Genomic DNA, 144,179 nt, shown 5'->3' on the forward strand with positions numbered 1-144,179 from the left:
GCAGGCAGCTGGAACCTATGAAAAGTGATATAGGGGACTGTAAAAAGCACCAAGTGAAAATACTAGGAAAATGCTAGGCTATAATAACAGAATTTAAGAATTGGTGCATACAACTGAAGATAGAATAATGTATGAAGAGAAAGAGATATAGGAAGGAATGAAGAGCCATGAAAATGGTAACTATATGGAAGGTTCTAAATGAGCAGTGAATGGATAAAACAATAATTATGTTGTTTTAAAACATACATTAGGTAAATATCCCTCTTACATATTATTGTTTGTTGTTTTATATAGTCGCTGCTCATTTAGACTTACCCAAATTTGAGTATTTATGTGTGTATGTGTATGTGTTAGAAAACATAAGAAAACAGTGGCATATAAGTCAATGTAAATAAGTTAAAATGCTCTAATGACCTTTTGATGTCCAGAGAAAGTCAAAGTGCATATTGGAAATTTCTAGAGTAAGTACGCATGCACACGCGCTCGCGTGCACGCACGCACACACACACACACACACACACACACACACACAAGTTAGACAATTCTAACCAGAGAAGGGAAGGGAAAAGTTATCACCCTGGATAATAGAAAGGAAGGACATAGCCAGGGCTGCTTCTTTGAATGGGAAGAAGACATATAAGGAAGGGCAGAGCATTTCTAGCATTATTTTTACACTAACAGAAGCCGAGATACAGTGGAAAATGGAGTGGGGAAAATAGAGGCTTATAGGACAGTAAAGAAACAAAATTCACCAAACAGGACTGAGAGAGATACTATAGCTTTCAAAATTGAGAGAAATGGAGAGGTGATATGAAGCATTATAAATGAGCTAAACATTCATCTTTCATCATAAGGAGTCAAACTGATAAATTAGATCACAGTAGTACGAGGATCTCATTTGATTTTAGGATAATTACATGAAAAACTAAAATAAAAAATAGTTTGGTGATATTCTCTTAAAAGTGGGACTCAGAATGATAAAAGATGACTAAGGACAGGGCCAGCCCAGTGGCGCGGTGGTTAAATGCGCAGGTTCCACTTCAGCCGCCAGGGGTTCGCCAGTTCGGATCCCAGGTGTGGACACGGCACCGCTTGGCAAGCCATGCTGTGGTATGTGTCCCGCGTATAAAGTAGAGGAAGATGGGCATGATGTTAGCTCAGGGCTAGTCTTCCTCAGCAAAAAGAGGAGGATTGGCAGCAGTTAGCTCAGGGCTAATCTTCCTCAAAAGAAAAAAGAAGATGACTAAGGGAACTGTTGCTTTTTATTTTCAGTTCTTCTGTTTGATTATTTTATACTTTGGGCATATAAAAACTTAGATTATATATATTTATATATAATTTTATTTTGCATGACTATACATGCATCTAATATATGATACATCTAATATATACATCTAATATATACATCTAATATATGATATATTACTAAAATAGTATACATTTTACATTAATATAATTCTATATATTTTTACATATTCCATATAATATCCACATTCTATATATTTATGTGTGAATACTGAGTAATTAAACTATAATCATCCTTATAAACTAATTTTATTTTCACTGATCTTGAATATATAAGGTTGTTAAAATCCGGGTCATACTTTCACAAGTTTCGAATCAGACGGATTAGGTTTCAGATCTCTTTTCTGCCATAACCTAGCTATGTGACATATGAAAATTCACTTAACCTCTTCGAGTCTCTATTTCTTCATCTATAAAGTAAGAAATATTATAGCTATTGTCAGAAGTGTTGTAATAATTGGAGACAGTATATTTAAAATGCTTAGCCAGTGCCTGACATAAAATGAGTGCACAATAAATAGAAATAATCCTTAAAATTCAGCACTATTACTATTCTTTCATTTAGAAAACATTTTCTGGGACCTCTTAAGCATCAAAAATTCTCCTAATACTACCCACAAAAAGTTCACAGTACTGTGGGAGGAAGTAAGCAGAGGATGCTGTGGGTGTAGGGCTGTCAGAGGAGGCTTCATTGAGTCACTGACACTTGAATTGAATTGTGACAAATAATCTGAATTAAAGAAAGGAAATTCCAAACAGAGGAAATAGCTTGGGCAAATGGCACAGACATAAAATAACATGACATGTTTTATATCTTAGATAAGGGCTTTGAATATGCCCAACTCTATAGACAGCCATTGAAGAATTTTAAGCAGAACAATTACTATAATTGATATTAGAAGGACCACAGTTGACGATAGTAAGGATAAACTGGAAGGAGACTAGAGAAGAGAAAAGTTATAAACAACTAAGTTGAGGGAGACTAGTTAAAATAATATCATAGTAATCTAGGAGGTAAGTGATAAAGACTTGAATTAAACCAACAGGAACGAAAAGGCACTGTCAGAAACCAAAAACTAAGAAGTTAGAGACAGCCCCGATGGCCTGGTGGTTAAAGTTCGGCACTCTCACCACTTTGGCAGCCCAGGTTCGCTTCCCCTTCACAGAACCACACCACCCGTCTGTCAGTTGCCATGCTGTGGCAGTGCATCACATAGAAGAACTAGAAGCACTTACAACTAGGGTACACAACTGTGCACTGGAGCTTTGGGGAGGAAAAAAGAAGACAAATCAAGATGTTAAATACTAGAGACACGAATTACCTTAATGTGACAGATGAATAAGAGGGAAGAATTTAGGATGGCTTTGGAAACCAGGTGAACAGTAATGTATTAACTGAGATAGAAAAGACAGATGAAAGAAAGCAAGTCGGGACCTCCTGAGCTTGGGCAGTCTCTGGAACATCAAGTGCAAATGTCCAGTGGGTAGTTGGGTAGTTAGCTTTGTGGATCTGAAGCTCAGCAGGAAGTCTGGGCTGAGGGTCTATATATGGCTCAGAACATAGATAATGGCTGAAAATACGAATTTAAACTAATTTTCCAAAGGAAATCATAGGAAGTGAGAAGAGCTCTTACTCCGTGTATAAAAACCAACCCTCCAGGGGCCAGCCCGGAAGCGCAGCAGTTAAGTTTGCACGTATTGCTTTGGCAGCCCAGAGTTCATTGGTTCGGATTCCTGGTGTGGACTTAGCACCACTTGGCAAGCCATGCTGTGATAGGCTTCCCACATATAAAGTAGAGGAAGATGGACATGGATGTTAGCTCAGGGCCAGTCTTCCTCGGCAAAAAGAGGAGGATTGGCAGCAGATGTTAGTTCAGGGCTAATCTTCCTTAAAAAGAAAAAAAAAACCAAGCCCTCCAGACTCACCTATTGCACTTGCACTGAACTTCATGCTTTCATTTACCAAAAATTTTCCAATTGAAGGCCTATTATTGTCCAAATGCAGTGATCTTTTTGCATGTCACGTACTAAATAAATATTTCCACATCCCCAGACTAGAGTAAATTTTTCTAGGTTATGGACTATGTCATGTCTACATCATCTTTATCACTAGCACAATTTCTGCCACATAGAATGCCCTAAATACATGCTTACTGAGTTAATTCCTCATGCCTCTGGTTACCTTATAATACTATTCCTTATCTCGTGTTTGACTCACAGCTGTTTCTAAAATTTTAATTCAAGTTGTTTCACTGTTTCCCTAGCTCCCACTTTATACCATCCTGCATGCTACCACTCATGTTTCTTTTAATAAATATATATCAGTAAAGCCTCCCAGTCAACCATATGGAGCTCAAATAATCGTGACGCAAAAGACATGAGAGAACAAGTGAAACCTTAAAGAAACTGAAGGTAGACACTTGCACTCCCAAATTATCGTTGATGAATAAGCCTGGACCATAAATAGGGAGGAAGCGAGGTATCATTGACATTGCAATTTGGGGGGTAACCTCGATACTCTCAGGTTGGGGATAAGATGATACCCCTTTTAACTGGACCCAAGTCCAGTAGAGAAATGTCTTTAGTGTGTGAGAGACTCTTATCCCATTCCAGGTCTATCCACCCCCCAAAGACTTAACCTGCAGATCTCTAGCTCAAAAGGAAATATTCCCCTTAAGATGAAAATTTTGAAAAGAATAACAGTAAGACATGAGAAATATGCTCTTTAAAAGGTTTCGTTCCATAAGAGACTTTTTTCTCAAAATGTTGAATACATTTAGAAAGAGAAGGTCACGTTGAGAGTCAGCTCCACACAAACATTTGCTCACAAAAATACTAGCAACAAATAAATAACATTTGGGAAGCAAGTGTCTTGCCCTGACTATACGCAAATGGAGAACAATCTTCCAGCGCTTCAATACGTTCGTTTTGAAATGCCTGTCAACCGCAGAAGCTGCTCCTGGTAATACATTACTAGCAATACTTGCACCTCCTTGTTTTCAGAGCTATTTACCAAATGTTAAATATCTTGCAAGTACCATTTGAAAAAAAGTGTGCCTAAGATGCATTTATTTTGTAATTTATTATATAAGGTTCTCACAAGTAATTAAATAGAACAGAAGAATATTTGGAACAAGGACTAATTTTTACCAAAAAAGCAAAAGTTTCAAAAAGTGAGTTTACCTAAAAACAAATGAGTTTTTTTTAGGTAAAAGCAACGAAGAGCATGACATATAATGAATTAAGGTAGTGAAGGAAGGACACATCCTAAATTTGACGGCACATTGAACACAAGTAGCAGTGGCCTATTTTCTTGTTTTCCTTGTTATCACCATTAATAATTAAAGACAGTTAAGAATTGCCTTTCTCTATTTGAAGTCAAGCTATCATCCTAAGGATCACCTGGGGAGAGTGGTGAATTGGAATTCTTTTTGCCAAAGTAAGCATAGGCAGTGTTTGTAAAAGTCAAAAACTGAGTTCATTAGCGAAAAATGCAATTAGCTATGTGGAAAAACAGCCAGAGAAAGCATTCCCAGGCTAGTACTTCCTTCTCACCAACAATTAGCAGCACAAGGCCCCAGTACCTACTTATAAGTGATGGTTGTCCAGTATCCCCATTCAAGTTCAAAGTCTTTGCAAGCCAGCCTCCTTTGTTACTAGCCACAGTGCCTGGTATTTTGCCCAAAATACCCCTTTGCTTGCTGATTGACAAAAGTTGTCACAGGGTACATTTTCACCTAGACAGAATATTTTCCTTAGACATAATTCTAAAATGTCATGGCCATTGTTGGCTTCAGTGATAAAGGTAGAGACATATGAGGAGGGAAGGAAATAAATATAAAAGGAAAGCAATTTCTCCAACTCCCCATTAACCCACCTAATAAATAACAACACAGTCATCATACTGCATGGTATTTTACTGTCCGTTAATAATGCAGTCATCCGATTAATAGATTGCTAGTGCTGTATTTGCCATGCACCTTAGAAAAATTAAAAGACAAATAAGTAAACAAGACTGCCATCTTTGGCAATGTGCCTATTGAAGGTCCTTTTGTGTTTACTGAATATCATTGAAAAAGAGAGGACCATGGCCATTTCTCAAAGGATCTGTTTCAAGAAGAGACGGACACAATGACTCAGGAGCTCTCTGTCCCCATTCTTTAGAAGAGGGCCAACAGTTAATGAAATATTGTTTGTCAAGGTTAATTAGCCGTTTCTCCTCCACGTAAGAGTCAGGTTTGAGACCACCAAGACCTTATGTGGAATCTAAAAACGTGAAAGAAGCCTCCATTCCACGCTGGGCACAGAGCACAAACACAAAGCACGACATCCTGCAGGAGACAGTGGTGGATTCGGAAATCGGACTTCTTGAAACTAAATCCCTATCTAGCCATTTATTAACTACAGAACCTCAGGTAAGTGAGGCCACCTCTTTGTGACTCAAGGTCCTTGTCTGTGGTCCATGTGGATGTGATAATAACTACTTCATGGGGTTACCATGAAGATTAAATAAGATAGGGCATATACAAAACCAGTACAATGCCTGGTGCATGCAAAGAGCTCAAGGAAAGTTGGCTGTTATTTTTATCATTATTCCTGGGCCTTAAATGCACATAGCCCACATGTGAGATATCATCTCACATGGGGGGCCGGAGAGAACCAAGGCTGAGACATATCGAGTGTGTCAGTTGGGTGGTGCTCCTCCCCTAAGCTTCAGTGTCCATCAACTGATTTTCCTGAAGGCTGAAGAGCCCCCAGGACAACAATCTGAACTACATCCACAGTTAGGGTTCAGACCTATATAGGAATGCGAGAGGACCTGGGGAGTGCAATGAGGTAGTGGTGACAGAAGGAAGGTTCTGCCAATTTGCATAGACGACAAAGGGGCCCTAAGAAGAAATCCCTTGAAGAAGGAAAGGCCTGGCACAAGGAGCTAGGAGCAGGAAGAGAATTAGAGTAAACAGTAATTCTAAGTACAGATGGTGGTCATTATTTAAGACTATCCCAACTCAGCTGTTCTAGAGGAGCAAAAAAAAGAAAAAGGCTACATTATTAACCTCAGCAGCAATTCAGAACCCAGGCAACAGTACTGGGGATGCGTCTTGTTTCTGATCTGAAGAGAAGGCAGAGGTGGCACCAACACATGAGGTGAATCAGCAGAGATCTGACCCTCAGCAGGTCGAGACAGCTGAGGCGGAGTGGCGCTATTCAGTTGTCAAAGGCAGCAGCTGCAGAATCCAGGATCAACCAGCAGCAAGGTCAGCGGATCTTCAGGGCGGCTAGCGCTAAGGTGGTGGCAGGATTCCCAACAGCACAGCCAAGTTGGTGGCACAGCCCAGAGCAGCAGAAATCGGCCCTGTGGAGTTGGGAGCCCAAAAACCCTCGGGAGTGGGGGCTCTGCTAGGGGCCATCATAATCTGAGCGTGAATGCTAATAGGCTCTCATTTGTGTTCTCTGGCTGGTCAATCCTGGGACAGTTGGCTTTCATTTATGTCATTTTGCCGCCTTTCTCAGGGAAGCTTGTGTTCATTTTTGTGGCAGCTGTCTGAATTCAGAGTAAGGAATTTGGCTTGACAAGTTGGTGCACAGATTTTGCTGGTGAGAACTAAGGCACAAAGCCCAGATGTGGGAGAGATCCTTCTCCATCCAAATCCCAGAAGCCAGGTCACAGCATTGTCATAGGTTCAGATGTGACAGCTGGGCTGAAAACAAGGTTCTCTGTCCCTATCTGGGACAGGAGAGTGTTGGGGGCCAGGGTAGGAGGACTCTTTCAGTGATTTTCTTTTCCCATTTCTAACGTTTTTCCTCAAGCAAAATATAATTAAAATGAATAACAGCTTAAATAGTGGATGAAGAAGGGAAGTTATCAGAAAATCCTGACAATATCATGTATGGTTTTCAACTTACGAACTTGGGTGTGCAAAAAATATCATTTTTGAAATTTTCTTAAACCAAAACAAAACTCAAGATTCTGAACCTCCCAGTCCACCAGACTGGCAGAAAATTCGGTTTTGGTCCTTCTTGAAGTTTCCTATCCTCCTGTTGTCACCATGTCTCCACTCCTACACTGAGCACAGGTTACACATCTTACAAAAGAACCAAGGCCTAGCGGAGATCCTTCTGGTCAAGACTCATCAGTCCCCCCATTTACCTCAGAGGCATGCATGGTCCCTTTAGAGCTGGCAGCTTTGGTGCCACCCTTGGGTCAAGAAATCTTTGAAGAGGGTTGGAGCCCTTGGACTGGGCACTCAGCCTCTCAGGGTCACCCCTCAGCCTTTCCCTTGGCCGTTGGCTCCTCCAGAGTGTGGAGTTACAGAGCAGGATGAGGGGCTCCACCCTTAAAGCACAAAAGCCCCTCTACTCTTCCCCATGGAGGAAACATTTCTCCCTCCTCTTGCTGCCCTCGAAAGTTTTTAAAATAAAATGTAAAATAAATATGTAGAGAAATATATAGAGAAGCAAATATCCTGAAGCCACGAACCCCTGAGCCTAACTTCCTGCTTGAACAAAGAAGGGAAAGGTGGGAAATACTTGGAGAAAATCATAAATCGACGTGTCAAAAAATTATCTTGCTCTAAGTGAAAAGCCATGGTGACAATTTAGTTAGTTACTGATCAAGCCCTTACTTAGTGCTTAGCATGAACTAGCCGCTGTTCTAAGCACTTTACGAATATTAACTTATTCAATCCTCATAACAATCCTGTATTATCCTCATTACACATTGAAGAAATTAAGGCACACAGATTAATTAATGTATCCCAGTTCACACAGTAAATAAGCATATGGATGCAGAGTCCATATTCAAAGCCAGGCTGCCAGGCTCCTTAGATTCTGCTTTTGCCCACAACTATGTGCTCCTTCTAGAAGGCGGAGATGGATCTGCAAAGTACTACACTGTTTTGTTCCGCGGCTGCCTTCTTTTCCCAACCCCCTCTTGCCCTGAGTCACTGCAGCTCCCTCTACTTGATCCATGATTTCCTGGGCTCAGGTTTGTTCTAAAGTCTAGACTTTACACTGGGCTCACATCCTCTTACTTTCCTCCAACATTTGCTCTTTCCTATATTGTCTTTGTCCTCCTTGACCCTCAGACTTTAGGAAAGATTTGGGTTTTCTTGGCTTTTGCCCTTGAGTCCTCTGACTTTTCCTCTCTGGGCTCCTGATCAAGTTCCAGTGCCTTGAACCTAACTTTGACATGAGGCCTCCTGGCCCATGACCCGCTGCCAGTGCCAGGCAGAACTCTAAGAAAATACATGTTCTGTAGCCGTTGAATTCAAGGATCTCAAAAATCTTTTAAAGATAACATACCTTTTAACAGTAAAATATCATTCAGATTTGTATTTTTTTTTTTAAAGATTTTATTTTTTCCTTTTTCTCCCCAAAGCCCCCCGGTACATAGTTGTGTATTCTTCGTTGTGGATTCCTCTAGTTGTGGCATGTGGGACGCTGCCTCAGCGTGGTCTGACGAGCAGTGCCATGTCCACGCCCAGGATTCGAACCGACGAAACACTGGGCCGCCTGCAGCGGAGCGCGGGAACTTAACCACTCGGCCACGGGGCCAGCCCCTCAGATTTGTATTTTTAAGGTACTCAACACTTTGAAAGTCATCATTCTTCAAACTTTCGTTACAAAATAACATGATTCTGTTATAGAAAATTAGAAAATAAAGCACTGTTTATTACAAAGTATTTTTTATGTTAGAGGTTATTTTCGTATTTTGTACATTTACATAGGAACCTTATAATAACTCTTTGAAGTAAATTGCTTAAGAGACAAGTTACTTTAGGTCAATGATGTTCAAGCACATTTGACTGCAACTCATAGTAAGAAAACAAATAATGGTGCAGTCCAGTGCAAACGTGCTGATGCAAAATGTTTCTGTAACAGTACTTACTTTTCCTGTGTTCAATACACTCTGATTTAGTATAAATTATGCTATTTCATTTTTAATGAACCCACTAATAAGTTATGCTTCAATTTGAACAATAACGCAATGTGCTATTGCTGGCTTACTATTTTTTGATAAGCTCATCTTCTCCTTCTCCTTACACATACACACACACATACTCTCACATGTACTGCACAGAGAATATATATCTCAAAAATATGCACTCGGGACAGAACACTGTCCCTCAGAACCTGGCTGTTTTCACAATCCTAATGATCATCAGGACGGCGTGTGAGCACATGGATTTCCTGTCCCTCAGGTCCAAGGGATCAATTGATCAACACCAGAAGGCTCTGTGTAAGAGTCTATCCTAAAGCAAATGACACTGGTAGAGCTTGTTTCTTCTGTCTGAATGAGGTAGTATTGACTGTGGGACATACATTATTTGTCAAAGGAGTGTTAAGTCATACTTGAGGTTTAGAAGCGGAGGTATTTATAAGCTGACAAGAAAACAAACCATAGTTTTTTTTCTAGAATATGCTACTTTCTGAATTTAAAAATCATGCTGCATTAAGAATATGGAATTTCTTACTAGTTCACCTTAGTATGCATTTTTTTCTATATCTGTGATATAATAATAAATGTTACTTCACTAAGTTATCATGAGACTTTAGGGAAGGGCCTGGGATAACGCTGAGAAAGTTCAAATCATTTACTTCACCTAAATCCATCAACTTTATTCTTGACAGGACTGATGACCAAGGCTGTTATAGACTGAATGTTGGTGTCCCTTCAAAATCCATATGTTGAAATCCTAACCCCCAATGTGGTAGTATTAGAAGGCAGGATCTTTGGCAGGTAGTTAGGTTATAAGCATGAGCCCTCGTAAATGGGATTAGTGCCTTTGTAAAAGAGACCACAGAGAGTTCTCTCGCCTCTTCTTGCCACGTGAGGACACAGAGAGAACCAGGAAGTGGGTCCTCACCAGAGACCAAGTCTGCAGGTGCCTTGATCTTGGACTTCTCAGGCTCCAAAACTGAGAGAAGTAAATGTTATTTAAGCCACCCAGTCTACAGTATTTCTGTTATAGCAGCCTGGACTGACTAAGACAGAGACCCTTTAAGACAATGTTTTCAGCCTCGGAGTCAGCTCAGAGGAGTTATTTCCACTTTGGAAAGAGGGTGTCTGTTCAAGAGAAACTGAACTGGTAACAAGGAGCAAAAAGCCTAAGGAACCCTTCATCTGGATTACCTCACTGCTCTTCAGAGAACCATTATGAAAAGAAGCTAAGCACTCCATGTTTGCAAGGCCTAATGTTGTTGGAAGGAAAGACACAGTTCATGACTTTCATGGCTTTGGACTTGTTTGTTATCTTCTCAACCCTAAGGGTCTAAAGTAGTAAGAACAGGATAAAAGCCAAGAAACAAAACACACACAAAAAATGGCAGCCTATAGGTTACTGAGAGCACTCTTTTTGCTTTGAAAGGGAGAGTTAATATGAAATCAAAAAGAAGGAAGGAACTAAAATATTCCCCATCAAGTAAGTGACAATACACAAATTCACCAGGTCTCTTAGGGGCAAATAATTTCATAGTTATGACATTTATAAATGTTTTAGTTTCATCAAAACTCTAAGCCTGTCATTGCCTAACACATTACTTAAATTATTTATGTAATTCATTTCAAAGATACATAATCGGTCTCCTCTGGATTCAGTCACTCTTCTTTTCTATTTCAAATGTTCATTTAAAGCTCACCCACAAAGTAAAGGCCATCCCGTCAGTCATCTCGACTTCCCATATCACTTATTGTCTGTGCAGCTTATTTTTGCACCTGATTATGCAGACAAATCCAACTCATTTCACCCCTGCACCTGTACAGGTGAACATGGTGATAGAAAATCCCATAATGGTGCAGGCAGACACTTTGAATTAATAACTGCAGTTCAAGGTGAGCCCTTAATACTGTCCGGAAATCCTGCTAAACGTCCCTACTCCATTTACTCTCCCACTCTCCTGGATGATAATCCAGACTTTCCTTCTTCTCATGCTTCAAACAACTTTTGTTGTAGCCTCACTCCCAGAGGGAAGCTGGTGCCCCTGCTTTCTACCACACTGAGAAAATGAGAGCTATTAGAAGAGAGCTTCCATACCCTTCACTACCTGCTAACACTTGCGCTCACATACTCAGCCCTTCTTCTGTTACCACTGATGAATTATTGATGCAGCTATCTAGAGGCAAACCTTCCATTTTTGCACTCAATTCCCTTGCCTCTCTCTTTTACCGTCGGAGTTGTATCCTCTACTGAATAATTCCCATCAGTATACCAAGAGAAATTCTTCTTGACCCTACTCACCCTGCCACGTATATGTCTGTGTCTTTGATCTCCTTTACAGCAAAACTTATTGAAATAGTTGTCTGTATTCTTTGCCTACAGTTATTCTCACCCTAACTCTTTTTTAAACCCACCACATCAGGCTTTTGCTCCATTAATCTACTAAAACTTCCCTGGTTAATGTCACAAATGACCTCCATGTTGCTAAATCCAATGGTCAATTCTCAGTCCTCATCTTATTTGGTACAGTTGATCATTCTTTCCTCCTTGATACATTTTCTTCACAGTTTCCAAAAGATACATTTCTCTTCAGTTTCTTCCTACGGCAATAGATCACTCCCACTCCTTCTCAACCTCCTTTTAGAGCCCTCTTGGTCCCCTACACTCTTGATATTGAAGTGCTTCAGGACTCAGTCCCTAACCCTCTCCCAAAGGAGGATTTACAGTGAAGCTAATGAAGTTTGATCTTAGCATCAGTGACCCTCCTCTGCATGAGTCTGTTTCAGAGCTCTAGGAGGTTTCCAGGAACCTGTTGACATATTGTAGCTGTAATTCACTAAGATTATTTTTTTCCATTTACACATCCTCTCTATCCTATTTCCTTCCATGTCAAGTGCTGTTGGAGAGGCAGTTGTCATTTGGGGGATGTGGCCAAAAGCAAGTAGTGTTTAAGTTATTTTTATGTAGTTAACAGTGATTTCCATTTATACTTAAGCTAATGCTAGCTAGCTCATAAAGGAGTGAGCTTCAAAGAGAACCCCATTCGCCCCTGTGCCAGAGGTCCTATTGCATGTGAATGTGTCCTGAGGCACCTGAGACTAGTAGATGGTTGAAGGGAAACAGGTTTAAAACATATAGATCCAGAAAGTAGTCGACGGAAAATTCTTCCTCTCTTCAGACATGTAAAATTAATACCTAATCAAAATAGAAGTTTTCTCCTATCAGGAACACAGCAATGCAACATCTCAATTACAAATGTACCAATTTTTTATTTTTTGTGGGAATACTATGTAATCAGATGTATTAGACGTTCTTATAGAGTATAACCTATATCAGTATTACAGTGAGTATGTCTGTGAGTAGAGTCATGTGTCTTAGGCAATCAGAATCAAATTTTGACTTCAGTAATCAAAAACAAATTTTGACAAACCATTTCCATATTCTATGGAAACATTTCTAAATTATTGCCATAAAGTGATATAAGAACATGGTATAAAAAAATAGTATAAGAGTAGGCAGCCAAAAATATGTGGGGAAAATGGTTTTAGTGGTTTGTCAGTTAGTAAATTAATTAAAAATGCTGTTATTTTTATGGACTTTTATTATTTTTATATTTATCAGCTTTTTAAAATGTGTCATCTGTTTTTTATTCTAAATAACTGTACTATTGTACCTAATTTTGTATTCTGTTTCTTTAAGAGAGTTCCCCACGTATGTGAATCAGGCCCTGGAAACCTGGATCCATTCTTGCTACTTCTCTTCCCTGTCTGCATTCATTCCCTGGGGAAGCTCATCCAGCGGCAAGGAAAAAATCTAATGGGAGATGTTCTAGATTTTTACAGAAAAAAATTTTTAGGTGTATTGAAAAAATATTGACAAATATCTAAATAAAAAGATAGACACACCATTATGAATAATACTCACTGTCATAAAGATGTCAATTCTTCTTAAATTGATGTACAGATTCAATACAATTCCAGTCAATATTCTAACAGATGTTTTAATTCAAGAAACTCAACAAATTCGTTTCTTAATTAAACTTTTTTTTTATTTTTAGATAGTTACAGATTCTTGTACAATTGTAAGAAAGAATGCAGATTGCGTGTACGCTTTACCCAGCCTCCCCCGATGGTAACATCTTACAAAACTCTAGTACAAAATCAGAACAGAATATTAACATTGGCAAAGGAAAGACACAGAGAATTTCATCATGACAAGGATCCCTCACGCCACCTTTTTATCAACACACACTCCCTACTCCTCTATTCTTAGCACTTGGCAACCACTACTCTGTTCTCTATTTCTATGAAATACTTTGTCATTTGAGAATGTTATATAAAGGAAATCATAGAGTCTGTAACCTTTGAGGTTGGCTTTTCCACTTGGCATAATTCCCTTGAGATCCATCCAAGATGTTGCATGTTATTAATAGTTTTTTCCCTTTTATTGCTGAGTTTTCCACTTATTCCATGTTCTGATGGTATAGACGTACCACCATTCGTTTAACCATTCTCCTGCTGAAGGATACCTAGTTGTTTCTAGTTTGCAGCTATTATGAATAAAACTTCCATGAGCAATCCTCTCAGATTTTTGTATGAATAAAAGTTTTCCTTTCTCTGGGATAAATGCCCAATGGTACAATTGCTGGTTCACATGGTAGTTACATGTTTAATCTTTAACAAACTGCCAGACTATTATCCAGAGTGTCTGCACTATTCTACATTCCCACCAGCAAAGTATGTGTGATCCAGTTTGTCTGTGTACTTGTCAGCATTTGGTGTTGTCACTAGTTTTTATTTTAGCCATTCTAATAGGTATGTAGTAATATTTCATTGCAATTTTAATTTGTATTTCCCTAATAACTAATGATGTTGAAATATTTTCCCATGCTTACTTGTCATCTGTATATTCTCTTCACTGTAATGCTTGTTCATATCTTTTGCCCATTTTTCTGGTTGGATTGTTTGTTACTTTACTGTTGAGTTTTAATAATTCTTTGTATATTCTAGATACTAGTCTTATTTCAGATACGTGGTATACAAACATTTTATACTGGTCAATAACTTATCTTTTCCCTCTTAACGGTGTCTTTTGCAGAGCAAAGTTTTTAAATTTTGATGAGGTCCAGTTTATCAATTTTCCTTTCATGAATTATGCCTTTGCTATCAATTCTAAGAACTCTTTACCTAGCCCTAGAGCCCAAAGATTTTATCCTAGTTTTTGCTAAAAAGTTTATAGTTTTACATTATGCATTTAAGTCTGTCATCCATTTTGAGTTAATTTCTTTTTTCTTTTTTTTTTTTTGAGGAAGATTAGCCCTGAGCTAACTGCTGCCAATCCTCCTCTTTTTTTTGCTGAGGAAGACTGGCCCTGAGCTAACACCTGTGCCCATCTTCTCCTACTTTATATGTGGGACGCCTGCCACAGCATGGCCTGCAAAGCAGTGCCATGCCCACACCCAGAATCTAACCCAGTGAACCCCTGGCCGCCAAAGTGGAACGTGCGCACTTAACCACTGTGCCACTGGGACAGCCCCTAAGCTAATTTCTGTATAAATTTTATATAAAGGTTTAGGTCAAGGTTAATATTTTTGCCTCTGAATGTCCAATTGCTCCAAATCTGTTTGTTGAGAAGGCTATCCTTCCTCCATTGAATTGCTTTTGCCCCTTTGTCAAAAATAGATGGGACATCTTGCCACCCCCATGGCCGAGTGGTTAAGTTCACACACTCTGCTTTGGTAGCCCGGGGTTCACAGGTTTGGATCCTTGGCATGGACCTCCATACCACTCCTCAGGCTACTCTGGTGGTATCACACATACAAGAACTAGAATGACTTACAACTAGGATATACAACTATGTACTAGGGCTCTGGGGAGAAGAGTAAGAATGGCAACAGATGTTAGCTCAGGGCCAATCTTCCTCACAAAAAAAAAAGTATAAAAATGATCAATGAAGCATATTGGTGTGGGTCAGTTTCTGGACTCTCTAGTGTTCCATTGATCTGTGTGTCTAACCCTCTACCAATACCACAGTGTCTTTATTACTGTAACTATATAGTAAGTCTTGAAATCAAGGGGAGTGATTCCTCTCATTTTATTCTTCTTTTTCAAGATTGTTTTAGGTATTTTTAATACCTGTGCTTTTCAATCTAAATTTTAGAATAAGCTTATCCATGTCTATAAAAATACCTTGCTAGGATGATGATAGGAACGACATTCAATCTATAAGTCAATATGGGAGGAACTCACAGCTTTACGATGTTGAGTCTTCCAATCCACAAACACAGTACGCTCTACATCTTTGATTTCTTTCATCAGTATTTTGTAATTTTCCGATAGAGATCCTTTACATGTTTTGCTAAGCTTGTACCTAAATATTTCGCTTTCTTTGCAGTGGTTGTAAATGGCATTATTTTTTTAATTTTTGCTTCCGTGCGTTCAGTGTTAGTATATAAAAATGCAATAGATTTTTCTGTGTTGATGTTGTATTCTGCAACCTTGATGAATACATTTACTAGTTGTAAGAGGTTTTTTTTTGGTTTTGGTTTTAGATTCCTCGACATTTTATACATTGACAATTACATCATCTGCAAATAAAGGCAGTTTTATTTCTTAGTTTCCGATTGTCCTGTCTTTTTTCTCTTTTCTACCTTATTGCAGTGGCCAGAAGTTCCAGTACTACGTTTAAAGAATAATGTCAACGAAAAGATTTAATATGCAAGAACAAAAAATGCTAAGAATAGCCAGGCACTCCTAGGGTACAAGGACAAGTAGTAAAGATGTGTTCCATCAAATTTCAAAATGAGTTGAACATATTTATTTCTTGCAACCTGGCAATTCCACTTCTAGGTATACATTCTAAAAAATCCCTTGCACCTGTCTTCTTGGAGACTTATACAAGAAACTTCATAGTAGCATTGTTCCTCATAGCCAAATATTGGAAACAACATTCATCTGCAGGAGCATTGTTAACAGTAAATAAATTGTGTATATTTGCACAATAGAATATTATGTATTAAGGACAAATAATGACCTAGCACTACATGAAACAATGTGGATAAGCTTTTGACATATAAAATTGTCATAAAAGACAACATACAGGATGATATGACTTTTGAAAAACCTTTGAAAGCAAAACTAAGCATGCTGTTTCAATATGCATGCATGCTTGGTGAAACAAGGAAAAACACAAACAAAGGAATGCTAAACACGACATTCTGAGTACTGATTAACCTTGACTGAAGGGTAGGCAGAGGAAGGGGATTAAAGAGATGTACAGGTAGCATCAAGAGTCTTGGTAACGTTCTCTTGCTTAAGCTAGGTGGAGAAGACATAAATGTTAGTTTTATTATTCTTCTTTATAATTTAAATACCTTGTTTTCTTCATAGCAAATATTTCATATTTAAAAAAAAATAAGAGGTAAGGAATATGCACACCAAACTCATGATGGTGGCTGTTTTTCAGGAGAGGAGGACAGAAATAGAACTGGAGATGATGATTTAAAAGGACTTCAGTCTTAATAGTTTATTTCTTTAGCAAGAGAGGAAAACAATTTAACAACATAAGCAAATATTCACAGGTATCAATTCTGAGGCTAGATGTAGAAAATATAGATTTTTCTTATGTTATTCTTTGCAATTTTCCTTTTTTGAATTATTTTCAAAGTAAACTCTTGTATGCCCATCTCCTTTGTGCTGAGATTACAAAGTCATAGGTAAATAGATAGACAGACAAATAGCTAGATAGATTTCTAGACAAACAGAAAGGTAATAGAATAAGGATGTGAAGAGTGACAATACAGATATTTGATTTCATCCTCTGAGAGCAGCAAAGTGATGCATTACAAAACAGCACTTAGCTCTTGGCTGAGTAAGATGATAGATAGGGAAACACTTTCAGTTTATACCACATCTTTATATCGCTTATCATTTTAACACCACCTAAATCACCATGAGACCTCTTCCTGACAACAAAATTAACAGAAGGTGAGCAGTGAAATACGTTTTGTTTAAGGGTAAGAAATAGTACTAAGATATTTACTGGGAATCAGTGACATTGTACCAAATATGAGCATTCAGTAACTGTAAAAAACATTTAAGGGCCACATCCACAATATAAACACACAAAATAACTTGAAGTACAATGACATCTGCAAAACTCTAAAAGATATCACTTGAATTCTCAAAGGCATAGCAGTCAGAAAGTGTGCTTTCTAAAGCTAAGGAAAGAAATTTGTACAATGGAAAAATAAAATCTTCAACTAAACAGGAGCCTTGTATAACCCTGGAAGAGAAATGAAATTGATATGTCAAAGAACTTGGAAAGTGAAATATGGAAACTATCAAAACCAATAGAAGGAAAAATGCATGAGAAGATAAGAAAATTCAATGTGAAAACTGTGGAAAGATTCATTGAAAATGTCAAACACTTCAAGACAGTCATAGGAGAGTATGTGCTGTTTCTCTGAGGAGAAGAGACTATCCATATCAGCAGAAAACAGGATTTGTTAATGCACATGCAGTTTATAGAATGCTATTTAAATATATTGTCATTCCTTCTTCTATGCTTGAGTATTTGGAGTCTAGCTAATTGAGATTGAAAGACTATTCCACCAGCCCTGAAGCACACTGTGTCTCAAAGATTAACACAAACTGTAAACCCTGGGATGGCAAGGTCAGTGTCTGGTTCATCATTTTTATCTCCCCAGCACTTATAGTACTTTGTTCATAATAGATGCTCAGTAAATTTACGATAAAAAAAAAAAATAATACCAGTCCTGCTGGAGAAAATAGGTCTTTTAGACCATCTTAATAATCAAATTTGGTCTAAAGTAATTAAATACTTTTGACAGTGAGATAATAGGAACACAAGATTAACCATACCGTTATACTTTGAGATAGCTGTCTTGATATGACTTTCTCTAATGTGGTATTGCAAATATTTGTTATGCCCAGTAAATGAAAGCTTTATCATCAGCGAGTCAGTATGAATAATGAGAGAAGCTCCACACTGAGAGAATCGGATAACCTACTCTCCCTCTTAGACTATTCAGTTGTGAGATCTTCAACAAACTACTCTACCTCCCTGGTCCGTTGTTTCCTCATCTAGAAGATGAGGCTGTTAAACCAAATAATCACTAAGATCCCTTCCAGCTCTTACATATAGTTTCTGATGTGAATCCATGAAAAAACTAAATATAATGTATGATATTCTTAGGCTGCACTTCATTTCAAATAGCCTTCCTTCCCAGGTGTGGTTAAAAGAAAAAGATATACAATTTCCCAGGAAAGCCCAGCAGGACCTCTCTAACTAGGTGGTGATGGACCGCAAACGCCAGCAGAGCCATGTGAACTTGGTAGAGGCAAAATTGGTGCCTCCCAAATTAGTGTGCATGAAAAGGCCCATTAGGGAATAATGCAGTTTAGACGTGTGGAACAGCGTCAAGGCAGAGCTGACAGAAAAGCAGCCGCATTGTGGCTGTTTCCGCACAAACTGACATGCCAGACTGGCAGTGGAAGCAAGGCAATGGAAAGGAACGATCAATAACCTCTCTGATGTGTGACTACCCCCCGCCCCACTCCCACCCCATCCTGTGTAAAGCTCAGCCTCTGCAGAGACTCATGGTTTGAAACAATTGGCTCTGCTATAGTAGGGTAGCAATTGCTTGTCCTTATAAGGTATGCTGAAGCTAGTCTCTCTTAAGTTAAAATACGCCAAAAAGCTCAAGGAAAATGGACAATCAGATCAAAATGGGTTAACTGAAACGAATGTGAAAAAGCGAAAAGAATTGTGTAACCCTTGTGACTTGGAGGTGCACATTAATTCAACATCTCTGCGTCCAAAGAAATTTACAGCCTTTCATGGATTTCGACGTTTCAAATTGCCTTTGCTAAATCATAAATAGCTCCAGCATATGAGAATTATATATAACATGAACCATTGGTAAAAAGCACAGTGGCTTCTTTTTTATCATCTCTAATAGTGCGTATATTACAAACCCCAAGTGAAGGAAAACCCTATATGATTCCTTGGCACAGAATTGCACCTTGCAAAAAGAGTCTTTTGGAATAAACAATCCATTTCTGTGGAACCAAAAGTTCTGTATTGCAAATGAAAAATCTCTAGAGTCCAGACTTTATTTTTTAACTTTGATCGTTAACTTTTTCTCTTACATGTCTGATTAGGCTTAATGAGTTAGCTAAGTTAATGAAGTGTGATGTCCCATTAAATACATCAACTGACAACAATTAATTCCTCAGAGCATGTTCTCTGTTGATTGATTATATTTATCAGTGTGGTAGAATATAAGTGATGTAAATCTCTTAGCAGAAAATAGAAGTTGCAAACTCTGAGAGTTTAATTCAAAGAAAATGATTATTTTCTATAAGTGAACTTTGTTTATCAGTTTAGTGAGTGAGCCTGTTGGATTGTCAACAAATTAATGATAATTTCACAGAAACAAGTTATCAATCAATGAAAAAATGCCCTCTATCATTGAAAGCCTTAGCTAGGAGCTCCCTGATGGTTTAGAGTACTTCTCTGTAGTTACATTAGATCTAAGTACATCATTGTGCTACGTCTAGATAAGAAGCAGTATAAAATTTAGAGGTTTAGAAAGAAAGCCCAGAAATGGAGAGAAAATATAACTAACTTTGAATTTAGGAAAATCCCCAAATCCCTCTATTCATTGTTGGTAATGGCCCGAGTTGCCCCAGAGCACCTGTCACAGGAAGCCTGCAGACTTTCTCCCAAATCACCTCAGTAATAACGGGCTATTGTAGAGGCTTCTTAAATGATCCTGATAGACATAGTGCAGGATTTCCCGGGAGATGAGAATCCATTTAAATCACCTCAGTAGGTAAAATTAACCAACCTGGAGAGATTCTGGTTGGAAAAGACCAAGTACCTCTTTAAATATAAATAGCTCCATAATGAGCAATAAGCAAATGACGAAAGAACTCAAATCTATCATTTGTAAAATACATCTACAGTTAGCAGAGTCTGAATAATCCAAAGATTATTGGGGAAATTAGCATTAGATGTGAGAGGAAAGCAGCCAATGGATGAAAATGAGAAACTTCTTTGCATTTCCTCCCACACTTCACATTTCCCTCACGTTGACACATACGGAAGACTGGAGAGCATTTACCTATATATTCATTGACTAAACGTAGCAACACAGAGCCCAGCTTGTCCTTGGGACATGCATTGGTGCGGTTTTTCTGAGACCAGAATAACTTTTCTCAGTTCTTATATATCACTAAACAGCTGAGAGTCCTTATTAAAAAAAATTCTGTATTCAATTAAGAAGGTATTTAATGTTTGCAGGCTAATCAAAGAGACATCCTTGAATCTTGTTCACTTAACTAATGAATATAGGCAGCATTTGCTAACTACAGTTGGCTGTTGTCAATGGTACATTTTTGGTTGTTTGTTTTTATGGTACCTAAACCAGGACATAAAAGCAAATGATCAGTGACGGTCATTTTATATATTCAAGTAAAATATTCAACAAACACATTAGTTGAATCAAGCCATCCACATCCCATCCATAACCTTGAAGTCAGTATAAAAGGTTTTCAACCACCCAAGTGAAAAATAATGAACTTACAGAGGTTGGAAGTATACTCAGTTCTTCCATGTCTACACGAGATATGATTTTTGAATCCTGACGTAGATGACAGCAAAATATTCTCAATTAAACGACGTAAAATTCACTGGCTGGCCCAGCCATCGAAATTAATAGGCCCAGCTCATCTCAAGGGCCTGAACTGGTTAGTGGAGACCTCCTTCATTATCCACGATGCCTCCTATTGCAATCTGGCCCCTATTGCACCGGCAATTTCTATAACTGCCATTGAACTGGGTTGGCATGCGACAGGTCAGAAAAGCATGAAATGATAAAACTCCAGTCCTACCTATAACACCTCTCCTTTGTTTCTTTCTCTCCTTATCCCCAAAGTTTAGATGCATCTGTTAGTGTCTCCCTTCAATACAGCTACCTCCTCATTTTGGAAAAGCAGATAGAGGCTAATTAAACACTGGTTTAACCAGTACTTTCAGAGATTTTTTTTTACTTGGTTATTTTTCTGGTTGCTAAATAGAAACCTTTGTAAGCAAGTAGGATAATTCTTATTATTATAACTGGATCCATCTTAATAGTCTCTGTTCAGTGCAGTGTTTCCCAAAGTGTGGACTAAAGACCATCTTAAACATTAGAATCTCCTGGGTGTGAGGAGCAGATTATTAAAAACACAAACTCCTGGGCCCCCAACTACTGAATCAGAATGTCTTGGAGAGGACACTGGGAATCTGCATTGTTAACAAACTGCCCTGATGCTCCTTATGCACTAAAATCTGAAACTCATTGTCAAATCAATGAACACTTACCCCTCTTCTTCCTCTTTTTTTTTTTTTTTTTTTTGAGGAAGACTAGCCCTGAGCTAACATCTTTGTCAATCTTCCTCTATTTTATATGTGGGATGCCTGCGACAGCATGGCTTGATAAGCAGTACATGAGTCCATGCCAGAATCCGAACTGGCAAACCCCAGGCCCCCGAAGTAGAGCATGTGAACTTAACCGCTACACCACTGGGCCGGCCCCCTTACCCCTCCTCTTAAAAAAAAAAAACTCTGTATGAACTGTCACCACAAATGAGGGAACTAATGACAAGGACATTCCATAAAATTACAAATTTCCAAAGAGCTTATTTGGATGAAATATGCTGAGCTCCTACTACTCCACACGGTACTTTGTATTTACTCTGAGGTATAGCACTCACCACAGTGTTTTGCACCATAATATATTTGATATATCTATTCCTCCTACTTGGCTATAGGCTATTAGAGAGCAGTATCAGTGCCTTACTTTACTTACCTAGCGCTAAAAATGGTGTTAATTATGTGTACTGAAATGAAGGAATAAATATCGTGTCTATTAAGTAAGCTTATTCAGATATATGTGTTACTTAGAGAAACTCCACTTAAAGTTTCCAGAAGGGCAACACATCATGTTTCATTGCATCTAAGATGCCCTTGATTATAAGGCACATCATTTTTTTATGTGCAACCAAGAACGAAAAACTCTGAAAAGTAGATATGACATCACCATTGGGTGTAAGATACACCCCAATTTCAAGGGTAATAAAAATATGAAAAAGTTTGTGTCTTAGCATCAATGAAATAGGGAACTTATTATGTGGTACCCTGGCAGCCACAGAATAAACACCTCTACAGAAAATGGTTTTCTTGATTGTATTGTCTGTTTATTCCTCACTCACCATATGACCATGTGAAACAAGTAGGGTGCATACTTTACTTCAGGAACCACCGTCTGAGGAATTCTGCAGAAAGACACTTTTCCGGTTGAAAGCTGTCCAAAGCATATGCAACTTGATGTAATATGTGGGTCTCGACAGACTCTGACTCATTGATCATCCAAATAGGTCACTTGTCTCTCCAACTAGCACACATTTGTTTAGGCCACAGAAGTCTGCAATATGAGCCTTAACTTGTATTCAGTGTTTAAATGGGAGTAATGAAAATAAGTGGGTGGGCCAGGGATTGAAGCCATCTATTTAAATGATTTTTAAACCTAATTAGGTGACTAATTGTGCATCAGAACTTAGTTGGTGTACAACATGTCATGTATGGTTAATGATGATTTATTCTAAAATTCTTCATTCAGATTGCTTTGTTCTCCATTTTCAATGAGTCAAATCACTAAACGACAGCTTTAATTTTGAGAATGTTCTCCTTTTTAATCATTCTCTGTCTACTAAATTTGCAGAAATTTAGAGACATCATAAAATAGAACCCAATGTTGTAAAATGAAAAGTGTGAAAATTTGCTATTTTTAGCCCTCCCTGGAGCCTTCGTGTGGTACAGAATTGAAGCAGTGAGTTCTAGGCCAGATGTGCCAAACACAAAGCGCTATACTTGTATTTATCAATATTTCAACACAAAAGGATAATTGTGTGGATAAAACTTCTTGCAGGCCTACATAGTAGGGTAGTAAATAAATCTTCTAATATAATTTCTGTAAGTGAACTTTTGGGCCCTTGAAGGCAAAGATAGTAAAAAATTAAATCAAATACATTTTACTCAACTCCAACAAAGAGATGGAATTATGGTATCAAGGAAATAGAAAGTAAGTAATTAATCTTTTGGAAAGTTCACATGAATCAGATTTGGAGCTTGATCTTGTCATCAATGTTCCTACTTTCTTTCTTTCTTTCTTTTTGGTGAGGAAGATTGGCCCTGAGCTAACATCTGCTGCCAATCTTCTATTTTCTATGTGGGATACCACAACAGCATGGCTTGATGAGCAGTGCGTAGGTCCGAACCAGGGATCCGAACCTGCAAGCTCTGGGCCACTGAAGTGGAGAACACTAAATTAACTACTATGCCACTGGACCAGCCCCCAGTTTTCCTTGTTAAAATAGCTGACCTTACTCAGGTGCATCAGGTAGGAGGGAGGTAGGGGAGGAGTTGCTCTAACACATAAATACTGAGAGGATCCCTGCCTTCTAGGTGAAAGCCAGGCTCTATGCATTCAGGAAATTAAGGAGAGAATGTCAGTCTATTATCCTTCTTATTCTCCACCATGGTCTCCCCACATTTTCATTCGCCCCTTGTACTCAACTTTTCCTTTTCTTTATCAGCCTTTCTGCCACCTTCAACCAGTATTCTGCGTTCATGAAAGCAATGTGTAACCTTAATGTGTAACCTTCGGTAGGAAGTTGGAAACTGCCTTTTTATTCCAGCCCCACCAATGACCCCATTCTGAGATCTTAGGCAAGCCCAATCCTTCTCTGAGCCTCACTTTTCTGATCTGTACAATGAACATAATATCTACTTCACAGAGTTATTATAAACATTAAAGAAAGTAATGTATGTGAATACCTAACTTTTTGCCTGGCATATAGATAGAACCTCATCCAACAAGTATTTATTAAAAGCCTGCTCTGTGTCACTCAGACTGAGTTGGTACATAAGTGAGCTGAAGATGGAATAGGAAACTAAGCAGACTTGGTACTTGCTCTTTTGGAGCCTAAGATCTAATGGCAGGACAGACAATGAAACAATCATAATAAATCACATTAGTGCTCTGATAATGGAATTACAGGGAGCTTTGTAAGGCACTGGTACTGGTCTAGCAGGAGGCAGGAAAAATTACTAAAAAATATGTAAGAGTTAGCCAGGCCACCTAGGGGGGAATATTGTTCCAGGCAGAGAAAACAGTTGAGTGAAGACAGTGTTTATTTTAGAAAGTGAAAGAAGTTGTGTTTATATGGGATTGGCAGCTTCAATACATTGTGTGAAAGAAGAAAGGGCCCAGATAGAAAATAAAGATCTCTTAAGGAGTCTGGACTTTGTTGTAGAGAGATAGGAAACAAATAAAAGATCTTTAAGTAAAGGAGGGGCACGATGAGAATCGAATTCTAGAATAATCCCTTTGCTTTAGTTTGAAAATTGGATTGCAATGGAGCCATACAGAAGGAAAAGATTCTGCTGGAAGAAAGATATGTCATTCCAGAGGGGAGTGGATGGAGAAATGGCCTGGGGTAAGGACAATTGGAATAGACGAAGATAAATGTTGTAGATAATTGGGGATATAATAAAAGGTAGTTGGTGATTTATTTGGATGTGTGTAGAGAGGGGTAGAGAGGTTGAGAGGGGGCAGAAAGGAATTAATAAAATTGAGAAGACAAAAAATTGGGATTTAACAACTGCATGATGATGGGGTCTTTCACTGGCAAACCAGAGAGGCAGACTGAGAGAAGGGAAGGGGGGAGTTCCGTTTTAGACATTCTTAGAATGCCCCTTAGGAAGCAGGTGAGTTTGCCATGAGGAAAAAGCCAATTGGCGATTGGCTGGCAGTGGGATATATGTGTGTAGCATTTAGGAGAGAGTTTTGGGATGTGTCAACATTATTTCCTTTAATCTGTTTCATTCATTAACTCATGCTGGCTTTTTCCTTACGATGATCTTTTGAACCTAACAGTTCAGCTCATACTTTCTCTGGTCATTGGGGTTCAAAAAACGGCAAAACGCTGAGGTAAGGGCAACAAGGAAAGCCTTTAAGTATCTGCCAGCTCTGCTCCCAAGACACCTATAATTTTTCTAAAGAATGTTCCTCCTGATCTCAGTATGCAAAGCCAGCAAACTACAGTTATTGTATAAAAAACTGAATTTGCTCAATGGGTGCACTATACATCTGCTATTTTCTCAAAACATTTGTCCATATAAGTAAATCCAAAAGGGCTGCCACAGCAAATTACCTCAGCGAACATGTAGCAAGCTTTCATCAAACGTGGTCTGAGGAGAAGAAATGAAAAGTGGGGACTTTCTATGGTGCGGAGCTAAGAGAGCAAACCAGGTTCTCTGTATTCTGTAAGAGAAACAGGTTTGCAGCACAGCAAGCTTGAGAGACTGTTCTGCAGAGCTCTTGCGCAAATGGAACAGGACATAAAAGAGTGTGTGCTGATCAGCACACAATTGCAAACAGAAACCGAAGCTTTCCTTATTTATTTTCTACTTTGGAAATCTCAGCTGGGCGCTCTGTAACCATGAACAATTTCTTTGCCAATTACATCAGATGCTTAAGAAAATGTTTTTCATAAACATCCCAGTAACAGATTTTCCCCTGATATTTGCCACATCCTTTTGGGTTTAATCAATGCTTTGCCTTTGAAATCATTTGCTGAGTTTCAGTCCATGAGCAGCACTTAAATTTAAAACTAGCCTATAGTCCCCTGCTGAGAAAATGATGGTGTTATGTTTCAGATGCTCATTAATGAAGGATAAAAAATACCCCCAATCCAAAATCGCTTAATTTCTCTTCCATTTACATCTGAATCTGGACTTTGCTTTATTCTTTATGATGTTTTAACCATCCACCTTGGGAATCTTTGTACAAATCAAGGGTGCATAGCTCATTGGCCACATCTGAAGTCTATTTATGTACAATAAGTGAGGATTATCATTTCTCCAACAAATATGACTTCATCTGTTCTCTATATTAAAATGTACTTTTGCTGGACAATTTCCTCAGGGTTAGGATATGTAGAAAATTACTAACTAGTCTTCATTTACTCTAAGTTGTACTTTGCTCACCTAGTGTGTCTTCACAGGAACTTAGTCTCCTCATTTCTTTAGAATACAATCGTATGGATTACTAGAAAAGCATATAATTTCACGCGATGCAAGTGTGGAGAATGGGAATTTAAAAATACAATAATAATGTTTCTTTAGCCACAATAATAATAATGGCTACCACTTATTAAGCATGCCCTGTATAGCAGAACTTTGCCAAATTCTTTGCTAAGATATTAACATACTTTTAAAAAATTTAACTCCCCAAAAATGTAGGAGATAGATATTTGTTTTAATCATCTCCTTTTCACCATTGGTGAGGAAGAGTTAACCCTTCCTAGGGTTATAGGGATGGCTGAACACACAACACCCAAAACTTGATAGATGAGATTGACAGCAATTTATTAGTCACATACAATCACAGCCCAGGGCAGGAGGATACCACATGCCATACAGGACCACATGGGAGTTGCATTCAGGAGCAGAGTGAACAAGGGGTTGTGGGAGGCAGGCTTAGTAGTATTAAGAGGGTGAGGTGTGCCGGCTTCCCATGGGAGGATATGATTGACTTGTTGAATAATCATATGGGCTGGCAGGGAACTAAATCCACAGGGATAAGCAGGGATGGCACTTGACCCTTTGGTTAGGAAGGATGCTTACCTAGGGGGCCTTATCTGTGGGAGCAGAATAGGAAAGGGGACTCTGGGTTAGGATGTTTGAGGCCCTTCCAATTTCACTAGATGTCAAGGCAGCATTTATTTTAAACCTTAATTTTAGGCCTGACACTATAATCTTTCCTTCTCATTATTGGATGTAGAAACCGAAATTCAGAGAGGTTTAATAATGTCCTGGGGTGACACAGGTGGCTAATGGTACAACCAAGATGTGGGCCTAGGTTACTTGGTCTCCAAGAATGAAGAAGTATTTATTTCTTGTCTTCAATTAATATTTTGTGTTACATTTTTAAGCTTGCTCTGCCTTCTTTTTGAGATATAATAGAATACTCTGTTTAAAACTCTAATCACATTGGCTTTACTTTAAAAAAGATAAACACCTAAATCCTGCTTAGAAACTGTAGTAGACAGAATAATGGCCCCCTAAGGATATCCGTGTCCTAATTCCAAGAACCTGTGAATATGTTACCTTTCACGACAAAAGGGACTTTGCAGATGTGATTAATTTAAGGATCTTGAGATACCGACATTATCCTGGATTATCCAAGTGGGCACAAGATAATTACAGAAGGGCCCTTATAAGTGAAAGAAGGAGGCAGGAGAGTCAGAAGGAACGTGATGACAGAAGCAGAGGTCGGAGTCATGCAGTTTCTGGCCCGGGCCATAGCCAAGGAATCCAGGCAGCATCCAGAAGCTGGAAAAGGCAAAGCAACAGACGCTTTCCTGGAGCCTCCCGAAGGAACCAGCCCTGCCAACACCTAGACTTTAGCCCATGAGACCCACTGCAGATTTTTGACCTCCAGAACTGTAAGATAAAAAATTTATATTGTTTTTAGGCCACTAAGTTTGTGGTAATTTGTTACAGCAGCCACTGAAAATTAATACAGCAATGGTAAAGATGGATGCTTGTTGCAACCTGTTTTTATTCTCCTCCTACAGCTTCAGTTTATTCCCACAAGATTTTGATATTCATGAACATTAACCTCTGCTCCTATGGTCTCTCATAGACCTTTTCAATGTCTATGGCTACTCAGCTTCCCCGAATTCTACCTTATCAGCAGCATCCTATTTCACATCATTACTCCCCCTATTCACCTCCCATTTTCTTCTCAAGGATTCTCATTCCCATTTTATTTCTGCTTTCTATTTCCTTTAATGTGAACCTCGGGCCTCTCTGCCTTCAACTTCAATTTTACTGATTCCTTCCATGCTCCATGCCTCTTCTCCTTCTCTAATCTACTAACACTCTCTGTTATTCAGCTCTGGACTTGGCTTAAATGTACTTCCTTATAATTCTTTCTTATTCCCCAGACAAGGTCAGAATCTCATGTTATACAATCATGTCACAGTTTTTGTAGCAGTTACAATTTACTGAATATTTTTTTTATTAAGGTCTATCTTTCCCATTAGATACAATGCTTGTTCAAAGATGGTTTATGTCTTATTTACAACTGTGTCTCTAACACTCGGCCAACTAGCTGGCACATAGTATATAGTCAATAAATAGTGGTTGAGTGAAAGAATGAATAAATATGAAATCTCATTGGTAATTCCTTTAACTCAGAAGAAAGTACAACCATTCTTTATTTTAACACTAACAGGAATATTTTCTAAGTAATCAGAATTGAGGACATAGTATATAGTATCAACGACATTTGTATAATATATGGAACATTTATATTTGCATTCAAAATATAGTCAACATTTATGTGGGTGTGTTCACACACACACACAAAATGAATTTCATAGACCCTTTCTTTATGATGCTCCACTAAAAAGGGTAAAATTTCAAACTAAAACACCATTGAGTACTATCAATTCTACGGCTGGGCCAATAAAACATGGTAGAATTTATTTCACATTATAGGTCTTGCTGAATCCAAGACTAACTTCTCATGAGGGCCAGCTTCATGGATGTACAACCTGAGAAGTGGCACAGGGCCCACACTCAGAGGGCCTCACCCCCAGTTGAATGCCCAACTGTTACTGTCTTGAAATTCTTGATAGTTATTGAACAAGGGGCCACACATTTTCATTTTGCACTGAAATCTGCAATTATGTAGCCAGTCCTGCTCCCCAAGGACAAATTCATTCCACAACAATTTTTATGATCCTATTATATGTCAAGCACCATTTATGGGGATATAAAGCACAAATAAGATGATGTCCTCAAGGATGATACTGATAGCCAAACAAATATTTACACGTAATTACAAAAAACTGTGACAAAGTCTGTAATGGAAGCAAATCAAAAGGACTATAGGAACACCAAGGGAGAAGTTAAGGATTTTGCCTGAGAAAAGTAGGAAAGGCTTCTCAAAAGAGATCACATCTGAGTTGAGACGTAAAGAATGAATAGGAATTCTTCAGTGGTAAATGTCATTACTCAGGTAGTGATTAAAATTACTTGATAAGTGCACCAAAAAAATGACAGGAGAATAAGGATGTCACCACCTGCTTTTCCAGGTCAGAGGGTATCCAGTTTGTTCATTTCATCACTCCCCAGGAGCAAGTCCAAGGGTGCTTTCCCACAATTCAGTGAAGAAACAAGCAGACTGTCCATTTCTCTGCAGTTTACAAATTCCTGGCGGGTGGGATGGGAAGAGGGTGATGAACAGCGAGCAGAGAGCACAGGGAATCTGCTAGAGTTACCCGACAAGGACAGAGCAGAAGGTGTAGGCATTGAGTGTGGGCAATACGACAGGCTACTTAGTACGGATTTCTAAACATCCTAAGTATCTTAGCCAGAACACTTACCTAGGTCCTTTCTCCTTCTGGGAAACATCACCAAGATCAGCCTGTTGGCTCTTTGACATCCCTCTGGTAACTCTCTCCCCTTCTCTCTCTTTTCTCACCTCCTCTTAATCTCAGGGTAATCCGGTCCTCTATAGCCTTTTACAGTGTTCCTCAAAGGGACACCCTCCCTCTCTTCTCAAACGTGTTGGCTTTTTTCACACTATTCTTTTATGATACATTAAGCACTGAGCCCAAATCATTAGCAATCAAATAACCAGTTCTCCTTTCCTCAAGGAGAGTGAGGGCTTAATATTTAAAACATCTCAGGAAATGAAAGGTAATATTTGTTTCCTTTCCTCCTGGTGCAGAGAAGTAAAGAAAGAAAAACTGAAGAGTTAAATATTCCTATAAGAGAGTCTGCAGTAGGTTCCTGGAGCACAGGGTGAGAGATTCCGGCTAAGGATCCTCAGGGCAGGTCCCAAGGGCTCCTGATGGGTCCATTCAGCAACAGTAAATTCTTAGGGTTAAGATGAAAACCTTGGCTCCATCTTCTCAGAACTCTTCCCTTTTCCAAAAGAAGATCTCAAATAACGTTTGGTCATCTCTTTCAGATCTAGAAGTTGAGGCTCTGGAGTCTAAGTTCACTTTTCTATCCAAAGATTTACCTCAGGGGAAATGACAAAGTCTGGACCTTGCTCAGAAATATATATAGAAATTTGTGATTCTGAGGAATTATAACAACTTGGATCAGAAGCAGAGCTTTCTATTTCTAAGCCAAATATCATCTCCTTATTGGAGCAGCCCTAGTTTGAAAAGAGCCCTGGTTTGGCTATCAGAGAGCTGAAAGCGTGCCTGTACCCAAACAGCATATTGTTGGATATCATTTTTGTCCAATATTATAATCTCCAACTTGTAACTCATTTTGATCTCACTGTTAGACTGGTCTCGCAAAACAATTTGGGAGGTGTTTCCTTTTTTTTCTATTCTCTAGAAGATTTTGTGGAAGATTGATTCTATTTCTTCCTAAATTATAAGTGGATCAGAAGCTACATTATTGTGACAATGCCAATCTTCTTCCAATGGATCTAAACTTTCAGTGGAATAACAATAAAAATCGCAGCAGTTTTTTTGAGTGTAGAAATTGACAAGCTGATTCAAAAATTTGTGTAGAAATAAGAAGGACCAAGAATACCCAAGGCAATTTTTAAGAACAAAGCTGGGGACTTTTATTGCAGAATATCGGGACTTATAAAACTATAATAATTGACATTGTATTATTGATGCAAGAATAGAAAAACTGACCAGTAGTACAGGTAGAAGAGCCCAGAATCAGACTCACACATACACATCATATGAGCCTGAACCCAGGTCAGGATCTCTCACATTGCTTGCATCCAATGCCTATGTCTTCTGTGCCCCAGGGGAGTTGGAAAATCAGGGAAGGACTCACAAATCCTCCTGATACATTGGCATGGGTGAAAAAGTTAAAGCTTGCAGAGATACCTGCAAAACAAAGCAAAAAAAACAAAAATGTCCAGCTGCAGACAGAAAGAAGAATCTAGTAGAAGGTCTATAGCAAACTGTTGGCTCCATGTACTACCACTCTTGTGGGTGCACGGCCAAGCAACTTGTGGCGGCCTACGGTTGCTGTTGGGTAGCAGTCAGGAAGGAAAAAGCTCAACACAGAGATGGAAAGAGTGAGGAAAGGCCAGAACCCACCAGTACCTTTGTGTCAGTCCATGGGTATAACCAAGAAAACTTCCAAAGAGTAATGGCTACTTCCTATTTTCTCCCTGCAAATCTCGTACAAATTCCTTTATTAGCCAAACTTAATGGAAAACCATTCAGAGAAGGAGACTCTGGGAAACACAGCTCTCAGCTTAACCAAGTTAATACAAAATAGTTCGACAATTTTATAACAAATGCAACATTTCATTACAATGTAGAAAGGATGATCTTTTCAATAAACGTTCCTGGATCAATTAGATATCCATAAGGGGAAAAAACAAATCTTGATGCCTAGCTCATGCTATAAACATAATCAATTTCAGATGAATTATAGATCTAAATGTTAAAGGTAAAACAAAAAAAATTTTTTTTTCAAGATTGGCACCTGAGCTAACAACTGTTGCCAATCTTCTTTTTTTTTTCTGCTTTATCTCCTCAAACCCCCCGTACATAGTTGTATATCTTAGTTGCAGGTCCCTCTAGTTGTGGGATGTGGGACGCCGCCTCAACGTGGCCTGACGAACGGTGCCATGTCCGCGCCCATGATCCAAACCCTGGGCCGCCACAGCAGAGCATGCGAACTTAATCACTTGGCCACGGAGCCGGCCCCAAAACAAAATTTTTAAAGGAGACAAGACCAATATCTTCACAACGTTGAGGTAAGCAGAAATTTTTTTAAAAGGAAACAAAAAGCATTAATTATAAAGGGTAAAAATGTAATAAAATTGATAATGACTGTTCATCAAAAAGCACCATTAAAAGAGTGAAATGGCAAGCTAAAGATTGGAAGGAGATATATGCAATATACGTTAAGAATTCATATTCAGAATATTTAAAAAACTCACTATAGTAAGTAAATAAAAAGCAAACAAATAAATAAGTAAGCGTATAACCCAACAGAAAAACGGGCAAAGGTCTGCAGGCACATCACAAAGAAGATATCCAAATTAGCAGTGTATTAGTTACCTATTGCTGTGCAACAAATTTCCCAAAATTTAGTGGCAACAAAACAACATACATTTATTATATTACATTTATTTATCTGACATACCCTTATTAAGCCTGTGGGTCAAGAATCTGTATACTTAGTTCGGTCTTCTGACTCTGAGTCTCCTACAAGGCTTCAGTCATCTTACACTAATGTCATCTAAAAATGAATCTTCCAAGCTCATTCCAATGGTTATTGGCAGCATCCACTTCCTACCTGACTGTTGGACTGAAGCTCTGAGTTCCTCAGTTCTTAGTCACAAGGCCTCCCCATATGGCCAGTCACAACATAGCAGTTGGTTTCATCAGAGGAAGCAAACAAGATGGCAAGAGTGTCAGCAAAATGAAAGTCGTAGTCTTCACAACATGACATCAGAAGTAACCTCCTATCACTTTTGCCATATTCTATAGACTTGAAGCAAGTCACTAGATCCAGCACACAAACAAGGGAGCAAGGTTGGGTGATAGATTACACGAAGACATGACTATTAGGACAACTAGAATTCTCAAAAACTGCTGAAGGCAGTATAAATTGTTATAATCATCTTGGAAAATGGTTTGGTAATATTTATTAAAGTTGAATATACATAGAACCTTTGATCCAGCAATTTCACCTGTTTGTAGATGATGAAACAAAATGTATTTATGTATTCATTAAAAAAACATTTAAACAATATTAATAGCAACAGTGTCCATGATAGCCAAGTCAACTTAAAAGTCAATCGTTAGTAAAATGTGTAAATAGTGTCATATTTGTTTGATGAAAATCAGGGCAACAATGAGAATGAGTAAATTGCAACTACATCCAACAGTATGGATGAATCTCAAATATAACTTGAATAAAATAAGTTAGACACCGAAGAAAGCATATTGCACAATTCCATTTATATAAAATTCAAGCCAAAGTAATCGATGGTATTAAAAGTCAGAATAGGTTATCTTTGGGATAGTGACTGGAAGAGAGCACAAAGGGCCTTCTGGGGCTTTGCTCAAAAACCTTCAATGACTTCCCATCTCATTCAGAACTCACTGAACTGGAAGACTCTACATGATTTGTCCCCTAACCTCCCCCTGCTAGCTCTCTGTCCTCATCTACTATTGCCCTTGCTTACTTCTCCAGGTTCCTTGAACACTCCAACCATGCTTCTATTTCAAGACATTTTCTCTTATTGCTGTCATGCTTAGAAATTTCTTCCCACTTTTCAGAATGCCTCACATCTTCACCATTTTCAGGCTTTGTTCAAATGCAAGCTCACTAGAGAAGGTTTCCTTAATCACTCTACGTAAAGTTGTCTTTGACTGACCTTATTTTGCACCAAGTGGTTATCAACATTTATTTGTCTAATCTTTGTCCTCCTCCACTAGGATGTAAATTCCATGAGCAGGGACCTTTTTGTTTATTACCATTTCCATGAAATCTAAAACAGTGCCTTACATGTAGTAGTCACTCTAATTATTTGCGAAATGAATAAAGAGACCAGGAATCCCAGTAAGGAGATGAAGAATGATCACAGAAACTGAGCCAGGACCAATGCAGCCAGAGACTGGGAGAATCGCATGCCAGAGAAAGTCTACTCACTAGGGTAAGTGAAAAGAAAGGAGTTAGTAGTCCACGTTCAAGGTCTTAAGACCAAGAGGCGTGTAAGAGAATATCCAAATGATGTTGGTATTAATATCCCAGGAGTCCATTCTGAGAAGGGACCAATATCAGTACTTCCGGGTGGCAGTAGTTCTCCCCATAAGATGTAAATCTGATATTGCATCAAGATAGTCCTGGACTATAGGAGACAACACACTGAAGCTTCCTGAGTGCGTTTTATGTCAACAGAATTCATTCCCTCTGATAGACGCCTAATGGAAGGGTTCATAGACATCTAAAAAAAAAGTAATTTATGTAAACAGAGAGCAATGAGCTCAGCTACATAATCGGAACTTCAAGGAGCTTGTAGTACATCAAGAAAATTGTTCAATTGATTTTCGTAGCCATTAGAGTAAGACTGCTGTTTGTTCATAACTACTGTTAAGAATACTGCATTGGTAGATGAATTTATCTACTCAAAGGGGCAGCTTTAATCAGTTGCTGCTATGTTGATCACAGATAGAAATGATGTGACAAATGTTCCCATTGAACACTTAGCTCATATTTCTTTTTATTCCACGTTTCCGTTTGTCTTAGGTCATTTAATTCACAGATTTATCTAATTTACATAAAAACTCATAGGCCCACATTAGTAGTCTTCCTTTATATTTCCCATTATTTGTACTCTGTGTAAGTATTTTAGCCTCCTCATTGTCTCTATGGGTTAATGACCATTTAAAATATTAAATTAAAATGTGTTTGGCTTGAGTTTTAACTCCTAAAAGAATGGTGAATTGGGGACTGGCCCAGTGGCGGGCGTAGTGGTTAAGTTCCCACGCTCTGCTTCAGTGGCTCAGAATTCACAGGTTCAGATCCAGGGCATGGACCTATCCCCACTCATCAAGCCACACTGTGGTGGCCTCCCACATAAAGTAGAAGAAAATTGGCACACATGCTAGCTCAGGGCCAATCTTCCTCACAAAAAAAAAAAAGAATGCTGAATCTAATGTGATGTAAGTCAATATTTAACATGCATACATCCTATAACAACAAGATTCCATTCAATTTGGTTATTAGCACTTTATGATAGCCTCTTTCTTCTAATTGCATTTTTAATGGTAGTTGGTCATGCATTTCATCATCTGGGAGAAGCTAAGAGATGGTATAAATAGATATGTAGTGAATGGAACACGTCAACGTATTAGCAAAGTATAAATACCCCCATATAACCAGAAGGAAATAGCACTTCAAATCTGACCTTCAAACTTCTTTTCAGGAAACCATAATTTTAGTGTGGCACCAAAAATTACGCATTTATCTATAATCTGGCAGCTTATCTGTGTTTCAAGAAGTGCCTAAATGCATGTTTATTCAACATAACTTTATATTTACAAAACAAGAAAGATAACATGAAATAAAAGATTAATTTTCTTGCTAATATGTTAAATTCAAGTAAACTCATACAGCATAAATTAATTATATAAAAACAGGACAAATAACTATCATTAGGAAAAAATAAGGCTGAAAAAGTTACTATGTAACTGCATGGGAAAAACCAATATTGATCTTGTTTATTTTTTCTGTTCCAAATTATTGAACTTCTAAGACTACTAATGGAAAATAACAAGCATATTCATCTCAATTTGACTTTTCATTACTGACTAAATTTCAGTTTTAGGCCAGAAATTGCCCAAGATAAGAGAGCTCTCTTTTTTGTAAAATTAACACAATATTCTTTGCTCAAAAAATCTTCATGTCTTTGCTCAAAACAAACAAACAAACTTACTTCTGGTATCTCCAACTTCGTTTTACACTTTATACACTCATTCATTATTTCATTTATTGAGAATCTAATATGTATCTCATTTTAGCATTTATTTCTTATGACTGCCATATTCCTGATGTCCATCATGCTACACAGAAACTGCTCAAAGATCCTTCTTTAAGCCCCCAAACAACTTGCTTTCCTCTGAAGCACTCCTTATTTTCAAATCGTTATTTCCTTCCCTTTGCTCTATCTCACTATTGAAGGCCCATTTTTGCCTTAATGATTCCAGCAGAGGAAATGTAGGCAAACAATCTACTTATGCAATCATTCCCTGTGTACTTTCTGCTAAAAACCCAATGAGAGTTAAATCAAACAATCTGCAATTTGATGGGCTTGCCATCAAAACGATAGTGAAAATAGATAGGGCGTTAGGAATTTGAATGGACACTGTCCTCCAACTCAGTGAGATCCTGTGATGTGGGGTATATTACACCACTTCTGTCATTGGTTGAAGGCAGCTTCTGGAACAATGTTCTCTCCTTAGAGGCCAAGTGGGCTCCTACAACCAGAAAAAAGTCCAAGGATAGAGTGTCAATTGTTAACAATGATCAGCCTTTAGTGGGTAGAGTTTAGGGCTGTGGGGATGTGAAAGGGAGGAAACAAACAGCATCTGTTACATAAACGAAAAGTGGTAGGAATTATAAACAGTCTTACCATTAGCTTTTCCCGAACCCAACTCTTCTTAAGTAGGAATGAGTCATAGCTAACTTAATGCATCTCCAATATCATTCCAACGGACCATCATTGTCTTCATCCAAAAACATTTACTGAGTCCTCTGTGCAAATCTCCGGGTGGAAGAACATAAAAGAGTAAAGAAATAGGAAAGGGCTTCTAGAAACTTACTAGCAATATAAGGAGAAAAATAATTATAAAAGAATAAATGAGTAAATAGTAGCATGAGATAATATGTATGATATAGCTCAGGTATTATTCATTCATAGACATTTTAACAACAGTGAACCTTGGACAGTCTCAGTCTGGCCCCATTATTGAGTGACAGAGGTTAAGTGGGTTGTCCAATGTTGCATGACTTAAAACTGGCCCCGAAACTCCTGATATTGACAATAAGTGCTGGAAGTAATTAAAGAAAGTAACTTGGTCAGTATAAAGACAAGACAGGAAAAGAGGTCACAATTTCTCTTTCAATACATTCACCACTTTATGTTATAGTATCCAAAATCAATGGTAGTGGGTGGGTCTGTGTTCATCCTGAGAAAACGATCTTTAGTAGAGTAAAATGAGCCCCTTGTTTTGCTGCTGTCAAGTTTCATAATGACAAGCAGCAGGAAACCATAAGCCTATTCTGAATATGCCATGACCCATTTCACTGGTCAGAACATCCATTTATCACATAACAAGGTTTTAAAATTATCTGCCTCTGTTGTTTTTTTCTTCATTTATTAAATGAGTTGGTGAAACTCTTACTCATTAGTATTTGTGAAAAAAAGCTGAAAAGAATTAAATGACTATTTTATTCAGCTTTGAAATGAGCAATCTTACTTATGAGAAATATTAAACTCTTATTCAAAGTGAAACGTTCAGTTATGGAAAGATAAAGAAAACAGTGAGGCCGTGTTGTAAGAATGCCACCAAAATATAAAGTCATTTTTCTTAGTGCCCATAGGGGAAACCAGGGGGAAAAACAATGAAAACAAAGTAATTCCTCAGTTAAGTAAATGAAAATTTCATTCACTGTCACAATATTGTTGATTTTTGTGGCAGTTAAAATCCTCAAGTATATACACAATGTCAGAGTCACCAAGGTTATCCTTTTGAAACCTTCAAGAAAGAACCTATTAATAAGAATGGCATTTATCTCCTCAAATGGACCAACAGGAACCAAATAGTTCTTTATTCACTAAGAAATGCTCAGGGGCCGACCCAGTGGCATAGTTGTTAAGTTCTCACACTCCACTTCAGCAGCCCAGGGTTTGCAGGTTTGGATCCCAGGCGTGGACTTGTACACCATTCATCAAACCATGCAGTGGCAGCATCCCACATACAAAGTAGAGGAAGATTGGCACAGATATTAGCTCAGGAACAATCTTCCTCAAGAAAAAAGAGAAAGATCAGCAATGGATATTAGCTCAGGGCCAATCTTCTTCACCCAAAAAAGCTAAGAAAAAGAAATGTTCAAAGCTTATACAATCAACATGGACAGTAGTGGCAGGAAGATGTTAGAGAAATGAACAGAGGATGAAATCACAAAACACCCAGAAAAAATGAAATGATAAAAACTATCCAGCATGATTTCCTAAAGGTTAAATCATTTCAGGTAAATGTGGTGAAAATTTAAAAAGATAATATAAGTCCAGTAAAGTGTATCACTAGATATTAGCAAATCCCAAATATGTTTGAAATTTGTTCCACATAAGTTCTTCCTATATACAGAAACCGAGTGGAGATGCGGGCTGGAGGTAATGGGGAGAAATTGGGGTCAAGAAATCTAACTAGTAATGAGTAACCAAGGACCTTATTGAGAAGAATTTGTATTCCTTTAATTTAGCCAAGTGCTTGCTTTCTATCTGGTAGTCAATACATATTTGCTGTAGAAAACAAGAAAGCATAGAGAAAATTTGCTTTCCTGACACAGAAGCTAAACTGATGAAATAATCAAGAGAAGACTGTAATTAATTTAGGAATAAGGAAGAACTGATCTATACATAAAACTCTGTATTTGGATTATGAATATTTAGAAGAGAAATTTGCTTGGGGAAGGGTTAGAAGCAGGAGTATTTATCCAAATTTAGAATTATATAAGAATTAAGATGGACAAAATTAAGCTTTGCTTTTGTAGGGCACAAGGCAGAAATTACTTTATGACTTTTGCTTAGGAATTTCCTTTTTTTAACTATATAAAAAAATTATCCACTGTGACCTTGAAGGAGTCTCACAAAGCTTTAGCCACATCCCAATAGCATGGGGAATCACATAAGGAACCCTCTAGAAATGAAAACAAATGTGTAAGCAACTTTGGCCAAGTTAAGATTTTTTTCCAAAGCAGGATTTAGAAAATAAAGAGATGGAAAAAACAACTCTTGTCTTCTACTGTTTTTTTTCAATTTAACTTGAACTTCATGCTCAAATCATTGATTATATGGGACTCTCATTATTTGAGTGAAATATAGCCATGAGTTTTAGTCTGCTCAGCACCTTTTCCGTCTTCCTATAACTGGGAACAATATGCCCTTTTTTTAGGAACCACTTCAAGTCCATAAATAATGGTACCCTCCACTCCTCCAGCCAAGGTAGTGGCACTCGGCATTGTACTTCCTATCAACATAGCCTATTCCTCTGGCGAGGAAGAGGCACATGGCCTAAACCAGGTCTTTAAGAACTAGGAATTTTTCAGAATTAACCTGACACAAAAGGCACTCAGTCAACATTGGTTAAATGAATCTTGGGTACCTGAATGAGTAAGCTAGTGGGAAAAAGCTAGATCCATTTCTTTCTTTCAGGGTTATGATGCTAGGAGATTATAACCCTGGCCTGCACCAAACTTCATTAACTTATTAGAGGAAGCCCACCATCAGTAGATGATAATGATGCTAATGTAATATGCTAATGATAATAGTGAAATTAGAGGAAAACAGGGACAACCATAACTAAGAGATGAATAGAGACAGAATTTTCATGAAACCCTTCTGGAATTTCTGGTGACTAGTAATTTCCTTTTTGCTGAAGTTAATCCGAGTTTCTACCACTCGCCCAAGAAAGCTCATGACAAATACAACGATCTTTGACGGTGCTTTAACAGATAGTGCTTTTAACCCCAGAGTACCTAGCAGAAACGGGGTGATCAAACAAGAAATTACTGTAAATTTAAATAAAATATATTTCACTATAGATGTAAATAAAATTCAAAATTGCTGTTGGAATAAGCAAAAAATTTTGCTCACAGTGCACTTTCAATTCATAGTTGCTTTCACATTAAATCTAATAATATTAAAAAAAAAGATAACATTAAGTTCATATATTCTGCATATCCTGTATAATATAGAAGACTCTACAAGGCTAGATGCTTATTATTTCATTTTCATGATTTAAGACTTTCATATAGTATTAGAAACATTTACAATTTATTAGCAACCCCCTCCTGCATTTCCTTTCTTCGTATTACTTTGGAAGGCTATTTTAAATTTACCATCAGTTGATGAGCTTCATCTTGTAGACATAAAGTCTCAGAATCACGAGCTCAGATTCCCAAAAGGCCATCAAAGAGCCTTTACTCCACGGTGAGCTTAAGAGTGTCTTAAACTATAATTCTGGTGAAAATAATTCCTCTTATCAGCCTTTGAGAATCAAGCTACATCTATAAACTCTGCCTCAAGGTGTAGAAGATGAATAGGAAAAAACACCTCAACTGTAATTCAACATTCATCTGATAAATATTCATGGAGTACTCACCAAGATAGAAATATTGTTCTAGTTCTCGGTGCTAGAGATAAAACCGTGAAGAAGACAGAAAGGACTCTGATATGATAACCCTTATATTCTAATTTAAGACAGAGATAATAAAGCAAACAAATGAATAATTTCAGACAGAGATAACAAAATATCCTTAAAATTAAAAAGGTATTGTATTAGAAAATGACCAGGTTAGAGAAATCTACTCTGGGAAGATATTTTAACTGAGATCTGAGTGAAAATTTCTAGACGCATGAAAACCTGGGAGACAAGCATTCTAAGCAGAGGGAACTGATGCACAAATGCTCTGAAGAGGCCGTATGTTTGAACGCAGGAAAAGCAGACAGATATCTAGTACGCTGGAATATGGGGAGCGAGGGGGAGAATGGTAGGTGACGAGGTCTGAGAGCTCTGTCAGCACTGGTGAGTTTGGGAAGCCATTGAGGAGTCTTAGACAAGGGGATGAAGTGATCTAATGTCCCACTCAGAAAAATCACTCTGGCTCTGGTGGAAGGCTGGACTGGAGGCCTCAAGATCAGAATGAGGGACACCAGTAGGAAATCGTTATGATAGCCCAGGGGAGACATAATGGTATCTTGGACAAAGAGGTTGAAATGAAGAGAAGGGGGAAGGTAAAGGATCCACTTGGAAGCAGAGACTGTAGGATTTATAAGAAGCAGGTGAAGGAAAAAGAGGAATCAAGGAATCTCATAACTACATCTGAAAATGAACTTTCAGAATGTTACTCTAGATGACATGGTGTACTTGACAAATCTTCAAGTTAAGCTAAATTGTTCAATTTGTTCTCATTTTCAGGACGTTTAATGTCATAAAGTAAAAATGACTAAGCCAACCAATATGATTAAGAATGTAATTTATGATGTGATCAACCTTCCTTTTCAAGAAAAATTATCACCTTTTAAACAAGGTACATTATTAAGGAGAAGATGTTGATGGGAGTTTGAATGTTTCAGGTCTTTAAGTTGACAACCTTATACAGAAAGCCCCTTATGAACTCTGTATCACTTTCTCTCTGTATCACTTAATGTGATCTTTAATTATTATCTCTCAGTTTTGTGTATAGGCTTTATATCTTATTAAATTGTAAGCTTATGCTTCTTTATATCCTCTCCATCATTTAACACATTTTTTTCTCACAATAATGGTTCAATAAACAATTTTCAGTATACAAATCACTTCCTCTTAAAGACGGTCCCCGTCATCTTTAGTTTTTCATAGTTTACTTGTTCTGCCAGTACAATTAAGCAAAAACCTCCTATGTAAGCCTGCCCTGCCACCTCCTCAGTCCTCCCAGAGCATTCATTCTCACCATTTTCACTAGTTGACTCTTTTCTCTTAGCATTATCATTGCTGGACCACATTGGCAAGGAAATCAGTCCTTCCAGCGCTAACACAACTTCATGTCTCATATTCTAAAAGTGAACATCTCAACTAACAGAGTCTTAATTTTTACTCCCCTGCGTAAACATTGAAATCCCTTCACAGATCTTGAATATTTTATTCTCCTGAACAAATTCTATAAGCCTTTAATAGATCCTTAATGTTTTATTAGCCAACAATTGTAACCAGTATGGTGTTTCAAATGCTATATTTCTAATTTGGAATTTCAATGGTATTCCTTTCAAATAGCCTAAAGCTCACTAAGGAATGGTGGAATCCAGCATCCCTCTGCTGCTGACCATTCACTATATCTCATCTCCCTTACCCAAGTGCTCGAGACACCTCGTTTCTCGCAGACCATGAGACAAACCCGGGAAAGGGTCTTTTATACTTAAGTGTAAAAGGAAGCCTGTATTTTTGATGTGTTTAAGAAACAGGATGTGGCATTCCCCTGAGCCTGGCTGGTGGGTACTCTCCTCCAACCTTGATGCAATCCATTTCTATCAACAGAGATTTTTTTTTTAATTTTGTGGTGTTTTTTGCAGTATTTCATCTTCCCTACTAAACTATAAGCTCGTAGACCAGTGCTAATAACCACCACAAGGTGTTTTGAAAATATTTGGTTAATAAATTATCGCATGCATTTAATTAACAAACAAATCAATGAATGAATAAATGAATAGCTGCTTTGATGACTAAGATTTGACTTTGAGGGCAGTCTCATTTGGGCCAAATTTGTTTTAACTTTCAATCCAGTTAGATTTGCATTAGAAAGCCTCCTTTGTGCAAACACTCCAGGGCAACTGTGCAAAGTCACTTTGAAAGTAAATGCCATCAAATATTAATAAGATAAGCCAAGGGAAATAGCTTGCAGTTTATCCCAGATTTAAAAAAAGCTTATTTTCCCCCTGAAGTATAACTACATACAGGAATTTAAAACTCCCTACTAGCTTCCAGACAGAGGCATGTGGGTGGCAAAGCTAACTAGGAAGAGCACAGCGAGTGGGGCATATTGGTAAGATTAAATAGGTGGAAAACCTCTGATGTGGTGAACAAGGACCAAAGAAGATGCTGCTCTTTTTCTCATTAAATTTTTTCCCCAGGGGCTGACCCCATGGCCAAATGGTTAAGTTTGCACGCTCCGCTTTGGCAGCCCAGGGTTTTGCTGGTTTGGATGCTGGGGCGTAGACATGGTACCGCTCATCAGGCCATGCTGAGGTGGTGTCCCACACAGCACAGCCAGAGGCACTCATGACTAGAATGTAAAACTATGTACTGGAGGGCTTTGGGGAGAAGAAGAAGGGGAAAAAAAAGAAGATTGGCAACAGTTGTTAGCTCAGGTGCCAATCTTGAAACAACAACAACAAGAAAAGATCTCAAGTCACTTTAAAAAAAAAATTTCCCAGAATATACTCATATCTATGTCTAATCTAAGGGAAAAATCAATTTAAAGTTATATTTTAGCAATCCCATAATCACTCTGTAGCCTTCTAAAATAACTAAAGCAGAGTACAGGATCTATTCTAGGGTTTAGAAAGGCTTCACATTTCCACCAAAAAAGAAACAGAAAGGACATCCTGGCTTGACAGCGCAACGGTAAGCCTGGCTGGGAATGGAAGAAAAGAGGTTCCACAAGGTCTCCACTCAAAGGAACATTTCCAATGAGTTATGAAATGTATTTTATTGGATCAAGACACTAATACTGAAAAAAGAGCCAATTGGTCACTAAACAAGAGCCGTGTGTTCTAGATCCTCCGCATAGCACCTTCCTGCTACGCACAGGAGAGCCATCACCAGCTCGAGGACTAGACTTACTCATCCACTGTGTACGGGAGTAACAAGAGCATTGGATTAAGTGTTGAAAGAGCTAGATTTTAATTCTAACTCTGCAACTCATTAGATAGTTCACTTTACCAAACCGTTCACTTCTCTGGGCTTCATTTTAGTTATCTGGAATAAAAATACCACTGCTATCAATCTCAAGGGTTTGTATGAATATATGTAAGATATAAGCACAACAAGCTACAGCCTAGACAGTGTCGGGAGAGGCCTCTACCACCAAACCCACAGGATTAGATAAATGTTGATGTTACGTAAATAAAGAAGCCTTATATGTAAAAGAGTAAGCTTTAAATTCCAGGAAACATAAGTCATTGACTTACGAATAATGTGATATAACCAACGGGTATCCCATTTCCCTAAGTATGTCCACGTAGCCTCTTTCCTGGCAGAGAGCTCCAGTAAAGAATGGACGGAGTGGACCCACCCTAAAGGGAAGAAAATTGTGCACTGGGCCAGAGAGAAAATATTAGAATCAATCTGAGAAAGAATATCGAAAATCAAACTGGGATACTGTGTTTAAAAGTGCTTCTCCAGGCTGGTAGCACGGTGTTAATTGTGTAATATTGAGGAGTAATGATCTCAGCAGTGCCATTGGTACCTCCTGGTCACTAGGGGGAGCCAGCAGCACCCTGTTCTCTAAAAGAAAAACAATCTTGTTTCAAAGTCAGCTCTGGACTTATTGAAAGAAGGAATTATTTTGATTTTACAGAGCCACAGGAACTCTTGCCATCAAATTATTCATCTGGAATATAGAACACGATGGCAGTTCTATTCCTTGGAAAGAAAAATGAAACACAAAAATTTTAAATCAGATATTCTGAGCTAAAATATAGCAGTTTTAACTGCCCTTAAAAACTCATTTGCTAATCAGTGGATTGAAATAGAGAGAGCACCCCAGTATGATGTCTTCAGGTAACACGAATATTTGTTTCTAAAGTTGATATCTTGTAATTATTTATTCCCATGTGTGTCAGAAATGGGCCAGAGAATTTAACATGCCTTTGTGTTTGTGTCAAGTGGTAGGACCGGAGCACTTGCAGGACACATGTGAGAGAAAGTGAGACTGCTATACTGCCTGCCTTCTTTTTCTCTAAACTTATGTATGCTTACACACATATAGACACACATAATATATATTACAAACTATTTGTTAGATGCAAAAGTAAATAACATATATGTAAATATTGAAGCATATTAATCGAAAAAATAAATAAATAAACTCAGCACCAACTAGAACACCCCTTTAAACCTTCTGTTGGCTTCTTCCAAAACCCAATAGCCTATTTCTACCCGTAATGAGTCACTACTATGAATATTGTGTTTATCACTTCATTGCTTTTTAAAATATAATTTCCCATCACACGTGTACACTTAACAACATACATTTTAGATCTCTTGTTCTGGGGTTTTATTAAAATTATATCATTCTGTATGTTACTTTTTGTGACTTTTTCTTTCAACAATATGATTCTATAATTCATACAGTTTTTCTGTGTAGGTGTCATTCACTCTCACTGCTGAATAATATTCTATGGTGAAGTATACTATACTGCATTTAATTGCTATTGTCTTGTTGGACATTTGGACTGTTTCCATTTTTTTCTGTTGTAATCAATTAATGATACTGCTATAAGCTTTCTTGCTTATGCTCCCTAAGACATGGAGGCAAGTGTTACTCTAGGGCCACACCTAGGAGGAGAATTTCTGATCATAGCTTTGTGTGCATCTTCAATTGTCAAGAAAATACAAATTGTTTCCAAATTTGTGGTTCTGCTTTCTACTCCCACTAACAATGTGTGAGAGTTCTCATTGTTCCACATCCTTACCAAGATTGGCATTGTCAGACTTCTAATTTTTTTCTAGAGTTTTTCACATTTCGTTACATTTTTCTCTTTCATCTTGGTATATAAAAATGCAATTGCATTTTTTAAATGGATCTTATATCTAGCCACCAAGCTAAACTCTCCTATAAATCCTAGTAAATTATATAGACAGTCATATCATCTATATAATTGTTGTGCATGTTCCCTTCTATGGTAGGCTGAATAATGGCTCTCCAAAGATGTCAACATCCACATCCCCAGAACCTGTCAACATATTATCTTTCTTTGTAGGAGGCCACTTTGCAGATGTGATTAAGTGAAAGATCTTGAGATGGGGAGATTATTCTGGATTATCAGGATGGGCCCAAATAATCACCAGTGTCCTTATACGAAGAAGGCAGAGGAAGATGGGATTGCAGAAGTAGAAGACGTAATAAAGAAAGCAAGAGGTTACGGAGAGACACAGGGTGGGAGGGTGTCATGGGCCAAGGAATGAGGTCTCTAGAAGCTGGGAAAGATAAGAAAACAGATTCTCCCCTCAGAGCCTGCAGAAGGAACCGGCCTGCTAACGCCTTGACTTTAGACCAATGAGACTGATTTTGCGCTTCTGACCTCCAGAACTAGAAGATAAATTATTGTTGTTTTAAGCTACTAAATTTGCGATAATTTGTTAAATCTTCCCTAGGAAACTAATACACTTTCTAACTTTTTAAATTTATTTTAAACTTTGGCTAGAAATTCTAGCAAAATGTTTTCCTCTGACTACATCCTTTTCTAACAGATCATTATATATAATGGGAGAAAAGCTCCTAATACTCCAGACACTTTCAGATTTATTAAACGTAGAATATTTCCAAAGAAGAATCCAAATTCTTTTCTAAAGTCTACAATTAAGGCTGGAACATATCCTTTCAAATATACCAGGCACACTACCTTCAATGATAGCCGCACAATCCTCATGTCTATAATCATGATCTGGTCCATATATACTCTTTATTTATTTGTGATTGATTGATTGATACCTTCTCTATCTCTGGAAGGGCTAAGATATCAAAATTGTTAGAACAGAAAGATTAAAAATAACAACAAAAGAGCATAGCATTCTAAGGAGGAGAGAAAATAGATGTACCAGGTGCCTGAAATGAGTGTGAGCACAGTGGGAGCTCTGAAAACATTGTCACTTTGGAGAGCTTAATTTGTAAGTTGGAAACCAACTTGCCCATCAGCCAAATATGAGAGTATCTTTTTAGTTCTATAAATAGGCATAATAATTAACAGCAACATATCATCATGAAGAAGTGGGAGTCAACTGTAATTGACACCTAAGTGGGTGAAACTTGGAAATTTTCATCAAAATGTAGCCTTTGTCACATGGTTTATAGTACAATAATTTTAGTAAGTAAATTTGGTCATTTATCCATCGAATACAGAGGTCAAATTAATTTTAAATATGATTTAACAGAAAGATACAGAAAAAAGCTATAATTCACTTTTGTACTTTTTAACATCATAATTCTTATCATCTTCCTGAGGAAAAATATTGTATATTGTTTTTTCCATGGTTGAGATAAATACACAGAATTTATTGACTCATTCCAGCACGAACTGAATAATCAAATGATTGTAAACTCTTATCTATGGTTCTCTGAGAAAACAATAAAATCAAAAATAGGGGACAGTTGTACTGCCTACTTCGTCAGTGGGGACTAAAATAATCATAAAGCTGTAAATTTGACCTATAAGGAAGAGGAAAGAAGAGGTAAAGGAAGAGGAAATTTGGCCTGTAAAAAGATTATTTTGTGCTCCCTAAGATTTGAGTTGTCCAGCTCTGGTGGTCTAGTGGTTAAGATTCGTTGCTTTCATTGTAGTCCGGGTTCATTTGCTGGTACCATAATACCCATCTGTCAGTTGTCATACTGTGGCAGTTGAGGATTGCTGTGATACTGAAAGCTATGCCCCTGGTATTTCAAATACCAACAGAGTCACCCATGATGGACAAGTTTCCTCAGAGCTTCCAGACTAAGACAGACTAGGAAGAAGGACCTGGCCACCCACTTCCAAAAAAATTGGCCATGAAAAGCCTGGAAATAGCAGGAGAGCATCGTCTGATATAGTGCCAGATGGTGAGAGGATATTGCAAAAAGAATGGACAGGGTTCTACTCTGCTGTACACAGAGTGGCTAGGTGTCAGAATCAACTTGATGGCACTAACAACAAAGATCTGGGTAGATTTCATTAAACAGTTTCAGATTTCTTTTGTTTGTTTGTTTGTTTGTTTGTTTGTTGAGGAAGATTAACCCTGAGCTAACATCTGCTGCCAATCCTCCTCTTTTTGCTAAGGAAGACTGGCCCTGAGGCAACATCCATGCCCATCTTCCTCTACTTTACATGTGGGATGCCTGCCACAGCATGGCTTGCCAAGTGGTGCCATGTCCACACCCGGGATCCGAACCGGCGAACCCCAGGCTGCCAAAGCGGAACGTGCAAACTTAACCACTGCACCACTGGGCCGGGCCCCAGATTTCTTGAAATCCCTCTTACCCCTCCTAGTCTACTCTTGAGTGATAAGAACTAGCTTCTTTGGTTTTCATATCAGTTAGTTTAGCTTATACATATTTTGGAGACATACACCCATGGTAATCAATAAGATTTCTTGCCTCAGGTTCAGGAGTCTGTTTGCCACAGCTCCCAATCCATTACTCGTTTTTCACAGACGTTGTACCCTCTTTCTAGTGATATATTCCTGAAGAGCCAGCTCATTCCACTGGACTTCCTTCTTTAAAGGAAAACATCAACGCAAAGAAAATTTATTTCCCTCAGCAACTATTTTTATGTATTGACCAGTTTCTGCTTTAACTGTCTCACTATGGCCAGCTTTCTCCCACACCGACTTGTATTTCTGATGAATAAAGTTAGAATAGAAGAAACGGCACATAAAGTTCTCACCTTCAAATTTACCACTTATCTCTTTCTCAAGATTGGATGTAGAACCACCATTAGGGGGAGTAAAGAAATCTTTGCATGAATCTGATATAAATTAATGAAACCACTTTCCCCAATTTGGACATTCTCCTAGGATGTGTTGGCTCAATCTGCCTCTTGAGGCCCCAGATCTGGTAGTCTAAGCAAAGTGGAAAATAGGAAGTAAAGATGTGGCTGTTTAGACTGAACTCTGATGTAGGCCTTAGGAAAAAGTAATAGTAATAAAAATAATACCTAACACTTATTTATAATTAATATGAGCCAGACCTTTAGAATATTTCATATACTTTGTATGTTTTAATTCATGTGATCTTCATAACAACTGCTTGAGTTAGGTACCAATAAAAACATTGAGATAGATGGAGATTAAGTAAAATGCCCAAAGTCATGCAACTATAAACTATGCTCCTATTAAAAGTTCTTGAAGTTTTCATATTATCCAGTCAGCTCACTAAGACAGTAAACTAGATAGAGAGTTAATGTAGAACCCTGAGTGGAAGTTGACTACCAATTCTCCTAATCCTGGTGGTGGTTGTTAAGAGTCTGGATGGAGCCCAAATCCAGCGGAGAAGAGAGCATTACCACCATATGCACAGTAGTGTACTGTACTCTAAGAGGAATACAAGGAAAATATAATACATGGTTTCTACCATCCAAAGTTTTACATTCTAAAAGTAAGCTTGGATATTCACATAAAACAATTAAGTAGTAATTCAACCCCATATATATTTATCCTATCCAATTGAATAAACATTTACTTGAGCTTACTCTGTTTTACAAACTGAATAAAGATGCCGATATCAGGATCTACATTTAAGAAGAAGAAAGATGAAGGAAGTGAGATCTGTTTGAAGGATCTCAAGGTTTAGTGTGGAAAAGTAAGCTAATAAATCACCAATTAAAATTTCAGTGTAGTCAATGCATTGAAGCACTAGGTGCCCAAGAAGAAGATGTGACTGGCATTTCCTAGAAGACCAAGAAATTCTTGCCAGGAAAGGTAATGATTTAAGCTAAATCTTAAAGGATACATCTTTAGGATTTCTGTGAATGAAATATTTCTCATATGAAAACACAAATTTTTATTCCTAAATAAACCATTGATTATATTTGATATTTCCTTGGTACATTATAGATGTGCAACCTTGAGAGTGTAGCCCATTCGTGGACACAATTAAACTTTTGATATTGCAAATCAGTCTTACTTGGAACATGGCATTTGAAAAATCAATTTAGTGAAAGGCCAGCTGCCAGGACAATAGACACATGTATCTTCACATCAGTACCCTTCTGCTACCTAATACAAAAGCTACGTCAATGGCTAGATCAACATCATTAGTGAAGAGATTTCTCAAGTTTAATCCATTGAAATGCCTTATTTTCACACATTTAAAAGAATCTAAGGATTTGGAAATATATTGTGGGTTCCTGTCATTTTATTTTGGGAATAATATCAAGATATAATACTTTGACAAATAAATCAGTAGTGTGCCACTTCAATTGCATCCTTACTGAACACCCACTCAGTGCCAGGTACTGTTCTGGGCATGAAGCATACAGCAATTCACAAGGCAAACAAGAGTCAAGCTCCAGGAAGGCTATACTCTAATGGAGAAAGCCTGACAATAACTATGTAAGAAATAAATAAATAAGCTAATTTTAGATAAGAATTAGAAGATAGATAAGTGCTATGAAGGAAATAAATAAAACAGGATGGTGGGCTAGAGAATGAATTGAGGATTATACAAGGAAGCCATTTTAGCTAGGATGGTCCTAAAACCCCTCTCTGAAAATATGACATTTTTATCTAAGGTTAGAATGCCAAAGTATTACTAACCACCAAATATCTATTAAAGAGAATTCCAGGCAGTAGGAACAGCAAGTGCAAAGGCTCAGAGACTGAGGTGATCTTGCAGTGCTTGAGGGAGAAGGAAAAGCAGAGTGGCTGGAGAATACTGAAAAAGAATGAGAGTGGTCAGAGATGAGACCAGGGAAGACAGCTATAGACAGATCATAGAGGATCTTAGAAATAGGGTAAGAAGGTTGGATTTTCTTCCAACTGGCATAGAACGCCTTTGGAGGGATATAAGCAAAGTACTAATGTGATTAGATTTAAACTTTAAAAAATTATTCTAGCTACAGCGAAGAGAATTGACCATAGGAGAAAAGAATGAAAGCAGGAAAATCAATTAAGAGGCAATTGCAGTTAAACAAATAAGACATGATGGTGGGTCAGACTCTAGTTGTAGGAGTTGGTGAGGTATGATCACATTCATGATGCATTTTGGAAGTGGAGCCAACAACATACTTGCAAATTGGGTTTTTGGCTTAGGGGCATGATAAAGATAAGACCCAGAAAGAAACTGAAAAAGAATTGTAAGACAGAAAAATAGTTACTTTTTGCCATGTTGTTTGTAATGCTTATTACATATCTGAGTGAAGATGCTAAATAAGCTTCTAGAAATATGATTCTAGAATTTAGAAAAAAAATAGATATAGAAAAAAGGATTTTTATTTGGGAATTATCATCAGATAGACAGTATTTGAATTATGGAATTGAATAATATCATAAAAGAAAAAGTATAGAGGAAGGAAAGGGGCCATGCATAGACCCCTGTGGCCCCCAGTATTTAAGGATGTCGCAGAGGAAGAAGAGAAGCAAGGGAGATTGAGAAAGAGCAGCAGAGAGGTAAGAGGGAGCCAAGTAAATGTGATATCATGAAGACCTAGGGAAGAATTTCAAGAAGGAGAATTTTGTCAGTGGTTGCTGTGAGGTCAAGAAAGAAGAGGATGGATAATTGACTCCTGGATGTGGTGAATTAGAGGGCCCTGGTGACCTTCATAAGAACATTTCAGATGTTTGGTGGCAATGAAAGCCTGATCAGTGGGATATGTTAGCTAGCTATTGCTGTGTAACAAACCACCACAAAACTCAGTGATTAAAAATAAGAACTGTTATTTCTCACAAGTTTATGGGTCAACTGGGTGGCTGTGCTAATCTGGACCAGTCTCAGCTGATCTCAGCTGGTTTAGCTCATGTACCTACAATCAACCAGTGGGAGCCTAGCAGTCAGCTGCTCTAAAATAGCCTCAACTGGAACAATGACTCCTCTCTGTTTTGCAGGGTCTCTAAACCTCCCAAAGGACAGTCCCGGATTTTTTTCAGATGGTGGCAGCGTTCCAAGAAAGGGGGAAGAAGGGCACAAGGCCTCCTGAAACCTCGGCTGAAAGTTGGCATGCCATCACTTCCCCGACATCCTATCGACAAAGGCAAGCCCATGACTGTCCCACAATTAGAGTGAGTGAAGACTACAAAGTTAGAGACCAAAGGGTGTAGATACAGGAAGGTTATTAATTACAGCCCACATTGCAATTAGGTCACCATATGTGGGCAAGGGGTTGAGAAGAGAATAGGAGGACAGTGCACAGAGATGACCACAACTATATTGAAAAATTCTGCTGTGAAAAGTAGCAGATAGATGGGTGCCAAGCTAGAGATGCTGTGGAGTCAAGGATTCTATTTTGTCTACTAGATCTTTGTTTTTAAGATGGGATATGAAGTAGTATGTTCAAAGATGAATTGAAACAATTCACAAGAGAGAGACAGAGTTCAGGAAAGAAAGGGACACCTGTGGGAACAAAGTTGTTGAATACATGGACTAAAATCAGAGGGGCTGGCCTTACGCAGGAGCAGGAACATATCTTCAAGTACAACAGAAAGCAAAGGAAGGGCATGGGCATACTTAGTCTCCCTCATGTTAAATTGGATGTTTATGTCAGGATTCTCAGGGATTAAGAAAACTGCACCGGCTCAGGGAAATCTTATTTAAAAAAAAAAAAAAAAAAAAAAAAAGGACTGACTTACAAATCAAAATTACACAGAGAACTTTTCATACCAGGGGAGTTTACTTCTGCTATGAAATACAGCTGGTGAAAGATAAAGACAAAATACATTCAGAAGAGGAGTCGCCTGGGATCAGTGTCTTGATTCCAGAAATCAAAATATTCCACAATGACTTGCAAACCTAGTGATATAAAATGCGTCCAAAGAGAAGTTACTCTCCAATGTAAAATACTGATTTAGATCCATTGTGCAAACTTGCATTGTTAGTATCTTCCTGGAGTAATACATTTTGAATGCACAAAATTGCAACATTCCACTAATCACTTGAAGAATTGAAACAGTCATTCAGTTAAAGATTGCTTAAACTTACACACCACTGTATCTATGAAAAATTCATCAGCTCACTATTGAGAGCTGTTGAACTAATTGCCCATGAGTTGGGTCAAAAGTCTTTGAGTGTCTGATACCATTTAGGCAAATTAGTGCAGGTGGAGACGGTTGCAGGAGAAAAACATCACAAAATGAAATTTTAAAAAATCTGAGTTTATTTGCAGTTTTTACAAGATTTAATTCATTAAATTGCAGATTGAGAGAGTTGTGTGGCTGACAATGAACATAATATGTATAGTGACTGTTTCAAAATCAGAAGCCCTCTTCCATTCAAACCAGGTTCTGATTTCACTGAGAATTCAGGCTGACTAAATACCTAAAAAGTGAACTTTTTATGTCAAGTGTTAGGTCTTATTTTTACATTAGTTGAAGCCAATACAATATGGCTCTTGGGTCGAGAACAGAAGCTTCCTAATTTCAAAAGCCTTCCTGTAAATCCTCCCTATATATGATTTTATCCTAGGTAGATTGCCTCGGGCTGCCAGTGAGGAGCCTAAGAGGACAGGTCATCAGTAATTAAACATAGAATGGGACCTGTGTTTAATTAACTTAATTTAACTTAAGGAGTTCTTGACTTCTATTTTTCATTAGAGAAAACATTCCAAAATCAAAACTCCATCTGACCCTAGTAATGCCTAACTGTACTGAAGCCATCACACCGACAGGGGGATGAGCAGATGGGAGATACATATAGTTGGAGACGTGTACAGTAAGGCACAAATAGACCAACCAACAACCAGGAGCTCAGAAAACAAAGAAAGAGAAAGAACCAACTGAACAGACCAGAGGCAGACAAGAATAAGACAAGTTTAATTCACTTCGGTAAACATTTATTGAGCAGACACCGTTCAGAAGTAGACATGGGGAAGGGGTACCAGACAAGGTGGACATATAAGCATCTAATATTAATGTAATGCAATGATAAGGTTATACACAGGATTCCATGGATGCCCAAAGGAGGGGCATTTAATTAAGTCCAGGCACAGGGAAAGTATGCAGGAAAGTATATTTTCTGAGCTGTATCTCAAAAGGGTGCATAGGAACTAAAGAGGTAAAATAGAAAAATATTTTAAGATGAGGCAAAGTAGAGGTTCAAGGGCATGAAATATCATATTTATAGAGATGGTACAACCAGTAGGGCTAGAGTGGCTAACAGACCAGGTCATGGAGAGCCTCGTTTGCTAAGTCTGAACTTTATCCAGTACGTAATGGTAATTTTTTTCAGCACAAGAGTCATATGTTTTGAAGGAGTCAAGACCGGAGACTGATAAATTAGTGAGCAGCAATATATGAGTATATGAGAAGGAAGGACCACATAGAAAAAAATAATGTAAAGTAAAATTTGTAGGTTTTTGGCAGATATACAGAAATAGAGGTAATTGGATGGAAAGAAAGGTAGGGCAGGAGAGAGGTCACTGAAAGAGTTGTAACAGCAAGAGAAATATGCCATGATCAATAGGCCTGAAAGATAAATGAGCTTTCAGCCCTGGAAATTTTGACATCCTTCCCCCACAAGCAGAAATCCACATGGAGATGATCCCAGAAGCCTTCGATTAGAATCTAAGGTAGATACACAGGCAGTTCGTACACTTAAGGAATTCCTAGGGCATTTTATTCATGAAAACCTTAGGAAGTATATAAACGAAACACATCTTGGAGTCTCCAGGAGATAAAATGACATAAACCTATTAGGATAATTTGAGTGAGTAGTTGCCATAACCACATGCATATTTACAGATTGTAGATGAAAATAGGTAAACTTTCAGTTTGACGTAGCTTGTTCTTTGGCCAGACCAAACAGCATGAAGGCACACCCACTAATCTCCACATTCAGTTTTTGCTTTTTGCTATCATTAAAATCAGGCTAAACACATTTGACAACCTCAATTCCAATTTCTCCTCACCAGTGAAACCCAATACTTGTGTTTCAACTCTTCCTTAAAACTTTTCCACTAACCTTTCGTTACTCTGAGGCAGCTCATTAATTAAAGACTTTTAGGAAATTATTAACTGAGAAAAGGAGTTTTTAGGGTCAAGATTTTGATGGTTTGAGTGATATTACAAATACTAATAAGTGAAATATATCAAATAGGCCATTTACTGTTGCCGTTCAAGTATGGTAAAACTCTATAAAGTGCAGCCTACAAATATTTAAATCAATATTTCATGAGATACCATTTATGGAAAAGAAAGTCTTCCTGGACTGTAAAAAGATCCAGTGCTTTGCTTGGAAGACAGAACTTAAATAGCAGAATTTATTACGTAATCTGAAATCCAGCACCTCTCTGGAAAGCTTTGAAAGATGTAGCTCTAACATCGTTTTCAGCTGTCCTGGGTAGCAGGATAAGCTAAATCTCTTTGTTTATTTTTTTTAATTGTGAAATCTTTACATCTATATCATCATGTTAAATATCCAGTGGCCAAGTTCTGCTCCTATAGTTCTTACAAAGCCAAATTAAAGAGAGAACGACCCATGTTACATCTGTAAGGTCGGGTCTCTAATAGGAAAGGAAACATCTCACGAAGGCTGAGATCAAATCCTTTTAATGGGCTTTCAACTTGGGGGGGAGGAGATCTATTCTGAGCATAAACACCGCCCTGCAGATAGAGTCTGTTTATGATGCTCTTAAATGCCTAATAGGTGTTCAACATCAGCTGTGAACTTGTGAACCCAGAAGGGATTTAGGGGTATTATAAGTGTGGTGTCATATAGTACACACACACACACACACACACACACACACAGATACATACACGTATCTAATGCAAGCATAGTCAGTGCACTATTATTGCTGTAAAACCCACTGTATACTATCTTAGATCCTAAAAAAAGATTTTTTAAATTTACAACTGGAAAAAAAAATAATGGATTATAGTGACTCTACAAAATCAATAGCTAGCCACATTAACACAAAAACGTTTAGGAACTGAATGGCACGCAGTTTTGCACTGTTGAATTTTTCAGTTAGATGTGTATTTTATTGTCTTTGTTTAAGAACTCTACATAATAAGCATTCCTCAATAGTATACATTCTTCATAATGTTGATATTAAAAAAGTTTTTCTAGTATTGAAAGTGGTGGTTGGAATTCTTTGTTAGGCCTTGGAGAGTAGTAATTTCACAAATTCTCAGCCAGATATTTAAATTCTCATACTTAAATAAAAGCAAATCTCTATTTATGTAGCAGATATGGTCTTGAAGAAATCTTTAAAGACAGAAATTCTTAATAAATTACCATGTAGTAAATAATTGGAGAATTGCGCAGTTAAGTAAAATATATAGTAAATCTTTTAATAAGGTGAATCTTTTGGTGAATTGAAAAAGATCCTTTAATATGCCTGTTTTGTGAATTAAGATTTAGTGTATGAGACTGTCTTAAATTGAGGCAGATTCGTATAGCTTGTTGGTGAGAAAGAAACAATTCTAATTACATGAGTTGGGACTTTGATGAGATTGCTCAATCTTTTTAACATTGAGTAGACTGCTTTAAAAAAAATCACTCTATGAGAACTGACTAGATTATTGTCTATATTCCTCCCTTTGGTTACCTCAAATATCCATGTATCAGGAATCATTTTTATCTGTAAACAGCAGAACTCATTCCATCCAGGATATACAGAAAAAGAATATCTTAAAGGTAATGAAGTCACTCATAAAATATCAGGGAAGACTGGAGCTATCTTCCTGCAAACTACACAAGCCAGGAAGATTAGTCAAATTGCACCAATAGAATGCTCCAGTAAGGGTTCCACTGTCACCACCACAGCCCTAGAGTGTGAACTGCCCACCCTCAGGGAGCATGGAACTGTACCCCTAGAACATGTCTGCTTGTATGTGTGACTTCTGAAAGCTCTTTGTCTTTCCACCATTCTCACAAGAATTAATTTTCTGTGTGTGACCTCTTCACATCACTCTCTTCTGGACTGAGTCCCAAGTGAGTTCTCTCCAACCTACATTCTAGCTCTAATGGAAAGTAGGAAAGCATTTCTGTCTTCTACCTTAGAATATATCTTAAGGTAAGAGATTTCAGGAGGTGTATTCAGAAGGTTCACGGAAGACCATAAACAAGACAAGCGTTCACTACAGTCTCTGCCTAGCGTCAGTATATTCCACTCCCCTATGCCTAAACTTCCGAGCATCAACTACCACAACAACAAATGTTTATATCTAACATAATGCAACCATTTTTAAAAAATGAAAATGCACTCCCTCTCTCCCCAGAAGGGGGGCTACTCAACAATTCTTCAGTTACTGCATCAGCTCTAAGTCCAAAACCAATTGACCTCATTCTAATAGTCTCCGACAAATGGACAATGTTGAGAAGTCAACCATCACCACCAGGGATAGTGAAATTAAATAGGTAAAACAGCAAAGGAAACATGGAGAGAAATAGAGGTAAATTAGTTAACACACAGTTCCTAAATATTTAACAATTAGCTCCCACCAGCACAGATTTTTCTCTACTACTAGAAAATTGAGCGTTCAACAGTGATGTCAAATAGCCCTTAGGGGATGCCACCATGGCCTGCCACCACAACCACTTTATTTAATATTGCATTGAGTAAACACTGGTTTGGCTCGGAAAAGGCTACAGACAAATGGTCATAATGCATATCTGATTATCAAGAGCCTCTTCTATAATGGAGGGTATTTGCTGGATATTCAAATATTCTCACACTACCTCATCTGAAAGAATAATTCCCACATTCGTCTTTCAGACCTTCTTTTCACAAACCCTCTTGTCTGTTCACTCAAAGCTCCTGAATTATCCAGCCAAAACATTAGGATGTGCTCATGAATCAATGTAAATGCATACCTCAAGCATCTGTCCTTTTAGACAAAATGAACAAGACACACTATTCAACCAGTTACACAGGGGGAAGATTTCCCCTCCCCTAAGTCTTTAGAGCCTCCTGACAGTGGGGCAATAATGCTACAAGAGTCCACTTTCAGCCAGGAGCAGAACAGTATTAATGAATCTACTCTTAACTTTTGACTTTCTCCTGTCAAAGGTCACTGGCGTAGGATGATAAAGGAGAGCTGAGAAGGTAAGCCACCTGCTAATGGAATTTATTTTTTGTCACGTTGAAGCATATTCCTGCTTTGTCAGGAAAGTACCAGTCTATTCCAATTGTCCCAGTATAATTATTAGTAGTGCTCTTTTTACTTTCAAAATTGTCCTGGTTTGGATAATAAATCATATATATTCACCCTACATATATACTACTTCCACTTGATAATATAATGCTACTGGGCATGCTAACTTTTCTTCTTGGTGGATTGGCTCACCAAGTTGTCCAAGTTCATGATAATGTGCAGCTCAAACATGGTCAATGATTGGCTGCTTAAATTCCACTACCACCTATAAACAAAAAGAGAATAGCTACTTGTCAGAGAAGGCATGTCTTTGCTCCAAAAATCTCGGGCTGTCTGCTGTGATTCTCCCAATAGTGCTTTCCCAAAGCACCCCAATGTGCGACACATGCTCTGAATACCACTGTATCCACTATGTCATAAGAACCAAGTGGTAGAATAAATTACGCTATAGCTTGGCACTGCTGGAGAGGCTTCCCTTGATCTGGGACCCTCTCAGATCTGGCGGTCTTTTGAGTGATAGGCTGAATTATTTAGAAGCTTATTCCCAAATATGGTAGGCATTTCTCCAGTATCCAAATAGGACCACCAAACTTGTGCATAAAGGGCACAACTTGTCTTTTACTTTGAAGAGGATGTCTTAGCAGATCCCTTAATTGTAGAGCCATTAAAAGGTAAATGGAGCTTGAGGCCCCCGCATTTTCATGCATTTCGTCTGCCTCCCTCTGGCTCCCCACACAGAGGCACTAGAATACCTGCTACTCCCTGATCTCCTAGTCCTTTCAGTATGATGGCATCTAGGTAGTAGAGCACACAATGTCCTGTGAAATGGTGAGAAAATCAGGGTGTTGGATGGCTACATTGTTTCCATGAATCTAAAGACTTATTAGGCCCTGAGACAAGATGATGAAATGTGTTGCTCTCCCTGTAAGGTAAAATAAAACTGTTTCTCCTGTTCTCTGTATATTGGAAGGAATAAAAATCAAGAGCTGTATAGTAGATGCCACAGACGGTGCTAATTTTCTCCAATAGAGAGATAACGTGTGGAACAGCAACTAAAAATTAGTCACTATCTGAATAAGCTGATGAAATCATGTCACATTTTTCAAGACCAATATGCCTTCTGAATGGCCAAACGGTTAAGTTAAATGAGGTTTTCATTGATTAGCATTGGCTTAAAGTCAGTGTTGAAGGCACTGGACACAGTTATCCCACAAATGAATGGAAGTGTAGGGAAGGTTAGGTGGAAGATTTAAGTAAAGTCATATGATATTATCACACAGCCTCTCCTCAAGTACTCTATGCTGCCCCTTTTCTTCAGAGTGCCTCGTTCTGTTAACTGACTTTGTTCTTGGAATTCAAGAACTCCCACGACCCTCCGTTATAGTGGCCTGAGATAAGGCTGTTCTTACCAGACCAACCATCTTTCTTTGTTTTTGGTTTTCCAGTTCAAATGAAACTTTAGTAGGCTACTTATGTATTTCAATCCTAGTGACCCCAACGTTAATTAAGAGGCCTCCACAAATAAGCTTGCAGATCATATAATTCTGATGATGACTCTAACTTGGCTGCCTGTAGTGGAAATCATGATCACCTCTGCCTCTGTAGGATTCATGCTTCACATTAAAATCATGAAGCCTATTTACATCCTGCCCCTACCACTTAGGAAGGTTATTTAAGCTCTCTGTCAAAATTACAGATATTTTCTGCAGTTGCTACTTCCGTAATATTTTACATTTACCATGAGGAAAATGGTTTAAAACATGCTAAGTATTTAGAACAGTACCAGGCACAAAGTGTTCAATGCTAGCTAGTATTATTGTTATACTTTTTACTTTGAACTTTTTTTCATAATGGCTTAAATATATGGCTGTGTACAGCACCCTATGTAAACTATTGCAGAAATTCTATCCATCTTGTTTTGTTTCATATGAACTGTTCTCTTACTAAATAAAAATGTTTTTTCTTTGTCCAGCTTTATAGTACCCTGTCTACATGGCAGAGGCCCTGGAACACCGGAAGGTCCTTGTGTTCCCAATTTACTTGATGCTTACACGTAGAGTCAGAGTAAACAACCCAATTTTTCCACAATTTATTAGTAATTATCTTTTTTCTTTTCACTAAAATAGATAATTCTCTCTAAGGGATTTGCTAGAGATGTCAAAAAGCATAGTGGCTTTGAAAAGACCAGAGTTCAAATCCTGGTCCTGCAACTTGCTGACTGTTGCTCATTTAGCAAGTTTCTTAAACTCTTTCAACCTTATCACATGAGGATTGGATTTTATTATATGTAAAATGCCGGGCAAGGAACTACTCAGTAAATTGTAACTCAACACTATTAGTAATAGCATTACTAACATCAACACAAAATCATTTTTGTTATTTATTACACATATAGTTCTAGTTAATGCCCTTTAAAATGAATTATAAATAAGCCAGTTAAGGGAAGGTGAAACTAACAGTTTTGGGGTATTACATTGGGTGGCTTTAGATCATGAATAAAGGTGTCTTAGTCTACAGCAGTAATTGATTATCTTTATTCACAAAAGGAGAAAACAACATATTTCACTCACACCTCACTGCATCTGAGTTATGGAGGAATTCAGTATTTTACAGGTACCTCCCACTCTTCACTACCATCCATAAAGGGTTTTCTCACTTTGCACCCTTGACAGTGTGAAAAGTGCAAATACAGCTTCTGAATACCACACAGCAATTAGGGTAACGATCTTTCCATGTATGGGGCATTGAACTGCCCCCTGTACTATCCTATCTCAGCTGGCTAGGAAAGTTTGCCGTATGGTGCTACACAAAAAGGATCTTATGAAAGCTATGGCGAGAAATTGTGTGTTGAAAAATATCACAAGAAATTGAGGTTGCATCTGTTTTATGAAAAACATTAAATTCTTTCAGCAGTTTTTTGAATTCTATTCCAAAGTAATATTAAACCATTTAAGACAATACTGCATAATTCAAAAGAAAAGAATGGATATGCTGCAGCAAGGAAAATTGTATAATATTGTGGTTTAATATAATAGAAGTCAGCATTATCTGGATCTCTCTAATCATAATTTCAGCCATTAAAGCACCAGGGACTCCATCAGTATAGACACTATATTCTGACTCAATTACATTGCTCATTAAAAGTAGTGGTTTACAGCATCTATTAGACTTGTCATTACCCTTGTGCCATACTTGATTGACCAGAGGGGTGGGGGAAACCCTCTCTCCTAAGGGAGAAGAAAAGTGAAAAGCAAATTCAGTGGAATGTATAATAGGTGCTCCTTGGGAAAACGCTTTAGGTCTCAGTTCATTTCTTTCTAAGATGAACATTCCCACCAAAAACATCAGAGTAAACAGCATGCCTCATTATTCCTTTCCATTGTTCATACAGCATGCATATAGGTATAATGCTGATTAATGGAAAGAAATTACAATGTTCAATGACTTTGAATAAGCAGTGGAGGAAGCAAACATTTACTAGACTCCATCAATGAAAAAAACTCTCCAATAAAACTCTCCAATAAAACTTACATGGGAGGATAATGGCTCCAGCTATTCTGGTGAAGGACACAGAGTCCCCTTTCCAATCAATCGTTGGGCTTGATGCTTGGTGTTGGGAACTACTCGACCCCATATATCACTCTGAAACGACAAAGCAAATAAATGGCAATTGAAAAAATAAGCTCTTCAGATACACATCATTTGGGAGGCATTTGATAATCTCAAAAAGCATACATAGGAGTTGTATGTACAGGCTTTCATGATCTGTAGCTAAAAAAAGCTCTGATTTTAGAAATTATTTTCCTCTAGAAACCAGATTCACAGTATGTCTGACAGAATAACTCTCTAATATAATTGGTCTTTGTCTTCAAGCAAAGCTTTGTCAAAAATAATAATTATAGATAAAATAATAATTATCATTATAGACTAAAGAGGTAAATTTTTCACATGAACATATTGCCTGTAACGTGAATTTCAAGATAACAAAGAAATAGACACCAATGTTGGCTTTCATAGCTGAAAGAAAAGTAACACATGTTACTTTTACTAGAATCAGAACTGTTAAAAAGCAACTTAGATCCAGGATCTCCAAACCAGACTAATCTTCAGAATTATTTATGGAGATTTTGCACCATTCTACTTCCTGGGCCCTATCCCAGACCCAGTATTATAGGCTGAATTATGTCCTCCCAAAGTTCATATATTGAGTCCTAACCTTCAGTACCTCAGAATGTGACTCTGTTTGGAGAAGACCCTTTAAAGAGGTGATTAAGGAGAAATGAGGTCATTACGGTGAGCCCTAAACCAATATGACTGTCCCAATAAGAGGAGATTAGGACACAGACCAGCACAGAGGAAAGTTCGTGTGAAAACAGAGGGAAAATACAACCATTACAAGCCAAGGAGAAAGGCCACAGAAGGAATCAACTCTGCCAACATCTTGATTTCAGACTTCCAGCCTCCAGAATGATGAGAAAATTCATTTGTGCTGTTTAAGCCCCCCAGTCTGCAGCACTTTGTCAGGGGAACACTAGAAGACTAATATATCCACTAAATCAGAATCTGTCGGTATTGCCCAAATAATTTTTCTTCTTAAAAATATCTCCAAATTTACATATCCAAAAGAAATAAAAGCAGGATATCAGAGAAATATCTGCACCCTCATTGTTTATTGCAGTTATTATTCACAATAACCAAGATGTGGCAACAGCCTGAGTGTCCATCAACGATGAATGGACAAAGAAGACGTGACTGTTATTCAGCCATGAGAAAGAAGGAAATCCTGCCATTTGCAACAATATGAATGGAAGTTGAGGGCGTTATGCTAAGTGGAAGAAGTCAGACAGAGAAAGATAAATACAGCATGATATCACATATATGTGGGATCTAAAAAAGTTGAACTCGTAGAAACAAAGGGTAGAATGGTGGTTACTAGAGACTGGGGAGTGGAGGAAATAGGGAGATGTTGGTCAAAAGGTCCAATCTTCCTATTAGAAGATGAACGCCCAGCATTGTGATTACGGTTAGCAATAATGTATTATATACTTGAAATTATATAACGAGATTAGATCTTAAATGTTCTCACCACAAAAACAAAATGGTAATTATGTGATGTGGTAGAGATGCTAGCTATGGTGGTAATTATTTTGCAATATATAAGTGAATCAAATCAACACATGGGACACCTCAAACTTACACAATGTTACATGTCAATTATATTTCAATAAAGCCAGGGGAAAAATATCCCCAGAAGATTCTGATTATTGACCAAATCTAGATAAAGCCCAACATCCAAAATTCGACTCCAGTTATTTCTTTGTTTGTTTTGTTTTTTGAGAGAGCAATTACTGAACATCTGCTTTGAGCTAGGAATTGTTCCAGACACTGGGAATACAGATGAATAAGACACAATAATTGCATTCAAAGAGCTCACCATTTAAAGGGCACAGACATAAGGTGTGGAATTAACACAGAGCAGAGAGTATTAAAGAAGAGCATTTAACAAAGTCTAGAGATCAGCAAAACCTTTGTGAAAGAGGTGATGTTTGAGATGTGTGTTAAAATACAGTTAGGAGTAAACCAAGTAGAGAAAACTGGGTGGAAGAGGCAACATGAGTGTCAGCAGAAAGACAAGGGACAAGATAATCAGTGCAAAGAACCACGAGTGGTTTACAGCTGCAGTCTAAAGACCTTCCATGGAGAATCCAGACGAAGCTTGAACATGTCCTGCCTGTAACTTACCCTGAACCAAAGCATTAACTCCTCTCCATCCATATTTCCTATGTATTCTAAAAGCACTAAAAAAAAAAATAGTCACAGGAAAAAAAATAAAGAACTGAATTCATTTAGAGTTCTAGGCTATTTGGATTCCAAACAAGAATCAAGCGCTGATTTCCAAATTCTATTAATAGAACCTACAAATATTTTCAGTGGAAGTGGATCACAGGTCTTGAGAACAAGAATACAACAGAACTCTCTGTAATAAGAATCTTCTTGGTCAAGGGCTTAATTTTATTTGAACACTGTGTCTGTCAGAATTAGAAAAAAATCCACTCTAACCAGTTTAAGTAAAAGAGAATTTATTGAGTTCAAAATTAAAACTAGTTTAGTAGGATGGCAGAGTCCGCAGTCTCAAATAATGTCCTTGGAATACATTATTTCTATCTCACACACCTCTAACTCTTCCATTCTCTATGTTGGTTTCTTTCTCAGGAACATCCTTCCCATGATGGTGACAAAATGGCCATCAGTAACTCCAGACTTCTTTCCATTTGGGATGTTCTAGGGACCTTTTTCAGACACTTTCAGTAAATACCATTAAAAAGGATTCCAGTGGTCATAAGAATTGGATTCCCATCCTTGAACCAATCATTGTGGCCCAGGGGATGCAGGGATATGACAGGCTAGGTTTTGGGTGATGTGTCTTCATCTAAAGTCAAGAGAAGAAGTCATAGCCATCTAAAATACATGAACTAAGAATAAGGAAGAGGCAGTTAGTTTCCAAGGAAAAATCAAACTACTGTTATAAGAAAAAGGAATGCTTTGAAGGCAAATATATTAGATATCCATTACAAACACAAAAATCTATTAATCTGGCTGAAGGAATAGAGATATGGAAATCCCTTTTTTGCTCTCAAAAGAATTTCCTTGGGAATTGTCCATACATAGGCACTTTGGAAAATGTTCAAATTAAGGGAAATAAACCTTTATGCTACAACTCTTCCTCTCTCCACACTGTTATTATCACCATCACCAGTACTACCATGTGTACAAGCCAGCCCAAAATGCAGAGTATTGTCCTGAATATAATCCTGACTATAAACGGGAGCCACCGGCCATCCTATGCTAAGGAACAGAACAGGAAACCACACATAAGTATCACTTTCCCCACTTACATCGACTTTGGAAGAATAGATCTAAAATATTCTTATTCATGATTCTTTAGGCAATTAAGACCCTGGGAAAGTCTCATGGTAGAAACAAAGACAAGGACACGTTGTTATTCACACACATGAAGAACACGATCCAAAGAATAGTAAAGCTTCTCTCTGTGCTTTCTTGTCTTAGGGTGAGGAAGAGCTCAGCATTATCTCTAGGCAAAGCATGGCTTCCTTTTGATGTCTAATCAAATAAGGAAATATTTACTATCTCAAATAATTTTGGTTTTGCTTGGTCAAGACGTTTTTCCAAAGGAAAAAATTCAGTATTTCATTAAAATTCTGGTTTTCTCACAAAGAACATATAGTGTTCTCAATTACAAATAATAACTTTCATGATTGCTCTATAACAAATTCTAAAGCAAATCTTATAGAGATTATTCAATGTTGTCAAAGATTCATCAAGACTTCATCAAAATTTAAAGCTGGTCTTCAAAACAAATTTTTAAAATAATAAAAGACAATCCACAGACTGTGAGAAAATATTTGCAAAACATATATATAAAAAAGGACTTGAACCTGGAACACACATATATATATATATATATATTTTAAACTTTCAAAATTCAACAATAAGAAAAAAACTAATAGAAGAAAGGGCAAAGATTTGAATAAGCACTTCAAGAAAGATAATATGCAGATGGAAAATAAGCACATGAAAAAACCCTTGACATCATTGGTCATCAGAGAAATGCAAGTTGAAACAACAGAGGTACCACTACACACACTATGCACCTACTAGAATGGCTAAAATTAAAAAGACTGATCACACTAAGTGTTGGTGAGGATAAAGAGGAACTAAAACTCTCATACACTGCTGGTGGCAATAGAAAGTGATACAACCACTTAGGAAAACAGTTTGACAACTTCTTAAAAAGTTAATACACACTTACCAAATGATCCAGCCATTTCACTTTCATTTTCATTTCACTTTTACTTTCTTTTTTTTTTTTTTAAAGATTGGCTCCTGAGCTAACAACTGTTGCCAGTCTTTTTTTTTTCTTCCTTCTTTTCCCCCCCAAAGCCCTCCAGTACATAGTTGTATATTTTAGTTGTGGGTACTTCTAGTTGTGGCATGTGGGATGCCACCTCAGTATGGCCTGATAAGTGGTGCCATGTCCACACCAAGGATCCAAACCAGCGAAACCCTGGCTGCCGAAGTGGAGAGTGTACACTTAACCACTCAGCCAAAGGGCCGGCCCCTCACTTTTACTTTCTTATCTAAGAGAAATGAAAACGTATGTCTGTACAAAGACCTATACATGAATATTTGTAGCAGCTTTATTTATAATAACTAAAAACTGGAAGCCACTCAAATGTCTATCAACATATGAATGGATAAATAACGTGTGGTATATCCATGTAATGGAATACTACACAGAAATAAGAAAGAATAAACTAGTGCACACTATAATATGGATTAATATCAAAATAATTATGCTGAGTAAAAGAAGCCAGACAAAAAGAGTATATAATGTATTATTCCATTGATATAAAATTCTAAGAAATGTAAACTAATCTGTAGGGACAGAAAACAGATCAATGTTGCCTAAAGACTTGGGGAGGGGACACGGATGGGTCAGGTGGGAGGAATTACAAACAGTATGAGGAGACTTTTAGGGATGATAAATTTGTTCATTATCTTGATTTTGGGTATGGTTTCATGAGTATCTATGTTTTAGTCCATTCAGGATGCTAGAACAAAATATCACAGACTGGGTGGCTTATAAGCAATGGAAATTTATTTCCCACAATTCTAGAGGCTGGGAAGCCCAAGATCAAGGCACTAGAATAGTAGCCTTCTGGTGAGGACCTCTTCCTGGTTCATAACCAGTGCCTTCTCCCTGTGCCCTTACATGGTAGAAGGAGCAAGGGCTCTCTCTGGAGCTTCTTTTATAAGGGCACTAGTCCTTTTCATGAGGGCTTTGGCCTCATGACCTAATAGTCTCCCAAAGGGCCCACCTCCTAACACCATCACCATGTGGGTTAAGATTTCAACATATGAGTTTTGGAGGATATAAACATTCAGACCATATCTGTAAAAATATTTCAAGTTTTATCATATTATACACTTTAAATATGTGCATTTTATTATATTATCACTCATATCTCAGTAGAGCTATTTTTAAAAATCCATCAGTTTGAAAAGCTTCCAGGTAAAGATAAATGGTTAAAAAAAATCATACAGCCATAACAATAATTGAAAAGAAAACTATGAAAAACATGCAGTCTAAGTATTCCATATAGTAAATTAATATATAATATAATATAATACAGATTAAGAACTGCATATATATATACATTAAGATATGGTGAGTACAACATTTTTTTAAAATTTAGGGCAGCCGAAGATGCTTTGAAACTGCATCAAAGGAACCAAGCTCATTCTGGAGCTGGACTATATATGAACATCCATGGTGGCCATTGACAAGAAGGGGTCCCAAGGACAAACCAAAGTGATCATTTAGGGCTGCAGCCTTGTAACTACTCCTCTGTACCTACAGGGAACGGATAAACTATAATTAAGTTATTAAATCGGGATAGCGAAGTTTAAGTCCCATAACAGGGGTGTGGTGGTTCATTCCACTCTTCTGTCTACTTTGAAATTTTCCATAATAATTATTTAAAGATAAATATATTTTGGTTCAGCCACACAGTAGAATATTATGTGGCCTCTAAAACTCCTCTTTTCAAAGAGCATTTAATAACCTGAAGAACAGCTCAAAATAAAATGGTAAGGGCAAAAGGCAGGATGAAAATTAAGAATGTATCAAGATCCCAATTATTTGTGTACATGTTTATAAATAAGGAGATGAATCAAAATGTCTACAGCAGTGACCTCCAAGTGAAGAGATTGAGTGATAATTATTTTCTTCTTTTTGTCTCTATTTTAAAAATTATCTCCAGTAAATAGGTAATATTAAGCATATAGGGAGCCAGCCCTGATGGCCTAATGGTTGGGGTTTGGCACACTCCACTTTGGCGGCCCAGGTTCGGTTCCTGGGCGTGGAACCACACCACTCATCTGTCGGTGACCATGCTATAGTGGCAGCTCACACAGAAGAAGCGGAAGGACTTACACTTGGAATATACAACTATGTGCTGGGACTTTGGAGAGGGGAAAACAAGAGGAAGATCAGCAACAGATGTTGGATCAGGGCCAATCTTTCCCAGAAAAAAAAAAATATATATGTATATATATACACATATATATATGTATAACACTTAAAGTATGTATGTCTGCTTAGAAAGTTTTAGTGTTAATTGGCTGAGCTGGTGTAGGTGTTTCTACTGAAAAGTAAAAGTAGAGAATAAGAGACTTTCGGGGCTCTCTCCAGGCCTATAATTTTATAGTGTCTCTCAAATCTGGCCACACATTAGAACGATGTAGGTTGTTTTTAGAAATACTAATGTCTTGTGCCCGTTCAAAAAGCTTCTGATGTAACTGGTCTTGAGCAGAGTCCAAGTACGAGTCTTATTTCTTTTGCTTTTTGGAGTTTTTGCTCAGGTTTTTTTTTTTTTTCCTTTTTTCACTTCTCTCCAGGGGAATCTAATTAGAAGTCAAGATTAAAAACCAACGTTCTATATGTATTGCTCACCTTAAAAAAACAAAAAGGCCAGGTTATTCTACCAGCAAATGGGTTTATTCAAGGATAGCAGTGGAATTGGAATTCAGGTCAAACAAACTACGGTGAACCATAGCAAGTCCAGGGAACAGAGGAAAGGGATTTGTTTTTATAATGGGAAGGAGGAAGTTGAGAGGGCTATTTCGAAGACTTCGGGGTGGTGACAACTTCTAATTGGCTGAGTGTGCTGGTTTCTCATTGACCCGGCTGTTTCTGGGCAAGAAGAAATTCTGCCTTGCTCCTGCTGAGGTATGTAAACTAAGCTTCTTGTTTGGGGTCTGAGTGGTACAGTACAAGAGCTCCTTTTTTAGGGCTTCCCAACTCTGTTTTAAATGAGGTTTCCTGTATTTATTTTCACAGTGTGTATCATCTATTATTTACCAAGCACTATACCTTGCTAGAGTGAAATGTACATGGGGATTCAATGACTTGAGGAAAGCATCGTGGAGAACACCTGGAGATGGAGAGAAAAAACAAAACATCATCATAAACCTTGTAGCCAGAAGCAGTTGGAACACAACTAGCAGAGATTCTGTGTGTATAAAAAGCTCCAAGGGGGGAATTCAGTGATCTGCATTCCCTCTTGGTCATCTGCTAGAAATTTATTCAGGTAAGTTCAGAGAATATGACAAATATTTGATTCCACTTGCTCAAAATTTCAGCCGTCCATGTACAGGGGATGTATTGATTCCACTGAACTCTATGTTGACCTGCAATTTACCAATCTTCTCTCCTGGCGTCCTTGGTCCAACAGGCTGGAAGTTACTATATTGGCTAGAAAAATTGATGCTGGTTATCAAGAGGAAATAGGAATGCTATTGTGCAACGCTGGCAGTAGGAGTAAGTCTGGAACTAATGGGCTCCTCTAGGTTGCCTCCTAGTACCAATACCAATGTATTACCCAGTAATACATTTTAGAAAAACTATTCAACCCAGTGTAGGGAGACACTTTCAGCACTGGAAGGACTGGCTGAGGGCAAAGAAATTAGATGGATCAGGGGAGGGAAGGAATTAGGAGTTTTTTTCCCTTATCCATTAACCATTTTTTCTCCTTTCCATTTCCCCTGCTATCTTATGTAGAATGAGCTGGTGATGAAGAACTTTATAAATTTGGTACATATACTAAGTATATCAATACAGAACAGTGACTGAACTGGGGGAGGTTGAACATCATCTAGATAGATGTAATGATTTGTGAAATTTTGAGCTTTCACTTTTGGGAGAAGGTCAGAATTTCTTCAATCCTGAAAAGAATAGTTCCTTTATATTAGGTTTCTTTATATCTGTAGCATGCTGCTGGCTCCCATTGTCATGCGGATGTTTAAATCTGGGAGGAAGATACATATGCATGTGAGGTGGCCTAAAGGGTAATTTCAGCAGACGCTACAGATTGATTCACCCATCACCACTCCAGCAGCCTTACAGTGTATCTCCCTGGTCACTAGAGGTTAGAAAATTAAGTCTATTTCTCAAGTTCCCTGTAGCTAGGTTACACATTGGACTACATTCCCCTAACAGACTTGCTTATGAGACTGATGCTGGAGATGAGATTGTGAGCAGGGCCTGCACAGGTCTGACAAGCATGATAAAGGAAGCCTTGGGTTTTTCAGCAGCAGCTCTAGGGGAGGCTTGGTGAATAGGTGTGGAAAAACAGATGGCAGCAGTACGATTTCCTGATTTTTTGGGGAACAGTTTGGGCATTTCTTCTACTTGTGTCGCTTCTGTCTGTGTAATACAACCTTAGTTCAATGCATGCTCAGAAATTCTCTGAGCCAACTAATACTCTGGAATAAATTCCTTCCCATTTAAACTAACAAGAATGGATTTGACTATAACTAAAAACACTAACTAACAAAAGGAGATAATGATATATATATAGCTGAGGCTCTGGTAGACTAAAACTGTGTTTATATAGCATTTATATTAACCTAATAGAACAATATCATTTTTATATATTATTTATATAATATACAATATATTATAATGATGTTAAATTACGTTTGTACTAAATTTATATTAAGCAGCTCAGAATGCTCTTTTGGCATAGAATTGTTGGGGGGAGCTTGACATTTCAAAAATCTTTAAAAAGAATATTTTGTCATTTACCGAAGGCTGGAGAAATACCACATTTTAGTTTAACGAATTAAAATTATAGACTATCCTTACCATAAGAGCAAAATCTAAGACATTTCCCAAGAATTGTCATGAGGACAGAGGGGAAAAAGGATCTCATGACACTTAGGTAGGAAAGAAAATGACTCACGATATTCAGGTAGGGTAGATGAGACCTCTTGTTACTCAGAGGAGAGGAGAAAATGAAGCTTCAAGTTCTAAGTTGGCAAACATCCAAAAAGCTACCCTGTGGCCCAGTGGTTAAGTTTGTGGGCTCTGCTTCAGTGACCCTGGGTTTGCCACTTTGGATCCTGGGCGCAGACCTATGCACTGCTCATCAGGCCATGCTGTGGCAGCATCCCACATAGAAGAACTAGAACAACCTACAACTAGGATATACAACTATGTATTGGGGCTATGGGGAGAAAGAAAAGAGAGAGGAAGATTGGCAATAGATGTTAGCTCAGAGCCAATCTTCCTCACCAAAAAGCATTAAAAAAAAGATATTTTAAAAGAATGCTAAGAAGATAAATTTGGAAGAGGTCATAGTATTTGTAAACTATTGAAGATTTTTAAATAGGTTATAACATTTTCCCATTTGAATAAAGCATTACATTTCTTTGTTACTTGAAATTTAAAATTTTATGAAATGTGACATGAAGTTCTCTTAATTATGGAGGCTGCTTTCTTCTTCAGAATCTCTGGATGAATAAGACAGACATGAGAGCCAGATGATGTACAGTTACACAAATGTGTTTTTGATTGAATGACTGTGTCCAAAGAATGCCATACCATGTGTTGTCCTCTGCCTTCTTCTTTTCCGTATTTTCACCACTGACAAGAAAGTAGCTTAAAATAAACTAATGGGACTACATCAAACTAAAAAGCGTCTGCACAGCAAAGGAAACCAATCAGTAAAATGAAAAGGCAACATGCGGAATGGGAGAAAATATTTGAAAATCATGTATCTGGTAAGGGGTTAACATCCAAAATATACAAAGAACTCATACAACTCAATAGCAAAAAACCAAACAATCCAATTAAAAAATGGGCAGAGGAACTAAATAGACATTTTTCCAAAGAAGACATAGAAATGGCCAACATGATGAAAAGGTACTCAACATCGCTAATCATCAGGGAACTACAAATCAAAACCACAATGAGATATCACCTCACGCCTGTCAGAATAACTATCATCAGATAGATGTGATAAAGTGTTGGCAAGGATGCATAGAAAAGAGAACACCTGTGCATTGTTGGTGGGAAGGTAAATTTGTACAGCCACTATGGAAAACAGTATGGAGGTTCCTCAAAAAATTAAAAATAGAACTGCCACATGATCCAGCAACCCCACTGCTGGGTGTATATCCAAAAGAAATCAAAATAGGATCTCAAAGAGACATTGGCACTCTCATTTTCATTGCAGCATTATTCACAATAGCCAAGTTATGGAAACAACTTAAGTGTCCATCAATGAATGAATGGATAAAAAAGAGGTGAGAGATATATATACACAATGGAATATTATTCAGCCATTAGAAAGAAGGAAATCCTGCCATTTTCAAGCGAAATAAGTCAGACAGAGGAAGACAAATACTGTATGGTATCACTTATATGTGGAATCAAAAAAAAGTTAAGTTCACAGAAAGAGAGAGTAGAAAAGAGGTTGCAGGGACTGGGGGATGGAAGAAATAGGGAGAGATTGGTAAAAGGGTACAAACTTTCAGCTATAAAATGAGTAAGATCTGAGGATCTAATATATAATATGGTAACTATAGTTGATAACAGGGTATTGTATAATTGCAATTTGCAAAAAGAGTAGAACTTAAATGTTCTCACCAAAAACATAAAAAGACAAATATGTGAGGTGATGGATGTGTTACTTAACTAGATGGTGGGAATCCTTTAATAATGTGTATATATATGTACACATATATGTGTATATATGTATATATAAGTGTGTATATGTGTCTATATATGTGTATATATGTGTGTATATATTTAACAATTTGATATATATATCAAATTACCATGATGTACACTTTAAATATCTTACAATTTTGTCAGTTATACCTCAATAAAGCTGAAAAAATAAAAGGAAGTATATATATATATCTTGTAACGTTATTAAATCTTTATAAGACATAAATGTGTATCCAAAGTGAATTCAAGAAACAATAAATATGGACCACATGTGCATAATAAAATTCAATTTTAAAAAATATGAACTCCACAACTATAAGATAAGGGAGATATGAATAGAAAATATCTCTGCATCAAAAAATTAGGTGTTTGGTTAAACCTAAGTTGAATGTGAGTCAGTAGTGTGAAAAGAAGTTCAAAAAAGAATTGAGTCCTGGGGCTGGCCCCGTGACTGAGCGGTTAATTTCGCATGCTCCGCTGCAGGCGGCCCAGTGTTTCGTTGGTTCGAATCCTGGGCGCGGACATGGCACTGCTCATAAAGCCACGCTGAGGCAGCGTCCCACATGCCACAACTAGAAGGACCCACAACAAAGAACATACAACTATGTAGTGGGGGACTTTGGGGAGAAAAAGGAAAAAAATAAAATCTTTTTAAAAAAAAAAGAATTGAGTCCTTTTCAGTTTGCACAGCTAGAAGTACAGAGCTCATGTCTTCCTTCTTTGAATAAACCAAATGGGAATACTAAACTCCATTCTAACTATGACATTTTAAGAGAGAGATTGAGAAACAGCACGTCCAGATGACCAAGGCCAAGATGGCAAGAGGAGAGGATCTGGAGTGAAGGTATTTGTGGAATCCTTGAAAGAACTGTGTTTGTCTGACTTGCGAAAGACAGAGCTGCTTTGAAATATTTAAGGAGTGTCCTTGTTGAGCAAGTATTAAACGTATTCTAGGAGGCCTCTGAAAACTAAAATCAATTTGCGCTATGTAATTGTTGGCTCCTATAACCCAAATGACTCCCCTAGTTTTCTTGATCATCTTTTCCTCTAATATCCAAACAAAATAACATTCCTCCCTTCTCCATATTTCCATGATTTCCTGGAGGGAGGGGAAAGTTGCCTGAATTCTATAAGCCACTCACTCTACTCTCACCTGGTCTTCCTGCTCCCGGCTTTTTCTCATGTGCTGCTCTGATTGCTTCACCCTCTCCCTACAATTGTCCTAGATTTTCTCACTCCAAACCCTCTTTTTCATCTCACAAAGCACCACTACACGATGCTATTATGTAACAGGCTTTAACTGAAACATTTGGTTTGCTGAGTAGCCTGATAGCAAGAAAACAAATAAACAAACAGAAGTCTATAATTAAATATCAAAACCAATGTTCTTGGAGTTGATCTCCCCGTCACCATGTTTTTGGACACCGTTTGTACTCTTGTTTCTTTTCTGTGTCCCAGAACCACAAACTCCAGACTTCAGAGCACCACCAGATCAAAGCCAAGTTCCTACTCCTTTATTAAACTTTATTCCTTTTTACTCGTTTCTTCCCCTTTCACATAGTATATTGTGGGTCTGGCTTTAATAATTTATTTGTTTTCCTAAAGAAAAGAGATTTCTAGCCAGATTTTCATCTTTAACTAGTCAAAGAACTACCTAAAGACCCTAAAGATTCTGGTCACCAGTTACAATGTGTGTTAGGGTGGGGGATGAAGGTGTAGAGGGGGTCTCACACCACCACCAAGAATTCTCAGACACCAGCAGTACATCTGAGAATTCTACTCAATTCGGACAATGTCTACTTCAGGTTAAGCACTCAGTCTTACAAGACTTCCCCTACCCCACTTCAGAAGCTATTCACAAGCTCTGGTTGCACAGGGCAAGGCATGGGGAAAGGGCACAGAGCTTCCATGCCATCTGCAGAGCACCACTCTCCAGGAATCTCCACATGTTCTCACAGAGGGTAAGGGCCGTGGACTGAAATTTCTAATCCATTAGTAACTGGTTGGCTCCACTAACAACTAGCCCCCATTCTTAGGTGGGATACCCACCTCATTAACATAACAAAAGAGATCTTTGTCTCTCTCATCGCTTAGGAAATTCCTAAGGTTTTAGGAGCTCTGTGTCAGAAACAGACATGAAGACCAAATATATATTTCTTATTATAAATCTCAATATCACAGATCTAAACTTTGAGCTTTTATTTAGGATTTCACAAATTCTCAAATTCTTAGAAGAGGCTCAAGATCGCTGTGCTCCCTTACGTCACTATTGCTCTGAAAGCAGAAGAGTAAATAGGTAATAGAAGACTGATTCTCCTCCTACCCAGAGCAAACCCCAGGAGGGCGCAGAAATAGTTTTTCTTGTAACATAGGGAAGAGTTTTCTAACATTTGGTTCTATCAGCAAAGGAAATGGGCTGATTCTGGAGATCCTGAATTCCCCTGTGACTGGATTTATTCCAGCAGAGACTCCAACTTACTGTTTGGGAGACCGTAGGCAAAAAGTCAAATGAAAATCCCACCCAACTCCGGGAGCATATGGTTCTATTAGTTTCTGTGTCATTGGTAGTGAAGGCTTGCAAACATCCCCTTGTGGAATGAAAAGTCCACATAACATAGATGAGGGAAAAATAAGAAAGACAAGACAAATTAAGTCTATGTGGATCCTTTTGTCCCACTAATATTTTAACGAAGAACAATATGAGAGCAGTGCACTTTGTTCATCTTTGCTCAATCCAAAGAAACTGTATTTTAATAAGAACTGCCTCATTTACTTCTTTATAATCTTCTAATCCTTCAGTTTGTGTTAATGATATTTCTCACAAAGAACAACTCCAATTTTTGAGCCACAGTCACACAACCCAAGTCAAATCTTTAAAACCTTTTCTTCTCAGTTATTTCTGATCCTAAGTAATTTCTCTAATTCTCAAATTAATCCTCATTAGTAGAAGACTCCTCTTTGGGGAAACCAAAGTCCCTTTCCTAATCATGACGGTCCGTTTAAGTAGGGCTAGTGCTATCAGGAGTTTTATTAAAATAGTTTTACAGGATATCAAATTTGCCCTTTTTATATTGAGCTGAAATGATTTGCCTGTGGCATAGCTGCCACGTCGATGTTCCTAACTCAATAATCGATGCATATGTCTACACAATAAATTCAGCTACAGGAATTACTGACAGTCCTAATGGTCAAAATTAATCAAATGTGGCATTACATGTCAACACATGTCCTACATTTCTTTTCTTGTGAATATAAAATGATAAGTCTAAACTTGGCATATCAGCATTGGGAAATTCAAACCACTTGTGTCCTCATTAAAACTTACCTCTGTCAATTTTTAGATAATTGCTAACTACAAAGTTTTTCATTATAGTCTCTTAACAACAATGGATTTGAGGTAAAAAGCATCTGTGTTGTTTTCTGGTCTCTTAAATATGGAGGCAGATTCTCTCTGAAATCATGGCTTGGCTATAGCCATACCTCAGCCCCCGACTTCTGTATCAGTTTGACACACCAAGATACAGCCTTTCTCCCAGATGCCCTGAGTTGGGGCAATTCCAATTAATGCCTAAGAATCTCTAGGTGTATGGCACCTATACCTAAGCTTCTGAAAATGGTCACGTGGCTTCTGATAATAGTCATTTCACTAAGGATGAAGTTCAAGATGCACAAGGTGAGGCAGCACAGGTATTCACATCTGGTCACTGCTCCATCAGGCACAACCACTGGGAAAGTGAAATATCTTGTAGGTCTATGGGAAAATGCCCAAGTGCCCACCAGAGATGGAAACTCTTTTCATTTAGTCTACAACATTTTGTAGGTCTCCCAAAATTTCTGACACTCAATGATACCCAATCCACTTGCATTTTCTTTTCTTTGATAAGTGTCATTATCAGGTGAATTTACACTGTGCTGTTATTTACTTATATCTCATAATAATCTTACTGTGTGGTGATTGTTATCTCCTTTAAAAAGGAGGAAAATAAGGCTCAGATGGGTTGCCCAAGACAGCATTGCTCAGAAGTGACAGAGACAGAATTCTAACCAGGACTGTCATATCCTAAATCTCCCACTATTCCTGCTGTATTTCGCTGTCTCCTCCTTTTAAGCATTATAACATTCAAGTGCTATAACATAGTGTTATTATCCATAAGTGTATCTCCACCTGCACTGAGAAGTCTCAGAGACACCCCTTGGGACCAGTTGCTACTTTCCTTGTGGCATCTGTCACCTCATTCCCTCTTCTTTATATACCTAGAGTACCAAAAATAAAAGCACCAAGACATACCCTCAATTAGCTCAAAATTAGAATCCAATCATGAATCATTGTTCTAGGCCACTTGAGAAGCATAGTGGGGAGGAAAGAGGGAAGGAGAGGAAATTAGTTGCTGGCTTTCTGGCTCCATCACAACCACTTCAGTGATCTTTAATCTGAGAAGTCACTGTCTTTTGCAATTGAAATGATTACATTTTTATTGTTATTTTTTAGCACTAAGCTTCGTAAATTGCATAATATATGTGCAGTATCAAAGAGTAATTTTTCAAGGATATACTCCGTGTTGGCAAGTCTGTTGTAAGAAAGACATTCTCATACACTTCAGGAAGCAACACAACATTTCTTAAAAAGTTTGATTCAGGATGTTAAACCTTTAAAATGTGTACAACATTTCAACCAGCAATCCCACTTCTGGAACTCCATCATAAGGAAATAATCAGAAATGCAAACAAAAAATATTGCTGCAGTGGTATTTTGAATAGTGACAAGTGGAAAAAAGAGGAAATGATTAAATTACGGTATTCCTGCAACGACTAAATCTTGTATGACCATAAATATTATGCTTGTGATGAATTGTAAATGAAATTTTTTATTTTAAAAGTAGAGGTAAAATTTCAGACTGCAGCACTTTGGTATTTTTTTTTTTAATGGAAGGAAATAACAAAGTCAAAAGTGGTAGGACTGAAAACTAACACGAAAGAACAAAATAAAATAAATTTTACTTTCTAAAATTTTCTAGAAAGGGCAAAAAAATATGATTATATAATGAATACAAAATATGCTGAAAATTCCTTATGAACAATTTTTGTACCAAGAAAGTCTTTGGATGGTGGAAAGCTTTTAAATCCTTCCTGACCTAACTTAGGACTCAGCGCAAGTGGGACATTATAAAACGTCACTAGCTTTTTTCCTGAGTCCACTAGGATTTACTGTAATCAGGTTTTACTGCATTCCATTAGCAAAAATACATGGCTAAGTATGTGTTCTCTGGTAATTAATATGCTGCATTTGGCCTAATACTTCTTCTTGCACCTGAGGCACGCACTAGTAACCCTAAAACCCGTGCCCTACTGATCCTCATCATTAAGCTGACAATTATAATCCTATCATTAGCCAAAGTATAAGGCCACTGGAATGCAGTAGTTGAACCATCTGAATCTAAGAAAGAGAAAGTGTCCCTGAAGCAATCAGTTGGGAATCCTCACTCCCCCACAAAAAGAAACAAATCTTGAATGAGATTGGTATCAGTTATCTGTCCCACAATAACACCGTCAAATCAGCCTCTATTTAGTTCTATTTAGTCTGAGCATCAGCAATTCAGACTAGGTGGAATACTGATATCAGCTGCACTCCCTTGCACATCTGGGATCGGCTGACTGTGGTGGGGAGGTCTGACTCTCCTCCGCATGTCTTGTATCCCTCCAGCAGGCCAGGCTGGGCGTGGTCCATGGGAAAGGCAGAGGGTCAAGAGCAGAAGCAGCACTATCCAGGCACTTTTTCAAACGTCTCCGTCCAACAAATCTGAAAATCGCATGACCACACTCAGAATCCGGGACAGAAAGAAACTTCATCTTTTTAATGAGAGGAACTACTCAGTCACAGAGCAAAGGTCAGGATACCCAATTAAGCTCCTTTTCAACAAGAAGCTTACAAATACCACAGTGGCTCCCAATTGCCCCAGTGCTGATTAGCATCCCAGAAAACCTCATGTGGGAGTGAATTGACCAAAAGATATTTTAAAAACAAAACCTCTTATTACTATTATCACCTTAGACACTGTTATACAATCCCCTAATTGGTAGCCACTCATGGGTAAGTAGAGTACACTGAAAGTTAGCATTAGCTATATATAACATATACGTATTATCTAAATTGAACTATTAAAATGGTACAATAATAAAAATATATAAAGTAATTAAGTGGATTGATTAATTAATTTACATTTAAATACTTATATGGGGAATATATATCTATTAGTAAATTATTTATTATTTTTATGGAAAGGAAGGAAAATCAAGGCTATTAACAAAACCAAACTTTTTCCATAGAGTTTGCTGATCACTTCCTTCAAAAACGGTAAGTCTTTTTGTTTCCCTTACACTGATATAGTGCTAGGCCTTTTATGGTCCCCAAGCAGCCACGCCTATATATTGACTGATCCCCTACTTTACTTCTAGACCTGACCCATGTACAAGAAATTCTCATTTACACTGTACAAGACACAGCTATTCCAGGATATATAAGCCTCTTCAAGAAGAGCAGCCCAGAACTGCAGAAGGATGGGAGCAGAAGCTACAAAACCCCTTGAGGCCTAGGCTCAGAAGTAACAGAGCAGCATTTCCACTGCATTTTATTGCTTAAAGCAACAACCAAAGCCATCCCACGTTCAAGGAGTAGAGAAATCTTTTGATGAGGGGGTGGCAAAGTAACACTGTAAAGGAGTGTAAGTTCAGGGATGGGAGAAATTATTACGGCCATTTTTGGAAAGTGTCTATCACAAATGGTGATGACCATACGTATTTCACAGTGTTAGCATAAGGATCTGAGAAATAAAATAAAAACGTCTTGTCAATTATGTATAATTGGAAATAACATATTCAATTCAATTAAAAAGAAAATATCCTTGGGAGTTTGAATCTGCAGATGATCTAAGCGCAATCAGACTTAATAGGTCTGCATAGTGGCTCGACACATGCGCTAGGGATCCTTGCCATTCTTCCTGCCTGGAATTTTCTTACAAGGTATGTGAAGTGGGTTGGTGAGTTGGTTTAAATATATACCCAATTGCACATTTTTTTCCATGATTTTGGTTTTGCCTTCATCTATAGATTTTTACTTAAACGTAAGAAAGAAATAGATTTATACTTAAAAGTATAGTCAGAGATTCAGAAAGTTTCTTTACTGAAATGATTGCTATTTATCTGTTTCACTCTATATCTGTTTCAGTTTGCTCCCAGAGTTTCTCTCCGCTGTTCATCGTTTATCTTTTTTGAATGAAGTAAGGCTTTCCTTTCCTTCCTTAAGCCTATGGACTGCATAAAGAAAGTTTTCCCAAAATGTGAGACCTGTCTCATCATCATTGCTGTTGCTGCCACCATTCACCTAACAACTCTGTGGCTCTAACCCAGCTGACAAGCCAGCAAAGAGTAGCCGTCAAGCCCCTGTGGAATCAGCCCCCTCAGCCTGTGGAGAAACCCCATGTTTGCTTTATGTAGTGGGTTGAATAGTGGTCCCAAAAAGGCTATGTCCAAGTCTTAACCCCTAGAACCCGTGAAGTTGAGCTTATTTAGAAAGATTGTCTTTGTAGATGTAATAAAGTTAAGGATCTTGAGACGAAATCATCCTGGATTTAGGGTAAGCCCGAAATCCACTAACAAACGTCTCATAAGAAGAGAGGATACAAAAAGATTCAGGGAAGAAAGTCATGTGAAGACAAAGACAGAGATGGGATTTATGCTGCCACAAACAAAGAAATGCCTGGAGCCACCAGAAGCTGGAAGAGACAAGGAAGGATTCTCCCCTGCAGCCTTCAGAAGCAGCATGCCCTACAGATACCTTGGTTTCAGACTTCCAGCCTCCAGAACTGTGACAGAGTACATTTCAGTTGTTTTAAGCCACCCAGTTTGTGGTAATTTGTTATGACAGTCTTAGAAATTAATATGCATGAACAATGCCAAGATCTACCCAAGAAGAAACCAACATAATGGTCCCTGAACTTAAGCTGTCTGCCTTTGATTGAGAAAGTAACTTCTATATCCTAGCTGAATGCCCTACTTGTATGACTCTGAGTCGCTCAGTGATCCTTTCCATCCCTCCAGGCAGGAGATGTTTGGCAGGGAGTCTAGCCCCCGCACAAAAAAATTTGCTATTACAGGGGCTGACCCCGAAGCCAAGTGGTTAAGTTCGCCCGCTCCACTGCAGGCGGCCCAGTGTTTCATCAGTTCAAATCCTGGGCGCGGACATGGCACCACTCATCAAGCCATGCTGAGGCGGTGTCCCACATGCCACAACTAGAAGGACCCACAATGAAGAATACACAACTATGTACCGGGGGTCTTTGGGGAGAAAAAGGAAAAAAATAAAATCTTTTAAAAAAAAATTGCTATTATAACATTCATGTTCCATCGCCTCCACTTTCTGAGCTGCATACACACAAATGCTTATCATGAAATTGGTTCTTTATTCCCCCTCTTATATCTTATCAGGAAGGGAAAGTTGGGAGTTCTCAAGGTTTAAAAATGTAAGCAGTTGAAGATGTGATATTTCTGAATGTACAAGTGTGTTTGTGTGCATGCATGTGTGAAGCTGTGTGCAACCAATGTAAGCTCCCTGATAGTTTTTGTATTGATGATCTACTGCTGTGTAACTAATTACTCCAAAACTCAGTGGCTTACAAACAAACATTTATTATCTCACATTACCTGTGGATCAGGAATTCCAAAGTAGCTTAACTGAGCAGCTCTAGCTCAGAGGCTCTCGCGAGGTTACAATTCAGATGTCAGTTGGAGTAACAATCATCTGAAAGCTTGGCTGGGGCTGGAGGACCTGCTTCCCAGATGGCTTACTCATGTAGCTGTTAGCAAAAGACCTCAATTCCTCACTGGCTGTTGGCCTGAAGCCTCGGTTCCTCACCACATGGGCCCCTCCTCACAACATGGCAGCTGGCTTACATCAGAGTACATTATCAGAGAAAGGGGGGTTGGAGTACAGAAGTCGCAATGCCTTTTATAAGCTAGGCTTGGAAGTGACATGCCATCACTTCTACAGTATTCTACTGTTGCACTTACCAACTCTGATGCAAGACAGAAGGAACTACACAAAGATGTGACTACCAGGAGGCAGGGATCATGGGGGCCATCTTACACAGTGGATACTCTAGTCATTCTTTCTAAAAATAGTTCTTAACTTTAAGATTAGCTTTTTCTAGTCCTTGGAATACTTAATTTAATCATTTTCATCATTCCTCCTTCAAAGCCTTAGGTTATATATTTTTTTAATTCTTAAAAATTAAAAAAAGTCAAATTAAAATAGCGATATTCTTTCTAGTGTCTAACATTCTATGTGGAATAAGACAGATAATAATTAGAAGAAAGAAGAACACTTCAGTTACTTTCATAATATAACATTTCATATCATTGGACTATGAGATGGCATTCTTTATTAGCTAACAAGTTTCCCTATACAGACATTTCTTTCATCGTCAGAATAGATAGTAAGAAAATACTTTCACTGATTACATGAGATATGACACAAAACTGAAATGTATTTTGAAATCATTGTCATACAGACTGACTATAGGACAATGGACTTTGGTGCTTGGTTAGAGAAGGGACAGGATTACAGCAAATGAATGCCAAACATCTCCAACTTTTAAAAGAGATAATTCACAATTGTTGAGAGGACTCTCAGAATCTTCTTTTTTGGGGGGGAACACTTTGTGACATCCATCTGGCTCTCAAAGGCAAATCACATCCCTCAAAACGTGACAATCATTAAGACATGATTACCCAAGGTAATATAGTAGTGTGCATCAACTCCTTCCCTAACATTAGAATTATAAAGGTATTCTGCACAACAATTTCACAAATAGTGTTATAATTTTGAGTTATTTCATTTCTCTCAGCAATCATTTCCTCACAAATTTAAATATATAAGAAAGAAATTCTATTTGGTATGCATAGTCAACCCTTGATTTTTCTTTTCCAAATACAGAACACAAAGTAATTGGTAACATCTGTTGGCATTGACTATTTTCATGATTTGTGTGGTACCTGAAAATTTATTACAACTAAAAAAAGAGCACATTAGCTTTATTTTTGTTCAGATAGTGATTCCAAGAATGTAGCAACAGCATCTGTGACTGTCACTAATCAGGGAGTCACTCGGCAGAAATATGGGGCAATCACATGTGGTTGATACATTGGAAATTACAGCTAAATATAAAATGTTAATTGTTTTCTTTATAAGTCTCCAGGCCATAGCCAACTGGATTGCTGCAGAAACATTGGAAATGTACAATGATCCAAAGCAAAATTTCAAAAGAAATTTTAAAAAAGGCAAAACAAAGCAAAAACCAGGAAGCAGTCCTCACCTGTGGCAATGGTCTGCAGTCAGGGCTTCCCTTTAACAGCAGCAAAGACTCTGTGACAGCATGTCTGCCTGCAGTAGAAAATACCAAACTGGCAGCTGCTAAAATACGATGTCTTCAAATTATCTCATCATTTATTGTGATATAAATCTTTTGTCTGTGCGGGCAGAGAGGAGACGGTGTAGGAACAATAGAAAATTTTATTTTTGTCTTTAGATAACTCATCCAGGGCATCAACTATAAGCATTCCTAATAAGACCACAGGTGCCTTTTGCCATCCATACTCTCAGGCTGCTTATATCACTAGTGATGAAGAATGAAGGAGGTAAGATCAATAAATTGACAAGACTGGCAAAAATCCTACTGAAGTTGGCCTAGATTCCTTAGTAGCTTCAACAATGTAGATTTGTCTTTACAGTGCTCAATCCTTTTGGAAGATCAGAATATAGTGCTGAGGTCTCAGAGCTGTTCCCTGAACTTCATCTATTTTTTTTTCTTATAAGTATGTATTGAGCACCTTCTATGTGCCTCTCTTTAGTGTGAAGGATCCAACAGTGAACCAGACATTATCACTCTCCTCAGAAAAATTAAAGTTTAGTAGAAATAATAGGCAAAGAAACAGGTGTTTATGATCCACTGTGATAAGCACTACAGGAGTGATATATACAGCTGTGGTGGGAACACAGAAGACCAACCTAACCCTGAGTTGCAAAGCAGGAAAAGGTTCCCACAGGAAGTTGATCTCAGAAGTAGGGGCAGGACAGTTCCAGGTTTAGGTACAAAGATCTGAGGGTGAGAGAGAACCTGGTGTCCTAAGGGAACATGTGTAATTCTGTGTGAACTAGAGCAGAGTGAAGATGGGTGTCGATGACCAAATGGTGTCCAATGAGCAAGATAACAATGAAGAATTCAATCAGGTGATAAAAATGTGTTGAATGTAACTGTGCTGCAAAGGGATTAGCTGCAACTGGTTAAAGGAGTAAGCAATTGTCTCTATCAAAATCAGGGGATGAAAAGTAGAAAGGCCAAAATCTAAGAAAGATACATGGATATCATATACACACACGCCTCAAAAAATTTCTTGGAAAGGGATGGGGGATGCTCCGCGTGTGTACCTGCGTCTTGGGCTGAATCATTCTGAGTCTTTACTCCCAATGACAGCCAGAGATGGGTAAGTGGTTTTGCAACCTCAGGAATATTAAGAATAATTTGGGGAAGCACTATAAAAGTTTGTAATTTTGTTTCCGAAACTGGTCTGGAACAGAAGTGTTTTCCATGCTGTAATTCACAACTTCTTCTGGAAATAAATCTTCATAAAATGCACAAACAATTTTCTGATAAACTTTATAGGGAATAAGACTTATTCTACCAGTGACTAGTTCACTCTCACTGTGCTGTCAATTACCAGTCAAGAGACTTTTAACCAGACATTCTTTTCTTTTGCAGGGGAAGAAGACATTTCCTCTTCCCAAATGGGAGTTCGTCTGGCCGGAGAATGTATTAAATTCACATGAGACAGAATAGCAAGAGAAAATTAAACAAAGCTTTATGAGGAACCATGGCCCGGGGCCTTTCTTCCCGAAGGAAGAAAGGGCACCGAAGAAGCGGGGTGCACACAGTGGTTATATACCCCCAAACAGGGTGTTTCACATATGATTGAAATGTCTCTTTTACAGTAGTCACGAGGTTGCTCTGTCAGCACAGCTCTTGATGGAAACGGCAGATGGGTCTGCTGTCTCAGTGAGCGCCGCAGGGTGACAGGTGTGTTACCTCACGCTGGGGGGTCACAGATGAGCGCTGCAATCGGTTCCCAGCCTAAAGAAAGATGCTTAATCTTTAAGGAGATGCCAATGTTGGGAGGGGGAGGGAAGTCAGTTGCAGGAGGTTACCAGAGAAGCACAATAAAATGCAGATTTTAAGTCCTTGCCTTTGGTATTGATTAAGAGTTTCTACAGAGAAGGTCATCACCTTTCTTCTTCCTGGTACAGAGAGGGAGGCACCTTTTACAGATAGAGATTTACCTTACAAATGTAAAGGTGTCCTAACAAAGGGCAAGTTCCATTCCTCAGAGCCTTCTTCCCTGTCCCAGTTTATCAAAAGGAATCAGTCTCAAATAATCCTGATGCCAAAGAGACATATTGTGGGGTGGCCACTTCCAGGTCCCCACACTTTAAATCTAATCTACTAAATTTTGATTATTTAAAAAATTAAGAACATGATTCTCATAAAAATATAAAATGAATACTGTCAAAGATTTTATTTAATTCATTAATTAATGAGGAAATCAATAAGGTGTTAAAACTGGTTCAAAGGAGAATTAGAAGCACAGACATATATATAGCCAATCAGGACTGCTAAAATGAATTTTCTAATAGATGAAAACTGGTTAATAACTTAAAATATAATGTTTCAGGTGATCTTCTCTACCGAATAGAAACGAATTGTGTCTCTACAGGACACAGTTCACTTGTATCGCTATGACTGAGAATCATTTGAGAAATATCAATTTTCTACAACTTAATTTCTACTTCTACAGAGGTATAAAATTGCCATAGAGGACAATCAAAGGAGCATAGCCTTATAAATTCAGATAATCCCTAAAGGGAATCCCCAACACTCCCATAAAGGACAATCATCTCTTTTGCCCATTTCTAAATCTTTGAATTTTTTATTGACAAATCTAACATTGATTATGTAACCATTCTCTTTTCCTGTATAACGTCCCTACAGAAAATGAATATTTTTATTGGCCTACTAGGACTATTTTCCCTTGCCATCAAGATGGTATAGAACCTTGACATATTCTCATAACTAAATTGTCTGAAACGTTTTAGTTTACTGTCTTTTAAAAGTTCTAAATGTTTCAGAGAATCTGACATAATAGCCTCGTGATTTTACATTGAAATATCTAATTGATATTTTTCTTTTAATATAAAGGATATAAAAGAATTAAATTAACTTTGTGGACAGAATACAAATTTTTAGGATAACCTATTTACAACATTTATAAGTTTGATTTATCAGATTTACAAATTTGCTTAAGTGCTTACAAACACTATTTTTAAGGCTTTAGTTAAAGTTCATTTGCACAACAATGTGAATGTACTTAATGCCACTCAACTACACACTTAAAATAGTAAAAAGGATAAGCTTTATGTTAAGCATATTTTACCATAGTAACAAAAAAAAGGATTGTTATTTTTTAAAAAAAAAAACCTTTAAGATCAAGACATGTAAAAATTTTAAATGTAGTTAAGAACACTTATGGGAGTTTAAAATAACTAAATTTGAGGGCTCAGCCCTGTGGCTAAGTGGTTAAGTTTGCATTCTTCACTTCGCTTCTGCTGCCCAGGGTTTCGCCGGTTCTGATCCTGGGTGTGGACCCAGCACTGCTCACCAAGCCATGCTGAGGTGGCATCCCACATAGCACAACCAGAAGAAACTACAACTAGAGTATACAACTATGTACTGGGGGCCTTTGGGGACAAGAAGAAGGGAAGAAAGAAATGATTGTGTAGGGGAGGAAGACATTTCCTCTGCCCAAATGGGGGTTCCTCTGGCTGGAGAACGAACTAAATTCACATGAGACAGAATAGCAAGAGAAAATAAACAAAGCTTTATGAGGAACCATGGCCCAGGGTCTTTCTCCCCGAAGGAAGAAAGGGCACCGCAGAAGTGGGGTGCACAGAGTGGTTCTATACCCCCAAACAGGGTGTTTCACATATGACTGAAATGTCCCTCCTACAATAGTCACAAGATTGCCCTGTCGGCACAGCACTTGATGGACACAGCAGGTAGTGGTCTGCTATCTCAGAGGGCGTAGCCAGAGGCAAGTCTATTGTCGTGAGCCTGGTGGTCACAGGTGAGCTCAGCAATCAGTTCCTAGCCTAAGGAAAGATGCTTAATCCTTAAAGAAATGCCAAAGTTGGGAGGGGGAGGGAAGTCAGCTACAGGAGGTTACCAGAAACAGGCACAATAAAATGCAGATTTAAGTCCTTGCCTTTGGTATTGATTAAGAGTTTCTAGAAAGAAGGTCATCTCCTTTCTTCTTCCTGGTACAGAGAGGGAGGCACATTTTACAGATAGAGATTTACCTTACAAATGTAAATGTGTCCTAAGAAAGGGCAAGTTCCATTCCTTAGAGCCTCCATCCCTGTCCCAGTTTATCAAAAGCAATCAGCCTCAAATAATCCTGATGCCAAAGAGACATATCTTGGGGTGGCCATTTCCAGGTCCCCACAATTGGCAACAGATGTTAGCTCAGGGCCAATCTTTAAAAAAAAAATTTAAAAATTAAAATAACAATTTGTAAATGGAGTTAATTGCTGGGGAAATTTTAATCTACTAATTTATGAATTAATTGATTATTGATCACAAAACAAGTTGAAGGTAATAATTCTAGTTTTTAACATTAGAGTTACAAATAAAATTAAAAGGTATGGATGTTGAGGTAAAGGGATTACAAGATGAGGCAGGAGAGCTAAGGAGAAACCAGATCACAGTAGTGAGTTTAGATTACATCTTGTGAGTAACAGGAAGCTACTAAAGGAGAGCAAGAGAGGGCAACTCTAAGAGAAGCATATTTGCACCTTGAGAAGGATCACTCTGGCTTGTTCTGTGGCAAAAGACTCGAGGGAACATAGATTGATGGCCAAAAAAAAAAAGATTAGTTAAAAGGTTATTGCTGTTATTCTGGTGAAATACAATGATGACCAGGACTAAAGCAATGAAATAGTAATTACAATCAATTTATACTGAGCACCTATTATGTGTCAGGAACTATTATAAACATTTTACTTGTAGTATTAACTCATTTTATCTTTACATTAATGGTATAAGGGAGGTACTATTATTACCTTACACAGCAAAAGAATTAACCTTCCACTCAGTATCGTTGTTCAAAGTCATCAGGAAATTCTAAGAATATATGATTTAGCAAATGCCTACCCAACCAGTTGGGGAATAAGGAGTGGGAAATCAGTTAATACTGTTAAAAGATCATCTGCAGCATATCAAAAAACAAGTTTATTTGAGCAAAAATGTATTGGAATCTGGCAGCACCAAACTGGAAGGAGTTAGGAGTGCTCCACTGATGGGAGCTCAGGGGAGAGACGTTGATGGAGAAAAGGCTGGAACAAAGAAAGGAAATTTGATTGGCTAGAGCTTAAAGCCTTCCTTGGCTGTTTGTGACTGGTTGTCTCTAGGGTTCAATTTCATAGCCTTGAGGCATTTACAGGCTTAGATTTTGGCTTTCTTACATAGGGCACCAGAGCACTAAAGCTACCTCAGTCTGACAGCCTCCTTGTTTGATTAATTTAACAGTACCAAAATACAAACAATAATCAACTCCTTCCTGCTTCCAGTTCCAACTTCAAAGGAGAATGGGTCCAATGTGAGAATGATTTTGTTCAAATAGCAGTGAGTACTGATTTAAACAACCAATGATTAACTTGCAGAGAAATCAAGTTCCAAATAAACAAATAATGGATTTGGAAAGGAACGAATGAATTTCTTGTGATAAGGTGTTTGAGGGAAGAGTTAGTTATTGATTTATTTGTTTGTGCATGTGGTGGTTGTAGTGTTTTATCTTCCAAGAAATCTTGTTTCACTAAATGGCTAAACAAATGAGACTAACTTGAAAAATGGTTAAGGTTTTACGTATGCCATGAAGTCTCACAGGTCATATTTTCTCTCTCATTGATAGCTTCAAATTGCCAGCGATAAAACAAAAGCTAAATGGCTTGTCTCTTAGAAAACGTGAGATTTTCAAATCTGCATATGGAAAACTCTCAGCCCTTCAGATGCTGCATCTGAGCTCAAGGAATTGCAGGATTCTAGGATGTTGTCGTCTCTAAGCACATTCATTGGCCAACTCATCCCCAACCTTGCCTTGCTCGGTTGCCTTTAAAAGCAGTAGACAGATCCCAAAAAGCTTAATTTTTATACATGAGAGAGAGATGGAGCCTTTGGGTGATGTTTTCTCTTTTGTAGTGGTAAGAAAATACGTTGTTTGCCTTACGTTTGTAACACAATACAATAAATTGGGGCAAGAGAGAAGGGAGTATCTGAACAGTCCTGAATCTTGCCTTGAGGAACACACAACTGATCCGACTTGTTCTGCATATGACTTTAAAGGAATGCTATTCTAAAGTTCTACCAGGCTTCCCTCTACCATTCCGGAAATTGGGCAGAAAGCTTTAAATGTGAAGCCAAAGGCAGTATCTGCTGCCTCATTACCAGTTGAATGGCCTGCTCCACAGACCAGTCCATGCATTACAAACCATTGCAATGACAGTCTATTATCACTTGGTCGTTTTCACCCATCCCTATAGTAGTGTTTGCATCAACTGACTAGAATATTCATCCTCTTCTCTTAATTGAGACTCCCTAAAATATTCTCACCAAGTGTTTAATTTTAGAACATCACATATCAGCATATCCTCTTTAACAATAAAAAGGATCTTTGGGGAAAAGAGACCATGAATGTGGTTTTAGAGTATGGTCATATCGCTGGCCTACATTTTTGCCTTCTTATGTAACTTCACACACATTATCAGTGAACACTACCTGACATAAATGGTAAATCAATTGGTCTCCACAACAAAGTCCTGAAATATTTCAACCCACTAAAAACAAAGCAATGGTCATTACACTATCCCAGCTGCTTTAAAAAGGTCTATCAGTAGTGAAAGTCTAGTATCAGGAGGAAAGGAGCATCATGTAGTGGAAACAGCATAATTTTGTTGCTGACAGACTTGAGTTCAAACCAGATTTTTCCATTAATGAGTATTTGGATCTTAAGGATGTAACTTAAATCTCCAGGTCTTGGTTTTATCATTAACAAAACAGAAGCTATGATAACTGCCCTTTAAATCATTATGACGTTTATAAAAATAGATGTATAATATCTGGCACATAGTAAGCATTATTATCACTCTCCAGATCCTTAAGAAACTGCTCTATTGCAAACATATATCCAGTAGAAAACACATTTGAGAGATGATAGGAAGCAACAGAAAAATGTCTCCCACACCTCCATTAAGGAATGAGTTGACTCTATTTTAGCCAAGGCTTTCAGAACCGTCAGCTATAGAAAAACAAATGTTTTAGTGAACTGATTACAGTAGCAAATGAAAAGCCATTCATCACACTTGCAAAATGTGGACATAAAGGTAGTTGCCAGTCATGTTTATAGTAGCACCATTTTTTAATTGGAAGAGATTATAAGATACATTATATACAGGTATCTAGTGATGAAAACATGAATAATCAAATAATACCCATGATTTTGCAAAACATAGTCTTTTTTCAAGTACGCATGGAAACAAACAAGTGATCCTAAAGATTCACCAAATATCCAACACTTTACTAAAAACTATTGCTAAAAGTCCAGCACATTTCCTTCAAGTCTTCAGTGAATTACAGCAAGTCTATACTGATAACAGCATCTTAACAATGACATATTCATGCTGTTTTCTCTATTTTAGACACTTATGTACCCCCCCCATTGTAATGCATAAGTCAGTGTTTTATACATAATAAGGATTCTGTAGTTACTTTACAAAAAATAGCCACAGTGAACACAAATGCAATTCTTTAATTAAACAACGGATGATTTCACTTTAAAGGGTATGATACTATTGAAACATCCATATTAAATATGAGCTTTGATTTGGAAAGGATTACAGCTTATGAGTCAAATAATTATAGATTTCATGTTTTGCATATTTATTTCCAAGTCTATTTTTCATCTTTTGTCTGCAAAAAATTTGGACTGATTTGACCACATAAAGATCCCTGAATTTCTGGTATGTGTTGTCCTCTAATAAGAAAAAATTAGTATTTTATCACTGAAGTCATAATGCAATAAAACAGCTGTCACAAAAACTTTCAATGGCCTTACATATGTGAAAACATTAATGAATCGCAAAAGTTGAAATCAGTGTTCCTCATTTTGATGCATAAAAAATGAGTGTGTCACATAAAAAACGAGTATGTCCCATGATAAATTACCCAAGAATGTGCACTGGAACCAACAGGGAATCAAGAGAGGCAGCTGCTTGCTTGGCAGCAGAAGTGACAGCATCTGGAGCATCTGTGTAGACAGACTGCACCAAGGTGCTGAGATTCTCCCCTGCGATGCTACTAAAGCAACTTCTCCCTGACTGTCACATGAAAAGTGTCATCATTATTTCTACATAGCTTACAAAGGGACAGGCAATGACATGTGTCTACCAGCACATTAAAAGACCACTTTCTTATACAAGCCTTCATAAAGATCCAGCAATGAGGCTTTTCACCAAAATAACAGTGTCACCAAATAGAAGTTTTCTTCTCTCATGAAATCCGGGATAGGCAAACAAAAGCTGATATAGTGGTTTCATCATTGCCTGGAACTTAGATTACTTTCAGTTCCACTTCGTGGTGACTTATACTTGGTCCAACATGGTGCTCCAACCATCGTATATGAGTTTGAAACAGCAGGAAGCAAGTAGGGGGAAGCATGGTCAAAGTACACCAACCACCTATCTTAAGGATATTTCCCAGAAGCTGCCACACACTTTCACTTACATTCTTTTGTCTAGACTTTAGGCATATGACCATATCTAGTTGTAAATGTCATCCTTATTCCAACCAATTATATGCCTAGGCACAATCACATGTCTTAGAGTTCTAAGAAGAGGAGATGAATTTTAGGATGAGCAACACTAATCTATGCCACGGCAGCTGAAATGCCAAGAATCTGAGTAGATGACAAGACAAAGACTATTTTGAAACTTGGGTGTCAGTAGAGCACAGATCTAGAAAGAAAGGAAATGCTATGGTGCTTGGCTTTGTTACTCACTCATGAATCAGTACAACTTGAATTTGCAGAGTTCTCTTACAACATTTCCGAGGTCCTCACACATTAAAAATTATTTTTAATGTCACAAGTTTTACAGCCCTAAAATAGTCTCCAATCAATCACAGTGGCCAGAATCCCCTTGTGGGACTCGTTTTGATTAAATATTCTCCTACTTGCCAGCCCTGGTAGACTAGTGGTTAAGATTCGGCACACTCTTTGCCACAGCCTGGATTCATTTCCTGGTCAGGGAACCACACCACCTGTCTGTCATTCGTCATTCTGCAGCGGCTGCATGTTGCTGTGATGCTGAAAGCTATGCCACCAGTATTTCAAATACTAGCAGGGTCAGCCATGGTGGACAGATTTCAGCAGAGCTTCCAGACTAAGACAGACTAAGATGAGAGACCTAGTCACCCAATTCAAAATATTGGCCATGAAAACCCTATACATAGCAGTGGAGCATTGTCTGATATAATGCTGGAAGGTGACAGGATGGTGCAAAACGAGTGGGCAGGATTCTGGTCTGCTGTACACAGGGTCACTAGGAGTTGGAATCGAGTGGACGGCACTAACAACAAAGTATTCACTTGCTCAAAGGAATGTTCACATATCAGAATGCCTTTGGTCACCCAAATTAAGATTTAAATGTCAAGCAGGAACGAAGGGAGCAGAAAGTTGGTATGGGTGGTAAATGGAAACCCGGAACAAGAAATTTTGAGATAGGAGCTGGCAAACATGGATTGACACCTTGCTACCCACTCGCTAATCCTCTCTCAACTCTCCATTATCCAAGTTCAGGCCAATCAGTCATCATACCCTAGAATATAAGCCAGCTAAGTACAATGGCAACCTAAAACACTCATCAACCAGTGTGCAGAAACAAATGGCTCCACTTAGGAGAACATGACAGTTTCAATAATCCAGTAAACTCAAATGAGGAGTACAGTTCAATCACTGAGGTACTTGGGAGAGAGCAGAAGAAAGCCTCTTGGCAATACTTGTCTCGTGTTTTGGAACATTCACAGGCTAAAAGCTTCTTCTTTTCTCTTTTAAGAAGATACATATTTTCTCAAGAGAGGACAAGTTTTTCACATTGGTCTCTAATACAGAAAGTTGGCATTCCACGGACGTTCAGTTTTTTCGTTTTGTTTACTTGTATTTAGTTTTGCTCTTTTAATGTGACAATATGACTGGTGGGGTGGAGACTTTCTTTCCAACCACTATTTGATAGAAATTCTAGCAAAATTACCCCACGGGGTAATCAAAGTGCACTCCTGCCTCCTGTCAGTGCTCCTCCATATGATTCAACATCACAGTTTGATGACAAGTATCCACAAGAACTTTCTAGTGAAAACATGTTCTACCACAACTACTTGCAAAAGGAAAGGGAACTTCTCTTAAAGTTGGTAGCCAGCCTCCAAGATGGCCCCGGATGATGCTCACCTTCTTGTGTTTGTGCCCTGTGTCAGTCTCCTTTCATATTGAATCAGAGCTGGTCTATGTGATAACTAAAGTATGAGCAGGCAAGACAATGCGTGATTTCCAAGGATAGGCTATCAATGGCATTGAAGCTTTGAGTTTTTTGGATGGCTCACTTTGGTGGAAACCAGCCACAGTACCATTAGGACAGTCAACTAGCCCTATGGAGAGGCCTACAGGGAGAAGAACTGAGACCTCCAACCAACAGTCAGCTCCAACTTGCGAGCTACATGAGTTCATTACCTTGGTGGAGGATCATCCAGGATCAGTCAAGCCTTAAGATCACTGTAGCCCCAACTGACATCTGACTGGTATCTCATGAGAATCTTCAAGCCAGAATAGTCCAGCCAAACTGGTCCCAAATTTTTAACGCACAGAAATGGTGATAGATAACGAATGTTTAGGTTGTTTTTAAGCCTCTAAATTTGGGGGTAATGTGTTACACAGCAATAGATAACTAACACACACAATCATACATAACCCTCTTCTTTGTAGCTTTTACCCACTGGCTAATTCCCATAGGGAAATACATTGACTAGTATCTCCTTTCAAATGCTCATTCAAAGTACAAACACACACACACAGATGCAATCAAGTGTAATCAAGTGACCGTTTGACGAGATTGAATTAAATTTCATCAGTCACTCCAGGAAGGCTAGTATGAGACTAATCTGGCCTAACTAATCCTATTGTCATGCCTTCTCCTTCTCTCATAGATCTCAGAAAATATCTCCATGATGTCATATTTTAAAATAGTCATGTTGGTTCAATGAATCAAGGAGACGGTATAGGGTTTGGAGATACGTCGCCTCCTCCAGCTGACTTTAAAAGGTATCAGTCTGTGAAAAATGTATCTCATTTGTTTAGATGTCTTCATGTATCTGCCACATCCGAGCCACTTAGTTCCCTCTTGTTTTGGAAAAGGTAATCAATCTCGGCGAGGGATGTGCCCAAACTCTTAATCATTGCTCACTACTGCCACCTCCTGGACATCTAACCCTTTGTAAACATTAGATCAAAGTTTGAAAGGAACAGTTCTTGTCTAATGACATTGAGGAAAGACTCTCAATACAACATAGGCATGCTCACACTTTAGTCACTTTAGTTTATTTAAGCAATGAACACTTAGACCAACATATAGTAAACCATGAGGTTGTCTTAGCTAATAATTTAGGCAAGAGAAAGGAGCTTTATTCACAGCATCTCTCAAAGTCTAATATTTCTGGAACCAGTTAACTATGTGACTTGGGACAAACTGCCATTTTAAATAAATGTAGTAATGTTGGTCTACTGATCTAAAATGGGGAGAAAAATAAACCAAATTATTTTGAATGATAAAGGTAAATTATATCAGCATAAAAATGTTCAGTGTGGTGTTTTAAGGGAAATCCTCGCACACACACCCCCTCCTTTATGCTTTATATTGTGAAAGTTAAAAGCTCAACTAATAAAAATTATCCTTAGTGATTTACAACCTCAATGTCATACTCCCTTTATACTTCCAAATGAATACTGTGACTCCCGCTCGCGTCAAATGCACATCTAAATCAGAACAAAGAGCTTACCTGTTTAGGGTGACTCTTGTTTTCAAATATGTGTCTGCATCTCTGATTAGATTTATATTTACCTATGCTTATTGTTATTCTCTCTATTTTCAACATATAAGCTTGAATTGCTTCTCAGATGTATATTGTAGATTTGTTTATTTGTGAGTACAGGACCCCCCTCTTCTATGGATCCTCAAATAATTACTGGAAGGGTGGGGGGGGGGTTGCTGAAGCTGTACTCCTGTGTGAAAGAGAATTTGTAAAACTGATATATTTAAAATTGAGATGAATGGTCACCTGGCTTCTGACTGATGGATGATCCCTCTTTTCTTCCTGCATGCAGATCCTGAGTAAACAATAAAAGCTATGTTTCAAAACTGTCTAAATCTATGGTCTTATTTCCACAAATGAAACTGTTGACAGCTCTCTACTAAACATTTGCACAGCCATTATCTTTTCAACCAACAGCCCAGCATCAAGAATACCGTATTTATTTGGCATGCTTCCTCTTCAATCACCCCACCAAAAACAAATACACACATACACAGAATCTTCTAAGTGGAACACAGATAGAAGGAATACTAAGTGGAATACTTCTCATGGAATACAGATGTTGATAGCTGTTTACTTAAATCCTGTTTGAACAATTCTTTTCTACATCTTCAGCTATTCTTATCAAACCTTTAAGAAACTATGCTATGCACAGCTGAAACAGTCTGATGGGAGGAGAAAGCTTTCCTAGTGATTCTCAGAGTGCAGCAATAGCTCTCAGAGACCATCATTAACAAAATACTAGCAACAGTTGGGTTAAAAGGGATTGGGTGTGCAAATTCCACGGCACAAACTTAAATTCCAGGCCTCTCCTTAAATCCATCCTTGTCTACCCTGGAATGTCCTTCACCAACCTTGACCTGAGAGGTCAGTTTCATTCCAACAAGACTGAAATCTAATATCTCAATAAAGGAAAGTCTCCAGAGTACTACATCCTTCACTCTTCATTTTTAAATTTTTTTTATTGCTATCTTTGGAACAAATTCTGTCTGAGCAGATCAACTATTCAATGTCCAGTTGCTTTGGCTGACAGACTACGTCCAAAACAGACACTTACCCTGGATGAGGAGGGGAGAGAGGGTGGTGGATTGACAGGGAGCCAGCTTGTGGACCATATGCAAATGGAACAGCTTGAAGTCAAGCCTGTCTGTTCCTCCCACTCTCCCATCCTCTTCAAACTTGCAGCCCAGCTGTCAGTGCTGCCCAACTGCCTCTCCCATGCCAACCAGAGTATGCCATCTAGATAGCCTAGCCTGGTTTTTTCTTTCTGCCTCCCATGGAGTCTCCGTCTCCCCACTGTGCAAGGAGCAGTCATCCCAGGTATTTCACGTCATTATTTTGCTATTTGTTATCCCATGCTGCTCATTTAATGTTAGCAGTGTGCACGTAAAGAATTGTCCATTTATATTCTGAAAACGCAAGAGAGGCCATTAGGCTTGCTCACATATTCAAACGTTCCTTTCCAGTAACAGTGTGAGCTGCCTGATTTGATGGATTTTTGGAGCTGCGATCTTTGACACAAAAAATGTCATACAGAGGCTTTAAATCCTAGGACTAAATTATTTGGGGGTAAATAAAGCACCTTTATATGGAGAAACGGAGAGAGAGGAGAAATGGAGAGAGAGGAGAAACCAAAATAATTATTTCTTTTCTTCAGCCTAAATGGTAATCATATTTTCCCTCCTTCCTGCAATAGCAGATCAACACACAAACGTAAAGATGCTTTACTTTCAACTTAAGCTTTGTGAGGAAAATGGACGAGGATGGGTGAGCGGAAGCAGAGAAAGGAGGCTTATGAGAGCAGAGAAATGATTGTGTAAGTGGATGTGCCACCTCTACTCCAAAGAGGGAGTAGGTGTCATTTCCAAAGAACACCCACTTCTTCCTGCCACTTTCTACTGCATTTTTTGAAAATAGATTTTCTTTTTAGAGCGGTTTTAGGTTCACAGCAAAATTGAACAGAAGGTACAGAGACTTCCCAGATACCTCCTGTCCTCACATATGCAGAACCACCCCCATCATCAACATGCCCCACCAAAGTGCACGTTTGTTACAACTGGTGAACCTACATTGTCACATGACTATCATCCAAAGTCCATAGTTTTCATTAGGGTTCACTTTTGGCACTGTACGTTCTACAGATTTTGACAAATGCATAATGACATGCATCTACCATTATATTATCATACAGAGCAGTTTCTCTGCCCTAAAAATCCTCCGTGCTCTGCTTATTCACCCCTTCTTCCCTGCTAGTCCCTGGCAACCACTGATCACTTTACTGTCTCCATAATTTTGCTTTTTCCAGAAGGTCATATAGTTGGAATCATATGGTTTGTAGCCTTTCCAGATTGGCCTCTTTCACTTAGAAATATGCATTTAAGTCTTTTCCATGTCTTTTCATGGCTTTTCCACTACATTTTCCTTGATTGCAGACATGGATACTAACCAAATCCTAGGGCACAGTAAAAGGAAACATAGGGTCCGGGGAAGAGATGATGTAAGTTTCCCAAAAAAGAACTAAAAAGAACACAGTAAAGCAGTGTCTTCCTCTGCCTTAATGCCATTCTCTATTTCAGTAATTTCAAACAAAATATCAAAAAGACAGTATGAGAGGCTGAGGGGCATAGTGAAAAGAGCCAGAAAGACCTGGTTGTGAATTCCAGCTCCCACTCTTAGACCTGGGAGGTTTGGGGCAAGTTTATTAGCCTTTCTGAACTTCAGTTTTCTCATCTATAAAAAAAGACTGATTTTAGGATTTCACATAATGCCAGGGCAGTATCCAGCCCATCATAAGCACTCAAAAAATTTATCATTGTATCATGATGCAGATTTGCGGCAGTATATGATGATGAACAATGAGGTGTTCTCTTCTCATGAACTCAAAACTGAAGAAAATGAGTGTGCCTTCTGAACTAGAAAATGCATATGTGATGGATGGTTGTGTTAAGCATCTGTAGATTTTAACTAATAGATCTAAAGAATTTAGAAAAGCTCAAAACTGAAACCAAAGCAACTGTAACTTGGTAAGCAGGAGCCATTTTGATTGACTTGTACCATGTCTAGAGAGGGACTAAATGAACCAAAGGAGGAAGGTCAGATGAAGAAAAAGATGCCAACATCCCAGAAACTGACAATAGTGTCCAGCCTACCCTGGGGAGAGTGACAGGGAATGTGGAGCATGTGAATGCCACAGATAGGTTACCTTATTGTAGAGCAGTATGATTCACTGGGCATCACTTGGCTTGGATGAAATATCCCTTCAAATTTTTCCACTTTCCTCTGCTATGATTGCATGATTACTGAACAACTTTCTGATTGTTTGATTGGCTTCTGGGTATATTGATTCCAGACGTGGAAAAAATGTCCCAAATAGCAAGCACCACCATGTTACTCTAGAAAAATCACATCTCCCACTGTATATTCATAAATTCTTGATCTGGGCTATCCACTTCAATCTCTTTTAAGTTTGACTGATGTTACTGCACGTCCAGTGAATACTGGATACTGAGTATTCAGAGGTGGTCTGAACCACAGTAAATTCATCAGCTGATTAGGTCTTTTAGTAGCGATCCTGTTTTCTCCTGGTGGCGCCTTGCCTTTCATTAACTACTTCTATGCCCCACCGTTTTTCTACCTATAATAGTAATTAGTGTTGATTAAACATAGAGTTTAATTTCCATTTGAAAGTAGAAGGAATTTTCCAGGTGACCTCAATACTCTCACAGGAAATGAATTGAAAGTGATGACCCATTATGTCAATAGAATAGAAAATAAATTCCTCCAATTATTCAGTCATTTCAGTGTGGGGAGGGGGGCAATAATTCTCAAAGCAAAAAGTCTCAAATAAAATAAAATGTAACAAAGTTTAAAACAAGAAGGTAAGAGATATGTCACAAAATGAACAATATAAGAAAGAAATAAAATGATCTCAGAGGTGTGGGCAATAATTCTCAAAGCAATATAAAATGTAAACATTTCAAAAACAAGAAAGTAAAAGATATGCTGCCAAAAGAAAGATATAAAGAACACCATTTTCAGAAAGGGTTATTATGAAACAAAAATAAAGATCTCCTTGGTATTGTGCTTGCCAGTTAGAAATTTACTGATTTTAAGATAAATGGCCTTGAAAGCTGAACCAAATTGATTCCATTTTAGCAGACTATTCAAGATGGAGAACTATCTCTCAGGTCCTTTGGAAAATAATGGAATTCAAGTGCAGTACTAATCCAATAAGAATTTTCAAGAGTCAATATCAGCTACTTAGCATGGTGATAGCCGCAAAGCCATTACTGTTGATTTCACTTCCATTACTCAGAAGGATTGCTTTGCTATTACAATATGGATTTAGGGGATATTTAGACCTTTTCCCCCTAAGCATCTCTCGTAATTTATTCCATCTGGAAGATTTGCATCAAGCATAATTTAAAATCTTCAGGCTCTATTCTCTCCTGGTGCCGAAGCATCACTCCCATTAGCACTAATGAAAGCTATCTGTACATCTCAAGCAGCGTAGCTCTCATAAGTGTTTAAGAACCAAAATGTTTTATGTCCTGTGAGAGAAGCAGCATCAGAGAGAATCTGGATACAATTTAACAAGGTTAAAATGCAAAGTGTGGATTGTTTCCCAGATGACAGTATTCCTTAAAAAGTATGTCATGTTTCTGTCAAAAAACCAGCAGAGTTCTCACAGACTCACTGGAAAAGAGGATTCCCAATCTTGAACAGAGACAAGAATAAGAAACACTTCTATTTTAAGAAAGGAAGGTTGCAGTTTCGGGCTGCTATTCTTGCCTTTTCTTTTGTTTTTTTTTAGAGAGGAGACGGATATCCGTGCTTCAAGAATATAATGCTTTATCTTTGCAGTACTTATTTCGCCTAAGGTCAGAGACTCATCAAGTCTCCTGCAGACCCTATATCTCCTCTAGCTGGATTATTAGAAAGTTAGCAACTTTTTTTCTTGAAAACTTGAGACTAAAATCCTGTCATTTCCCATCTTCTTCTCAGGCAACTGCTGCTGTATTCCTGTTTTTCTGGCCAGCGTGCTGCTGGATTTCCCCACAGAATATCCCAATCAGGCTCCAAGCAGCCCTCAGTGTTTCTTCCTTGAGCATCACCAGGCTTGGGGCTTCCTCCTGACGCTTCTCCTGGCCAGCTCGTGAGCTTGTCTGGAATACCCAAACCTCTGGACAGCTGCAAGAGGAAGCCTGTTCCAAGCCACCCCCACACTCCTTTATGAAACAAGGGGAATAGTTAATGCTTCCTGAGAACATAGAAATAATCCTGAGGAAGATGAAAGGATTTCATCGTATTTTGGAACCAAATGGCTTTCAAAAACCTGGGATAGTCTCCAAGTTTTGATGTGGAGAAAACTTCGGTTATCACAACATTATCGCTGAGGCGGTGCATGACACAAAACATTGATATAAAGCAGCATCACTGCTGATTAAACACTATTAGCATATTCAGCTGGAAACACAAATGTACACACAGATTTCCAATGTTTGCATCACGTACAATCACAGTATTCATCTTTGTGCAGAAGTGAGTAAACAGAGACTCAGACACAGAAGGAAAGCTAGTATGCACGCTCAATGAGTGTGTAAATGAATGCTTAAAGTGGCTTAGGCGGTCTTATTTATCGTTTAAAAAAACTGGTAAAATTCTCTTTTATTTTTTTCTTTACAGCTTGTAGCTATTATTTACTCTTGTGATCTTGCCAAGTGGAATGTGGCTGGCAGCATATGTTTAATAAAAGTGTGTGCAGGCGCACACACACACATGCAACATTAAAGCAAGGCAGTGGTTTCCTCTTAAGCTGACAGACGCCAGGCACTTTGGGAATTGAGGCACTCCTCTGTTTTAACTCTCCACATTATGTTCGGGCACTGGAGTCTGAGTACGTTAGAGCAGAGGGAAATAAGTAAGCCTTCTGCACATCTAGAACAGGAAGAGCTGACAGGCAGTGTGGAACACTTATCTTTGCTTGCCCAGATTTTTTCAGTGTTTTTTCTACCAGCTTTCATTTCATACATTTTCAAGATGCCAGAAACTCACTGTGTCTTGCGTATAATTGGTTCCCCTGCACTGACGTCTACCATGCTCGCAATCCATTTATAGCCCACCTCTACAACCATCCAGACCTTCCTGTAGGCATGTGTGCCTCTAGCTCCATCTTACTTCCCTCCTCCAAATTCCTAATTTGTTGTTGTCAACCATCTCAGATTCTTCATGGAATAAGATTGGCTATAAATAAATAATTTTCGCATATTCAAGCAGATTCATGGAGAAACATGTTAAGACAATGTTAAAGTCATACACATATTAGGCTGACGTAGTTCTTTATCCTACACTCTGTAGACATCTCTTTCTCCCTGAAAGAGAAAAAGCCTAAAAATCAAAAACCTGAATTCACTTCTAAATTTTGCTGCTACCTAAGGTTATGATAACTGTGTCGTTTTCTCATAGTCACTTAATCTTCATGATTTCCAATTTCTTAATTTGTAAGATGAGATGGTTGCAATACATAAGTGATTTTCAATTTTTTTTTTAGTAGTAAAACCCTTTGGTTCATGTGAAAGCTTACCCAGAACCAATGTTCAAAAGAACCAAAGTTGGAGTGGCTCAAATTTAAGCTGGATGTCGTGTGGTGCTCCTTCTCCAGAGCCTTCTCCGTCACCTCCCATTTCACCTTCATCCTTGCCACAGCCTCCTCTGCTAGCTCTTCTATGAAACCTTGAGAGTTCTGAGGAACACAATGGATGACCTATGAAACACATCAGCTCCATGGACTCCTTCAGTTTGAAATTATTTTATCCTGAGTGTACTTAGACCAAGAGTGGTAGTCAAAACACTTAACATATATAGTATGGGCTGCAACCAGTCAGGATGGACTCCAGCTGAAACCAACCAGTAACCTATGCCTCTGTCTACCAGGTGAAGATCAGCTATGACTTGAGTATTTATACTGAACATATTTAATCAATAATGAATAACTGCAGCTCACTTACAGATCTGGCAATACCTATTTAGCAGGGCTGTCAGGAGAACACGATGAAATAATAACTATGAAAGGGCACTGCAAGGTGTAAAGTATTATACAAATGAAGGAAGAGTTTCTTAAATCAGTGCTCCTTAAGCGTATACATTTCCCAAAAACAAACATTAACTTTCAGATACAACACAGTCTAAATCTTTATTTTTAAAAAAATCTTCTCTAAATATAAGCTCCATAAACACAGATGACTAAAAGTTTTACCCGGTTTGCAGTGATACACACAATACTTCTCCATCTGAAGCACTAGTATTCAGTTAGCTCCTGGCACTCAAATCTTCCTCAAGGGACTCTGGAGGGCTGGTAATGTTTTGTTTCTGGATTTGGGTATTGGTGTGTTCTGTTTGCATAACTTTCTTGAGCTGTGTTTTTATGATGTGCATACTTTTCTCTATATATTTATATTTCAATAAAGTTTTTGAAAATCTTCCCCAAGAACAGAAGACAAATTCCCTTGGAGTTATGCATGTATATTAGTTTTCTACTGATGCATAACAAAATTATCACAAACTTAGCAACTTAAAATAACACACACCCATTATCTCACAGTTTTCATGTGTCAGGAGTCCGGCATGGCTTAGCTGAGTCTTTTAATCAGGGTCTCACAAGAGATCGAGGTATTGGCTGGGCTACATTCTCATCTGGAGGCTTGACTGAGGAAGAATATACTTCCAAGCTCTTTCAAGTTGTTGGCAGAATTCATTTTCTTGTGCTTGTAGGACTGAAGGTCCACTTCTTACTGGCTGTCAGCTGGAGGTCCCCCTCTAGTTCTAGAGGCCACTCACAGTTCCCTGTCATGTGGCCCTCTCCACAGGCAATTCACAGCATGGCAGTTGTTTCTTCAAGGCCAGCAGACTCTGCCAAGATGCACTCATATACAATGAAATGTAATCATGGGAAGTGTCAACTCCATCACTTTTGCCATACTCTGTTGATTAGAAGCAAGTCACAGGTCCACCCCCACCCAAGAGGAGTGGACTATACAAGGGTATGAATTGTTGGTGGCTTGCCTTAGGGCATGTCGAACATAATATCTAAAAGTGCCTACTACCTGTGCTTACTTTTCCCCAGGTCAAAAATGCAGTTGTCTCTAAAGAAAGCTTGAGTCTCCGAAGGACAGGTAAAGTTTCAGACAGTTTCTACCTTCTGTGTTTTGGAATTGCCTGAAACTTTATATAAAAATTTTCTAAGGCCTCCTAATCAAGGATTCACTCTCATTGAGGATCACTGCATTATCTGTATGAGGCATGGTGTGATAAGGTGACAAGAAAGAGTCAGACATTGGATATAAGGTCTTGAGCTGAGAAGAGATGTCCAAGATGGAGATACAGATTGAGGAGTCAGTGAGAAGAGAGAGAGACATGACATCCTAGGGTCCTTATGCCATATTGTAGTTATGTTATCCCAATTAACAGACAACAGAGGATCCTTGGGGGAAGATAATGAAACTAGAAGAAATCTGAGACCTAACTGATATTAACCTCTTGTACTCCAAACTCATGTTGTATAAGATAATATTATTATTAAGCAATGATATAGAATAAATTCATCTGGCTTCATCATAAGGCAAATACTTTGTACATAATTATCATCCTAGATCCCAACTATTTTACAGATCCTTTGGACCCCACTTTATAACCACAACTCATTAGGAGGCAATTGGGGAATACTGCCCATAATCCTATGTTATTTCGACCAAGTGCCAGCTGGCTTGGTTGATATATTCCCTACCCACAGTGAACAAGGCCTGGGCTAAAGCAAAGCAGGATTTTGGAGGGTCACATTGTTGTTGTTCTTCATAGACCCGTACTGGGTATTTCAGTTGTTGATTGTGAGTGTGTTTGTCTTCTTTATAAATTATAGTACTTTACTATCTTGGCCACTAGTTATATCCTGAACTTCTTAATACTGGAGGCTCAGTAAGCTCTGGGTAAAGCACTGGGATGAAAGAACTGGTGGTTGAGTATGATGGTTAATTTGATGTGCTAACTTGACTGGGCCACCGAATGACCAGATATTTGATTAACCATTTTTTCTGGTGGGTCTATGAGGGTGTTTCTGGATGAAATTGACATTTGAAGCTGTGCACTGAGTAACCTAGATTACCCTCCCCAATGTGGGTGGACCTCAATCAATCTGTTGAAGGCCTGAAAAGAATACAAGGTGGCTTTCCTGGGTCTGGACTTCTCAGCCTCCACAATCATGTGAGCCAATTCCTGATAAGAAATCTTTATATATATCATTGATTTTGTTTCTCTGGAGTACACTGACTAATATACTAAGGTTATTACAATTTGAACTCTTGATTTTGCAGCTAAACTGGTACCAGGAATTCTAAAAAGGAAGCTCTGTCCTTTTCGTTCATTGGATCTCAGACATCTAGGATGTTTGTCTTGAGAAAATTTATATGAAAATGCTTAGTGAACTAAAAGGCCTTTGTAAACACCATTATTTTGCATGTCACCTTAATAGTGATTTATTTCTTCAAAATATATTATTCTAATGAAGAATAAAAGAATCCTTCTATTGAAGAAAATAGTACCTAAAAATTAAAAGTAGATAGCTTTTCTAATACCATATAAGATGGTAAATCAGCTACATAAAAACCTACTAAAATTAGTGCAACTGTATATATTGATCAATTAGCTGAAGAATAATCAAACTTCCATTTTACTTTACACATGTAAACAAAGCCTGAGTTATAGGAAATGGAGAAGATGCCAAAAGCTAAAATACTTAGGGCTGTCAGCTAACCTTTCCTTTGCATCTTTTCCAGGAAATGACTCAATTTGGGTGCCAAATTTTGCTTACTCATGGCCAAGAAAACCAAGAACAAACACCATGAAATCTCAGGACAACAATGATACTTGTTGTGGTGATTTTAAAGATGTGTTTATAAATTCTTTGATACTCTTCTCTTTAAGAAGAGAAGCCTAATCTCCTTCTCCTTGAATGTGGGCTAGACTTAGTCACTTGCTTCTAACAAATAGAATACAGCAGGAGTAACGGTATATCACTTCCGAGATTAGTTATTAACAGATTGCAGCTTCCATCCTGAATCTCTTTCTCTGTCTCTCTCTCTCTCTCAACACTCACTTGGGGGAAGCTACATGCCATGTTTCTTGAGCAACCCACACAGTAAAGAACTGAAGCCTCTGACAACAACCATGTGAGTGAACCTGTTAGTGGATTCTCCAGTCCCTTCAGATGACTGAAACCCAGCTGACATCTTGACGGCAACCTCAGGAGAGACCCTGAGTCAGAAGTTACTGGCTGTGCCACTGTCTGATCTCTGATCTTCAGAAACTGTATGAGATAATAAATTTTCGTTGTTTTAAGCTACTAAATTTGAGGGTAATTTATTATGTGGAAATACATAACTAATAAGCTTGTATAAATCTTCGCCTAGTCCTAGGCTGGGTAACATATTTCAGGTTTAATGTTTCCCATGACATTTAAAATACCTTTTTTTCCACAAATATCACAAAGTTTAAAAACAAAGTGTTATTCTAGATTCTTACCTACCTTCAATTTCTTTTAATGAGCTACATAATGCTTAGGGCTAGTTTGAATAGACTTGGGACTCTATATAATAAGCAGCACAACTGTGGCTAACTTACTGGGAGCTTATCAGGTGCCCAATTCCTTGTTAAGTATTCTGTATATTATCTCATTTAATCCTCTCAGCAATGTAATGAGGTAAGTATCATTATTTGCTCCATTTTTATATTTGAGAAAACCAAGGCTCAGGGAAGGTACATAGAATTCTCAACGATGCATAGTTAGTAAGAGGAATAGTCAGGTCTGAAACCAAAGTCTGATGCCAGTTGACTTTCTCCCAACTCTCAGATAGGTTTTCTTCTTTTAGCAGCTTTCTCCTGCCAACAGGTGCCAGATAAAAGATTTTCACCCCTTCATACTGTTGGTCTGAGAGTATCTCCAGGTCTCACTTCCAGAACTACCTTACTTTCTTTCTTGTTCTTCTTTCTTGTTTTGTTGCAGACCTTTTGACTTAGGATGAATTCTTCCTTTTTAGATTTACTCTTTGCCCTATATAGCATCTTAAGCCAGTCTTTTCCCAGAATGAGGACTTTAATTTCCCATAGTTCCATGCCTCCAACCAGAAACCATCTCTCCCAACACTCCATCCCACTCAGAGCTCTAGGCTATCTGTTCGCTCAGCAAGAAAGCTTAGGCATATATGAAAGTAGAAGCTACTGCCTTGTGCTAAGATATAAGGAATGAGGGTATGAATAGTCAGCAACTGATTACTTGAATCATTCAAAGCTAGTCACTTAGAAATGTCATCTATACCTCACAGGAAAGTATGTCAGGTTCATCAGGGTTCCTAAATTCTGAAGTTAACCCAACTTGATTTATCATCTTATTTTTGTGATGTTATCAATGATTTCATATCACAATGCTTAAAAAAGAGAGAATAGGAAAATATCTACAAGAAAAGTTAATGTGTTAAACCAAATAGTTTAGTTGTGGTGAAACAAGTATTTATAAATTCTCATTCAAAATCTCTTTTAACATCCTTTTTGTAATTAAAAAGAAAATACAGGAAGTATACAAGAAGAATCTGGAGGATTTTGTAGTTTTTAGTGCTAGAAAGTAAGGAAGTGCTTTTAAAAAAAATAATGGGGTATGTCAAAGGAACACAAGAGCTAACTGAAAGAGTTCCCAATGACCAAAGTTGAAACAATTTGAGCAAGAAAATAAATTAAGTAGCATTGGATGATAACCCAAAGTATAAAATAAATATCCATGAGTCATACTGACATTAAGAACTGATTGATTGAATAAATAAATGAGGGAAAAGAGACAGAAGAATTCCAAATAATTTATATAGGTTTTCCTTAAGGAGATGGAGCATAACTCCTCACTCTTTTCCTATGGACTGAGCATACTGACTTCCTTCCAAAAAATACAGTATGGAAAGATGAGGGACGAGGAAGAGTAACTTTACGGTAGAGAAAACTGACAAACACAGGTGTCCCAGTCAGTGATAAAAATGGCACCATACCTCTATGGTCTTCCTTCGAAAAATCCACAAGCCCTGTCTAATCATGAGAAAAACATCAGACAAATCCCTGTTTAGGGATATCCTTCAAAATAGCTGACCAGTACTCCTCAAAGCTGTCAAGATCATCAAAAACAGGGAAAGTCTGAGGAACTGTCACAGTCAAGAGGAGACTCAAGTGACGTGCTGACTAGGAATGTGGTATCCTGGATGGGATGGCGAAACAGAAAAATGTACTTAGGTAAGAAGTAAGGAAGTCTGAAGAGAGTACAGACTTTACTCAATAATAATGTATAATAAGGAAACTGGGTGTGCGGTATGTGGGAACTCTCTATACTAGCTTCACACTTTTTCTGCAAATATAAAACTGTTCTAAAACAAGAAAGTTGTTTAAAAATTTTTCTTCAGGTTAAAAAAAAAGAAAATACAGAGTCATATGAAATATTTATTTAACTTACATCACTTCAAATGTACATGCTCAGCAAAGAAAGAGGGAGGAATGTGGTAGAAAGGGAGGAAATACAGTGGTAAAATATCCTGACGTGTTAATGTGTGTTTCTCCAGAAACCTCTTCCCCTCTCCTCCACTCTGCCTCCCAGCTTGTATGGCCAGCCTTGAGCCACTCACTATATAATTAGAAACATTTGCTGTAAATCCCTGACTATTAAATGCTACTATGAGATAAAAAGATTCAGACGTGTCCTTTCAAATTAAGTCTTTCTCTCTCTGAGGCACTAGATAAAAAGTCATAGGCCACAGAAGAGAAAGAAGACCAGTTACTCTAAGAAAAGGAAAATGAGAGATCAAGGGCCCAAGGGGAAACTTCTCTCACCCTCAGCAATGGAGGCTGCGTAGAAGCTGAGTCAACTTTCCTGGTTGCCCCCCACAAAGGACCTCAGTCACCTGTAGAAGACCTTTCTTCCGTCAGACAATCAGTATGGGACACTGCCGCAAATCCTTTCCAATGAGGACAATGCCACACCCAGAATATTCATAAACTTTCCTCCAAAATAGAAGACAGGAAACTTGGTAAACTTATGGGCCAAAGATAACACGAAGAGAAGGCCTTATCTTTGACCAAAGTGTGACTAAGCAAAATGGGTTTGATATTAGCCTCTGTATCAACACAGAAGGGATATATTCCATAACTGATACCAAAAAATATATAAAGTTGTAATGTTGATTATTAATTCCTCAAGAAGACCACCAGAACAAACAAAGCTAACTTTATTAGGCTTTCTGCAGTAAGGCAGACCATGCCCTGATAGAATGTTACAAATGTATCATAGGAGGGAAATCACAAGAGGATATTTATAGGGTTCTACAGCCTGAACTGGGTGATTTTAAGGCAATTCTTGTAAGGTGAGGAACATTTGGTAGTAGAGAGAGTTGATGATGTAATAGTTTCAGACACATGAGCAGAAAGAGGTGAGGGTCTTAACAAAAAGTCATGAAAAAAGTCAACAAAAAGTCATGAAAAGCAATCTGCTAGTCTTGATAAGGTACAGTGGGCTCAGAGTCTTAACTTCCAAGAGCAAGTATTTCCTGAAGCAAGTAGTTAAATTACTTTTGCTTGTTCTTAACTTTATCTAAGATAGGAAGAGAAGAATATTCTCAGTCTTATTATGGTTTAACATATGGGCAGGAAGTATTCTCAGTCATAATGTAAGTTAACACAAGGACAGGAAATTATTAGTTGGTTTCAATTCTCAGCCCCTTGAGTTTTATAAGGTGACCCGCATGGTCCCTGCGTCCTAGTATTCATGCCCTGTATGATCTCCTCCCACTGAGTGTGGGTGTGGCCCAAGACTTTCTCTTAACAAATTGAATACTGCAAAGGTGCTGGGACGTAGGTGATTATGTTGCATGACATTATAATATCTGTCTTGCTAGATTTTATTTCTTACTGGCTTTAAGGAAACAGGCAGCCATGTTGAGAAGGCCTACTTGTCAAGGACCTGACAGTGGCCTCCAGCTGACAGGCAGCAAGAAACTGAGGTCCTCAGTCCAACTACCCACAAGGAACTAAAAGCTGCCCACAATCACATGTGTTTAGAAGCAAATTCTTCCACAGTCAAACCTCAGATGAGACTGTAGCCCCAGCCAAAACTTTGATTATAATGTTGTGAGACTCTCAAGCAGAAGACCTAGCTAAGCCATTCCTAGATTCCTTATCCACAGAAACTGTGAGATAATAAATGTGTGTTGTTTGAAGCCTCTAAGTTTGTTCTAATTTTGTTACTCTGTAAGAGAGAACTAATATAGTCCCCCTTAAGGTCATTCTTCCTCCTGAGATGAAAAGTAGATAATTATCAACTGGGCACATGATTAATCCAGTTCTGCACTGCTGGATTATGTGTTTTGGTTGTGTCTACACAAGCTTATGATGGTAGTCATTACAATACTAATAAGGGCTAGATTTTCTTATTCTTTGGGTGGAAAATTCATTAATTGGATCATTTGATGGGAAATGACTCCTCCACAGCATTCGGGTTTCTGAAAACCTCACATTTGAGCCCTGAAAAATACAAATACTAATTGAAGAATAGTAATCAGAATTTGTAGTCCACTCATAACACAGGATCCCAGACTGCCTAAATTAAACCAAGAGGAAAGACCCCATTCCCAAACCAAAGAGCGTGCAAAATCACCTACTTTCATCATTCCTTTGTTTCCTGGATATTTTGATTAATATAAAAGAGGTATTTAGGGATGTAAGTACAACATTCTTATATGACAGCATGAATTCTACCTCTAGATGTCAGTATCCCAAACATTTTGTACCACCACCTGTCTAATTTCAGGAACCTCTCTAGCAAGTTCCACAGCCTTAGTGACATTATCTAGTTCTCCAGCTATACTTTGAACATTGCGTGTAGGAGTATCTACGTTTTGGGGGCTCTTGTAAAGTATAAATTGAAAAAGCTTGGTGGCAGAAGAAAACTGTTCAAATTCTCTTTCAGTGATTAACAGTTTAAATGCAAATTGAGACCCAGTTTTCTTAATTCTTGAGTTTAGTTATATATATAAGAATTTTTTTTTCTGAGAAGAGAAATTGATGGATCAAAATGGACCATGTATAATCATCAGGGACTATTCTGAAGGCAGTCATCAGAATAGCAAGATAAGAGAGCTCTAAAAACTTTACAGGTTATAGTCTTTTTTGACACTAGACCAATCCCAGTCATTAGGAACCAACCACTGATGTATTTTTGGCCACAATATCCTATGAGGTTGTCACATAGCATGGAAATATTTTAGTATCACTCATCAAGAATGCTTTTGTGCCAGGTGATGAACTTTGTCGTACAGAGGTCATCAGGTAGATCTCAAGCCAAAAAACGTTAGGGTTGTCCTAAGTGGCACAGCTTTCTTAAAAGATCTGAAAAAGGGAAACAGCCTCTGGACATATGCCACCTGTTCTCTAGCTCTTTTGCAAGCTCTAATTCTATGAAAATTCTGTAGCAAGGTCTAGCTCCTAAAAAAGGTCCCCAAGTGTAATTTCTTTGTGGGGGGGAAACTCACCTTTTAAGTATAATGGGATATAGAGTTTCAGATTTCTGGATGTCTGGCCTGTTGTGTTTTTTGCCATAGAAAAAGTTGCTTAGTGGGTTGAATCCTACTACCCAGGAAACTAACTGGAGCTGATAACAAAGAAGATGAGTGACATGCAAAGGAAAATGAATACAAATGCTCTAGAGATTATACACTCTTTGGGCATCAATCTGGGCTAAAATTTTGGAGATTCAATGGTTATTTTATCATCACGTGCTTTTTGCAGGCCAAGTTCCTAATTTCTTAGGTAACACAAGTCTCCAAAAGTCTTAGTCTTAGTAGGCTTCTGATCTATTTGCTTCCAATCAATTCCTAGTGCCCGTAAGCACCCCCAAAGTCACAAAGACAAGCCTCCTATAATTTGTTACTTCTCTCCAACTTAATTTCTCTTTCTCTACCAACTTAATGGAACCTTGAGGCCATCTGAAACAAGAGCTTGAGAGAGAAGGTAATGTCTTTAATGTGATATTTGCCACAGGGTTGAGTCATTTGTTTAACTGGGAACTCTTAAATGGTTTTTGCCATTCAAAGCCATCTGTAGTCTTTATTTCCTCAAGTTTGGTGTCTAGGAGTTGGCTCTTCCAATTCTGTAACTCCACAAATTTCTGAACTTTCTCTAATCACCTTAATTCTCATTTCTTCCTTTTAAATGCCTTGCTAAGTGCATCAATAAACAATCAATGCACACTAATATGCTTGCTCTTCCCAGCCATTTTCACGAGACTTACAAACTCAGTAGGAACTTGGCCTGTTGCCTTCCGTATTACCACAAACAAGAGTCTTACAAAATCTTATGCCCATTTTTACAGGCTCTCATATATATTTCCTCACCACTCACTATATAATCCCCAACTCAACGTCACCGTTTTAAGTATTTTTTGTAACTCCACTTTAATTTTGTATTAGTTAATGTAATGCTAAAAGTTATAGCAAATAAACACTCAAATTTCATTGCATTTATATGATAGATGTTTGGGACTTTTTTGCTTATAGAACAGCGGTAAGCACATAAACAGGTGGAGAGGGCAGTCTTGCTCTTTGGTAAACAGAATAACAGCCTCTCAAACATTTCTACATCCTAATCCCCAAAACCTATGTATATGTTACTTTACATGGCAAAAGAGACTTTGCAGATGAAATTAAGGACCTTGAAATGGAGAGATTATCCTGGATATCTGGGGGGCTCGATGTAATCACAAGGTCTTTATAAGAGGGAGACAGAGGGGTCAGAGTGAGAGAAGGTGACAACAGAAGCGGAGGTCAGAATGATGTGAGCAAGAGGCTATGAGCAAAGAATTCAAGTTGCTTCTGAAAGTTGGAAAAAGCAAGGAAACAAATTTTCCCCTAGAGCTTCCAAAAGGAATACAGTCCAGCTGGCCCATTGTAGACTTCTGACCCCCAGAACTATAAGACAATAAATCTGGGGGCTTGCCACGTGTGGTAGTGGTTAAGTCCCATGCACTCCGCTTTGGCAGCCTACGTTCCCAGGTTTGGATCCTGGGCACAGACCTACACCACCAGTCAAGCTGTGCTGTGGTGGTGACCTACAGACAAAATATAGGAAGTTTGGCACAGATGTTAGCTCAAGGCTAACGTTCCTCACCAAAAAACAAAAGATAAATATGTAATATTAAGCCACTAAGTTTCTGGTAATTTGTTACAGCAGCAATAGGAAGCTAATAAATACATCTTCTACAGAGTCATCTAGGCATCCAAACTGAAAATATACCATCTTCAAAATGTAAATTTAAAGGTTTAAGTGAGATTTATCTCCATCACAACCAGATGAAAGAAGAAAGAGTATGAAGCACCTCCTGTGCAAAGACATATGGACTAGGCACCTAGATACACCTGGATATAACAGGGCCTGGGAAATATAGGCTCTCACTGGGAAGCTGCTTCCAATAGTAACTCCATACACAATGGATGCAGAAGTGTAAATGTTGGTGGCAAGTTAGCCATTCTGCCACAACACCAGACTGGAAACAGGCTGGCCAAGTGAAACTGTATGTACAAGATGGTGAGTTTGCATACTCCTTTCCTCAATTGACTCCCAGAACACTGGCAGCAAGGCTTATTCACCCCAAATATTCAGAGTTTGGAGGAGTCTCTTCTGGAGGAACGGAGCAGCCCAAGGGAAGAGATATACAAATATGAATATTTAATATTCAGGACTTCCCACACACATCCCGCATCTGACTATTCTTCACATCGCTCAACAAGCCTTTCCCCCACCGTCCCACGCAGCGGCACAAAGAGATTCCAATCATCTTTTAAGTGTCTTAAATATAAAAAGGAAGTCAAGGATCACCAGACCCTTCAGGAGTCTCCAGTAGGAAAGACAAAGGCCCAGAAAAACAAACAGAAAAAGGGAATTTGAAGAGACAATGACAGTGCATTGGTAGGTGGCAAAAAGAAAACAAGTTAAAACTAAAATTATCTTCTGAGAAATAAGAACATATACTGAGTTCATGAAACCAGAGGAAAAAGTACATTTTAAAAAAAAGACCATGAAAGGAAAGAACTTTAGAGATTAAAAATGTGACAGCAAAATTTAAAAGAATTAACTTTTAAGACTTAAAGGTTAAATTATAGTTATAAGAAACAAAACAAAATATCAGAGGTGAAAAATTGGCAAGAAAAGATGAGATCCCCATAGGTTTGTGGTAGAGATACTTATACTCATCAAATATTCTACTACATTTCCCAGCACTCTAGGGACTAGGCAAGGTTATGTGACTAGCAACAGCCAATGAAATACGAACAGAAGTAACATGTGTTACCTCCAGGCTGAGGAGAGAGAAATTCTCCACTCTCTGGCCTGTCATGATGACTAGTTCTGCAGCAAATGGTGGAGCGTCCATCAGCTGGGTACCTGAGTGACCAGGTGGAGCAGATCCAGTGCCACCTAACTCACTTTGATCATGATAATGAAACAAGCAGTTATTTGGTTCAGCAATGAGACTTCACAGTGGAAATTTATCATAGCAAAATCCACCTTAAACGAGAATCAACCCAGGGCATTCAACATTTGACTAACAGGAGTTTCAAAAATAAGAGTGTTGGAAAAAATGCTGGTGTTTTAGATATAGCATTTATGGCTCTGTTTTACTTTATAAATGATATACATTCATTTATTTGATTTAAAAATTTTGAGAATACTTAATAAAATAATTTTAATATTCATGTTAGAAAAATGTTAAAGATTGATACTAAGCAGTATTTGCCAGATAATAGGAAAATGGGCATGCTTATGCATTATTGATGGAAGCATAAATCAGTAGGACCTTTTAGGAAAGCGATATGGTGTTTTCAATTAAAATTTTAAATTTACACACCAGTTATTTCAATCCTAGTTGTCTTCAGAAATACACAAATGTATCTACCAGAGTATTCTTAGAATATTACCATAAAACTAGAAATAACCCAAATATCAGTAGGGAAACAGTTACATAAAGTACACCCATGCTCATCAATGCATGGAATACCATGAAGTGCATGATTTTTTTAAGAAGTAGATATACGTATACTGTTATAAAAAAGTCCGTCATAAATTGTTCAGCAGAAAAAGCAAGATACCGTAAAATATATAGTGTTATTTTCCATTTATATAACTACAAAAGAGAAGGAGAATCTGGATATGTGAGAGTGTGTTTGTGTGTGTGTGTGTTTTGAGAGGGATAAAAAGAAAAGATTGTGTAATGTTTACCATCTTCTCCCCTCTCTATCTCCATCACAAAGAAGAGAGATGAAGCTGACTGACTTATTTGCTCAGTTGGCTTCAAGACTCTACTTTGTTTTGCAGAATCTAGGTATTGAAGGAACTTGGAAGAAGCTAAACCGATTCACATAAAAAAGAGCTATTGCAGAGAGAGGAGAAAAGACAAGACAAAATGGTTGGTCTGGACTGAATTGGATGGAGAATTTAGAGAAGCCTGGAGTGTGAAACGAGAAAGTCTTTAAAGCATGGCCATGGGTGTGACTAACATGGACAATAAGGACTAGGGGAAAGACATTTTTGAAAGAAATTTTGTGACACATTGGGAAGGTTTCCCCCTTGGATATTTTTGTGCAAGACTGGAGTAGGATTCACAGTACTTTTAACTATTTTCTTGGACTCTAGACAGTTTTTTTGTTCATTTAATTAGATCAGGGGACAGCTGGGTATACAAGGGGTACAATTGTATTATAAACAGATCAGACAACAACATATAAAGATATAGAGAGAAAATGTACAAATATGAAAACATAGTTTATGTTTTATGTTTAGGAAAATTTATTGAAAAATAGACATCAAACCGTTAACAGCAGTCACCTCTACAAAGTCAGACTAGGTGAGGGAAAGCAGAAGATATGGTCAGGAGACTTTTTTCGTATATACACCTATATATCATATATATATATATATATATATATATATATATATATATATATATGCATCTTTTGTAATTTTTAAAGATTGGCCCTGAGCTAACATCTGTTGCCATTTCCTTTTTTTTTTTCCTTCTCCAAAGCCCCCCAGTACACAGTTGTATATTCTAGCTGTAGGTCCTTCTAGTTCTGCTATGTGGGACACCGCCTCAGCATGGCTTGATGAGTGGTGCTAGGTCTGCACCCAGGATCCGAACTCGTGAAACCCCAGGCCACTGAAGCAGAGCGAGCAAACTTAACCACTGGGCCATGGGGCTGGCCCCTGTAATATAATTTTTAGCTGAAACAAATGAAGAAAATAAATGTAAGATATTATCTCTTCAAAAATGTAACATTTTCTTATTTATGACTGTTAAATAAAAACTGTGTGTTACAGGTAATTTTTTTTCTTCATATCAAATCCCTCTTCGTAGTCAATAAAGACTATGTTTGTAAGCATATACAAGTCTATGCAAGTCTTGTATATGCGTATACAAGTATACAAGACTATGTTTATATACATATACAGATGCCCTTCAACTAAAACATTGAAATAATTGCAGCAAAGATGTTTTTTAAGATGAAAATAAGCATGTAACTATTCAATTCCCTTACTCAATTCTCAAGTATATACACATACGAAAAGCTCAATTTTCACTAAAAATTTTTTTTTCTGGAAAAGCTCCTCTGGACATGTTTAGTCTTCTACTCTCTAAACGAATATTCAGAGAAAATGTTTTTATATTGTATTGTCAGATCTTTTCATGTAATGGGCTAGAAGAAGAGGACATCAAAAATGATGTCAAACAAAGTAATACTCTGTAGATTCTTAATAAATAAAAATTTTAAGGTAGTAAGTTTTGAAATCCAACAATAATGACTTTAAAAATAAGGGACTGCTCTCCAAATATGTTTAGACAAATGAGATGTGTGGAGAGGAGTCTCGATAAGAGTTGTGAATTCTAGCGCCATCTAGCAAACATGCTGGGTAACATCACTAACATTCTCGGTAACATCTAACAAAGCAAGGCTAACGGTCCTTGAATTCTGCGTTGTCAACCTTGGAAAACCCACTTAAGCATTCCTTAGATTTTGTAGAGTTCTGAACTTGGTATACAGCCTTTCAAAAGGCAAGGGGAGAAATACACTTTTCAATTTCTTCACGCTTGGTATAGGAAGATGTCTTGAAAAAGAATCAACATTAGTTGACTATAAATTTGATAATATATAAGTGACTTCACTCTCATAAGAACATTGATATCATTTTATTTCTTAATAAAAGTTTAATCTTGCTAAATTCTCTAATTTGTCATGTGGGCTATTTTTAGTCATTAAAGTAACAAGAAAAGGAAACACATTTTCTTCTGCTGGCCTCCCCCCTACTCCTCCCCACACATACACTTTAACTTACAAATATTTCTTATACATGCCCGTATGTAGTGTTTGTCAATCTATCCAAACCTCAGCTAAGCAATAATTTTTCAAGCAAAAGTATGTATTTAAGCATAAGTTTGTGAACAAAATGAGTTAAACTCAAAAGTCTCTTGACCTTCCAAACCTTAAGGTCTAGATAAATGTCACCAAAAATATGGAAATACAGTATCTGATACTTTGCTGCTAAAATTCCTAAAGTAGGAGAGTGCAAATGTATGTTTTAATGATGAAATCCAGTGTTGTAATCCCAGATGGATTTCACCAATATCATAAAAAAGTCACTTTATAAGAGAAAAGACATGAATGAATGACTAGAAGAATTAATAAATAAAATTTCTATCAACCAGAGAAAAGATATGAAAAACAATGTTAATACATTAATTTCGACTTACAAAGAATGTCTTCAAAAAACTCATATACGCAGCCTTCAAAAAGCCTATATGATGTTGCTTTCACAGTTCTCCAGCAGCAAGAAAAATATGGATAATACGTGACCTTATTGGACTACAATACATAGCCTTTTATATCTTCAGATACAGAGAGATGTGGAAGATGTTGCTTAAGTATGGAAGACCAACAAAATCGGATACCATTTATATCAGTCAGGGTCTGATCAACAGACAGGAATTATATAGGAATTTGAATGACAAATGTTTAATATAAAGGTTTATTAAATTCAACAGGGAATTGGCTAGTAAGAAACAAGGAAAACACTAAGGAGTATAGAAAGAGCAGATAAAGGAGCAGCCGTACCCTTAGGGCTGAGCCAGAGCTCCATGGAACACTCTCCCCGACCAGGGCTGATGCAGACCTCACTGGAGAGGGTGCAGTTATGGCTCATTGGATGGCAGAGCAGTTGCTAAGCTGCTGTGCCAGCAGAACTTCCTGGAAATTTGCCCTTTGGGGTGATGGGGGAAGCCACCCACAAGGTGTCCTTCACTGGTGGCTTTGCTGTAAAGCCACCTGAAGGGGTGCCAGGAGAAGCTGCATTTATGCTACAGGAACCAGGTGCTAGAGAAGAAGTTGCAAATGTGACAAAAGCCAGACCTTGGAGAAGCCATGTGTGCTACAGGAGTCCAGAGAGGCGCACACTTGGGCCAGTAAAAGAAAGTCCTTCCTCCAGTGACCCTACAGCACCCTTCACTGACAAACCATAACAACTTTCAGCCAGGCAACGGAGCCCAGCTTCCCTATCATAGAGCAGGCATTCAAGTGTGGGTTTGAGTTGAGAGGTAATACATTCATAGCTGGTGCACCATTCTTTATTTGTACCCACTGTCACACATCACATCATGCTTTAGAAATTGCTTGTTCTCAGCTCACTGGTTTTCTCTAACTTAGTTTCCACAAGAGCTTTCTTATCGGTTTAGCTGCCTTTGGTCTCCACTTCTAAATCTATAGAGCACTCTCAGATTGATTTCCCTAAACCATCAATCCACTTTGTCTTTATGCTTCTCAAAAGCCTTCAATGGACTCATATGGCCTAGAGTAGTGATCCTAAAGTTCTTAGGTATGAAAACCTCTTTGTAATATCAACAATTTTGTACAGATCACCACATGACACTAGTTTTACTATCAGAACATTTTAATTGAAAAAAATAGATGATAAAATGCTATAATAAATTTAGACATGTAACTTGTATATTTATATGTCTAAATATATATTTAGACATATAATTTGTATTTTTCTAAGTCAGATCACCTACAGACAAGTATAAACAGTAGCTCACATACATGTGAGAGACGAATCTATTCAGTGCCCGGGCTATGCTTGGTATGCATATGGCTCAGAGATCCCCTTACAATAATAACTCCAGGGTCCCCAAAGGTCTCAGGCCCACAAGTTGTGATCCACTAACCTAAAATCAATTCCAGTCCCTTCAACTCAGCATTGAACTTTTCAGAATCTGACCCAACCTACCTTTAGAACTATCATTCGCTGACTTCCCACATCTCTCCATTCAATTTGCTATAATCATTGTGCCCTGAACATATCTTAGGATACCCTAAGCCCTGGTTCCACCTTGAGAACATGACTTCATCCTTCCTTTTTATCCAAAACTTACCATTCTCCAAGGCCCACATTATATCCCTCTTCCACATTGCTTTTCTTGGCCACGGTAGCAGATGTGTCTGTAGATTCTCAGAAACTTCACTCCCTTTCTAAGCCCTCTCCTGTACAGAAGGGGATGAAATCCTGGAAACTGCACTTCCAGGCTTTTTTTAGCAGAGCTCGTTGGATTCTACCAATAAGGAACAGAACCGGAAGGCAGGTGAACATGCTGGTATTCCCCTGCGGCATCTGCGGGTAGATGAGTGGGTACACTCACGTGGCAAATGTGGTGTATGGTCAGAGGCACTCCCTTCTCTGTGCCGCTTTTGCACTCTGCATATAACTATCACATCACGTACCACATTGTACTATGGTGTTTAGTTTACCTGATTATTTCGCCCAGCAGACTGAGGACTCCCCAAGAATAAAATGATCCTCCTGAGAATCAGCCACTCCAATGTCTCAGACAGCTGAGCTCTTCAGTGGTAGCTCCCCTGTGACTCCTGCAGTTTCAGGTCTCCGGAAAGCCAGCACTCCCTAGCCCTTCCAACATTTGTGTGGGCCTCTAAGTCCCTGCATTAAACTGCTTTCTACTCAATCTACCTACATAGCCTTCACTCCTCTGAATTGCTATAAGGCCTTAACACAGTTGTTTACTGCTGTGCTCTGAGTTCTTTCTTCATATGTATTCAGATCATCTCCACAACTAAGCTTCTTAAAAAGACTGAGTTTTGTGTTTCTTTATGTACAATATAGCATCTTCCCTTGTAAGCAGTTTTTCAATAAATAAGTATTGATTTGATTTGATTTAACTAAATATAGGTATTTAATGAGATGATGGCATATCAGACTTATATCTTAGGAAAAATTAGATGGACTTTCAAACTGCCAAGTCAATACTTAAGAGTTTCAATGGTTTAGAACTTTTCAGTGTTCCTTTCTCTCCCATCCCTGTTTTGAATAAAGTTGCTGACTTCCATTCTAAGTATCTGCCAACATTCTTGAATGGACAACTTTGGGTCAGTTAGGCTGTCCCAGCACTTCCTGCTTTGCATCTTGGTCCTCAGCATTTCATAGTCTTCCACATGGTAAAGCTCCTTGCCTCTATCGGATTTTACCTAACTGTCCTGAATGGCTACCCTTCCCCACTTCTTTTTCTTTCTACCACCAGACATAAAATAATATTAAGAGATCCATTTTATTAAATGTGAAGAAGGATAAAGCTTTTACCCTTGAGCTACAAACACACCTTTTGCTGCTTCTGGAAATCTAGCTGTAGCGAGTTGAATAGCATTCCCCCAAATTCATGTCCATCCAGAACCTAGAATCTGACCTTGTTTTGAAGTAGGGTCTTTGCAGATGTAAAATTAGTTAATGACCTCAAGACAAAATCATTCTTGATTTAGAGTGGGCCCTATATCCAATGACTGGCGTGTTTATAATGAGAAGAGAGAATACAGAGAGACACAGGGGAGGAGGCCACAAAAGGATGGAGGCAGAGAGCAGAGTGATGGATGCTGCTAGACCAACAAACACCTGGGGCCACCAGAAGCTGGAGGAGGCAAGGAAGGATTCTACCCTAGAACCTTCTCAGGAAGCATGGCTCTGCTGACACCTTGTTTTAAGCAAGCCAGTTTGTGCTACTTTGTATGGTAGCCCTAGAAAACTGATACAATGGTATAGCTGGTATTTTTCACGTAAGTCAATACAGCCTTGTAGGCATAAATAAATATATTAAATTGTGAGAAACATCACTGTACATGCTGCGAAGCACGAAGTATTCTTAACACATACCCTCTACTGTCTTTTAGGACCACCTTCAGGAAAGTAAATAAAGCATCTCCTGGCGAAAGGACTTCCTGGCTAATAGTTTATTAGGAAAGTCAATTTGGCATTTGCCATTTAGAAGTTGCTTTCCAAGACAGAATTATCATCATAAAATTAAACTACTTTCCACCTTCTAGAGAGAATACTTTAGTCATTATTTAAAAACTTGAATTTTCAGTGAAGACATAATTCTGCTTCCCCTCTGGGGGTAGGACAGCTGAAAAAAACATTGCACAGCCCACAAGCATCCTTGCCCCTCCTCCCGAACTCATCATACTTCTGAGATTTATATTCTAAGGGGAGCGATAGAACACAAAGCCCCAGGCAGAATCAGCCACGCCCTGTTCGGTGCCCTCTTTGCACTCCATACGTAGCTCCATTTTATCACGCTATGTTGTTATTATTGGTTTACCTGACTGTTCTTCCCAAAAGACTGAGCACTCTACAAGGGCAGGAATGTTGGTAACTCATCCTCATCCTCCCGGGCCCTGGCATCACACTTGGCAACACTTGATGCCTGATAAATGCTCAGCTAATTAAACTGTTGACCTAGCTTTATTCATAACGGAATAGACAAATTTAAAACACATTGCTAAATTGCAGTCCTGAAATTGAACATTTATTCTCAAAGCAGATGCAGTAAATATATTATTATTTACAAAATGTATTTTATGTACCATCCCTTTCTCAAAAGAAAGCAGCAGAACTCAGCAATTAATTACCCAAACCTAATGAGGGGTATGTTCAGAAGTTACTGAAGCCTGGTAGTTATCAAAAGATCTAACAGCCTGGGTGATAGCAAGTTCAAGACATTTTTCCTCTTCATGTGCCATCCTCCCATAAAGCAGGTTTCAAGTATAATGATTATGTGTGGCTGAAGGACAAAGAGTTTTGCCTAGAAGTCAAACAAAGCCAGAGGTCAAATCTTCCAAATTCTCTGGCCTGGAGTCTTAAGCACATTTCACACCCCCTACATTTAAAATTGATAATGAATGTGTAAAAAATATTCTAAGGTGGCTCTAAAGTTTTTCTAAATCCTCAAAATTGCTATATAAAGAGACGACAGGCTATAGCTAGCATGCCTGTCTCTGAGAACATACCACCAGTCTAATTTTAGGCCACTGCTAATGGCTTTTAGAAGCAGATACTAAAAAAACAGCTTCAGACAAAATATCCTTGAAAGTGAAGAAATTGGGAGATTCAAGACAGGTATCCCAATAGAGAAAGAGTATCTAGAATCTTGGTCGCGGGAATTTGACTAAGAGTAGGGGCTTAAAGAAGAGCTCACACTTGCAGGTTTTCCAGTTTCCAGAAGGCAGCCTCTAAAACGGCCCCAGTGATCCCTGTCTCTTAACATTCATGCCCTTGTGTAGCCCCTCCCCTTGAGCGTGGGCTGGACCTAGAGAATGGTTTCTAACAACTAGGACATAGCAAAAATAATGGGATGTCACTTCTAGGATTAGGTTACAGAGAGATTGTGCCTTCCATTTTGGTCTGCACTCCTTCACTCTCTTCTCACTCACTAGTAGAAAGCTAGTAGAAAGAAAGCTAGTAGCCATGTTGTGAGCTGCCCTATGGAGAGTTCTATGTGGCAAGAAACTCAGGCCTTCTGTCCCACAGCCCACTAGGAACAGAGCCTAATCAACAACCACTTGAGGGAGCCTGGAAGATTCACCCCTATTTGAGCCTTGAGATACCGGTCACCCTGGCCACCATCTTGATTTTAGCCTTGTGAGACACCCTGTGCCAGAGGAATTCAGCTAAGCCACACCCAGATTCCTGACTCACAGAAACTGTGATATAATAAATGTATATTGTTGTAAGACACTCAATTTTAGGGTAATTGGTTACACTGCAGTAGGTAACTAATATATAGCTCAAATCCCATTTCTAGTATTAGGTACATCCTTACTTTTCAAAGCACATATCCTGAATTTTGTTTGTGTGAGGAAAGTACTCTGACTCCTTGGATGGAAGTACAGACCGCTCTCTTAGGAGCCAAGAACTTTTTCAGATACATAAACTGAAGGAACAAATCATTATAATCAAGGACTGGGCTATCTCCCCTCCAGAAAGGCCAATCAGGGAGAGTGTGGCAAAACTGACCTAATGGTAGTCTCCTTATGTCATGAAATCATAGGATCCAATGGATCCATAGGACCCATTCATTCATCATCTGATGACCATTAGTGGAAACAAAATTATTTTATTCTTTAAACATCTAACCAGAGTCATGCGTTGCTTAACAAAGGGGATATGTTCCGAGAAATGTGTCCTTAGGCGATTTTGTCATTGTGTGAGCTTCATAGAGTGTATTTACACAAACCTGGATGGAATAGCCTACTACACACCTAGGCTATAGGTACTAATCTTAAAGGACCATTGTCATTTATGCAGTCTGTCATTGACCAAAGCGTCATTAGGCAGTGCATGACTGTTCAGCGCGATGGTTTATATGAGAACTGGAAATCACCAAGAACTGCCTCTCCGTCTCCTCTGAAGCACTAGAGATACCCTCTCCGTGCACAAAATTGATACTAAGTACTTATTCTGTGAAGGAACATAATTGCCTGGCTGCTACGAGGCAACATTTTATTTCAGATTCTATTCATTGCTTACTCATTTCCCCAAACAATTTCCCTTGTGCTCAAAATTTCTAATACAATAGAGTACTTTATTAGATAATGTTTACTAATAAACCAAAGGCAAGGGTAACTATTAAAAAAGATGGAGTATTCAATTAGAACAGCTTAATTACAATGTGACTTTGAATAGAGTCCCAGCTTGTAATTTGATCTGATAGCAACGTCAAGCGTTTGTTCAAAATAAGACGTCACACATTTGGCTCTTTCCAGATTTAAATGGATGAGCTGGACACCACAGAGTTTATACATAGATTCTTGGTCTCTAGGCTTTGACAAATAATGCTTAGATTTCTATGTTTTGTCATGGGAAATACCATATTACGACACCCATTTAGAACATATATGCTTTTAGGTCCCTCGACTTCAGCTGCCATCATGAGGTTTTGTATTAATGGTTCTCAAGGAGGGGAAAAGATCAGAACTTGCCATTTGAGGTCTGTTCTTCATTCCCTTTTCTATTTTCCTTCTTTCAATGTACCAATATATCTAAAGTAGAAAAGACGCATGAACCCTTTCCCTCGGATCTTTTTTCAAGTTCTCCTTTTTAATGGATAGAATGTTCTGAAGACTCACTTAACTTCTCCCTCTCTCTCTATCAATCCTGACTGAGCCAGTCACACTATTAAATGATGACGTTGTCCAGCTGGAAGACTGAGCGGATGCCTGCTGTAATCTACAAACTTTCCATTAACCTGTCTCTTGGACAAATATTGAACAAATCACTAGCTACCAGATATTGGTGACTGCTGAAACACTGTTCAGGCTGTCATAAGACCTCACCTTTGCTTATTGATAATAATTTGTCAGGCCTCTCTTGACATTGTATTTTTGCTGTTATATCTGACAGATTTTTTTCCTTGAAATCTCATACCCTATTCAAAGAAGGAATAAATGATGTTTCATTCACATAAACTCTACTAAATTATTTACTACCTTATATAGGTCTATGACAAGTCTGACAAATTGAGGTGGAAATAATCTGGAAATTTTCCAAAGGAAAATATGAATTACATTGATATTTGGGAAAAAATTAACTCCTTAGATCTAAGTTATTTATTTTTTTCAGTTAAGTGCTACTACTTTGCCTCTGGTCAGATGGTCTGATCCCCAAAACACCAGGCTTTCACCCTACAATCCGTTCTCCAAATTACCACCAGAGAGATCAGTCCAAAATACAAATATTTTCTTATTTCTATACTTAGAATTCTTCAATGCTCCCTATTATCTTCAGGATAAGGTTAATATGCCTTAGAATGATATATAAGGCCCTTAATTACCTGGATTACCTGAATTCTACCAGCCTCTTTAGTCTCACTCTGTCCACTTCTCCCTTCACAGCCTGTTCTTCAGCCTCATGCAATTCTTTGCAGTCCTGACCTCGCCACATTCTCTCCCACTCTGTGCCTTAGGACTTTTGTTCCTTCCACCTAGGTCACTGTCTATCCTCTCAACTTTACCTTAGCGACCCAGCCCTACACCTTCTTCAAATTTCAGCTCTGGTAACTTCCACCTAGAAACTCCTTCATTTTTGCTTCCTATATCAGCTAAATATCCACCCTATTTTCTTACCTAGCATTCTATTCCAGCCTCTACCATCACATTTATCACACTGTCTGGTCATTGACAGTTTGTGTCTCTGAATCCTCAACTAATTGTGAAGTTCTGAGGACAGGTGTTGCATCTTAGTTTTTATTTTTTTTTTTTTGTCTGCAAAACAAAGTATCTGGAATATAGCTGACACTCAATAAACATTTTTTGAATTTTCTAGTATGTTTATAATCTCTCAGAAGTAGTTTTGGGAAAAGATCTTTCTTTTAAGAGAATGATAAGAGAAAAAAGCCATAGCAGGACAAATTATTCAGAAATTGCCATTTATATGGTCCTATAAAATGAGTATTTGTAAACTTTGGGAAACAAATATCCCATGAAACTTTGAATGAATCAGTTGTTGTCTTGCCAATCAAATGCAGGAAAGGTCAGCAGGATAAGAAATTAAGGGTCATGTCACTTTTTTTTTTTTTTTTTTTGAGGAAGACCAGCCCTGAGCTAATATCTGTGCCCATCTTCATCTACTTTATATGTAGGACACCTGCCACAGCATGGCCTGATATGCTGTGTGTATGTCTGCACCTGGGATTCGAATCAGCAAACCCCAGGCTGCCAAAGCGGAACGTGCAAACTTAACTGCTGCCACCAGGCCGGCCCCTCGTGCCACTTTTGATCAGATAAAAGCCAAAGTTATCAAACTAAAAACAGAGAATTAATACCCGTCCTTGAGATGTGGAATAAAGAAACTCATGTAATACATATATATTGTAAACTAAATGTGCAAAAATAATTTCTTCTCAAGAACTCCATCTTAGGATCTTCCCCAGGTCTATCCAGTGAAATTCACCATACAACAAATTTTATGCTATGAGGGGGTAAAATTTCCTGAGAAACGAACAATTCAAACACTTTTCAACTTCTAGAGTAAAAGGCAAGCCAGTGTCTACAGTTTGAAACAGCAATTATTTCAGAAATATTCTTGTGATTTATTTCATTTTACCTTTCACTATTTTTTGAAATTGTCTCCTATAAAGAAAAGCATTACAAACATATTTTTTCCTTCCACTGTGGTCCCAACAAGCTCTGCCGAAGGTTAAGTTAAAATCTGAAGGAATCTGAAGCGGTGGAGACGCCTAGGTACTTACATAGGTAAATACTGTCTTATTTCCCCAAATTAAAAAATTGGCCAAGATCAGCTGAGCCCTGTGGGTACAAATCTGAGGCGAGGTAAAGCCCCAGATGGCATGTATTAGGCTAAGGTAAACCCATATAACCTAATAGACCTTACATCAAAGAACACACCTGATTTGGACTGTTCTAGAGGATATCAAGAAGCAAACATTTACTCTGCGGTGACTCTAAGATAACCAAATCACTCAACCTACGCTGCAAACGCCTGTAATGATCCCATGCTAATCACGGTCAATGAAACCACATTAGTCTTGCACACCATCGTGTCCCCAGAACCTTGAATAATGCATGACATATAGTGGATGCTCAAAAAATATTTGGCAATGAATGGATTAATAATTGAATGAATGAACAGGGATGTTGTGCAACTAAGTCCAACTGCCCAGGACAACACTTAACTAGACTCTATATGCTGCCTATGGACCTTAAATTAGTTGACTTTTTTTGGCCAGTGTGTTCACCAGTATCTTGCCTGCCACCCCCAGGTATAGCCAAGTTGAAACAATCTTCCCAGTGTAGACATTCTAACAAACAAGTAAGCATTTGTGACTGGGATTAAACACTGAGGTGACTCTCCTGATCCTTGTGCCACTTCTAAATCTCAGCTCAAGGGCAATCTCCTAAGAAAGCTCTCCTGCTCCCTCCCTCCCACAGAACTGACCTCTCCCGCTCTTATATCCCCTCTATACCCTGCATACTCTTACACATCTTTTAATCGTGAAATACGACGCACAGAAAAATGTATATTGCTGTACAGTTTCACAAATTACAACAAACTTCACAATTTAACAAATTATATCACAGTGGATCCCCATATAGCACTCACCAAGGTCAAAATATTGAACATCATCAGCATCAGAGAACACCCCCAGCGTGTCCCTTCCTGATCTCAAATCCCTCCCTCCCCTGCAGTAACCCCTATCCCGACTATTCTGATCATTGGTCCTTGCTTTGCGCTATAGTTTTGCCTCTTAAGCAGGAATCTCTAGCCAATATGGTTTACTTTTGTCTATTTATGTCTTGTTCTTTCATAGACATTGCGTTTTTAGAATTCATATATGTTGCAGGTAGCTGCAGTTTTTCCATTTTCACTGCTGAATGTTATTCCATTACATGAATAAACAATTTGTGTATTCGTTTTGCCATCGACGGACGCGAGGCAGGATCCCATTTGGGGCTGTTACAAGCAACGCTGCACATTCTTGTCAAGTGCACCACAGTGCACATAAGCATACATTTCAACAATGAGGTACATCTCTGAGAGAGGAATTTCTGGCTCTGCACACCTGCACATTACCAGATTCCATCAAAACATTTTCCAAAGTGTTTGGACCAATGTTCACTGCTTCCGGTTTTTGAAAGCTTTTATTGCTCCATGTTCTTGTCTTGGAATTATCCAACTTTTACATTTTCTCCAATCTAGTGAGTATGCAGTGGTTTCTCACTGAGATTTTGATAGGCTTTTTCTGATCCCCGATGAGAATGAACACCATTTTAAATGTACACCGGTCGATTAGGTTTCCTCATCTGTGAAGACTCTTGCTCATTTTTCTATTGGTTTGGCAGTCTTTTTCTTTTCTTTTTTTAATGATCTGTAACAATTCTCCACGTATTCTAAATATTTTGGTTAAAATTGCTGCCAATGGGTTCTCCCACCCTGTGGTTGCTTTTGTATGTCAATGAACAGAACTTCTTAATTTTCATGAAATCAACTTTATCAATCCTCTTTTAGCTAATGCCTTTTGTGTCATGTTGAAGAAATCACTTCCTGCCTGAGGTCATGAAGATATTCTCCTAATTATCTAGCACAAACTTTATTGTTTGTTTCTTTGTTTTTGCTGAGGAAGATTAGCCCCGAGCTAACATCTGTTGCCAATCTTCCTCCTTTTTTTTCTTGAGGAAGATTAACCCTGAGCTAACATCTGTGCCAATCGTCCTCCACTTTACTTGTGTGTTGCCACCACAGCGTGGCTGATGAGTGGTGTAAGCCCATGCCCAGGATCTGAACCCAAGAACCAGGGCCACCAAAGCAGAGCATTCCAAACTTAACCACAACACCGTAGGGCCAGCTCCTTATTGTTTTGTTTTTTTATATGAAAGTCTATAATCCACCTGGAAATGACTTTTGTGTTAGATGTGGCAGGGGATCCAATTTCATTTTCTGCAATAAAAGTGTTCTACTGTTCCAGCACCATTTATTGAAAATACCAGCCTTTCTCCCACTGCTCTGCAGTGTCACTTTGTCATAAATCTAGTGTCTATATACGCCTGGTTCTGTTTCCAGACACTGTAGTCTGCTCATTCCCCGTCTATCCTTGTGCTAATACCACATGGTATAAATTAATGGAGATTATATTAATTTGGCTATTCTTTAATCTCTATAGCTTCATATAAATTTTTGAATCAACATTTCACATTCCACAAAAAAAAAAACTTACTGGAATTTTTATTGGATTTGAATTAAATGGATAGTTCAATTTAGGGAAAAGTCACATTTTGGCAAATTTGAATCTTCCAATCCATGACCAATGTCCATCTTTCCGCTTACTTCAGTCTTTTTAGTTTATTTTAATAAAGTTTTATAATTTTCTCTGTAGATTTATTTCTAGCTACTTGACATTTTAATCCTACAAAGTCTTTTTTGGGGGGAAGGAGGGTAGGAAGATTGGCCCTGAGCTAACATCTGTGCCAATCCTCTTCTATTTTCTGTGTAGGATGCTACCACAGCATGGCTTGATGAGCAGTGTGTAGGTCCATGCCTGGGATCAGAACCTGCATACCCCGGGCCACAGAAGCAGAGGGCACAAACTTAACGACTATGCCACTGGGCCAGCCCCATAGTGTCTTATTTAAACCTCAGTTTTTTTCTTATTACGAGTATATACAATTACTTTTGCATATTGGTTTTCTAGAGTTATGTTGCTAAATTATCTTACTAATCCTAATTGTTTATTTGTAGACTGTCTTAAATTTTCTACATACAGTATTATTGTATTATCCAGGAATAATACAAATATTGTTTTTTCTTTCAAACGAGTATAAGCTTTATTTGGTTTTGTTGTTATTTGGTGTGGGGGGTTGTTTATTTTTGTTTGGTTGGTTTTCTTTTTGCTTTTCCCTTATTGAACCAGATAAAACCTCCAGGAAAAAAATTTGCATAGAGTTAGTGATAGTGAGCAACCTTGTCTTGCTCCCAAAATCACAGAAAAATCCTACAAAGCTTCAGCGTTAAATATGATTAAACATTAAACACACTATAGTTGGTCCTCCGTATTTTCACGTTCCATATCTGCAGATTCAACCCATCAAGGATTGAAAGGCCTACAATGTTTGCGCCTGTACTGAACGTGTATAGAATTTTTTCTCATCATTATTCCCTAAACAATATAGTATAACAACTATTTTTATAGCATTTACACTGTATTAGGTATTATAAGTAATCTAGAGATGATTTAAAGTATAAGAGGGGATGTGCATAGGTTATATGCAAATACTACATCATTTTATAGAAGGGACTTGAGCATCCATGAATTTTGCTTTCTGCAGGAGTCCTGGAACCAATCCCCCCATGGATACCGAGGGACAACTGCATGCTGTAGGTGTTTATCAAATATTTTTTTATCAAATAAAGGAACTTCCATTCCATTCCATTCCTACATTGTGAGCTTTTTTAAAAAAGATTTAATGAAGATACTGAATTTTCACAAATATCTCTGTTCATCTGTTAAAATTACTGTAGGGTATGATATACAAATGTAATAAATTTCATCAGTTTTCTATATCAACCTCATGCTCTTGGAATAAACTCAACTTGTTCATCATATACCATCGTTTTTATTTATCTCTGTATTAGATTTACTAGCATTTTGTTTAGGATCTAACCTCTGTTGCCAATCTTCTTTTTTTTCTTCTCCCCAAAGCCCCCCAGTACATAGTTGTATATTCTAGTCGTAGGTCCTAGTTCTGCTATGTGGGAGCTGCCTTAGCATGGCTTGATGAGCGGCACTAGGTCCGCCCCCAGGATTCGAACCCACAAAACCCTGGGCAGCGGAAACGAAGTGAAGCATGCAAACTTAACCACTCAGCCATGGGGCCGGCCCTGTGTTTAGGATATTTTCATCTATATTTATAGGAGATACTTGCTACACTTTTATTTTCTCATCATGTCCTTTGGATTTGTTATTAAAGTCATGATAGCCTCATAAATTGAATTGAGAGACTAGTCTTTTAATTCTCTGGAAAAGTTTGTGGAAGATAGAAGTTACTTGTGTCCCCAAAATTGGATAAAACTCAATAATTAAGACATCTAGGCATGATATTTTTCTCTATGGAAAGTTTTCAAATTATCTTTTCAATCTTGATAATAGTTGTACAACAACTTACATTTTCTATTTCTTTTATGTCCATTTCGATAAACAGTAATTTTCTAGCAGTGTCTCCATTGCATTCAAATTTTAAGATTTATGTCATAAAAGTGTTCATAATATCCTATATCATCTTTTCTGATACTGCAGGATATGTGATAATGTCCTATTCTTTATTCCTGATCATTATTATTCATACTTTCCCTGTTTTCCTTGATCGGTCTTGGGAAAAAAAAAAAAAAAGCAGGACAAACAATGATTTGAAATTTCCTTAATTTGGTAAAAAGTATCTAATAAACACCCATAGCACATGGTGTTTCACGGGTTTAGCAGACCTCCACTGTGTACTTCTGGTTGCTGCCATGGTCTCATCTTGTGTATGAGACTTGTGCCATTAGCTTTAACTCATGGTTAAAGCTGAGAGACAGTCAGCATTAACCATTTTCTCTTTTTCCACTTCTTTCTCATACACACAGAACTAACATTTTTCTTTCAAGGAAAACTCAGGGGCTTACCAGTAGAACAGTTACACTCACTCAAACAAGAAGGCCATTGGCCTTGACAACCGTCTGGTCCACCAGCTAATTGGGCCATGCCCTGGGCTGTGATATACACGAAGCCACAAGCTGCGAATGAGCAGAGTCAGTGGAAAATGGGAATTATAGGTTAGGGCTACATGAGGTATGTGTGGAAAATGGACGATGAGCAATCCTGCTGCAGAGCACAAAGAGAGTAGTCTGAACATACTTGTTACAATGGTTTGCCATTATTTTCAGCGTAAATTGTAAATGTGTAACTATTTATTTTATTATTTTTCATCACTTTTCAATTTTCAATAAACCCTGTTGGCAGTGGGAGTTCAGAAGAATGGAAGTGTATGTTTAATTAAAAAATGTCATACTTACCTATCTCTGAGAAAGTTAATGATGGCCGTGTAACTTACAAAAATTGTCAACATTTACCATCCACTATGAAGGTTGTAGTGATATCACTGAACACATAAAAACACACAAATCTGCTGAAGAATTCTCAACATTTATTTCAAAAGTAGCTAAGAGAAGATTGAGTCAGAAAATAACAATTCAACACGTGCAGCAGCGGAAACTGCATTTACAGACGACTCTGTGAAGTTTATCTTCTCCTTTAAAGCAAATGCCTGTTCTTCTAAATTAATTTCCCTCATTTTGATTCCAGGCTTTCTTGTGCACGTTCAAACAGTGAAGCAATAGCTGTGAACATATTGGCTCCATTAGCAGCAACAGAACTTTGCAAACTGTTAAATGATGCTAGTTGTAGAGCAGTATTTGCAGATCTTTATAGAGAAAATAAGTTAATTCCAATAACGATTTGATTTTCTCATCCAATTCAAGAAGTTACAGCAAAGCTTTTGAAAGATCGTTATGCCAAAGGAGAATAATCTGACATTATTGTGAATGCTGTTGTAAATTCTATTTAAAATTAATGATGAGTAAAATATTTGTTTTATGGTGGTAATACAAACACAAATTTTGAAGTAGCACAGCATCAAGGTAAAAACATGGTTTTACAAAATTAGGAAATATACAGAGATTTCCATATGTGTGAGTGTACACATATTAGTAAATTTGGCCTATTTCAAACTTAGCAAACAAAATTAGCAAGCTTGACTACATATATTTATATTTGAGTAAAAACTTTGAACAACAAATTTATGAAACTTGACCTATTATATACATTAAGCAAATTAAATGTTATATAACATATATATAATATGTTTTATATTATATATAATATGGTATATAATGATATATAATTATATTGCTAAATAATATATGATATATGGAATAACATATAATTATAATTGAAATATGTTAAATGTTATACATCCTAATATATCCATGCATTATACTATGTATTGCATTATTTATTATATGTAATAGAACAGATTTGCTAAATTTGTTATTCAAATCTTTTACAATCTTCGAAAGTTTTTCATCTTCATATTCTGTCAATCACTGAAAGAAGTATATTAAAATGTCCTGTTCTGACTGTAAATTTGTCCATAAACCATTAAAAAATTAGTTTTTAGGGGCTGGCCCTGTGGCCGACTGGTTAAGTTCCCGTGCTGCGTTGCAGCGGCTCAGGGTTTCGCTGGTTCGGATCCTGGGCACGGACATGGCACCGCTCGTCAGGCCATGCTGAGGTGGCATCTCACGTGCGAGAACTAGAAGGACCCACAACTAAAACCACATAAAACTATGTACTGGGGGCCTTTAGGAGAAAGAGGAAAAGCGAAATCTTTTAAAAAAAATTAGTTTTTATTTTGTATGTTTCAGGGTCATGTTATTTGGCAAATTCAATATGGAATGCTTTTATCTTTTCAGTGAATTGCACTTTTATCATTTTGTAAGATCCTCTTTGCTTCTGGTAATGGATTTCAACATTTCTATAGTTTTAATATTTAGATGTATTTCAAATAACATTGCGTTATTTTGTTTTTATCCAGTTTGTCAATCTTCATCTTTCAAGCTGAGAAACTTGATCCACTTAAATTAAACGAAATTAAAAACATATTTGAGTTTAGATCTACCATCTCACTATGTACTATTTGTCCCTCTTGTTCAATGTTCCTGTTTATCTCCTCTCTCATTTTCCTTTGGATTGACTGAGAATATTTTTTATTATTCCATTTTCCACCTACTGCTTTGGAGATTTTATTCCCTGTTTCTATTACTTTGTGAAAATTACAACATATATTATTGACTCACTAAAATTGAACATTAAATGATGCTTTTCCCCTCTTGCCACATATATAATGCAAGGGCTGTGGAATACTTTAATACCTTTACTGCTCCCCAAATTCGTATTATATTATTGTTGTATGTTTTATCTACATATATAGTTATATTATTAACATAATATATTAATATACAGGTTCTAATTATGTGTATATACACATATTATGAGGCTATTTTATATGTTATATATGTCATATATAATCATATATGTTATTACGCATACATATATATATATAATTTTGAACTTCACAAGATATTTTATGGCTGTTTTATTTGGCCAATATTCATTCAGACTTATCAAATATTTGCCCTTTTGTTGTTTTTATTCTTCCCTTCGTCTGTGGCTTTCTATCTATAATTTTTTTTCTTCTGCCTAATGAACACTCTTTAGTATTTCCTTTCCTATAGGGATGCATGTAGAGAAATATTTCAGTTTTTATCAGTTGTGAATGTCTTTATTTCAAATTATTATTAAAAGATATTTTTAGTAGGTATAGAATTTTAAGTTGGCTGACAGTTCAGCACATGGAACATATCATTTTATAGTCTTCCATTAATGCTGGTGGAAAGTCAACTTTCAGTCTTATTCTTGTAGATGTATTGAAGGAAATTTGTCTTTTTTTCCTCTACTTTTAAGATTAAAAACTCTTTTTGTCTTTAATTTTCTGAAGTTTCACTCTGTTATGTCTAGGCATGGATTTCTTTCTATTTACCATCCTTAGAATTTGTTGGGATTTTCGAATCTGTGTTTCAACAATTTCAGAAAATTCTCAGCCATTGTCTTTTCAGCTATTCCATCTGCCATATTCTCTCTTTCCTCTCCTTCTTGGACTCCAGTTAAACTTACGGCTGTTCTTCTCACTGAGTCCACTATTTATGTTACTGCTTATTCAATATTTTCCTTAAATTGACCTCTCTGTGCTTCATTGTGGTGAATGCCTTCTGTCACATCATCCACTTCACTAATCTCACCAGTTCTGTCTAATCTGCTATTAAACTCACTCACTGTGTTCTTTATTTCAATTGTTGAAATTAGTTCCAAAAATTAATTTTTCTGTGCTATGTCCCTCTTTAGGATTTTCAGTTATCTACCCCAATTTTATACTTAGTTTTTATTTTATTAGTAGTAACTATAGTCGTTTCATTCTCTGTCTCTGCTAATTCCAGTATCTGGAATTCTTCTGGATCTGCTTCTGTTGACTGTGCTTTCTAATGGCTCTTGCCTAAGGAGCTTGTTCCCTTTGAATCTAGAAGTTTTTATTGTATGCTGAATATTTTGTTTATTAGTAACAAATATTTCATTTATTAGTAGAAAAGTTATTAGTGGCACTAATTTATCATCTTCCAAAGAAGATTTTACAATGCTGGGAAACTGGCAATACAAGGTCATTGTAGTCCAAGTTCAGAGCTTGAGATTTTCCACACATTCTCTCCTCTCCCCCTGACTACCTCCCCCCCAACACACACCCCTAGATTAATAGAACCTAGATTTTAGTCTATTTGAGAGATAATTTCCTTCTAGTTCAACTTCACTCTTTTGATGCTGTCCTTCAGGGGTTCCCATTACACCCTGTGTATGATTTTATTTTAACACTGGAAATACTCTAAAGCACTTATCTGTTTACATATCTCTTCACTACTACTCTTCAAGAACTTAAGAACACAGCTTATATCTTAGACATCTTTTTATCTATAGTGCTTGGCATGACATCTAACAGATAGTTAGTATTCAACAAAAATAGACTTTCAATAAATGTTTATTGAATTTTTCTATAGTTCAAGCCCCATGAAAGGCAAGAATATACTGGTGAATAAATTAGACATATCTATGACACTCATATAATTTAAGAGGCCAACAGTTAACAAGGAAAATAAATAAATATATTTATTACACTGTTAAGACTTGCTATAGAGACAAGTATCAGGGGACAGTGATCAAGTTTCACTCTAAGGATCACTCTGGAAATAGAGTGACCAGGAAAAGCTTCTGGAAAGAAGAACAAAGAAATGACAAGGAATCATCCTTTTGAAGATCAGAAGGAAAGCAGAGGAAACAGCATTACAAGTGCTGGAAAACAATTTTGGAGAAACTAAAAGGATGCCAATGTGCCTTAAGAATAGTGGGATGAGGAGTAGAGTGACACAAGGTGAAGATCAAAAAATCAACAAGAACCAAATGAGGAAAAGCTTTGGAGTCATGACAAGAAATCTGATTTTTATTTAAAATGCAATGGAAAGCGTTCAAAATATTTTAAGCAAGGATGTTATAAGGCAAATTGCGTTTTAAAACTTACTTTGTTTTAAGTGGAAGATATTAGGGGGACAAAGAATAAAAATAAAGAGACCAAGTAGAGGTTGTTACAGTGGTCCAGGTAAAATATAAAGTGACCTGTTTGAGGGTGTTGTCAATGGAGATGGAGAGTAGTGGACATACTCAAGATATATTTTAGAGGTTAAAAAAAGAAACAGGACTTTCTGATTGGTTGCATATAGAGGTCGAGGGAGAAGGAATAGTCAAAATTGACTATCATTACTCTGGCTTGAAGGATTGGATGGAACCAGTGACTGAGATGGGGAGCACTAGAAGTAAAACAGATGAAGAAAATAAGCAATTCAAATTTGGATGTGCTATTTGGAGTACCTATGAGACAACCAAGTGAGATGTCAGATTGATAAGATGATACAGAGATAGAAATGGAGAGATAGATATGCCTGAAATTCAAAGAATAGGTAGGATTTGAGACAGAAATTTAGTATTCAGCAGTATAATAGATGGAATTTTAAGTCATGGGTATAGATTCTAATACCTAGGAAAAAATATAACTACAGAAGAGAAGAAGTTCCATGACTGAGTCCTGAGAAACTCCAAGTTTTAGATGTCAGGTAAAGGAGGAGACTCAGGTAAACAAAGAGGAAAACGATGAGATTGTAACGACTTAGCAGCCAAGAGAGGAGAATTTCCACATGGAAGGAATATCCACTCTGTGGAATGATTCTACAGGTCTAGTAAGTTGAGGGCAGAAAAGCAATGCTTTGAGTGGGTCACATAAAAGCCTTTGATGACCCACATAAGAGTATTTTCAATGCAATGAAGAAGCAGAGGTCAAACTAGAGGTTTTAATTTTAAAAAAATGATTAGAAGCAGAATTAATTGTACTCTCCTATAATGTCAGTATTACCTTGAGATTATCTCTATCATAACACTTCTTATTTTACAGAGTAGGTAACCATCTTTCTCTTTAGATTTTAATGTCACATGGGCTACGTCCACATTTCATCGGTCCCTATGTCCCCTAAAGTTGGCACATGGTAGGTTTTCAATTCATGTTTGTTGAATTAATGAATTGAGCATTGGCTAAGTCCCCCAGGGCAAGCCTCCTAGGGAAAAATGGGAATTGAAGCGGTAGTTAAAAGAGTTAGCCTATGTCGTGTTACAGTTTTGCTTCCCTAGGCCAGAAATTGATAACCTAGAAGAAATGGATAAGCTTCTAGAAACACACAAACTACCAAGACTGAATCATGAAGAAATAGAAAATCTGAACAGACCAATAACGAATAAAGAGATTGAATCAGTAATCAGAAACCTCCCAACAAATAAAAGCCCGGGACATAATGGCTTCACTGGTGAATTCTACCAAACATTTAAAGAAGAATTAATGCCAACTCTTCTCAAACTCTTCTAAAAGATAGAAGAGAAAGAAGCGCTTCCAAACTCATTTTATGAGGCCAGGATCACCTGATACCAAAGCCAGTTGAGGATACTGCAAGAGGAAAAAATTAGAGGTCAATACCTTTGATGAACTTTGATGCAAAAATCCTTCACAAAATAGTAGCAAACCAAATTCAACTGCAATATTAAAAGTATCATACACCTAAATCAAGTGGTGTTTATCCCTGGTCAGCAAGGATGGTTCAACAAATGTCATATAACTTAATAAAGGATAAGAATCATGACCATCTCAATAGATTCAGAAAAAGCATTTGACAAAACTCAACTTCTTCCATGATAATAAAAACTCTCAACAAATTAGCTATGGAAGGAATGTACCTCAACATAATAAAAGCCGTATATGACAAGCCCACAGCCAACAACATACTCAATAGTGAAAAGCTGAAAACTTTTCTCTTGAGATCAGGAAGAAGGCAAAGATGTCCACTGTTACCATTTCTCTTCCATAGAGTACTGGAAGTTCTAGCCTGAGCAATTAGGCAAAAGAAAAGAAAAAAATAAAAGATATCCAAATCAGAAAGGAAGAAGCAAACATTTCTGTTTGCAGATGACATGATCTTATTATACATAAAAAAAATCTTAAATATTTCACCAAAAAACTGTTCGAACTAATAAACAAATTCAATAAGGTTGAATAAAATCAACATACAAAAATCAGCTGCATTTCTATGCACTAAAAACAATCAGAAAAGGAAATTAAGAAAATAATCCCATTTACAATAGCATAAAGAAATCACATACTTAGGAATAAATTTAACCAAGCAGATCTACATATTGAAAATTATAAAAATTGATGAATGAAATTAAAGAAGACACAAGTAAATGTAAAGCTATCCTGTGTTCATGGATTGGAAGAATTAATGTTATTAAAATATCCATACTTCCCAAAGCAATTTGCAGATTCGACTCAATCGCTTTCTAAATTCAGATGGCATTTTTCACAGACACAGAAGAAACAATCTCAAAATTCATACAGAACCACAAAAGATCGCAAATACCCAAAGCAACTTTGAGCAAAAAGAGCAAAATTGGCAGCATCACACTACCTGATTTCAATATACTACAAAACTATAGTAATCACAACAGCATGGCACCGGCATAAATACAGATGTATAGACCAACAGAACAGAATAGAAACCCCAGAAATAAATCCATGCATTTATTGTCAATAAATCTTCAAGAAAGGTGCCAAGGACACACAATAGGGAAAAGACAATCTCTACAATTAAATGATTTTGGGAAAACTGGTTTTCCATCAGTAGAAGAACAGAATTGGACCCTTATCTCACTCCATATACAAAAATAGACTCAAAATGAATTAAAGGCTTAAGTGTAAGACCTGAAACCACAAAACTATTAGAAGAAAACATAAGAAAAATGCTTCTTGACATTGGTCTTGGCAATGATTCTTTTGGATATGACCCCAAAAGCACAGGCAACAAAGCCAAAAATAGACAAATGGAATAGCATCAAACTAAAAATCTTCTGCACAGCAAGAGAAACAACCAAATGAGTCAAGAGACAACTTATGGAATGGGAGAAAATATTTGCAAACCATATATCTGATAAGGTGTTAGTATACAAAATATATAAGGAACTCAACTCAATAGCAAGAAAGCAAATAACGGGATTTAAAAATGAGCAAAAAACTTGAAAAGACATTTCTAAAAAGACATACAAATGGTCAACAGGCATATGAAAAGATGCTCAACATCACTAATCATCAGGGAAATGCAAATCAACACCACAATGAGATATTACCTCACACTTGTTAAAATGGCTACTATCAAAAAGATAGGCAATAGCAGGTGTTGGTGATGACGTGGAGAAAGGGAATCCTGTATACTCTTGATGGGAACGTAAGTTGGTACAATCATTATGGAAATAGTTTCTGAAGTTTCCTCAAAAAGTTGAAAATAGAACTACTATATGAATCAGCAATCCCACTCCTGGGTATTTATCCAAAGGAAATAAAAACAGGTTCTCAAAGAGATATCTGCACTCCCATGTTTATTGCAACATGATTCATAGTAGCCAAGATACAAAAGCAACTCAAATGTCCATCTATGGCTGAATGGATAAAGAAGATAAAGAAGATCTCAGATATGTATACACACACACACACTGGAATATTATTCATCCCTGAGAAAGAAAGAAATCATGACATTTGCAACAACATGGATGAACCTGGAGGACATTATGCTAAGTGAAACAAGTCGGACACATAAAGAAAAGTACCATAAGATCTCACTTATATGTGGGATCTAAAAAAAAAAAGTCAAACTCATAGAAGCAGGGAGTAGAACAGAGGTTACCAGGCGGTAGAGGAGTCAGGGAATAGCGGAGGGCGCAAAGTCATAGTTATGTAGTATGAACAAGTCTAGAGATCTAATACAGAGCGTGATGACTATAGTTAATAATACTGTATTGAATACTGGAAATATGCTAAGAGTAGATTTCAGGCGCTCTCATCACAAAAACATGGTAACTATGTGAGGAGATGACACGTTGATTAGCTTGACTATAGTAATCTTTCACTATGTATACGTGTATCGAATCATCATGTTGTACACCTTAAATATACACAATTTTTAAATTTGAAAAAACATTCAGCCCCAAGAGTCTAGAAAAAGTGTTGGACCCTTCTCAGGGGACTCATCAGCAAGGCTCTGTGTTTCTCTTCTGATTTGTCTCCTCTCTTTTATCCCACAGAAACTTTATCTATCTGGATATCAGAAAAGCTGCCTCTAATCCACAAAATATTCTTCCAAATCTATCGCTTACAGCACAAGCTCTGCCCACCATTCTCAGGGGTAAGGCCTCTGATGCCCAAATTCCAGATTCTTGCAACTCACAAGCCAAGACCTCCCCCTAGCTAATGAGTGACCTTGAGTAAACTGAAGGTCAAGAGTTCAAGGTAAGAAGAGACGGGGAGATGTACATGTCAAATCAGTTATATTTATTGGAATATGTTAAGCTTGTAGTTATCAGACTGTGTTCTACAGAACCCTAAGAAATAACCGTGTTTTTATGAACATGATTCTAAAGTTGCCACATTATTTGCTAATACCAACTTAGCGTATATGTTTTTTTAATAGAAATAGACTATACTGAAATCCGCTTTTGTGTTGTTAGGATGAACAATCTCTAGCTATCGAACCACTGAAACCCAAAAAGCAAATTATTGGAGACCTGTCAAGTCCTCTCTGAGAATCTCCAGAGCTGACTTCAGAAAGAGCTCCTCCCCTGGGGAGTCACTCAGCTGGGAACACGGAAAAAGTTGTGAAAAGGGCACAGGAATTGCGGCCAGACTGACTTGAGTTTCAACCCCAGCCGCACCATGTACTAGTTGTGAGAAACCAAGAAAGTTACACAATTTCCCGGAGCTTGTTTCTCATGTTACCAAAAAAATGGGAATAAAAAGCCCTGCATCTCAGGGTTATTTTAGAACCGGAGATATAATACATGCAGTAGAACACAACAAAGCACTGGGCACACAGTAAGGACTTAATGAATGCCAGTCACCTGGCCTTGTTTTCTTCTCACCAGCCTCCAAACCTTATAGAAAGGCCTATTCCAGCTCATTCTGAATCACACATTCTATAGAAGGTACTCTATCTATATCCACATGTGCAGGCTTATGAAAAAGCTATTTTTTGCATGTATGTTTGATGTCCTTAATTGCATTTTCTTCCAAACAGCGTCTCCCCATCCACTCCAGTCTTCAAATCTGGCAGTAAATTTACAGGGTTCAAGTTGGTCTGACCCTGAAACAGTTTACTTTCACTTCTGATGGTCCATAACAAGAAACATTTTTGTGGAATTTGATGGGGAGGCTGGCAGCATAATGGAGAATCTAGCATAAGACTTCACATGCTGCAGTTATCTGTCAGTCACGCTGCAGAGCATGTCATGCATAATAAACAGCTGCTTTATTAGTTTGATGGAGCATGCCGCAAATATGAAAGCGTAGGTTGCAGCTACAGACCAGTCAAAAGAAAATGTGCCCGTGTGGGCCAAATCATGGGTGCCGTTGACGGTAATGCCAGAGATCAATTCTGGCCAGCACGCATTTCTTTATCAGGAAACCTCTGGAAGATGACAGAGCATAGAGGCCAACCAGCCCTGCAGGGAAGACATCCAATGTCCAGACTGAACTCTCCTGTCAGTTGGTAACAAATCTACTTTCCTCCACGGGAGGATGCTACTAAATAAACATGTAACATTAATAAAAATAAGCTATTGAAAGCCTATTTTTCCTGTTAAATTAGTGAGGATAGTTGAGGATTTGTTTCATGGCTTTAATCCAGGCATATCCCCCCTCATCTTTTTCTAAAACGGTCTAAAGTTCTGTGTGTGAGATTATTTATCTTAGGAGCCCTTATTTATGGCACATGGAATGGGAATTGGTTAGCCAGCAAAGCCAAAAAGGGCAGATGAAGTAAACCTCAAAAAGTGGAAGTGAATGTGGGGGAGAATCAGCAGGTTCAACCCCTCACCTTCCGACCACCGCTGCATTTCCTGAAAGACGATCAAAAATGCATCATCTGTACCCACACTCCAGCTGATAGAACACAGGTTGTGAAGTACATGCCAATGTCTAATGCCTCTCCTAATATTATTTTGACCTTTCCTTCTTAGAATACCATGTTTCTGTGATTTCATTTTGTCCTACTCCATAATGACTTTCTGATCCAGAAGGATGTCACAGAATAGCATACTGCTGAAATCATCAAATTACAGAGTATGTGCCTCAGGCCACATCCAGTCAAATTAATGTTGGACATTTCATGGGAAAAAACCTTGCTCAATGACCTAGGTGTTTCTCATCTTAAAAATCTTTATGTTAGTATTTTAAGTCAATTTTTGTTTCCCTGCACAATCCAAGTAATAGTCACAATTTTCCATTTTACTTTGCTGGTATTCACACAACATTAGGCATAACGTTTTACAATAATCCACCACAACCAATTAAGGCTGACTTTGCATACAGCGACCTTACTTTCTGAACCAAAAACAGGACACATGGGCTGCCAGCAGGGCAGAGAGCTTTAGATCCAACCTGTACCCCTGAGTCAGTCTCTCCTCCATCAAATGAATCCTCAAAACTGCCACCGGGATTACCTCCTAAAACAGGAATCTGATCAAGTCACTCCCATGCTTTAAACCTTTTGAAGCCTCCTCTCGCCCATAAAATCTAAACTTTTTGATTGGGCAGGCAAAGCTCCAAAGAGCCTGGCCCAAGTCATCTCTTTCACCATTCCACCTCATAAACCCTTCCGTCTAGCCATTCTGAACTTCTTAACCTGTCTTAACACAGCCTTTCCTAGATTCCATATCTTTGCACCTGTCATCCTTTCTGTGCAAATACTCTTCCCCACTCCTACCTCCCTGCACACACATCTACTCACCCTTCTAGATAAATTTAAACATCCCCTCTGAATATCTTTCCCAGAGTCTTCCACATGGTTAGTTGTTTCCAAACAACTTATTTGTCTCTCTATCAAAGCATTCACTACATTTTATATCAGTTTGTCTATTGATATATTTAGGTCCTCTCCTAAGCCGAAGCTCACTATAGTTTTAAATAAACTGTATCAAGAGATAATTCTAAGTTATAACTGTCTGCTGCATGCTGGAGTCTGTTTTTTCTTCACTATCTTTATATGGGTTCTATCATGGTTAAGACTACCACTTGGGGGAGATGTTGTAAAGAGGGTACCAGCACTGGTGGGTGAGGGGACAGATTAGTGACCTTTAATAACTTTAATATCTTTAATAATTCTTCCAAACTTAAGATGATGAGTGTACAACAACAGAAACAATCATCATCAAAACAGTCCAGTTGTTTAATCAATAGCCTGAAGTTACAAAACCAGAGCTTCCATCAAGTTCGACTATGTAGAAAGGCAGCATGAGTACTTACAGCTTGTTCATTAGGTTGAAACTTCACATGTGATATAACTTGGGTTTAAAAGCTGTGACTTTTCTATCTCTAGAAAGCTAATTACAAAGGATTATTATTCCCATTTTGGGGGGTGGGGGTGACTAAAGAAGTTCAGGAGGTGTACCTATTGGGAAAGTATGAGCTGTTAGGGAGGGTTAATTTGGATAGGTACTAATTCCAAGGAAGACGGAATAATAATATCAAAAATGCTGTCTTTTCCTTACACAGAAATTTTCTTTGAACACTAATGTAAAGTCTAGGCAAAACGCTTTGGCTCAAATGCTTAGACTCCTGCTGACAATCAGAGTCAATGCGGACAGATGTCCTGGCAAAGGACATGAAGTGTGAGCCTTTAACTTAGAGTTCTAGGGCTAATTAGACAGAAAAATTACACCACACCACATCAAGTTCTGGAGTCTGTGTTTCACCTACAGAATATGATAACAGTAACATACGGTGTCACTTCTTCAGAACCGATCTAAGACAAAGAACAAAATACCTTTAACAGAATTCCCGAAGAACAGAAGGGGATTCAGCCATACTTGCCTTTTCACAAGTACCTAAAAAAAAGAGGGAAAAAAGGGTTACCTTCAACAAGGAAATCTTTCTCATTTCCCAATTTCCATCCACCTTATTTACAAGTTGTTTTTTTCCCTCTCCTGGCAGTAAAACAATAAGACACAAGCCTCTTCTATCTCATTTCTAGTCTAAGGCACTGTAGTGCCAGCCTTTGTTCCCGGAGCCTAGAACCCTGCACCAGCCTTGGGAAGCCCATGTGCGGGCTCCTCAACGTAGTTGGGGAAGGTGCCTTCAGCTGACGAGCTGCTCTCCGCCTTATCTAGAATCTGAGGCCACTTCTGCGCTCGGCGCCCTCCTCACCCACTGGGCAGACTGATTCCATCTGGCACTAAGCCCCCGTTTCCCACTAGCTGCAATGACTTGAACTAGCAGCCTGTCCCAGCTCCCCATCCTCAGGAGAACGCCACACCATCATCTTTTCCTGCAGGGATGCTAACACAGTTTTTCCAGAAGCAATCATTCTAAACAAAAGCTAGGTCATCAGAAAAGCTTAGCCAATAGGTAATCAGAAAATAAGTTTCCAGATGAAGAGAAGTATCAGAAAACATTGATCACAGCATCTGATGAAAATTTTTCATCACCTCCACACAGTCAAAATTACCAAAATGACAGGCCCGTGACAAAGTTGCTCTTTCCTTATCAGAACATTTGCGGAAAATAACAGGCCTTAATCCTAAAGTGTTCATTCAACTATGGAATTCAGTTTACCAGAAGCTCCACAATTTGGGTTTTCTAACTGCCTCATTCTAGAATCATCGAAAGTCACTTAGTGCTGGTGTGTGAACCTAATGAAAGTTGTTCTGAGACAAATATCACGCAGGCCAAATTATTGTAATGTCAAGTATATTAATAATAATGGCTTTTCAAAAGAGCAAACATGGAGAGCTCAGGAAGCAAGTTTAAGCAATCCTTTACCAAACAATTAACCTTGTCCTTGGGCCCATTTTTCTGCTGAAACAACAGAAACCCAAGTAACGTACACCGAGAAAGGAGCAGAGGCCATAGTGGAAATTATATCTCCTACCCAGGCTGTTTCACTTCCTTCTCACAATTATGGCTCTGCTTGCCTTTATCCTAGTGATAAAAGCCAAAATAAAAGCTGAAAATCAAATATTAAAACCCAAGATTACTTACAGCTGCCCGATTTCTTACAATACAGCTATATTACATTTGATCCAGTTCTGCATGACTAGGAAAATAAAGAATAAAGCATCAAATTCAATCTACTTCCCTAGCATCAGGGTTGCTTTGCAGCAATTCAACATGTTTGTGCTTTCTCTTTGGTGGAAAAAAATACAAAGATAGATGGCACACCTGGAAAACAAAAGAAGTGAGGGCTGAGCCCATGGCGGCAGCTTAATCACCTGCAAGCAGTTTATCATTCAACATAATAACACAGGGCCTTAAAAAGCCTGCTCTGACACTCTCGTTTGTCCTGTGATAGAGTGCTTGCTGCATGGGAATTTAATATCCCCAATGCAATCAAACTCTGCAGCGCA

At 37.9% G+C, this 144,179-nt stretch overlaps 1 long non-coding RNA gene across 1 annotated transcript; it reads right to left on the bottom strand.

Annotated features, from left to right (window-relative positions):
* Nucleotides 1–30,951: 30,951 nt before the first annotated feature.
* Nucleotides 30,952–118,341, bottom strand: LOC139081576 (uncharacterized). Its single transcript, XR_011536695.1, has 4 exons — nucleotides 118,086–118,341; nucleotides 61,190–61,300; nucleotides 36,529–36,660; nucleotides 30,952–36,373 (listed from the first exon to the last, which is right to left on the bottom strand). It is a non-coding gene; the product is annotated as an uncharacterized lncRNA (long non-coding RNA).
* Nucleotides 118,342–144,179: the final 25,838 nt, after the last annotated feature.

Source organism: Equus przewalskii, unplaced genomic scaffold (genome assembly GCF_037783145.1).
Source record: "Equus przewalskii isolate Varuska unplaced genomic scaffold, EquPr2 ChrUn-13, whole genome shotgun sequence".
NCBI classification, from domain to species: Eukaryota; Metazoa; Chordata; class Mammalia; order Perissodactyla; family Equidae; genus Equus; species Equus przewalskii.